A 144,179-nucleotide genomic window follows, 5' to 3' on the forward strand; every position below is an offset into this window, starting at 1 on the left:
GTGGCACAGAGATGATGTTCAGCTAACCTCTCCTTCTAGCTATTACTCTGTTCCTAGTCCACATTTTCCAAACAATTTTCCAATGTGTGTTGAAATAAATTTTTAAATACAGCTCGCCCAAACTTCACTCCAGCCTGCACTGCTGGCAGCAGAAAGTTTCTACCAACTTCAGATGCATGGAATCAGGCCAGCTGCAAGAAGTTACCACCATGTGAACTACTTGAAACTTTTATTTCTCCTAAGGCTGAAACACACAAGTGTGTGTTCACATATGCAGAAAAAAGCATGCTTTGCTCTGTCTGATCCACCTAGGGACAGATCCCATTTGGGTATTTTGCACACTGGGGTATCCTTGCTCTGCTGCAATTAGCAATGCAAGCACAGAGCTGAGGTGTGGATGGATGTTGCCTTCCTGCTCCATTGCTGGTGATGTTCTTTGCTAGCCCCAGCTCAGCCCCACACCTTCACAGTCCTTGCAACCTTAGAGACTAGATTTTTACGCAAAAGCAAACAGAAACACTCGTGGGCTTGGGACACTGTGCAAACACCACTCCTTGAGAGATTCTCACGGACCTCAAAGTAGAGAGATGCTGAGACAAGGCATTTACTGCAAAATAAAAACTAAAGTCAGACCTGCAAGGTAGATTTGTTTCTAATCCACAACTTAAAGGGAGTTATTTCTCCCTCTTGCCCCTACTGTGCTGCCCACTGTGCGGGCTGGGTACTTAGGCTTGGCTCTAGAAGCAGAACTTGAAGCTTACTGTGCCTTTTGAAAGAAAATATCTGAGGGCCTGTTATATCTCTTTATTAATAGGTTTTGACTAATCCTCTATTCATTGATGTCCATTATAAGATTATACAGCTAAAATTAAGTTAGTACATACTGTATGTCTACAATGATAATTGTGTGTTTCCAAAGGAAAAAAATTGTTCAACAATTATGGCTGAGATCAGCAACTGGCATCCCAGCCTTTGTTGAGTGGGAAATATTGCTGCAGTGTGGCAGCTTTTCTTTGCCTGTACAAGTTAAACCCCCAAATCCAGGTTGGTTGTGCTCTCTTGGAAGAAAGATTAAGAAGTGAGTAGCATGCACAGGGTGCAAACACACATTTTGAGGAGGAATCAAAAGCCCCAAGCTGGCACCAGTGATCAATATGGTGGCAGGAGCTATTCTCAGAGAAGAGATGTATTAGCAGCTCTGTTCAAGGTTTGTTTCTATCAATTGGACTTGATAGACGGCAGCAGGTCAGGAAGGCCAAGCGGTCCAAGACACTACTGGTTTTTTATGAGGAAGTGCATTTATATGATGCTGAGTTAGTTACTTCAGTTTATTTTGTATCCAGGGCCTATTATCAGGCTTGACTGATACAGAAGTCTTCCATGCTTAAGACATGAGAAGATGAAAACAGCATCCTAGTGTATTCTTCCTGCATGATCATTACCTAGGTAGGTAAAATCTGGTTACAAGTGCTTATATGAGGAACTCTGAGGAAGAGCAAAAGTTCAGCATAAAAATAGGCATCTAAGTACAAAAACAAAGTTAATTTTTCCAAGAAAAGTCAATACTTTATACTTCAGCTAGTTGCACACTGTGCTGAGCAGGTAGATTTTAAGAGTTTTACAGGACACCTGTTTATAACTATAATAGCTTTTTGGTTTTAAAATCTCTCCCCTGTTTTCACAAGTTTTCCAAAGTTACCCTGGTCCTGGCTGGCTGGTCCTGCCCTGCCTATCTTTGCTGCTTATAAAGCAATTCTCTTGGGGGTTGGCTTACCAAAACACATGGTCACCTCTGCAGCCCCTACTCAAGCAAAACTCATACTGACTCAACCACACTTCATAGAAATAAGGTCTGCAGAACCTGGCCTTCCCTCACAGCCAGAATAATATGTCTCATTGAAAGGGGAGTCACTGAAGGAGCTGCTCCAAAGAAGCCAACAATCAGAACTTCCATCCCTCTGTCTTTATAGAGAGTGAAACTCTGCCCTCGTCAAAGTCAGGGACACAATTGACTTTGACGTACAGAACCAGAAATTTCACATTTTAAAATGATTTGATATGATCTCTGCAGATGCCTACAAGAGCTGCAAGACCATCACAAATGATTTCCCTCCCTGAACATGATATATTGAGCTGACTCATGCCACTCACATTAGCTGTGTTTCTTCATAAATCCAATCTTTCCATTTATGTCCCTGGTATATATATCAGACCTGAACAGGTGTGGATTTTATTTTCTGTTCCTCCTTTTATCCTTGCACTTAGTAATAGAAACTGATAACTCCCAGAACAAAGGATGCCTTTGAGACAGTGCTTTCACACTTTAAGCTGGGGGCTCTGATGAAACATCATCTACATTTTTCTCAGTTATGTTCTCCCACATAATATTTTGCTTTCATTCTAGATTTTTTGTTGGCAATTCAGGGGATGCAAAGCACCACAAGCTGGCTAAAGAGCCCCTTACAGAGAGAATTTCCCTTTGGAACAGTAGGTAAAGGCATTCCCTCCCAAACCCATACAGCCTCTGAGCAGTGAGTGAGCCTCCTATAAACCAGGGAAGAGCAAACAAGGAAAGAGAGGAGTGGATCAGACCAGGCAGCTCACTGGTGGAGCAGGTCTGGGGTCCTGCTCTGCATGGCCTGGGTGATATCTCCCTTTCACTCAGTTCCTCGGTGAGGGTGATACCTGCCTCATCCAAAGATAAATGAGCTTACACTTCCTGAATTAAAAAAAAAGCCAAAAACCCCAAAACAATAAAAAAAAAAAACCTCCCAAAAACCAACAGTAAATTATGTGAGATTTAAATAAGAACTAACCATTTGGTACTTTGAGGCCTATATTTTAGGAATATAGCAAATGGGATATTGTTCAGTAACAAGACAGCCTGGACTCAGCATTTAACCCCCTGTCACCGTGCTAGTGCTGGCAGTACCTCGAGATAGCCTGCCAAGGTAAGCCTACACAATTACTAGAGCTTAACTTTTATAGCCATAAAGTGTCAGATGGTGATTTGTGGTTCCAGAATTGCTCTAAATATTCTTTATTCTTGTCCTACCACTCCAAAATCTGGAGCAATTCAAAGCATTGCGGGTAGCTGGAGCTCCCAGTTTTCTTCCTCGTGATTGCACTGCCTCAATGAGATGTTGTTGCACTGTGTTTAACAGTAATGGTGAACACTAAATCCCTTGCTACATGCAGTATCTGGAGTGACATTCATGTAACAGCCATTCTGAACAGCAGATCAACTTGAAAAAAAAAAGGCAAATTCTTTCTTTCCTATATCCATGAAAAGAAAGAGAGATAAAGTCCTTTTATTTTATGTTACTTGCTATAAACTGGCCCAGCCTTCATAATCACACACAGAGACAGAGCAGAGGGGGATAAACACAAGTGATGTATGTCTCTGTTTGTAGAAAAGGGGGAGTTCCAGAAAAACAGCTAGGAAAAAATCCATTATGAAAATATTTTAAATTCTGTCAGCTTTTGCCTTTGTCAGGGAAGAAGTAAAATGCAGGAGAGCATGATGTTAAGATGCCACTACCTAATAATTTCTTGATAATCACCCTTCAAGAGCAAATGACAATGAAATGAGTAAGGTAGAGCTTTCACCCCCTCTATCCTGATTTAGGCAGTATGCTTTGGTACACACTTCCTTTGAGTAAACAGTACCTATAGTTACACAGGGTCTATTCTCCCATTGATGTGCCAGGGATTTATGTAGGTGAGTCCCATTAATGTTAATGGAAGTTATGTGTGTAATTCCCCTTTTTCAGCAATGAGAGAATAGACCTTTATGTTTCTAAAGTAATTACAGCCTTAGCTCTGGCTAGGCTGTTCTCCCCACCCTCCCCCCCTTTGATAACTTCCTTGCTTCCCTCCCCAGCATTGACTCTGGGAGAAAAAAAAGGGATAAATTCCTCCATTCAGAAAGGAAAATTGGAGAAATAGCTGAAAGGTGAAACAAATGTAACTAGATCCACTCATTGTGTGAAGGAAATGCAAATACAGGAAGCCAATCCACATCCACTACCTTTGCTGTGCTTTTGGGGACAGATGTAGATTGATTTTCCTTAAATTGTGTATTCACTGGGTATTCACTGTTTTCTGGGCATGTAGGTTATTTAGAGAGAACAAGGGTGGGTTTTTTGGTACTTCATTGTTAAGCAGTTTTAGAAAAAACGACACGTTTTGATGCTGCCAGACTTTTGCAGAAAAAGGTAAAGTGAATAGAGATTTTGGAGAAGGAACTATTGATTCACAAAAAACCACTGTTATTATCTGAATCTGAGCTGGGGGATGGTGTATCCCATGTGAGAGGTTTAACATTCTGGAGTTTTGTAAGACCCCCTTTAGGAGGTTTCTTAGCCCTGGGTTCAAGGCCAGCAGGTTTCAGAGGGTGCACTGTATGTAGGCTCAAGCCCCCCAACACCCCGCCTAGATTTTAAATATTATGTTTATGTTCTGTACCTGATTATGTGACAGATTATCTCTGAAAGCCATGTGCCAGCTTTTGTATTAAACCTCCTCATTTCTAAAACACAGATACCAGTGCTTTCCATTTAGAGAAGGAGAGTAGAAGTTTATCTCATTGATATACCCAGAGTGTGCAGAGAACACCTGTAATATTTACTTGCTTGATCTTTCTAGGCATTTCTGACAATAAAATCATGGCAGCAATATTCTGCAGCCTTCTGGAGAGATCAGGTTAGTTTTGCAGTGCTGCTGCCCCCATTTTGATCCCTGCCATTGCTCTCCAAAGATCCCCAAGGCCCCTCACAAGGGATGGGGTGCAGTGGGGGTCCCTGCGTACCTGGCTCGGGCTGGGGGAGGACCCTCGAGGCTCTGTGCTCGCTGATTCCCTGGCTGCTGGTCCTGGTGTGCCTTTCTTCCCCCACCACAGCAGCTGGCATCACGCACAGCACGGCCCCTCCTTCCCAGCTGCCCGGGTTTGCCGGTTGCTGACATTCACAAAAAGAGGAACAAGGACATTTTTTGCACCCTGGAAATGTGCTGCCCTCCCCAGCTCTATTCTGCTGGTGCCTCCAGCCAGCCTTGCTGCCAGAGACACGTTTGGAGTGAGTAGCATCCTTTGAGAGCCGGTGTAAACAGGTGTGAGTGTGGTTGTGATTTCCACCAATGTCCCTCAAAAGCCTCAGATGCAAATTCAAAAGCAAAAGCTGCAACTTTAGAAATTCCTGGAAGCTACGCAGCAGACCGCTCAAAGTTTGGTGGGTGCACCAACAGGGGCACGCAATGCCACTGCATGCTCTCACTCCTTTTTCATTTTTTCCCCTTTGTTTAAATTCTTTGCTTCATCTTTATTTTCACAGTTGCTGCAGAATTCAAGGGGGACAGACGGGTGCCCATCAGGATCTGGCCCTCATTTAGGAATCCTTCTATTTTACTAATCTCCTGCAAAAGGAGTTGTATATTCTTGTGGTTCTCTGCCACCTGGCAGGGATAACAGAAAATATCCAACAGTTTCTTACAGGCTCACCCAGAGTTTAATACCCCTCCTGCCACATCAGGAGAAGAAAGGAGGAGTGGGTGGAAACTTTTTTAAAGTATCAAATCAGTCAAAATGCTGATTTATTTTCTTAAAAGCTTGGTGGAGATTAACCCCTGTGACATTTACAACACACATACATTAACTGGATTGAAATACCACTAGAGCCGTAAATCTGAGGGGGAGTGGAGGGAAATGATTGGAATGGGGAGAAAAAAAAAGTTTGACATATTCACTATACACTCACCTCCCAAAAGAGGATGGAGAGGTTTTCAGAGGCTGCTTCTTTCCCTGTTAGTTTTTTTTACAGTGCAGCAATACTGAGTGGAAAGTACAGATTCACACACCACCAGCAGCAGCTCATCAGCAAGGCAAGGCTTCATGTGAAAGCTCTCTCTGAGCAGCCCAGTGAGAAACAAGAACCATTTGGTGCTCTGGAGCAGTTACTTTTCCCTCCCCTTGAAAATAAATACTATTTTTTAAAGGTTTCTAATGATCTGCTGTGGTTTTCAGGCACAGCCCTTTCTTTGAGGTAAGGTTTGTCTTCCACTCTGACCCTGTGCAGTGCCAGAGAAGCTTGTGGAGCTGGGGGAGACACAGAGGGGTTTGCAGCAGGATTTTTTGGGTTAGTTTGTCCAGTCTCTTCTGCTGCCTCAATTCAGGCAACTTCTGGGCTGTTCTATATTGAGGATTTGTATGGATGACCCTGGAACAAGCCCTGCTCACTTTACTCATGTGAATAATCAGTTCAGTTCAGGAGACAGAGCATGATTCACCTGCAGATGACTCAGAGACTGAAGTCTAGGTCTACAGAGTTGATTCTGATTATTTTTATTAAAGCTCCTCAAACAGGCCACCTTTTCAACCAGCAATGCTCTGTGCTTGCTGAGCAGCTCCTCCAGCACATCTTAGGGGGTGCACATGGAAACACTCACACCAACCCTGTCTCCCTGAGTCCCTTTGAGTTCTTTCCTGCCTTTGCTTTCATTGCCAAGAAGTTATTTGAAACAGAAATAAACCTATGAAATAACCAAAATGATTAAAATATATCTGTATATTTAAAAAAACAAATATATTGTGGGAAAATGAAGATTATCAGCCTTTTTACACTGCATTGAAATTTTAACATTTCCCTTCATTTAACTTTTCCATTTCCAAGGGAAGATTTTCTAGCTTGATCATCTTCTTTTTCGTCCATTTTTAAGGTGTTTTTGTGGTCCCACCTTATTTCTGAGATACACCTTACCATACCATTTTCAAGCACCTGATCCAGAAAATGCCATGCCAGAGACAGAGTAATGTTATCACGATGAGAGCAGTGAATCAGCCATTCAAATCCAAAAGGCACCTTGAGATAACTGAGCAAGATTAAATTCTGATAGCTACCCTTTCTTAACTTGGCACTAAAATATACTTATGTTTTTATATGAGTCTGGAAAATGCTAACAATGTGATTTGCAAACTTTAGATGCCCAGAAGTGCTGTAGGAAGGAGATCAGCAGGAGAAGGCAGCACTTTTTGCTGTTCTCTCCAGATGGATACTCCACATTTCTTAGGCGCTTTGTGTTCGGGGGGTTGGTTTGTTTGTTTTACAGTAATTGTGCAAGAATCATGTCTTTGTCTTACCTTCCAACTCTAACCATGGGCCCCTGTTCTTTGAGCAGAAAATCTCTGCTGATTAAGGAATCTAACATTTTATATGCCCTTTTTTCCCCCCCTTGTACTGCAAAAGCTCATGACAAAGTACATCTGAGCAGTTGTTCTTTGGTGAAAGAATTGCTACTGTAGCTTCCTTTCTGTGTACATTGGTGTGCTATGGAAGCTTTTATTACTGGGTTTTTGCATTCAACACCTTGAAACATTTCCATGAAGAGTCTCCTAAGTGTTTTGCCCTTTCCCAGAGCAGTGTCTAATGAAAAGTAATCATTATGAGCAAATTCAGAGATGAAAATATACCAAATATATCCTACTTAAAAACTTGCATTCTGAAAGATCATAATAATACACACAGACTGTATATCTCTCTACTTTATAAGGCTGTGGGAGGCAAACTCCTTTGACCTATGAAGTTGATCTGTGAACTGTGTCAAAAAATTCAAAACCTCACGGTTGAGGTTTGTGCATTCTATTAGCATAATTTACCACCCAAGCTGTTAATGTACACTTTGCACAATGGCCTGCTGAACAGATAGCATTTTACAACTTCCTCAGGGGGAGTGTTTATATCTAACATTTCTTGTGTACATTTGATTATAAGTTTGCCATAATAGCTGCCTTTTTTCCCTTTTCCCGTCCTTCCCCCTTCCCCTGCCCCCACCCTAGTTGCTCTGTAAGTACCTAATAAAAAATGTCCTCTCTCCTTCAGGTCCTGGATGCTTATTTGTGCCACATAATGGGCCAGCAGAATCCGTAGGGAAACTAACTTTGGTCTGGATTTACCCACCTCCTCCTGAGGAGGACAGAAGAAGGGATGTCAGACCCTTGGGTTGCATTTGGGTTCCTTCAGCTCTCCGAAACAGAGTTTGTGCATTGGAAATAACAAAATGGAAGAAGGATCCAAACCTGAAGCTGAAATATAAGAAGATCTTAGCTTTTATTTTTTTTTTCTTTTTGGATGTGTGTGTGTGTGTGTAAAGGGTGTTTGTAGAGCTTACTTCATGGTTACCAAAGCTTTGTATGACCAATTCAGAATCAGCAAGATGATGTGTGCCATCCCCCCCCTCTGCCGTAGCCCCTCTGGCTACACCCTCCCCTCGCTTTTTTTTTTTTTTAATTCCTGAAATTAAAATGTGTTGGAATGCTCAGTGCTGCTTTTCACTCTCTTTTCAATGGGCCCTTTAGTTTTTCACACCAAGGTGTCCTTTGGGGTGCCAGGTCAGGCTACCAAAACAGCTTCTAGGAGGGGATTAGGACCAATTAACATCTTTGTACACAAAAGCCACTGGCAGCTGAACAGGCGGCCTGGTGGCCTGCTCGGGAGCTGCATTTTAAATAGGGGCCTTCTGTACTTGAGCTCAAGTGGGAAGAGGCGGAGAAAGTTTTTATTTATAATTGAAAATGCTGCTCCTGGATAAAGTCTAATGAAAGGCAGAGTGGTGTTCAAAAGTATCTAACAAATACCATTTGAATATTGGCCTTTATTGTATGATTTCCATCAAGGATAGCATAACAATATAGGCATTTCTCCTACATATTGAGATGAAGTGATTTTTCTTGTAGAGGAAAACAGCTTCATCCACACACTGCATTGGTCCTTCTGGTTCTCATTTCATGTTTTAAATTCAGCTCTACATTGAAGACGCCTGGTAGGATGGCTACTCAGGAACGATATATTTCCATAAATCTGTTTTCTGCCCTTCATCTACCTGATCCACCAAAGCTCAAGCCCATGGAAAAAAAAAAAAAAAAGAGAGAATTGAAGTGTATGCATCAGGATGGAGGGGGAGGGCGTCCTACAGGGAATCACAGTGTTTCATATGAGTAAATTTGCATTTATAACCCTTGGGTTTGTGCAAAGAGGGAAAAAAATAAAGAGCTCCGAGTCTGAAGTGCTGAATTCAGCTGAGTCAGACCCCTGGCAAAGGTAATGGCCTTAGCAGCTTGGCCCTGGGTGCTTTGCACCTGACTTAATATCTTTACTTCTGCTCTGCTTTGTTTTCATTGCATATCACTTCTAAATCATCACTCCTGCAATCTGATCAGGCATTAAGGAAAGGCAAAGGGAAAGAAATATATGGTGTGAGAATTACTATGGTACAAAACCTAGCAATTTACAAGGCCTTGTAAGGGGGAGTTGTGTGAACTCACAGCAATGCCGTAACACCTGCAATGAAACTGATTTCTGTGTTTTGAGGATGAGCTGCTTTCAAACACAATATTTCTAATCACTGCATAAGCATTCCTCCTCCCCCTTTCACAACAGTAATAACAGGACACTTTTGTGTACTTTTATCACTTGGATAGAAAAGTAATTTCTAGGAGTTTCCTGACTGTGTGTTTGGTAGGGGACAGATTCATGACAGGAAATAACAGCACAAATGTAATAAGTTCACCGGGCAAGCGGGTACTGATGTCCTGACTGATATGATTTCAAATCAAGGAATTACAAGGTGGAAGGATGGTGCACAGAAGTTTCAGAGAGGTTTGCAACTGACTGGCTGAAAGTAAATCAGACAGAGATCAGAACTTCAGTCAGCCTGTGCTGGCTTGGCCTCACTGGTGCACGTGAAGGATGCAGTCTGCTAGATCAGCACTGGAGTAGTCATTTGGCACTGTTTTATTCACATATTTTTGGTAAGCAACAAAAATATGGATTTCTCTCTGGGCTGACGTGAATAGAAAAACCCTAATCACGATCATTTTCAACCTCCTGGTTTATACAAATAAAGAGAGATTCCACTTAGCACGACGTTCTGCAGCAAACATTAATACACTCGCTATGTGTGGCTTTGCTCCTTCCTACCCTCTCTTTAGTTTCAGATACTGTATTGTATTTCTCCCGACATGTTGATTCTACCTAATGTTAAATGGTAATTGGCAGTAGTATAGGTGGGGAGAGAAACATTGTTATATTTTGTTCATTTTTCACACTTCAGCAGTTATTCCTTTCTCTCCATGGCTGTACGCTTATTAGTGTATGAAATGCAGGTGTGTGGGAAATGGCAAGCACACATTGACAGGTTATTTTGTTGGCCACTGCCTAATTAGTAGCATAGTGGATGCACCCTGCTAAGCTTTAGTGTGGTGCAGTAGAGCTGGTCTGTTCTAATTTCCTCACAGCTTTGATATTCAGCAAGAGATTGACGGTTAGCACAAAGAGCCAAAGCGCGACGGAGGCCTGCAGAAACAATGGCCCTTCTTGCTTGTAGACACCACAGATGTGAGAGAAAGCTGACTAAAAACAATTGGCCGACACTGTCTAATTGTCTCCAATGTCAGCATCATTAATGTTTTCCCATGTAAAAAGTAAAAGGCCAAGGTTGTATCCTCCCTTTATTTTGAGTCACATGATTATGTAACTTACTGAGATTCAGATTAAGTGTTAATTGTATTTGTGCAATAAAGAAACTGAAGCTACCTTGAATTTAATGAATATGTACTTAATTAATTTTGACAGCCTTTATCTTTATTACCTATTGAATAATCACAATCAGAATTAATAACATTTATAGGCAATTAAAATTACAGCCTATTTAATGATAATATATGTTTACATCTTTTGCTGAGATACAAATTATGAATACTTATTAGCAAAGAAGTTGTTTCCCTGCCAGGAGGGTTTCTTGTCTGTGTTAACAGCAACAAACAACAATAATCAGTTCAATGTGTAATAGTGCCTTTCACATCAGACAATCTCCCAAAGCACTGCACAAGGGCACATGAGAAAAGGCTTCGTGGAATTTAAAGGTAATCACTAAATGGCAAAAATTGTAGTGTGCCTGGAACAAATGCTTCAAAATTACATGCAATAAGACAAGGCCAACAACATTTGAGCAGTTTCAAAGCTTTATTTTCTCGCAGAAAAAATAATGAGAGTAAAAAGGGTCTATTGAGGATGCAACATCAAACTCCTTGCTGACCCAGTAATACCAGACCAAATATTCAGCAGCTACAAGACAGAATATCTTCACTGGTACCAGCATGGCTAAAAGACTTTTGGCACTGAGATCTTACATAGAAATCCTGATTCCATGGTACTACAGCAGGAGCACAGACACAGCTCTGATTCTATCAGTGCCCACAAGAGTAGGCAGCTTGATGTGATACAGAGGAAATCACACAAATAAAGATGCTTTGGAACAGTGAGTCCTCTCTGCCACTGCCCAGGACTAGCAGGGAGTCATGGCAAAACCAAAAGAAAAAGGAAATAGGTTGTCCAAAGAAGGAAGGAGGATCAGGCCTGGGGTTTGACAGGTATAACTCAAACCACCAAATGCACCAGAGAGAACCCAGCTGGTGCATGTGCCCACAGAGATGCTGCACACACCTGCACACACACGCCCACTGTATCAGTCTGCACAAGCCGTTTTACTCTTTGAATGTTTGTTTACTTAACATCTCTCCCTTGTCTTTGTCCCACCACACAGTCACTGTCCTCAGAGCTGCACAATTTTCACTAAGTACGGGGACTTTACATAACCCAGCTCAGGAGAGAACTGGGTCTGACAGCAGTGACCTATGAGAAATAAGCAGCTATCTCACCAGGCCTGACCACATGGCAGTGTGGTAAGTCCCCATGAAGCCAGGATTCAAAAGATGCATGTCCAGACTCTCATGCTCAGAATGAGCTTTGCTTTGCTTTCCCAATCTGCCATCCCTGAGTGCCCACCTTGGTTTTGCAGGGAGAAGCTTCTTTCTCACTTCTGGCCCCAAATCATCAGGCACAGCCACTTGAAAAACCTATGTCAGCAAAATAATACTGGGTGCCTAAAATCTCAGTGCAGGAGAGAGCAGGGGGCTGGGTGATAGCTGGGTGACACCCATGTCTCAGTCCCAATGCCCAACACATCGGCTGGTTTATGCTAATTAAAATAAACAGATTGAACCAAACCAAATAAAACCCCAAAACACCAAACTAGTGAGCTAGTACACAGCCCTTGTGTTATTTCATGTATTTTGAAAGTTAAAAAGAAGCCCTAAAAATGCAATTATTTCTGTCTCAAGCCACAGTGCCTAAGAAATACCAAGGGCCACCTCCAGTGTAGTGCAAATATGGCCCAGCAAGGCGACCTAGCCCTGAGCATCAAGGTTATAAGCCAGGCTGAACCTGTTGACCCTGGGGACAGTGATTTCTTCCTGGACTTCATCTCTTTATCAGCATAGATACAGCCTTTGTAACACCTTCTGAATGGTCAACCATTAGAAACCAGCACTGACTTCATGGTAAGATTCTGCCAACTCCCTTCCTGCACAGGGAGACAAATAACCAGTTACTGCAGGGCATCGACAGAACAAATAAACAATACATCACTTTACAATAGCTACTGTGCACGAAATCATTATGTTATCTTATAAAATCAATCTCTATATATTGTGATGCTATTTGTTAAGTTGTGAAGGACATAAACAGTAGTTTCACAACCCTGATTGCCTGCTGCATTGTCTTTATTCCAATGCAAGATCTGCCTCTTAAAACCCATAATTCATCAACTTTATCACACTTAAGACATTGACTTCTCTTTTCCATCAGGCATAAGGAAGTGAATCATTCATCCTTTATGCAGCTGTGTGCTCTTACAGGTTCTTTCTTAAAAAAAGTGTACTTGGTTGTATTTAAGATAATTGAGAGCTCAAAGATGGGTTCCTTCAATCTAGGGTTGAACATTAACCTTTCCTGCACTGCAAAGCAGATGCAAGGAGGCTGTGCTACTCACAGAGCTACTTAGAAAGTGCAAACCAGGAACAGATTCTGCCTGTAGCAGAAAGTGACCAGCGAGCCCAGGGTGTGTTTGACTTCTGCTGGAATGACAGCCAAAGGTGAGACCTTGCAGACTGTTTTACAACTGATTACATTCAGGAATTTGGGGGGGTTTACCCATTCTAAAGGTGCTGGAGTTCAGTCCTGGCCAAGCAGTAAATTTTCAGTTATTGGCTGTATGATGTTTTTCTCTACATACCCAACAGTGTAATGTGCTGCAGGGTGAGCATGCCTGAAAGCAAACACAGAGTGTCCAGAGGAGCTGAGACCGTGCCCTGCATCTGTAAGTGAATACAAGACTCCCATTAAATTGGCAAGTTTGATGTATAGGCCAGTGATGAGAGCTGGAACTTGTCATACACCAGAAGTACTGGCCCATGGGGAGGGATGTGCCTTGCTGTCCAGCCATGGGACATCCCCAGTGCTCCCAGTGCTGCACAGGAAACATGGGTTAAGCAGGGCCTGCAGCACAAATGCATTGGTTAAAGCACAGCAGTAGGCAACAGCTGATTCAGGAGAGCTGCCCAGCATTACTAGCCCAGGCACATCATTTGTTCTTGCTCTAGAAGACATTCCAATTATCCTTTTCTCAGATACCACCTACCTCAGAAGCCAGGATTCCTTTAATTGTGGTTTGCATTAACAAGTATGAGGTATCAGCTTGGCTCTCCTCAATTCATTTACTGGCAAAGGATAAACTACAGGGCTTTGCAACTTCCACGGCATTTTCTCTTCCTTGACGTGTCAGAGTAAGCAATGTACTACTGAATGACTTGTTTGAAGTGAAATTATGCCCTTATAAACTGCCCTTGCATTCCTCAAAGAGATTCAGTGGCTGCACAACACACCCTGTTATAGCCATACCTGACAACAAAATGACAGGTGGTGAGCACACTTGGAAAAAATAATGTGGTCTTAAAAAAAAAATCACAGGTTTTGTCTGAAGTGTACATCTACAGAAAAAAAGTTTCTTTTACTGCAGGACACTTTGAAGAAGTCTTTAGCAGTGTCTTCACCATCTGCATTGGGAGGCTCTGATCTCTAGATGTTGCTGCAGGATACAGCAGCTAGGAGCTTCTGCACCTAATGAATCCTATTGTTCTCCTTAAAAACCATTGGGATTTTTGCAATTACACTGAATTTTCTACCAAAAGTACAAACTTTAAGCTATGTTTCAAAACCCAATCCTCCACAAGTACTCCCCTTACCTGTTTTCAGTGCCTATTTTATCTTTCCATTCAGTTTTTACCTGAATGCATTTTGTTTAACTTATTAAAAGGAAGTTCCAATAAATGGCCCTGTTTCATCCATTGCTATGGTACCCATCAGGGACACCAATACATGAAGTAAATCTCAGTAGAAATAAGGAGGCCAAGGAAAAAAAAGTAGGTGAGTTTTGCAGTTTCATTCATTCAGTCAGATAATGGTAGTCTGCAGTGATGTATGCAAGAACAACAGAATCGACTTGTAATCCATTATGAACCAAGGTGTTAGCTTTGCTGCATGGTCTTGTTTTCATTTTTTAAGACTTCCCAGTGGCTTTTAGTACTTTACATGTTCATTAAGGATTTTAAAAGCAAAGATCTTTGCTTACATTTAAAATACTTTCCTGGTGCTGTGATGAACACAACCACTTGCTAATGGATTTCTGAATGCCATTTTCATTATAATATTTTTATAAGACCCCTCTCTTCTTCTATTATTACATTTGCTTTTGTAAAGTGGTTTAGACTGCTCATCGTGTACTTTGGGTCCTTTAAATATTGTTCCTGTTTACCATTATGGCCCATAGTTGGTGTTTTATTCATATAAGAATAAAGCCATAATCCAGTTTGTATTTGGCAGCTAAGTGAGTTTATGCAGAACTTACATTTATCCCTGGGATGGGTTAGGCCATCCTTCAGTATGAATCAGTAACACAGTTAACTTTAAACTATATACATGCAATATTGGCTGAGGCATTAGTCAATGCAGTCTTTCTATTTGTGAGTGCCCAGGGGATTCCATAATTCCATAATTCCATAAACTTGGCTGCATGGGATAAATGGTTATTTAGGGGAGCTGAAATACTGAGAGCTTCACTGGGGACTATCTATGAGCAAAGGGAGGATGGAGCCCTGCAGTGTCCCTGCCTGCCTAGAGACATGTGCTAAGAGCTGACCCCTGGTCTGAGCAGCTGCTAAGACACAGTTGTCTTAGTTAAGGCATTTTTGGGTCATTCCCCATCCCCAGGTAGGAAGATCTCCCACTCAGACATCCCTGCTGGTCTACAGATCTAAAGATGCCCTTTATTCAATCAATCAGACCACAAACCTGACTCCAGTCCAGCAAGACTCCACCAGCCCAAAAGCCTCTCCTGGGGCTGCTTTGCTCCAGCCTCTTTAGACAGCCCTGCAGCTCAGGGGCTGAGAGCCCAAACCTCCCTGATCCACACAATGGCCAGGAGCTGTGAACAACTCCTCCACTACTGCTGGCCATGTTTGACTTTTGGTGGCTCCTCCAAGGTGTCCACTAACCACTTGAAAACAGTGTTAGATTCTCTCCTGACCTACTTCAAAACAAAGTGGGAAGGCAATCGAGCTGGTTAAAACACCAGTATTTCAACAGCAGGCTCTCTGTCACTGTCCTCTACTGCACTCATCTCTCTTGATTTAATTTCATGAGGGGTAGAGCTGACTTTTGCTCCTTGGATATAGCTGTCCAAGTTTATGTCAATAGAGATGCACTTGTACCTCAAGTAAGAGTAATCTAAAATGAGCGTGGTTCCTGGCGGCCCAGGACACTGAGCAAACCTATGAGGAATGACTGCTGTAAATATCAGTAAAGTTGAGATACAGAGGTTTATTACAGAGCTCTTGCAATGTATTTTTACAAGTGTTTTTCAGTAATTTCTGCCCGAGTATGTCAACATAGAGGCTCAGGATTTGCTCCAATGGGTAGAAGTCAAGGAAATAAAAACACTTCTTGGGCTTGATGAGTATTATATTCTGCCTTAATGCATCTTTTAGCTGACCTGACAGAAATATTTCAGACCTGTATATCCTGAAAATCTTCTTTCAGTTCATCTGTGATATTTGTGCTGATAGCTCTCCTCTCTTGGACCAATGATAACAATGCTTTATAGAATTCCTGCATAGTTAAAAGCAGACGCTACCCTTACGAGGGTGATGAATCCCACACGTTTAATGTGCCAAAGCAAGGACAAAAGGGCCAGAGTCATGAGCTCAAGGTCTGCTGACAGGCAAAAGGAAATGAAAAAAACAGCAACAGAGGCAGTCTAATGACGGTACTGGTATTGCTTCCTTTAGAGCAGTCCCTGCATTATCTACTGAAGCTGACTATTTTTTGGTGGGGGGAATAGAGTGGAGAGGCTTAGCTGGTGTAGTGTCTGCAGGAGTTTTTATAGCAGTCAGGGTGACGAGCACAGGGTTCGGCTAGAGCTGGTCAGGTGCCACTGCAGTACAAACAAACTGAACACACCCCTGAGCAATTCCAGGTATGTAATCCCATAGCTCCAAAGAGTGGGTGGTGGGCATTATGAGCAGAGGGAAACTGGATCCTGAAGGGACCTGGCAAATACCTGATCAGTGCAATGTTGTCCATTGGCTGAGCTGCTGAAAGAAATGAAGAGGGCAGAAAGGCAGGGGGAGACAAAGTACACACCAGAAGGCTGATTTCCTATGCTAAATGCTGCCCACCCCAATGAAATCTCATTCCTGATGGGAGTTGACCTTGTCTTTTGTTTGTTTGATATTTCCTCTGCTTCTCCCTTTTTCATACATTTCTGCCCAACTTGCATTACTTGACCATTTTCACACACCTTGAACTTGCTGCAGTTCCACTGAGGCAGTTGGCTTCCTCCCACACATCAGAGAACTGGAAAGCAATTGGTATTTTGAAGGTATTTCCTCCTGAGCTCCTGGTGGGAGGATGATTTTCTGTTGTTTGACGAAATCCAGTTGGTTCTTAACCTGGAACTCAAGGCTAAGACGTATTTTAAAAGTTCTACCGAGATACTAAGTGACCAGATACAAGGACAGCAGAACATTAGAAAGAGCAGAGCTAGAAAATTTATACTTGCTGAAAGTGTAGCTGGCTTTCAGTATCTCCGGATACACAGGAATGTGTTCTGGTGAAGCTGCATAAGAGAGGAAATTGAAACTCAAACTGCTCATCTTTAGGTTGCCGGCTCAGACTGGGTCAAGATTTATTTGTTGATAAAATAAATCTAGCTTCTAGAAAGAGAGAGAAAGGTATCAGCATCTGTCAGCACTGGTAAATTGTATGAATGACTTGTGGATGGAACAATTTAGAGTGTTTTTTGACTGCAGTCTGTTGTTCTTCAGCAGAAAGAATGGAGACTAAATCGCCATTGGTGCTTGCCAAGGACTTTATCAGATCTGGATGGGTCTGAGAGTCATTATTGACTCTGACACTTGCATCAGAGCCAGGACTGGAGATCTCATAGACCTGCAGTGCCAGCTGTCCTCAGATGGGCAGCAATCCTCACTTCTGCAAGCTGCCTTAATTTTCAGACTCTTTCTACCAATGGATTTGGTCAGAGGATTGCCCTTACTTCCATAAAATAGAGCTGGTTCCTTTACAGAAGTAAAAGTTATTCATAAATGATAGGGCAGAACAGGCTGTTTAGACAAGCTTGGCAAGCTGGACCGTATCCCACGCAAAACACAATTGCCTGTGTTTTTCACTAACCACACCAGAATGCCTTCCCTACCAGATTAATAAGCACATGCTAGCTAAACAGACACCATTCTGAGGCACCATAGGAAGCAAAAATGTAAAAGCATTTTTTTGCCAAGCATTTGTTCCAAAGAAATCTGCTGTTCAATACAGACTGCCTGGTTTTGGCTCTTCTGATGCCTCTGGAGTGGCTCGGAGGTTGTGGAGGTGTTTGGTGGAAGGAAGAGTGGTTTCTTCAAATACTGATGTGGCTGTAGCTCAGTTCATTTAGTGGGTGGACTCAGAGCCAGGGTGGAAGTGTTGGTGTAACATTTTTGCTACAAAGCCATTCCGTACCTATTTCAACAGGAAGAAAAAATCTTGGAGCTGGTGGTGTTGCATAATCTGTAGGGATGAATCTCCTGTCTCATGTGAGCAGTGCCATGGGAGACTTGATTTCAATAACAGCAGAGAGTGAAATGGCTCCATATCTTCCCCTCTCTGGAGGGGATGCTGCTGCTTGGACTTGTAGTTGTAATCCTGTCCTGAGACAGGAATGCGTGTTACAGCAGCCTGACCTAATAGAGGGGTTAGTGCCCCCTTCACGGCATTCCCTTTTCCCTTTCTTCATCCTGCACCTGCAGCTGCAAATTCCTGCTCCAGCAAAGAATTGTCAAGATTAGAACCTTTGTTTAGGGCACTCATACCCAAATCTTTTCTTTGGAAACAGGAGCACCTGACAGGTCATCTTCAAAAGGGTAGCTGTTTAGGGTTTGACTTACAACACCACCTAGAGGTATTTCCTAATTTATAGCCTACTAAAACCTAGGGAGGGGAGGGACAAGAGGCAGGTATGGATAGTCTTCAGCTTCCCCCCAACATGAGTGATCATTTAGGATGAATTTTCCAGAGCCTGTCTCTGGGTTGTTCTGGCTCAGGCAGTGCAAAGGCCGCACTCTCCAGGATGACCCTGCCCCATCTCTTCCAGTGTTCTGCCTTGGCAAAACCAAAGCGCGTGGCCAAGAAGTCTCCTGGCCACCACAGGGATCCCTGGCTGGGTTTTTAGAGCTGCCACAAGGTGGTGAGGTGCTGCAGCTTCCCAACCAAGCAGCAATAATTTGTTTTGATTTTTTTTCCTTAAGGTACCAAAAATCAGTGGCAGTGTAACCACTGAAACAAACCCAAAATTTGGTTTTACTCAGAAACTCGCCACTGAATGCTTTAGTCCACATCATTATATTTTTGGCAATCCTATATAAAAAAGTAAATCTTACAAAAACATGTATGTGACACAGCTTTGCAGTTGTCTAAAAACTTTTACAGCAGGTACAGAAGTGCTTTGATTCCCATGCATCCATATATAAATAATAGGTCTGAATCTTTGTAGGGAGTGTTCAAAAATTAGTCAGTTATAGGTTTGGGGTTTTTTTTAATTGTTCTATGACTCTCTAATTGAGGACAGCCTTCTCTAAAAACAAGTTCACATACACCACCCACGAGCCCAATTTTTTTCAGTGCCTGAAGCCTTTGGCATTACGTATGAGATCATTCACTGAATGGTTTAAAAACTGGTTTTCGACAGTTCTCAGTGGCACTTAGCATCAGCACATCCCATTGGTAGCAACACCTTGGGATTCAGGCCTTAAATGAAAGTAACTAAGGAAAGAAACACTGTCTCTTCAGTTTCCTTATTTGAAGAGTAAAATTTTTAAGATCAAAGCCAACCTATTCTGTGTGAACGCCTCTACAGTATTTCAGCTCAGGAATGCAAAAGCAGGATTATTATTTTATTTTTTTAAAGCATCTCGGCTGGATTTCTGTGCATCCCGTTTAAGTGGATGTACTGCAGAATAGCCTGATCTCTTCTGTGTCACCTTTTCTCTAAAGCTTCATCAAGTGCTGCCATTCACAGCCTGGATTGATTCAGAACTTTGCCTATGGAGGTGTGGGAGTGGTAGGAGAGACATCCTCAGGGAATGTCGGGACCTCCAGCCATCCTGGTGGGCTGAGTAACACCCAGCACACAGTGACACACATCAGGGTGGTGGTTGGACGTGTGCTCCCCAGGGTGTGCTGAAACACAGGCTCAGAAATACTGCTCGGGTCACATTTTGCATATGCATTTTCTCTAAGATGGCCTGATAAGATTTTCATCTTATCAGGAGATGCTTGGTATAGCCAATGCAAATTGCATACTCATCTTCCTGCAGCAACAGAAGGAGAAAATAACAGAATAAGGGATCGGCTGTTTACTTTGGCTTCTAGAGCAAAGTGTAAGTGGCTACCATAGCAAAATGAAGCAGATTTTAATATTTCTTGTAGTTAGCAGATAATCAACATTGGCAAACATTGCTGTTTCACATGTAAGGCAACGTGGGGAGCTGATTAAAGTAGGAGTTGAAGATATCTTAGGCGTGGAGAAGTCTGCTGTAAACGTCCAGAGAGGTGCTCCAAATCACTTGAGCCTTACTTCAGCAAGAGCTTCTCAGTCCCTACAGAGCAGGGATGTGGCTCAGAGGCCAGAGCTGCAAGTCTGAATGAGGCAGTGAAGTCAAAAATACCCAGCACAAATCAGATGACAAACCTCTCATTCAGGGCTCCTCGGCTAAATGCGAGTGGCAGGGAACAACACAAGATGGCTCTGCTGAAGGCTGCAGTGGCACTGCCACGTTATTCACATGAGCTGCTTGCAGAATTTCTTGTCTCCTTTCCACCTTTTATCCTTGGGAATAGTGTTCTCAATGAACCTTTTCTTTTTTAAATGTTCCTCATTATCTAAATTGCTTTTTGTCTTTCAGTTATCACTGCCTCTTCTTGTAGGCGGTGTTCATAGGAACTTCTTCCAGGGAGAGAAAAATGATGAGTAACCCTTTGTTTGCCTTTCCATCTTCTCTTGATTTTAATAAGACATGAAAGGCAAAAATCTGAGACATCTGTTGTTTCTTTCAGCCATTTCCACTGAGACATTAGATAGCATTTCAAGCACTCAACTGACAAAACAACTCACCTTGTGAGAACACTCTGATTTATTAGATTGTTTTATTGCACTAGTTTTGTACAGTGTAGGAAATATTTTTTTTTCTCTGAGACTCCCTCCATTTTTTTTGCATAAAAGCAGCATTTTCACATAGTTTTATGGTATTTTATTATATATGAGTGATGATAGGCTTGGTATTTGGAATGTGAAGGAAGTTAGTTAAAAATAATGCAATTAAGCTAACAAATAATTGACTGATCAGACCCAGAGATGTGGCTAATGCCTGATTTGCCATCTATTTTAATTAACAAACCTTAATGTAGAAAAATAATATGAATCAAAAGCACTGGCAGAGTGAGAATATCATGTATACTACTTCTGGTGATAGAAATAGCATACACTCTCATCCAAAGAATAGAGTAAACTTCATTTTGTTAAAATGGGGTGAATTGAGAATGATTTTAAACTCAAGATGGTTACTGGGAACCAGTGTGGCAAGCAGGATTTTTACCCTCAATGTCAGTCTTAGGAGGTATTGTATGACCTGTTTTGATAGAGAAGACACACTGGAGTGTCCTGCTGGCCAAAAGTCTCTGTGGGGGCAATCCCTTGTGGGTACACTGTACTCCATTTACACTGTCTGTGATTCTTGGTTTCAAACTCTAGTGGGAACTTTCAGCTTTTAGAAAAGCCATTTAATGCTGAGAAGCCACAGGCAAACCCCAGCTCCAGCTGACCAGTGGCTGAGGCCTCACACAAATGAGTTGTCCTCTGCAGGCTCCAAGAGCAGGGACTCCTCTTAAATTTTAACATTTTGGGCCAAGTTTAGTACCAGCAAAACTCCACTGAGAGCAGTTTTTTATCTCTCCTGAGCAGCCCTTTGTGAACTTCTCATACTTTCTAGTTCCAGATTAATTACACAATTTCTTTATCCCTGTTTATCACATGGTCAAGAACAGTGCTTGTGTGAACTGTAGGAGCTGGCGTGTGGTACTGCAAATCAGCAAAATCAAGTGTTGCAAAGGATGTATTTCTCTGCTACCTGATGATGTACAGCTGGGCAAGTGGCAGAAAGTTTGTCTGATATTTTTAAGGAAATAAATTTGCTTACTCCTTGGTCCCTTTAATTCTGCCTTGCTGAAGGACTTCCAGAAATGCTGGTTAAGCTGGTGAGAATCCTTATGGCAATTTCGAGGTTTGTCTCTGTCCCCAAATTCTTACAAAGAACCCAATTTTCTGCTCACATGAATTAATAGAGTCCCACAGCACACAATAATGCCATGGTGATTTTTATCAGCAAAATACCTGGCATAATTATCTTAGTGTAGTGAGTGTGGTCAAGTGGTGTAATGTAATCCAACACCAGCTAAAGAATGCATGTGACAGCTTTGTTTTGCAAGAAGGGAGTAGAAAGGCTTGTTGGAAGGAGAGCCCAAATGCCTTTTAATTCAGGGAACTAGCATCTGACCCTAATTATGTAGAAAAACGGAGGTAGTGCAAGCACCAGAAAAGGGACAAGTCTGCATCAGGAACAAAAGCATCAACTGCTGTTGAGCTGTATGCAAAGTTCAACTGAGAGGGAGAGAGAGGCAGACAAAGTGGCTCCAGTTGGACATAAATACTAGATGGAAAGTGTGTTGAGGAAGCAGGGCAATGGGTAATTTTTCATAAGCTGCAAAATTGCTTAATAAAAGTGAAATGACTTGCCCTTTCTGTAGAAATTAATTATGATGGCAACTTTGCCGAGCAGCATAATAAAGATGTAGGCAAAATAACAGTGGCATTGAATTCAAAAGCTATGCATAATGAATGGTCTATGAAGATGCTTATGATCGGTACCAAAAGACCTTGACTGTTGTATAGTAACGTATATAAGTTCCTAACTAACTGATTTTGCTATTTAGTTTGACATAATGTTAGTTGTTTATCAAAGAACAAGGTATGAAATTGCACTGCAAGCTCCAGGAATAACTTACCAAGAAATAAGTTTTTGCATTCAGTGACCCTTCATCAGCTTTCAGCGTGCTGTTTCCCAGATTTTTCCCATCATAAACATCTGTCCACACCAAAATCAGATTATGTCCACATTTCACCATGAAATTATGATCACAGAGATATTTGATCCTATATGGCTAAGGACTTGGGTTTTTTTTTTCTTTTTTTAATAGATCATCCCTTCCTCCACGGGGGAAAAAATACTTTTTTGCTATTGTCATTTACCATCACATAACACCTAGTTGTTCAAAGATTCCTATACAACCTCTCTTCCTCTTTGCTCTGGCAGCCCAGTTAGCCAAATTGCTGCAGAATAAAGCAAATAATCCCAGAGGAGCACATAAAAGCCACTGGAACAACAGCCTCCCCAGTGATACTGGTGAATCAGGGTCTCCCACTTCAGGAAAGAGGTCTGGAAAGTGACTCTAACTCTCCAAAAATGTGGCATTTGTTTCTGACAGGTTGGAAGTACAAGAGATCTCACTAGTGAGCTATTTGTTATCTCTAAATATGTGTTCTTGCAGGTGCTGGCAGGTGTTCACACCTCAGTGGGTGAAATCCACCACCTGTCTATGCTTGAAGATAGAGGAAGCACCCATTTCAACCAAATTATATGAGGTGAGCATCCATAAAGTACAATGAACTGCTAGGAAGGGTGAGTAGATTTAATGTGCCTAGTTATATTTTGCAGTTGCAAATTTAATACCCAGGATTGTCAATTATGGTACAATTAGGGCATTTAAAAATGCTAGGATAAATAATTCATCTTCCTCTGATTTATCCCCCAATCAATTTGTGCCTTTTTTCTGGGCAGAGACAGACATGTTTGCCATCCTGGATGGAGATGACTAGCAAAGATCACGCAAGTGTCTCTAATCAAATGGTTAAGTTTTTCAAATGAATCTGTATTATTTGAGGTTTTTTTACCTTTAATCATACTTATACTCCAGTTTGAATGTGTGCTGATTAGTTAGTTGTCATCCTAGGGAGACAAGAAGAGCTTATATTTACCCTGATATATTATGCCGGTCATTATTCAGCACTGATTGGTTTGGTAGAAAAATATACATTACCTCAGCGAGAGAAGCTGCTTAGTCTTATTCATTGTGTTAATTAGATGCTCAAATAGCTATTGCCATGTCTTTTTTTTTTTTTTTCCCAATTTATTGATAGTTGTTTATCTGTGCAGTGATTATGTAGTTTATTTTATCTTGTCCCCCCACTTCCCATAAAATATGTCTGTTCTGAGAGTAGTAAACATATGGCTGCAGTCATGCCCTGAAGGTACGTTCAGCCTGCAGTCACAGCTGTTTCCACCAGGTAGCTCTCCTCAACAGGAGGGTGATGAATCCTCAGGAGTCAATTCAGGCTTTGCAGGGACTGATGGATTGCACTGCTTCTGAAGATAACTCCTTTCTCTCCCAACCAGAAGGGTCCACTGCTCCCTTCCTTGCTCTTTGTTGTTGGACATGTTGGGGGTTTATTTATGTAGGAGAGGTAAGGCTGCCTTTGTATCGTTTAAAAGGTCTGAGTAAATTTTATCCCAAAATGAGGAACGGGAATATGCATATTTTAGATAGATAACAACCACATCAAACTCCTGACTGTAGTACCTATTTGATAAGGTACCAAAATATTTACTTCTGTATGCACAGTTATGAGTGTTGCTATGTTAAATAGCTAATTTATGAGAAAAAAAAGTTTCTACGGATTTATAGATACAGTTCACACTTTACCATCTCTAGATGGTCCCAGGACACAATCGTTCATACATATGATAATTGTTTCAAATTTTATTATTCAAAATTTCAATTTCAAAATTCAAAACTTACATCATGCTGTGAATTCCTAGCTCTTCACTCTGGATTCTATGAATTTAGGAGTTACGTGACTAATCACTACAACCTGCTTCACCTTGTCATTCTGTGATATTTTCAACTTGCCAAGTCCATCATTTCAGTACTCATCAAAGTCCCATCCAAGAGGAGAACCATGAAAAAAGTTGCAAAAATTATATGCATGCAGGTACAACAGCCTGAGTTACACACACATGTTGGGAATTGCTCCTTTGCATCAGCTTCAAGCATCAGTTAGAATAACAGGAGGTGTCCAATATCTCACTAAGATCTATCCAAAGTAACACAAAGATTAAAATTCCAGTATTTCTTTTCCTCTTTCATTTTTTTGGTGTAATTATCCTACTTTATATGATTGATGGCTACTGTGAAATTGAGAATACCAGACGGATTCTCATCCATTGTAGCTGTGACTTGGTGGAATCTAGAGGTATGATGAATCCATCTGAATTATGGTCTCCCAAAGGACATGGATTATTAGTAATAGAGTTAACTTTTCAGCTATCTCCTAACTTAGAAAAATATTAGCAACAATTGATTAAATATTTATTACTATTATTATTACTACGACTTCTACTACTACTACAACTACTACTGTAATATTAATAATAAATAATACTATTGTAGTAACACCCATCCTACTCTTGCAATCAACACAAACAAGGAGAGTATTTGAAACAAGATCCTTGTTTTAAATGCTGGCTTTTCAAGCTACTGTAACTGGATGTAGATCTAAGTGAATGAAAACAAAAAGAAAAATTATGAAGCCCCAATATAGAAATTATGGAAGTGAATTCTTTTGATGTGGACATATTACTTTGTAAATAAATAAAACAGTGGAAGAAATGACTTGCTGTCTTTGCGGATATCAAAGGGATTTTATGCCCTGTTCTAGCTGCATACAACAGACAGAACATTGTTGGAGAATGAAAATGTCTGGTGTCTTGGCACCGTGCAGGGATAAGCAACCCTACAATGACTCTCTTGCAAATCCTGCTATTACACTGCACAAAGGAAATCGTTTGGAAACGAAAGGGAATGATATCAGCAGTGGGAAGAGGCACTTGGAATGAGACCTGTGGCTGAAGGGAAGCCAACAAGGCAGCCCAAGAAAGGACGCTAAAAAGTAAAACACTGGCAAAACTGCTCAGACTTAAAGTGGGCGCTATTCAAAACCAAGGTCATCCCAGAACTCCAAGGACCTAAATAGGACCTCTGTGTTCCTTCAAATGGAGGCATTTTGATGTGTGACTTTATTTGTAGCTTTTACGTTCAGCTTCTGGTTACAGGCAGATTCTGGTTGACTCTTTTCCACTAGGCTGAAAAGCCCTCAAGCATTGAAATTACCATAACCAAATAATTTGTTTCCTTTTTGCTCAGTTAAAAAGATCAAGGGTTTGAGGTCTCTCATTGCAAAGCACTCTCCTCAAACTTTAGGTCATTTTTCTTCTCTTGTGCTTTCTCTGTAAATTTTTCTGTACCATTTTATTTAAGAACTGGATACAGAAAGTTTATTTTGCTCTTGTCAGTGTTACAGAAGAAAGTTTTTACCCTGCTGTCAGCATATCCCAATTCTTTTGCTACATTACCTTGCTGACAGCACTTACATAATTACTTGCACTTTGCCTCCCACTTCCTCTACAGAGCCTTCATTCTCCAAGGTCGTTTCCCATTCTTTGCATATGACTAGGAGCATGAATTCGTAACTTTGTATTTGGTACAGTTAAAGGTGTTTTGTGCTGACTAGTTCAAAATAAGGTGACTAGCTTATGAACTTGCCTCCTTTGCCTTACATGGGGCATACTAGGCTTCTGAGACATCAGCACAGCTCACATGGTTCTCCTGGCTTCTTTCCAGGATGCTACACATGTCATTAACTACCTCTAGGGCAGAAAATGCTGTAAAGCACCAATATAGAATCTCTTCATGTTTTAAAGTTTTGCTAGGTCAAAATGGGAAAACTAGAGGACACTGTGTGGGAGGAAGGAGGCTGGAGGACTGAGCCACGGTTTGTAGTAGGGTCTTTTTCCTTTCACTCTCAGATACTTCTAACTAATGTTGCCATGCCTGTGTGTTCTGACCTGCCTGCCACAGGGATCGATGGGTGTTTGCCAAAGAAGGAGGGAGGGAGGGAGGAGTAAGAAATGTACCTTTGCCCATGCCAATCTGGAGATAGCTGCTGCTCAGCTGAGCGCTGCTGGAGCTCAGCAAAAAGCATAAACAGAAACAAACTCTGTGTTGCACTTAGTGTCAGCCTTAGGATAGGCTGGGTAAGGTAACCATTTTAATACAGAGATTATCACTGGATCCCCTCCTTTTTCAGAAAGGGATCATCAGACAATAGCAAAGAGAAGTGTGTTCTTCTGAGGTGAACATGGCAGGTCAAAGACCTCTGCCCTAATGTTGTTCCAAAGTTTCCTTAAAGTGCTGAACACTTGCATGCTGTTGTTTCCCTTGGATCCTCACAAACAGTAATGCAACCTTCCAGTTTCTTTTTTTAACCTTTTAGCTTTCTTTGTACCAAGGCACTCAAACAGCAGCTTTATGTCCCTACCACTCCTCTGGGCCATGCAGGGATCCTCATTGGAAAGCTGCCCTATGCACACTGTGCTAAAGGGTGAATTAAAAATGCAGCACCACACTGACAGCTGTGTGGGGACCAGAGCTGGAGGGCTTAATCCCAGCTCATGGGGGACTGATGCTGTGGGAGACCCTGCCTGGGGTCTGCAGTGGGACCTGGACAGGCTGGATCCATGGGCCGAGACCAACAGTATGAGGTTCAACAAGGCCAAGTGCAGAGTCCTGCACTTTGGCCACAACAACCCCCTGGAGTGCTGGGGGAAGAAGGGCTGGAAAGTGGCCCAGTGGAAATGGACCTGGGGGTGCTGGTCAACAGCCAAGAAGGCCAATGGCATCCTGGTCTATATCAGGAACAGTGTGGCAGCAGGACCAGGGAAGGGATTCTTCCCCTATACTCAGTATTGGTGAGGCCGCACGTTAAGTGCTATGTCCAGTTCTGGACCCCTCAATTCAGGAAGGACACTGAAGTGCTGGAGCAAGTCCAGGGAAGGGCAACAAAGCTGGAGGAGAAGCTGAGGGAGTTCAGCCTGGAGGATGCTCAGGGGAGACCTTCTCACTCTCTACAATTCCCTGAAGGGAGGCTGGAGCCAGGTGAGGGTCGGGCTCTGCTCCCTGGCAACCAGTGACAGGACAAGGGAACACAGTCTTAAGGCAGGGGAGGTTTAGATTGGACATTAGGAGATATTTCTACACACAGAGGGTGATTACACATTAGAATGGGCTGCCCAGGGATGTGGTGGAATCACCATCCCTGGATATGTTCAAGGAAAGACTGGACGTGACACTTGGTGCCATGGTGCGGTTCACGTGGATCTGTCCGGTCATAGGTTGGAGTCGACGATGTCAGAAGTCCATTCCAGCCGAAATGATCAGCGATTCCGTTCGCCGCCGGGCCGGCCGGGCTCGGGGTGTGTCCCGCCCGGCGGAGCTGCCCGCGGGCCGGGGCCGCCGTGCCCGCACCCGCACATGCTCACTGGGGCGCCGCGGGAGTCTGGGCATGTGCAGAGCGGAGCGGGCCGGGCCGCTCGCCGCGCCCGCCGCGCCCCGGGGCTGCGGCCGCCGCCGCCCGCCCGCTGCCAGGTGAAGCCGCGCTCGGTGGGGCGGAGCGCAGCGGGGCAGCCGCCGGCCCGTGGCGGCGGCGGTGGCGGCGGGGCAGGATGAACAGCTCCGACGAGGAGAAGCAGCTGGAGCTCCTCGCCAGCCTGAAGGACCAAGGTAGGGGCGGGCGGCGCCGCCTCCGGCGCTGGAGAAAGCGGCTCCCCCCGCTCCGCCGCGGCCCCGGGCTCGGCCGGCGGGAGCGTGGCCGCCGCGGGGCGAGGGCTCCGCGCCCGGCGGGGGGACGTGGCGCGGCGGGGTGGGCGCGGCCTGGGCGTCCCCGGCCCCGCTCCCAGGCCCCTTGCTCTGCCCGTGCAGAAGGGAAATAATAAAAGCCTTAATGAAATAAAGCAGGAGATTGGAACGTGTTGGCTCTTCCCCATGTGGGCGCCCGCCCCGCAGGTGCCCGCTCTGTCTGAAGATGGGTTGGATTGGATGATCTCGGAGGGCTTTTCCCAGCCCAGTTGATTGAGTGGCTCTGCGAGCCCGGCCGTCGCAGAGGCCGATGGCGAGGGCGGGAGGCGGCGGTGCCGCGGCACATGGCCGTGGGTGCCTCGGCCCGGCCCTGCCCGCTCGGCGCTGCCCTGGCGGGGAGCTGGGTCCGAGCCCGGCCGGGCTACCGCAGAGCCCGCAGGACCGGACAGCTGCAGGCTGACAGTCTGTCCGCCTCGCTGTCCCTGCGCGGAGCCTCGCCTCGCGTGGAGTGCCGGGCTGTGCCTAACCTGGCAGCGTGTCTCATCTCCCGCTCCGTGCTGCAGGATCCGATCCTCACCCGACCCATCAAACAGCTGCAATGCCAGTCCTCATAAGCGAGCAAGCTTCCCGCTGATAGCTCAGGGCTCGCCCTGGTGCACCATCAGCTTCTGTAGAGCTTTGGTAGTTCCATCCTGGGCTGGTTTGGTGCTGGGTGTGAGTCACTTTCGGTGCTTTAGTAGAAGAGTCCAGAATTTCAGCATGGTCAGTTTCATGAGTGCACAGTTTGACTCTGAAACTAAAACACTGTAACATTTAATCTTCTGGAAGAAGGCGCGTGGAAAAGAGCTTGGGTGCTCATAAGCCATTTTTTAACTCCCCTGTGGTCAGTCTGTCCCTGAGGCAGGTTGATCCAGCAGAGGTGCAGCCTTAGTTAGTCAGGTAGGCACATTCAAATGTTTGAAGATTTGTTTGAATTGTGAACATCTGCTTGTGCACCAAGTGGTCAGTATTCCCTCCTGTGCCACAGCTTCATGTGCAGGAGGTGTGAAGGAACCACTCTGGAATTCACAGCTGGAAATTCCCACAACTGAGCTCTCCTGGTCTCCTGTGAGCCTGGGATGAGCTATTTGGAAAGGACCTATTGGACAAAATTGTGTAAAAGAGTGAAATTACAGGGGTGTGATAAGTGCCCAATTTTCTGTCATTCATTCTGACCATAAATGCACTCCATCACCTTTGCTGTATAGCAGAAGCTGTTCTTAACCAAGTTTCATGTGGATATTAATGGACTATTTATGACCTGCTTTGGCACTTTTTAGGTTTTCCCTGTACACTTAGCTTTGGAAATTCACGATTACCAGCAACAAGTTAGATTCTGCCTTGGAAAGATTCAGTGGGTGTAAAACAATAATCTTACAGCTGTGTGTTTTGACAATCTGAGACCAAAAAGTAAGGCTCAAAATCTGGTTCTCTTGCTAACTGACTCCTTCCCTCCAGTACTGTTGCCTCCAGAGGGCATTTGTTAAAATGACAACAATCAGTTGCAAAAAAGACAAGTTTGGGTTATTATTTAGAGAAAACTGAGCCTGTTGTTTAGAGCAGGGCTTCAGTTCTGCTCTCTGAAACTCTTCTCCACCAGTGGGCTGGGTATCCTTTAATGTCTAAGGAAATTTTACAGGACTAGAGGAATTAGTTCAAGGGAAAGTTACTGTAATTTGAGGACTGGCTGTCCCAGATCCACCTGAGCTGTTGAAATAGAAGCTGTACTTAGCAGACACGGTCCTGTAAGGCTCTGCTCTTGGTGGATGTTCATCCCTAAACACAGGAGTTCTAGTGTGTTCTTGTGATGCTAACATACACTTTTGTGATTATGTCACTGGTGAGAAAGTTGTTTCAGGTAGGCAGAAAGTTAGCCCGTGGGAAAAAAAAACCTATTCTGTTTTACATCTAAAACTAAGCAAAAAATATGGTAGCACACATAGTTAAATCAGTAGTTAAATTGTGTTAACTTGATGAGTCTGGTGCCTAGAGTAAAAAGCTCAAGCAATGAGAAGGTAATGAGAGAAATGAAATTATTCTAATAGTAAAATAAAACATACTGATACTGTAGATAAGTAAAATTGCTTACTCTTTATATACTGTAAATTTGAATAGTGTCCCCTCCATTCTTATTGATAACAAAACAAGACTATTTTAGATACCACCAACTTCCCTCAAGTAATTTTAGGATGGTCTGTTAAACAGAGTCTCTTAATTTTCCTGTTTATTGCTTCCAAATGTAGGCAACAGTATTATTTTGGAAAAAAATGCAGTTGCTGGAAGGATCTGCTTGATCTGAATATTTGGGATAATGGGTATTGTCTTATCTTTATTTTGTTCAGAATGGTGTATGGCTTCAGATTCCCAATGTGTAGTCAGATTTCTGAGAAACACAGATTGGTTTGGAGAGGTTTCAGAAAACATTCCTTCAGTAGCCATTTCCTTGGTTTCTTTTTCAGGATGTGATTTTCTAGTCTTGAGAAACTTGCCTGGCACCAGGTAAATGAACTGTCTGAGAAATAGTGTCACAGGTAGAAGGGAAGGCAGATAGCAGCATCTGGCTGACTGCTGTCGCATTTCAGCTGCTGCTTATACTTCTCCTAGCCAAGGTCAGGAGATTGAACCTGAGGCAGGTGTTTTGTAGCTGCCCGCTCAATGCTCAGTGGCAGCTGTGAGGCTCCCTGGGGCTTGGGCAAATTTGCTTGGCTGTTTGGCAGAGCTCTGAGCAGCAACAAGGACACTGAAGCCATCTGTGGGCAAGATATGCTTATCTTTCACCCATGCTGAATTTTCCAAGTCCTGTGGGTTAGACTCAGATACCTGATACTGATCATTCTTCAGCTTGCTCCATTACCAAGCTTAAGGTGAGCATCATGAAGAAACAAGATCTCGGTATTGATGATATTTTGGACTTTAAAGTGTTGTTTGAGTTTTATTCCTCAAACGGTTTTCTGAAATGGCTTGGTTTAATAAAGCAGATCTGCCATAAATAATACTGTTGCCTAACTGTACTTATAGTGATGTTTCCAATGGTGCACACTTCTATTCAACTGGCCTTATATTCCTATGGGTAAGAATTAAACAAAAAACAATTTGGCAAACAAAACCTTGTGTCCTTAGTGGTTGGTTGAAGAGCCTGAGGAATGGTAGCAAACTTGACTAACAGTAGTTGATTACCTGCCTGGAAGATTGCCTTGTTTGTCTCTGGTTTTATTGGCACTGCTGGTACCTTGCCCTTAAAGACAGAGTCATCTTCTGCAATAGTCCCTTTTTTGTTCAGTTGAAAACAGGAGTCAGTGGTCAAAGTGTCTGAAGTTATAAACTAGGTAAAATTACACTTCAACACTGACACTGTCAGAGCCACATTTCTGGTCACTTTGCTAAATTACAGTGGTTAACAACTGCTGTTAACCACACATATACAAAGGTGTTTATGTTGCCTGGATTTTCTTCATTTTCAAAAGGTCTACCCTTGCTCTGTGTTTGTTGGCTGGGTTTGATGAAGTGTGATGATTTCCAATTTTTAGTCCCAAACACTATGGCTCTGCATGCTTTTTTAAAAATTATGATCTATTTGATCTCTTAAAACTTTTTCTTATAATGTCAGCATTTGAATAAGGGAACATCATGTATCTTCTAAGGAACGGACTAGACTGCCAATCTGGCAGCAGTATCTCAGAGCAGTACCTTTTAAATGTTGCTATTGACAAGCTCCTAATGTCTGAAAAATTTATTCTTCTTTGTGGCAGGTGGGTAATTTTTATGGCCAGAGAAGTTTCTTAGGACACCTTGTTGACTGCCTTACTCCCCTCTGTAGTCATCTGCTCTACAACTTATTTTTTCCCATGTACCTGTGTGTATATCTTCAAACACAGCAGCCATCGTTCCCCAGCAGAACACATCCTGCTTGAATGTATTAGAGTTTTAATGTTTTTCCCACTTCAGTTTCTTGTATTGAACCCTATCTTATTTTCAGAAACTTGTGAAGGCAAATCTTTTGGTGTGAACTTAGTGGTTGGTCTTTATCAGGCAGTGGCGTGTTTAGTTTCCCTGCCCTGTTTTTTCCAGGAAGCTGTAAGACTGCAAGATGCAAATTTGGGGTTTAATTAAAATTACTTGTACACACTTCCACAGATTTGAGTAAAATCAAGGCGTACGGGAACGCAGATGCAGGAGCTGACTTACACTATTTATACCTAACAATTACCTTCATGTACTTAGGTGATTTTTATTTGTTTATTTTATTAACAACTGTTTGGTAATTGAGCCTTGTAAGTTTCAGCAGATGCAACTGATATGTGACCAAAAGCTTGTTTTGCCCATGTAAGCTTTAGGCCTGATAATAGTTTTATGTATTCTGGGTCAAGATTTGGAGTCATTGTAAAGTGATGAGTGTAATGCCATCCCATACATTCACCTTTACAGGAGGAGGTGTTAAAAATGCTGCCCAGGCACATTTGGAAATAGTTTGCATTTGGCTGGTGCTGCTAGTGCCATATTGCATCCTGTTGAAGTACTGATCACCTGGATTTGGCAGAAGGGATCTTTGAGCCTAAGGTGGGGAACAAGGGAAAAATTGATCCCTTTTGGCTTTTGTTTATCCTCTGACAGCACTTCGCATGCACTCTGTACATGTAGGAGGCCGTTGTTGTTTGAGAGTTTGCACAACGTTCTTGGCCTGATTCTTCCTATTCCATGTACACTGGGAGGAGGAATGTGGTGGCAGCAGCTCCATTAAAGCCTCTGGTGCTGACAGGGGTATTTCTGTCTCTAATGATATATCCAAAAAGGCAGGTGTTAGTTTACTTCTACCAACAAAATATGACTTGATCTGGATAGGTTGTTTCATCTTGAGCAGAGGACTTCTTGCACTGTCAGCTCTTTCTCTTGCCTGTACCAGTAAAGTCATGCCTGGTCCATGATATGGAAGCATAAACAGTGGAATGATACTTGCTTCCTTTGACAGCTCTACTTATTTTTTGATTAAATAAGTAGGTTTGAAGTGCAGAAGTGGCATTACTTATTGATTTGGCATGGAAGGGCTCTCAGTCTACTTGAAGGCCACCCTGGTTTGCAATATAAATACTGAAGTATATATGCATGTAGCATTTCTAAAGTTTGGGGTTTTTTTTTAATTTGTGTTTTTTAATATGCAGCTTTAGGAAAGGGGTAGATTAATTTTTTAATAAAAAGAGTAGGAAGAGTCCCCACCTCACTCTGGGTAAATGAAGGTGTCTTTTCTGTGGTTCACTGTGAATTATAGTCATTATATACTTTTACCCTTATGGCCTTGTTTTAGTAATAAGTGCTTTTTAGCCACAGTAAGTACCTAATATATAAAACATCTAATTTAGATAATACTTACATTTTGTTAGCAAATTCAGGTTCAGGAGACACAGGTTCACAACTAAAAATCAAAAGACTAAGTTAAAATTAAAGGAGCTTCTGCATACAAAGTTACCTACTTTATTTAATACTGATAAAGGGCATTGATATGTGCTTACAGGTCAGTCTCTTCTGGCCAGCTGAGCTGTGGAGTGTGTAGCTGGTGCATAAATGTGGTCATTGTTGTGAAGGAACATGCTGTGTTCACTCACGTTGGCTATTTTGGGGTTTTACTCTTTTACTGTAAGAAAGAGCAGGGCTGGCTGGGAATATGTTTTGGGTGGATTAAGAGCTATAGCCCAGAATATTCTGTTATTTTCTCCTTCAGGGCTAATGGTTCAGAGTTCTCTGTTTGTGGAGAACAGAAGAGAGCTGTCGAGGGTGGGGCAAATCTGTATTTACATTTTGCAGTCATTTGCAGAGTATCGAATGGCAAGAATGACTTTGCCTTAAAGGCGAGTGAACGTGAGCAGTTTTCAAGTATGAGGGAGCTTGAACTGTATCTGTTGATACAAATTTCATTCATTTTCTTGCATCTGGATGGTAGAAGTCTCTTCCCTTGTTTTCCTGAAGGGAACAGGGAATAGCTTGGCAGTGGAGCAGTGATCAAGAGGCACAGCCTTTGTGTTCTGTGTAGGAAATACATTGTTTCACACGCGTGGTTTCTTTTTTGTTCATCTACCTGTTGGTTTTCGTTTTGGTTTTTTTTTTCCTGCTTCTTGAGCATGGGGGGTGGGTAGGAGTCTTGGGTACATGAGCAGAAGTGGGGACAAAGTAAAGGGATGGATGGGAGACCCTGGTTTTCCTGGTGCAGGGATCAGCTACTGTGCAGGTACCTATATATTGCATGAACCATTCTTTCTAGGATTGATCTGTAACCTGAGCCAGTGTGGGTTTGAAATTGTAACTGCAAACCAGTGTATTCACCTTGTAATTTTTGAACTCAATCAATAAGATTGTTTAATTCTACATTGATCAAAATTGATTGTTTTGGGAGCTACCATCTTTTTCAGACATTTCCTAATTGCTTCAATTCTAGAAGGATGTCCAGTTCATAAGATATTAATAGGCTATTAATGAAGTTTATGACCCATGTTATTTAAGAAGTCTGTGTAGACAAACAGAAGAGTTTTCAATTTAATCAAATGGAGAGCAAATTTGGGAAGAGGTACTGCTATATTAACTTTTTTCTTTTTTTTTCCATGTGTAGCTATTGGCGAATATGAAGAGCTTAGAGCAGAAAATAAGAAAACAAAAGAAGAGGTTTGTATATGTCAATTATTCATTTAATACTAAAATGCTAAATACCAGAATACTGTGTTGACTGTGGCAAATTGTTGACTGCTTTTTTGAGTTCACTGTTACTTACTAATAATATTACTTGTACCTATGTTTTAAGGAGCAGTGAATGCAACTCTCACAACTATTCTGGCTGTCCCACTCCAGAAAACTTCCTGTAAATATACTTTAAGTGATTGCTGCTTTACCAAGTTTGTGATTACAGTGTGAGAACAGACCAAGTCATGTGTTTAGATAAAATTATTTCTCTTCAATCTAAGTCTTGTTTTATTATGACTTCATTTACACAGGGGACTTAATTACTGAAAAGAAAAAAAGAGAACAACTTCCCTCAGCCAGCCCTTCTGAACATTCAGAATGTAGGAATATGATTTCCGAAGGTAGGGAGGAATGCAGGGGAGTCAGTGCTACACTGTATTGTAAACAAAATTCTTCTTTCTCCAGTATGAGTGAGCTGAAGATGTAAGAAACCTGTTAGTTTTCATATCCCTGTTAGCTGCCAAGGCATGTATGTTTAATTCAGTTTCTTCTGAAGTCATTTTGGAAGAGTCATTTTTAGTTCCAAATGTTGCAATTCAAGGCTGTATTGAGAACACCTTGTCCTTAACTCTTTTTTTATTATTAAAGAAAATTTGAAACTTATGTTCACTTATGATTGAGCAAACATTTTATGTATTTCTACTGAGGTCAGCATACTGTTCTTCATTCCCTCCTATCCGCTGACCTCCTTGTTTTTTTCACTTTGCTTATTGCTGCATTCCTGTTCTGCTGTCCTTCACCAAAGTCTCGGATATCCCAGGATATCTGTCCTCTGTCTTTGCTGTTTGGAAGAAATGCTCAGAAGAAAATGAGAATAAAACTGAGTTAGACCAAGATTCCGTCCAGCCCAGAATCCTGTTTCTGGCAGCGGAAAGGGAGGCCTGTAGGAGCATGTTTAACACCTGGGCAGGTTTCTCTTGCAGTTCTCCAAACCATTTGCAGCCTTGGAGCTTCCTCACCTGGAAGTGATTTCAGCATCCTGCCCTCTGCTGCTCTCTTCCTTTAGTTTGTCCCATGCTGGCTGTTGGCTTCTCTCATATGTGGGGAGTGTCATGCCAGGACATGTGTACACCACATGAAAAACAGGCTCTCCAGCTTTGCCCTGAACCCAAGTCATATCAGCTTTGGTGTTTCTTCTGCAAAGCTTTGTTTAGCTTGGGAAGGAAGGACTGGGGAGACTTTCCTGAGCGACATTTTTATTTTAAGGTTTTTTTCTTCAGACGGAATTTCAATGAAAAATTTGTTTCTGAAATTGAGATGGAATGAGATGTTCTGAGGTTTCTTCCATTCTGCTCTTCTTGCTTCCTTGCTCCTCTCTCTCACAAGACTTCTTTCCTACAGATGCATATCTCTAGCTGCTCCTGTGTGTTTCAGCTGAAGGCTGCTCTGAAGTTTTTCAGAATACTTGCATAACACCTGAAAATCCTCCAAGCTTGAGCACATGAGGATTACATTCCCAGCTGAGCAAATCAGTTAAACACGTGCTCAGGGCTGGATTTTCAGTTGTTACGCAAGTATTCTCCATCCAAAAACTCCATCCTGCAAGTTGGTGTGCTTGTGTGAGCAGTCATGGTTCATTGTTTAAGTGCTTGGGCTCAAGTGGTTAAGTGTGAGGCCCTCAGTGCATTTCCTCCACAAAAAAAAAAGAATCTACTGATAGAGAGTTCATGGTTATATTTGCTTCCAGTGCCATTACTGGAAGAAGCTAGTCCTTGTGTTATGGCCCTAATCCCAAAAGGTCCTTAGCATCTCCTGCTTTGTATCTTAGTTTGAGCTCTGCAGAATCAAACCTGCTACTGGAAAAATGTAGCACAGACTTTCTCTGCCTGTGGGTCTGGGAAGTTGTGGGTGACTTCTGTTCAGTTCCTGCCACTGTCTGTCACTGTGAATGTGAGCAAATGGCTTCCTCTGTATCAATTGTGGTCACATAATTGCATCAACAGGAGAAGGAGAAGTTAATTTTTTTAGCAGGTGACTTGCAGACTGTTTGTGGAAAGTGCCACAGAGGAATTAAATAGCAGTCTGTGTGTGTGTGCTTTTGATACACTTGGTGGAATATTTTCTAAGTCAGTCTTATACTTGTATGGCTCTGAAAGATGAGCTGTGCATGCAGAAATTATCCTAGTTTCCATTAGACACAGGGAACTTGGTGGATAATTGGCAGCTAACTTAAGATATAATTTTAATTTTTGAAAATGCATGCTCTTTGTTCTGTATTTTTTCTTAAAATTAGGAAGTAAATTGACTTTTACGTGGGTTACTTTGTTCAAAGCACTGCTGCTTTAAAAGGGTGCTAATAACCACAGAAATTCAGGAGCAAAATACGAGGTCTTTGATCCACAGTGTCTCTTCCTCATTGCCTTGCAAAACTGCCAATTTGGAGACCACTGGTGGAGTCTCTGACAACATTTCCCCAGGTATTTTGTGTTAGTGTCTTTAAATACTTTCAGAAACAATGGAGCCAAAATGATATTGGTAGATTATGTCTCTTAGGTCACCTTTTCTTATTGATGTAACCAACAAAACATTCATACCAGCCCCCCAAAAATGCATAACTAACGTTCAGCTGCACACAAATGTGGGTGACTTAATATGCAGTTCTGACATATTCAGAGTCAGATCATGAATAAATATTTGACTACTTGCTAATCAGATAGAAATGACTCTGAACGCTGGTTTTGACAGTGTTTTGTCATGCTGCCAGTAGGGGGAAAAAAAAAGCAAGACAGCTATCCAAAACAGTAGGTGTAATACAGTATCTGTGTTACGTCATTCATGGTGTTTGCTCTGTTAAAACACACATATGCAGTGGATTTTGTGTTTTGTCACCAAGTGGGAATGGGGAAGGGATTCTGCCTTGATGACATGCTCATTGTTTCTGTAAGTAGAGTATTGCAAATGTCATTGGATACTTCAGAGCACTGCACCAAACTCACAGTTTTAGAACAAGCATTAAATCTGCATACATTTCACAATCTGTGTAAATGGGAAAGAATTGTGTCTTGTGTTGCTTAGCAATGGTTTAATTGACTATATGACTACTACGTGAGCTTCTTGCATCTTAATATCTGGACTGAACAATCTCCCTGTTGTTTTTGCCCTTTGAAGGCCTTTTACTGAATCTGTGGGAGCTTGTGTGCAAAATAGTTGGCAAAAAAGAAGCCTGCAAGTAGAGAATACACAAGAAACTAGAAATTAAAGTATTGCCTTGTATATTGGGTAGGTACCTAGAAGGCAAAAATCTGAAAGGAGTGGGATTGACAAATCTTCTGAACTTGCACCTGCAAAGATGAAGAATATATGGAGTTATTCACAAAATTAATTTTGGCAACTGGACTGTTAATTTCTAAAAATACAAATGCAATGTATTTTTACTGCTAAGAGATTATATTGACTCCTATAGCCAGTTCAGGACTGCAATATTGTCTGTTTACATTGTTGGGGTTTTTTTTAAGTGAGATAGTGGTGGTTTAAATATTAGATTACTGATACTAGATATATTCAGTAAAGTAGAATAAATGCTTATTTTACTTTGCAGAGAAGCTGGAACTCTTAATTAAGTTAAAGACAGAAAATTGACTGGCAATCCAGGAGTTACAAACTTCTTTATTTTTATTCAAGGGTGCTCTTTAATGTGGAGCTATCCCTTAACACTGACAAGGGCAAGCTTAGTAAATACATGGAAACTGTTTCTCCACAACAGTTGTATGTGCTTGAATGTGGAAAGTGAACAGCAGATTTTAGAGTAATGTTACACTATTTGCCTTCTATATTTAGGAATAGTGATAATTTTGTCCATTAATGATTCTACTGTGTGTGCTTCAAATTGCTTTTTTGAAAAGTGAGGTGATCATGAACTTCTGAGGCTTCTGTGGAGCATTTTATGAGCAGCTCATACTTCTAAATTTTGATTTTTAAACTTTTGAGTTTTAAAGGTTAAGGGCAATTTATTTTAAAGGATGACAGTATTTTTTACTATGAAACATAGTTTATAGGCTTTTTATTTTTGTGGAAATTTCAAATTTGGAACAGTTTAAGTAGTTAAAGAGAATCTCATATTCTCCTAATTCTTAGAAGATAAACTAGGGTATTTTTTTGGAAGGACCTATAACAGCTCTGCTTGCATGGCTCTGATTGCAAGACAGAAGGCAAAGTGCTTTCCATTGATCATTTCAGCAAGGGCAGCAATCTCCCGCTCTCCTTTTCTTCTTCCTCTTTCATTCTGAAGCACAGTAGCAGCAAAAAGAAAGTATTGAGAAAGCTTCAACTGGGAGCAGGAATTGCTCTGCAGAGACCCAAGCCTGGAGACCCTGATTGTGCAGAGAAATGTCGCAGTTAGGAGGAGAATAGTCAGCTTGCCGTGGTCCAAATGGAGCTCTCTCTGCAAATAGCACTCGAGGTGAAGTGGAATAGGTCATTTAACTTCCCCTTTCCCTGCACAGGGAAAGCTGCTACGCCTTACAGCGTGCTGCCTGGAGGATTTTGAAAGGAGTTTTTCGTGTTGTTGGGATAGGGAGTGTGCTGTGTCCTCTACATCAAGGTTTCCATCAGTAGGAAAGTGTCATTGGCTTCCTCAGGCAACAGATGAGATCCTTAAAATGCTAATGTTTCTGGGTTTTAAACTGACCACTAAAGGCATTTGCTCACTTAATGTGCAGTGGGCTGAAAGCTTGCAGTGTGCAGGAAAATCCGTGGGTGAAGTATGTCAGTGTGGCTGCGGTGTCTTTCTTGGGAAATACGAGGCAGCAGCAGCTCACACCAATTCCCCTCTTACGGCAGAACTGTGAACTGTGCTCTGCAGGAATAGCCAGAAACGCTTTCTGCATCTTTCACTGCCTTCTGCTCTTTGACTGCACTTCTGCCGCGAAGGTAACACAAATTTTTGCTGAGAAAACAGAGGGAGGGCAGTGAGCAGCAAGATACATGCACAGATTTCCCTTCCCCAGCTCTCCTGTGCAAGATTCTCTTAACCGGTTCTTTGTTAACAGGGCCCCAGGAAACGGTGAGTCCTCGTCTGGCGCCGCTTGCTCAGCACGTCTTTGCTCCTTGTGCTCCTTGTTTCACAGTCCTTAGAGCAGCTGGTGACTGACCTGTCCCCCTACTCAGCCCCTGTCCCTTGAAGCCTCATCACCCCACTGCCATTAGAAGAGAGATTGCTTGTTGAGTGCAGCTCCTTTTGCTCCCCAGATATCCATCAGCTGCCTCTGAGGCAACACCAGTGGCATCCTCGCCTTGCCTAAGTGCAGATTCTTCTTTGAGTCTCATCCAAGGTCCTCTATGGCTGATAGAAGAGTTCTCTTGAATTTGGCTGCCTTTGAATCGGACTCTCCCCCTTCTTGTTGCTTAACAGCAGGCTCCTTTCCCAGCCAACTCAAAGTGGCTCCTCATGTGGAAAAACTGAAAATCGAGCAAAATCATTTCAGGGTTGTAGTTTTTTTTTCCCCCAGTTCTGTTCCAGTGGCCAGCATCCTTGTAATTGGAGTTGGACTGTAAGGAGCTCGGTCACACAGATCTCTTCCAGAAGTTAACTCATGGTCTTAGGTTGATTTTTTGCTGTGAACATGCCCAGCCGCATGTGAGGAAGGATGTGTGTGTAAGGCACCTTGTGTGCCAGTCATACTTCCCCCTGGGTCATGTGTTTTTCACACTGTGATTAATCACTGACTGTGTCTCTTGTGAATTTTACTCATTTCTTTGAGTTCTTTCATTTACTTACAGAATGGGTTTTCTTAGAGAACTTTATTTAACATCTGTTTTATTCTTTCTGTTTGAAGAAACCGTTCCATCGTAAGATCAGTGATCGCAGACCTGTGTAGTGTTAGCAATGACCACAAAATTAATAAAACTGGGGTGATGGGAACTCCTTAAAGCATGAAAATGAGTGTCATTCTCTCTACAAAGCTGAAGGTTTCCTCATGATGTTATGAAACTAAAAACAGCATGTCCCTGATAATTGGCTTTGAGGTTTTCCTTGCACATGGTAGGTATAGAAATGTAGGCCTCTTTCCTGAGTCTATTTGTGTTAAAGAAAGTACACTTACAGCCTATTTTTGGCATGCAAAGTATTGCTTCTACTGTTGGTGTAACATGGATAACTGTTTATATCAGTTTTGGATAATGTGTCTCTTTAAAATATTTTCAGAATAGCTCTGAATTGGAACCTAAATCAAGTAGAGCATGCCGGTTTGGTTAGGAAATACTCTGAGTAGTGAATTTTTAATGCATAGTTTCCATCGATCTTACATGGCTGTAGGGAAAAAGAAATGCTTTGATAGGCTTCTGTACATTGTGGAGCTGGCAATTGATCTTGGTTGATTTTGCATGTTGTGACTGCTAATTAAGTAACTGGGATCAGTGTTTCATTTCAATTTTCTCTTCTCCTACAGTGTGACAAAATCAAGCAAGAACGAGATGAGGCTGTCAAAAAGCTGGAGGAGTTTCAGAAAAGTAAGCTGATAATATCCGTGTGATTTTCTTGATGTAGACAATTATGAACATAGTTCTGCATGCTCTACAGCAGTGTTAAGAATGCTGAGATTCAGGTCCATTTGCTGTTTTCCTTCAAAGCTGTGTTTAAGGAGCTAGTCCAGTGAGACTTTGCCCATATTCGGACTAAATGCTGTTACAGCATTTGTACTCTCTGGCACAGGTAGTCATTCTCAAGGTGCAAAGTGGTGAAAATACAGTGGTGCAAATGTGGCTCTATCTCACCTGGATTCTGCAAGTGACTTTTGGAATGATGCATGCTTGAAGTGAGTGGGGTTTGATGCTGTTGCTGAGATTCCTAATAATAATAATGGCAATTTTTTTCATGAAGGAGTAATAGTACGTTAAGCATAGACACACCAGGAAAAGGTTTTAGGACAAACTGCTCTCGTGGTAATTTTTAGTGCAAGTTCTATCTTGTCTGGACTGTGAGAATGTCAATATTCAGTTTTACACTTTCATGGTAATGGTTCTATTGAAACCCTATGGTGTCTGGAAGCAACAAAGCACATCTAATGGGAGTGGAAGTATCCTAGTGGAATAGCTCCTTAGAAGAGACAATTACAATGGGATTGTGGTCTGTTATGTCTGGTTTGTGCCAGTACAGTGAACTGCACGGTGAAGCATCAGAAATGTGCATGAAGTTAATGCAGGAGAAGGAAATCACATGGTCTGTACTTTTGTGTGACTGTGTTAATAGAGGAATTTGCTCACTTCTGTTTTATAATAGTTGGTGTGATACAATTATGGAAAATAATCTAAAATCAACAGGAATTGTCTACTGCCTTAAATTATCTAGGTAACTGTTCTGTGAAGCAAGAATGTTCCCTAAGAAGGAAGTATAATTCCTCTGGAAAAACGGCTGCCTGTTTTGTTTTTGTTATGATATAAGGAATACTGGAGTGTGGCAGAAAATGTCAAGTAGTTAAGACTTAAAATTTGAGGTAATATTTGATGTTGTAAGATTTTATAGGTTTCTTTTATCTTCCTTTCACATTTTTAAAGGACATACCTTGTAAACATAGTGATAAAATGCCAGGAATATTAGGATTTTAAAGCAATAATGGAGCCCATTATTTAAACGACAATATAAAAGGCAATTATATTGATGAAGAGCTACATTGGCTTTGTGTCTGTGAATAAACTTGGCCTGTACTCAGCTTCTATTTGTTCTCCTGGCATAAACACATATTGTGTGTGATTCCAGTTTAATGGGGCCCCGTTTGTATGCCAAGCAGCTGCATTTTAGGCCCTATTGCGTGATTTCATAGCTCTCTGAAAATTGGTTCTATTGAGCACAAGAGATAGAAGGTGGTGGTGGGGGGGAAAGCTTCAACACACAATCATTTCTTTTCAATTGGAGCCAGCAAGGTTGATGACAACATGACCATTGTGTTATAATGATAAGACCACTAAGGATCTGTACCTCTCATCAAGGCTTTCACACAACAGCAGATACAATTTAATTCACTGCTCTGTCAGCAGTGCTGATACCATTATGCCGTCTGTCTCCACAGTTATAATCACTGTCCTCCGAGAAATGCAGTTGAAATGATCTTGAGCAGTCAAAGAAACTCTCAATTAAGGCTGCCACTTCCAATGTGTCAGATTGTGTCTTATGCACTTGGTACAATTTTCACTTCCAATCCTGTTTATTTACAATGTCTACCAGTAATTACGCTTAACATGTCATTTAGTGAGGGTGCCCCTGCCAAGGAGATTGTTGGGTGCTGCAGTACCATTGAGGGGGAGTTTCTCGCAGTCAATGCCATCAGCAGCTTTTAGTCCCTGATGGGATGCAGTAGTAATGTTGATAATGCAAGTATCGTGCTCATCAAGTCATAATTAGATGCCACTCAAATGTGCCACTTGTAATAACAGTGTTGATTCATGTTTTCTCGGTGACTGCAACTACTAATTAGTTAAGTGGTTTTTGGTTGGCCTGCATTTGCTGCGGATTATTATTACCCCTGAAAAAAACTGTCAAGGTTAGAGATGTTTCAGGCCACTTAGTGCTTCTTTATGAATATTAATATTGACATAATAAGAACTTTGGACAGACTTAGGAAATAATATATTTTTTGTATTTAATTTGGAAAGACTTTTTTCCCCTGAGTTAATCATAATTGCAGGTTAATTAAGTTTAAATGAACCAAGAGTAATCCCTAGTTCTGCCATGAGAGCCTGATCCTTGTTTCCTAACTTTAGCCTTGCTTGAGGCCATTAGATTCCTGTCTGTAAAATGGGAGCAGCTCTGTATCTCCACTGCTCCCTCATCCAGCCCAAAGCATCTCATTGCTGAGAGCTCCCAGGGCTCAGCAAAATAAAAACAGAAGAGATAGGGTCATGTACCACCTAAAACTTTTCCTCTCTCAAATTAAACGTAGCAGCTGGTGTGGCACACTTGGAGCAGGTAATTTCTCCATAGTCAGGAGAAATGGAAATAAAAAAGACAACCAAAGAAAGAGGTCTGGTTTCTCTGCTGTTAGAAGGCTTCATGTGAATATAGTTTTTAGACCAAGATTTACCAATAGGTTCCCCTGCCTTTTCTTTTTTTGTAGATTTTGTGTCTTTCATGCAGCTACTCAGCAAACCAATGTGTTGCTGGTTTCCTCTGATAACAATAAAACTTTAACAATGAAACCTTCAGTTGATACTAAGTATAAAGCTGCATAAATAACATTTGTTGATGGCCTTCTTTTTCCTATCCTGAAGTCCTGTTTTATGGTCATTAAGATGACCTCTGTGTATCGGGGCTTTTCTACCCAGTGGTATAAAATCACTAGGTTTTAAAGCTTATCTTGATGAAAAGGAAAGGAAATCCTATTAGAAAAAATCCTCTGTATTTACGCTATATTTTCCAGCCTTGTTCCTGCTTCAAAGTGTTGTTCAGCTGCAAATAGCTCCTTTCCGTGCATTGAAATCCTGACACTGGGCTGAGAAGGAATCTGTGCCATGCAATGACTTGCAGAATTATGGTCCAGGCTGCTGCTTAGGATGGATGAGAGTGCCAGGAGCCAAGGGGGAATTGCATCCATGAGCCTGAGAAATGGAAAATTATTCTTGGGTTTTCTGCTTTGCTCCCCTGTGCAGCCTTAAACGTGTCCCTTAGAAAAAAGACTTTGAACACTACTAAAGTACATATGTACTGCTGGAAGTTAAGTGGAATGCAAGCCAAAATGTACCTATACTTTTAAATTTTTTCTGACTTGCATTGGTTTCCTGTGTTACAAAACAAGATTTGGTCCAGATTTTGTGAGTGTGTTGGAATCTTATGTTGTGGACAGTGAAGGTAGGTGAGACCGTGGTGCTTATTTTAGGGCCTGCTCAAGCACAGAGAGACTTCAAATAAGAAACGGACCAGAAAGTGAAAAGAAACTTTGTAATACACCTGTGTTAATCTTGCTGATTAAGAACACCAAGGATCCACTCTTCTGAAAATGTCTTGATGGCAGTCTTAAGGGATAATCCTAAAGATCTCATTCTGATTCCTCAAGTGTTAGTGAAATACAGATGAGGAATGAGGATGGTCAGGAAGGGTCCTGCTGGTCTTCTGCTTCCGTAAGTTTATGCTCAGTTCTGCAGTTGCTCTAATGCTGCAAACATGGCTTGAGAGAATTGCTTAAAGAAACAAACCAAGTATTCAATGCTCAAAACAGTTCCTGTCCATGCAGATTATCTAAGGCACTTGTATTTGAAATGCTTACGTTGAAAGTTAGCAAAAGGAGATGTGCTGTTTCTGATCATGGGAGGCATGTGTCAAACTCTGGAAAATACTGACTAATTTTTGAACTCTTCCCTTAGTTTCTCACATGGTTATTGAGGAAGTAAACTGTATTCAGAACCATCTTGAAATTGAGAAGACGTGCCGTGAAAGTGCTGAGGCTTTGGCTTCTAAGGTGAGAAGAATCATGGTGATGCTGTTTTATCTAATCTATTTATTCACCTATTTATCTCTTTATTTATTTAAAACTTGCGATTGTATGCATGACCCTTAATGTGTTTCTGTATAATCTTGTGGAGCTTTGAAATAGTCTGGAAGTGGCAAAAAACGAAAAGCCAGATGCGAGATGCAAAATACCATTCCTGCCTTTAAAGAAAAAGAATACCCATTTTAATGTAGTTTCTGTTTTCATGGACCAGCATCCTGATCTCTAGTTTTCATATGCATTTAGGTTAAATGGAAAATAAGTTTTAGAACTCCTCTGCGTGAAAACAATAATGAGCATTTCAGTGTCTAAATCAAATGGAAAAAGTCAACCACTGCATTACATTTCAGGTGATTGTTTATGAAAGCAAAGTGAGGGCAGGGGAAAGGTGACCTCCACTGCTCTGTTGATTGCGTCTAGTCTGATGAATTTAGCAAGTGTGTAATTTTCTATATTCCATCTCATCAGAAGTGCATTATTATTAAAGAATGTTTTTATCTCTCTTATATATTTTTGGTTGTGTAAAATGCATCTGAGCCACTTCATCAGAAAATGGATTACAGCAATTTTGAACCAAATTTCATTAGCAATGCTGACTGCCTTTTTTTTTTTCCTTTTCCCCCTTCCCCCCCATCCCATTCCCTGCCCAAAGTACATCCTTAGATATGGTAAAAATCACACCAGCAAGAAATCACTTTAATTTAGATGCATTAGCAATGTACTTTCTGGAGGTATTTACTTAATTGTTTGCATAATGACACTATATTAGAATTCATAAGATAGACAATCAGCATATAAGTAAGAAAATGAACACATTTATGCAACTTGTCTTCTTCTCTGCACTTTCCCTGTAATGCACGTACAAGGGCAGTTCAAAGACTCTCTTTACTCTGTGGGGCTGTTTGTCACTGTGAGCTGACTAAACCATGTAGGGTTCTTCACACCACTCTCCCCACTTGCTCACTTTCATTCTTTGGGAGTGAGATGAAAAAGATCCTTAGTAAATCTCACCTAGTTGAAGGGCTGAGGATAAGGGGATCAAAGATGATGGCTTAGGTAAAAATTCAGGGTCACATGAACTGTACAGTGTATGTTTTCTTTGAAGCTACGTATTGGACTTCTGAAGTCAGTGTTGACTTTGACATATAGTGTCTCATTAGCAGGAAATTGAGTCTCATTTTTAAACCTGGGCACAGGGAATGCTTGGCTGGTTGGGTGGGCAGTCACCCTGACATTTACCTGAACACCCCTGAGGCTGTGCTGGGCGTACAGAGAGCTGCTGCTGTGGGGTGTCTGGATGCAGGACAGTGAAGGAGGGAATTAAACATTTGCAGTGGCTCCGGTTCAATTTTTCCTGATCAGACAGAGATGCCTTGCAGAATCTCTTCTGTACCATCCACCAACCAGTCATATGTTTAAAGATCCAACCTAAAGTGGTTTTTGACTTGTGGTCTGACCCATAAAGAATTGGTTTATGAGATGGCTTTCATCTCATGTATGTTGACTCTACAGTAATAACTCAAAAGAATTCTGAGATAATACCACTGTGACTACGAATATAGTAGTGGTAGTATTTGTAGTTTATAAGCAAAATAGGGCATAGGAGAAGGTAAGAGTTTTTATTTAACCAGTTGATACAGCTGGGAAAACCAGGTGAGCTTTCAGGGACACAAACTCTTCTTCAGGTCATTCAGTTGGGACTCCTGGTACATGTTTAAAGGTGAGGAGCTGAAGCAGCTATCACAAATCATGTGTAGCATTAAGTCAGCTTGATAACTGGTTTGATTGATTTGAACCTACACAGTAGTAATTAAACAGAAGTACTAGAGAGGAAAAAAGGGCATGGATAAAGCATCATGTTGAATTCAAACCTCTCAGAGGAGAAAGTGGACAAGCATCCCATCTTCAAATCACTCTAATGTTGGATGGAACATGTAATCTAAGGTTACTTTGTCTTCTTTGTTTGATACATCTTTTAATGATAAAGCAAAAAAAAAGTTGACTTTTTTCCTTGCCCAGCATCTTAAAGACAGACTAACTCGCTTCTTGCTGTTTGTCCTTCTCACCTTTCAGCTGAACAAAGAAAATAAGACCTTGAAAAGAATTAGTATGCTTTATATGGCCAAACTGGGCCCAGAAATTATCACCGAAGAGATTAACATTGATGAGGACGAATCATCCACGGATACAGAAGCTACCTCTGGATCATGCAATTCTGTGCACTGTCAGCAGCAAATAAAAGGTGAGCATTGTTGCTGATCCTACACCACCACTCAAGGCAGAAGTTGTCTTAAGAACAGCAGTGTTGGTTTGGACCAGAGGTTGGTCTGGTTCCAAGTCATGCTTCTGGGAGTGGTCAGAATCAAAGGATTTCCAGGTATGACTAAGAACATGGTGGGCTGGTAGTGTGTAACATAAAAGGTGGGGGATATACAGCCTGCAGAGGAACTTAAATGCAGTAGGAAAATGAGATCTACCCAGCTAAGTGAGTTCAGTGCTACTGAGTCAGTAAAAGAAATATTTCCTAAGACCCTTAACAAGGTAAAAGTTAAGTAGAAGGACAAGGTCACTTTTAACTGCAATGTCATTATTTCAGAGCTTGTCAGACAGGACTCTCCATTTCTGTTTCCATTATGTACCTTCGTATGCACAAACTTCATTCATGTTCCAGAGCTATTACCAAACAAGCAGCTTAAAAAGGGACTGTTGTACTGGGTAAAACAGCAAAGCTTGAGAACATGGAAGTATATTGATAAGACAGATCTGTGCTTTTTTTTCAGAAATTTCTGGTTCTTTTTTGAAAGCCAGTTTATATTTCCATCATCCAAAATCAGCCTTATTTCTCATCTCTGTGATGAAATCATCATGATTTTAGGTATTGTTGTGTCATAGTATCCAAAAAAGGGGAACACCCACATTCTGGATTGGGTGACAAGAGAGATTAGGTGTTTAACTTCTTAAAAAAAAGCTTTCACTGTTTTTCAGACTGTAACTTAGAGTAGCAAATGATGTTTAAGTAGAGATTTTCTGAACTTTCAGTATGACCTTGTCTTTTTGAGTGCAGCAGCCACAATGATGTGGTACAAAGTATCACTGAGGAAAAACATGTACTGTAAAAATGCTTGTGAAAGAATCCCACCCAAGAAATAAGGTGTCACAGTACCCTTCTATAATCAGCAGATTTATACCCTATAGATGTAGGAAAAGAGGCAGCAAATGGTGTGATGCACACCATGCAACCCATGTGAATGAGAAATAAGACTCTGGAATACCTCCTGCCTTCTTTGGAGAAAGGTGTCAAGAGTGCATTTAGAGAGCAAACAAAGGTAGCAGATCTGATGGGAGCATTTTTAGGAGGGTAGCAGGGTCAAACTAGAGAAATACTGTAGAAAGGCTCTGATGTATCTGCTTTCTGTCTTGATGAACAATTCATTAAAGCATGAAAAGTGGTATTTCGGGCTCTTCTAAGTCCTTTAGCCTTCTCACCATTCAAGAATGTACTGAATGTTTCTTGGAATGCTTTCTTCCCTCCAACGACTTTATTCTGTAAGGATACATGAATAAGGCAGTAAAACCTGAGGCTCTCTGTGGTATGTGGATGTGCCTTCATCTCTGGATGGTGAGGTTGATAGATGTGTTGTAAAACCAGAATTAATCCAGGTACCATGAATTTCAGTGAGACTTTTTTCCCCATTAATTTCTCTGGAGAGCACAAATCCTTAAAACGAACAATGTGTATCAAGAATCTTCTGGGAAAACGGGTCTTTTTATTTGCTTTAGAAAGTGTATGCCTTTGATTTAGAGGACAATAAATCTGAGGCTCCAGAACTGGGAGGGGGGATGCTGGTGTAGAATGGACGTTTCCAAGATGTGAGACCAAACAGAATGACATCCAGCATGTCATCATCATCTGCAATTGATTAGCCATAATTTTCTCAACCCATGGCTGGTGTTCAGTGAACAGCAGTGCTGTGAAATACTGGAAGCAGGTGGGGAATGAGAGCACTTACTGAAAGCTAATATATATCAATAAATTTTGATTTTTGTGGTGATTTTATGTTAACCTAAACCTTGATACATTATGTATGCAAACTGATCTCCTGTTAAGAAGTTATTATAATCAAATGTTTTATTCCATTGTGAATTTAATTTATTTCATATTTTAATAATTAAGGAACAAAAATTCTGAGGGGAAAATTACAAGCATTAGCTCTTCCATCAGTAAAGGTTATATTCTGACTCTGTTCACATAATGTTGCAAAGACTATAAATTGGCAGCTGTTCAGGACAATTTCTTCAGTGAAAACCTCCCAAGTATTAACTGCCTGTTGTTTTGTTTATTTCCCTTGTGACAAGAACTCACAATCCAAAAAGAATTGAAGTGCATTAATTTGTTTTAAAGGATGCCTCCTAAAAATTACTTTCTGCTGCCCCCATACCAGAGTCTCTGTGATGTGACAGTCTCCTGAGCAGGACTGAGGACACTCTGCGGTGGCAGGATTGGCCCTGTTATAGCAGGAAATGAATCATTCAGAATGCAAATAAAGACAGCAGGACTGAACAAGGAGCTTACCTCAACAGAGTAAAGCTGAGACTGTGGCCCAGTTATAGATCTGTTACTTGACACTTATGCAAAGCTCATAAATTATTGAGGATGTTCCTTGATTACAACTGATGCTGGACACATAGTTCAGGTGTTTCATACTCAGCTGTACTTGCACTGCCATGACATTTCCTTTGTTGTTGTTTTTCGAATAAAATATATTCTTCATTTCCTTCCTCAAACTGCAGAGCTGCGAGATCAAATCGTATCTGTTCATGAGGAAAAGAAGACCTTGGCCATTGAACTGGAAAACCTGAGGTGCAAACTTGCAGAAGTAATTGAAGAAGTATGTATTGTACCATGGAAGGCGAGACCATGTTAGCGTGGAGTCGGTACTTTCTGTATCTTATTCTGCTAAAAATGCTCAGTTGTGAAGTTAATTGAATACTGTCTAATCTCAAGTCCTGCCAGTGATGGATCACTTAGGGCATGTCCCTGGAAGGGACCCTCTACGTCACAGTCCAGTCTGCCACTGTAGCTGGCACATGACTTCTCCTTGTCTGCTTGATCTGTTCTAATGCCCATATTACAACTGTCACCTCCCCTTCCTGACAGCCCCTCACCCTTCACAGCCTGCAGCTTCTTTGGATTTCCTTAAACCCGTAGATGTGTAAGAAATACTTTTGTGGGACTGTAGTTTAATCACTGGTGCTACTTCATTGAGTATATCCTTAAGTTTAGCCATTGGCAGTGCTGTATCATGGTAATTAGACCAGCAAATTGGCTTTTCAAGCCAGCAGAGTTTCATTCCTGCTTGAAAACTGGATAAGCCATGTACTGATGCAAATCAGGACTTAGTGGCTCTTCCTGTCTGTGCAACACTTGCATTCAGAAAGACACAGCTGACAGCACTTGGACAATAAATAGAGCCCAGGAAAAAAAAAAAAAAAAAACAAAAAACAAAAACAAAAAAAAAAACCCCAAAAAACCCCCCCAGGAGTCTTGACTATATTAAAATGCAAACAGTCAAGTAATTTTTCAACCAGGTGCTGTGGCACCTGATCCTGAAAGGTTCCAGAGATGTTATATTTGCAGCTGTGACTGGAACGTGCCATGGGAGGATTAGTTCATAACCCTTTTATGACATCTGTTATAACATCTGTAAGGTGGAGTAAAAATGCTTTCCATCCCACTGGAAACCCCAGCATCAAGCCAAACCTAAGAAACAGAACTACTGACAGCAAAATACTGCTTGCATTATGTATGTGCTGTATGCTTTATGCCGTTAACTAAAATGCTCTTGTTTTTGATGTGTTCTTTATACTTTTCTAGGTAAATAAGTTGAAAGAAGAAAAGGCTGTTTTGACAACCGAAGTTAATAAGCAACAAAAGCTGTTGGAGAAATGTAACAGAGGTGTGTGGTCACAGCAGGTTCTCTAAGAGTTTGCTACATCCTTTGCAGAAGCTTCAGAGCTTTTCTGTTGCAGTACAAAGAGTAGATTACAGAACAGTGACTGTGGTCCAGATCTGACACTCGACCTTATTGCTGCAGGCACTGCATCAACACGTGGGCTGTGCCAGACTCTCTGTACTCCAGACAAATGTGACAATGTAAATAGCAGGTGTTATGTGAGAATAGGAAAACTTTTCCTGTGTGACACAAATAGCAAATGAGGGCAGGGGCACAGTCCCTCGCAGAGAGGGAGTTTGAACCTTTATCTCCTGTTTTCCTAAATAATTACACCAGTCTTCCTTTAAGTTGGGACGCAGCTTATAATTTTGAAGGTCTAAAGACTTGGGAGCAACTTGTTTTATTTTCAGAGGATGATGAGAAAAAGGCAGGAGTGCTAGAATATAAGAGGTATGATTTTCAAATGATGAAAGAAAATCAGAAATTTTCCTTTACTGGAAGGAGAAGACAGGTAAAGCCAGGGCAGGGAAAGTCTAAAAAGAGATACGGCTCAGAAAAGGAAAGCTTTTGCTTTATGAAGGTCAGTGCTTCTACATGAGTAATAGTTGACCCCAAAGAAGTTTAGAGGAGAGGGAAAAGGTTTTAGTGCCTTGGATTACTCTGGCCTTTCCTCTTGTTGCTTACTAAGCCTTAAGAAATTAAAAATTGTTTGGTAAAAAGCCTCACTGGGTATTTCACTTTTTTCTGAAGTGGAAGACAATGGGTCTGGCTGAGATATAGTAGGGCAAATCCTGTAAGCTTTCTCCAAGTGTCCATCTCTTACCCCTTCCATGTGTCTGCATTGCTTAAGCCTATGACAGTCAGTACTTGAAGGCTCTTACAACACCAAACTTCAGAACAGTTGATTAAACAGTTTAGCTTGAAGCTTTTGATGGGGTAGTGTGGCAGATGAAAATTTTCTGAAATTTTTTCTTTTTTCTAAGCATTATCAAAAGAACAACCTCTGTTTTCACATGTGCCTGTTTTCCTGGAAGGAAGAGTTAAATTAAAGCAAGATTTGTTTGTATGCACGAAATGAGCTAGCAAAGTATTCAATACCTCCTGTATCCTGTGTTTATGTGGCACTGTGTTGGAGCTGTGCACTCAGTGCATTTCAGTCAGAGTTGATGAATTTATCTTAAGTCTTTCTAAGTGTGTCATAGTTTGTTGGCTATTTTTTGTGTGTGTGGTTGGTTTTTGCTTATTTGCTTTTTTAAGTTAGCATCATTTTGTGAGTCAGGTGAGCTGGGATGTGTATCCTACTGTCTAAATTACCACTGACTGTACCTGCCTTTAAAAACTGCTATGCTCATCTCCAAACCAGGTAAACAAATACAGATTCCTCAAGAATAACATAATCCTTGATAGATTCAGCAAAGCTCTTTTGAGGCAGAGGCAAAATATGGTCTGTGGTACTTGATGCCTGTTACTGGAGATTTTGAGTCTGAAAAAGAGGGGGAGTATTACTCTATTAAGAAGATCAGTAATTGTGCGTATGTGTGGTGAGGTTTAAGAAAATATTGCAAAGAAGACTGTATATGGAAATGTGAAACTAGGTCATGCTGTCAGTCCGGGATTCATGGTACTAGGGAATAGCAGCTTATCTGGGTAAATCAAACAGTAGTTCTTCTTTTGATCTGTTCCACTTTTATTTCTGATCTTGTTTTATTCTTATAAACAGTGTCTGTGCTGGCAGTAGAGGAATATGAAGAGCTTCATGTAAACTTTGAGCTGGAAAAGAACCTGCGTAAGAAAGCAGAGTCATTTGCACAAGAGGTGAGTTGTCAAGGAAAAAGGATCTGGTAAAATGAAGACATGGTAACTGGGCAAAACCTTATCAGCTTGGATGACTTGATTTCAATTCCCAGCTCTCATCCAGCCCTACATATGACTTAGCCAACATCTGTATTTCATCCATAAAAACGGGTTTACTGTTTCAACAAGCATTTATAAAGCACTTTGGAATTATTCATGCAGTCTTACCCTATGTCCCTTTTCAAGGCAAGGCTTTAAATTTATAATGGGCTTAGTTAGCCACAGTATTTCAATGTGGAATATGTAGTTGTTGGATCTGGGAGGGATTAGCTGCCTTTCTAGTGATATGTTTTGAAGACTGTGTTTTTCCTGAAAAATATGTGGACTCATAAAAAAGGTGTTGCAATAATACAGTATTAGTTGAGGGACACATATTCATTTTGAAAGATTGTATTGAAAGTACTTTTTGTAATTGAAAAGCAAACTGACAGGCAAGAACTTAAGTACAATGCCAAAGAGATGCTGATTATTTACAAACAAATATATCTTGGATTTTGTCATAATTTAGTTGTTGCCTCTTACAGAATATGGGCCCCTGTTGGTGCAGACTGTCAGTAACTGTTCACTTGAAGGTTTTCATTCCATAAATTCCTCTTATCCAAAATGAAATCATTATAATAGTGAACTTCAGGCCTGCATTATTCTTCGATTTGTGTACCTGCTTGTCTTCCTTTGGTATCTTGCTGCTCAGAAAGATTTTTAGAAAGCTTTCTAAAATACATGACCACATGACAAGAAAGGCATTGCTGATTAGTGTTTGGGGAACCAGCATTTCAAATTACTTAAAAAACCTGTTATCATTGGCCTGGTTTCACACTGATGATGTCCCTTGAGTGACCTGAGACATTAGAGACAGGCTCTGGGCCACCGCTGCATCCACAGCAGCGCAGCTTTCTGCTCGAGTGAGGCTGTGTGAGCTTCCTCTCACATGGATTGTGTTGCAAGGTCACAGCTGTGTTTTGAGAGCTAAGTTTTCTAGGATGTGCTTACAGTAGTTGTGTTTGGATTATGCTAAGGGTGTTCAGGGCTTTTCTGCTTGCTTTCATTAGCCGCCTGTTTTCTGTCTCTATAAAACCAAAATTTCTGCTGGATTTTCCCTTGGATTTTGCAAAAGCCCCAGTGCTTGGTTGTGATAAGCTGTGCAGTGTTGGGAGAAGGAAGAGCTTAGAGTAAAGGGCCACACTGCATGTTCAGTGCTTTTTTCTTGATTCGTTTGGAGCGCTTGGAGAACGGAAATAGGAAATAGGCTCCGAGTAACGTGGTTGTCACTGCAGCTGAAGAGTGGCACCTCTTAGTGTCCTGTATTAGTGTTTGAGATGTCTCAAACAGCCTAAATATGTGTTTTAGCTCAGTAAAATACAGAACTGTGGAGCTGCCTGTTTGGTGGTGGACACATTGTCTGTCCAAGGGGCTGAACCACCTTAATTTTGCCTTCATGGTGTGGTTAGCCCATGCATTCAGACTCACCCCTTTCCCTTTCTCCATAGCATGGCTTCATTTTCTGTCTTTGCATTATGGCTGCCATGGGAGGGACTAGGGAAGTGGCTGCTGGGGGCTGATTTTTGGAGGGATGCCCTTGGCCTCCTGCCCTTCTGACAGGTGAGGAGGATTTTCCACAGCTAAGGAGCACTTGGGAGTGCAGGTGTTGAGAGATAATGGGCAGGTGAGCCTGTGTGCAGAAGCGAGCACAGATGGGGGAGAGGAGAGACATGGAGCAAGAGAGGGAGGGAGCAGGCACATATAGGAGTGAGGGAACACTTGAAAATCAGAGCTTTTGATTAAAATAAAAAAAAACCCAACCCAGTACAGCTTTAATTATAGTCATGCTGCTGGCACCACCATAATATATATTTAATTAATCAAAAGTGATCCAACTTCAAACATTAGAATTCATGCTCTTTAGAGGTTCTAAAGAAACTGAGTAAATATTGTCAGCCGTGGTGTGGAGAGGGGGAAGGAAGAGGAGAGAGGGTTTGAAGTGAGTCACAATCCATTGTGAAAGGTACAGGAATCTGCATAAAAGAACTAAATAAATAGAGTGTGTAAGGGGCGGAGGCATGGAAAAATCTGTACCTACCTGAATAAAACAGCGTTGTTAACACAGGAATCTTGGCAAGCTTAACCAGAATTCTAGTGTCAGGTTTTAAGAGACACTTTAGATCTCTCAGCTGTTTGTGGAGCAGTTTATAAGAAAACAAAGGAAGGCAGAGAGTATCTTGAAGGCCATTGCAATAATGTAGAGGTAGCCCTGAAAAGCACTCTCCCACAAAGATGAGCAAAATACAATACATGCAGCCAAAGCAAGCCAAGAGCAGGAGAACACGTTGTGAGAAGCAAATTGAAACTCTTAGTGATGTAAAAATCTCATGAGTTTAACAAAATAATCTTGCATAAGTGGTTTATTAAACATACATCCTGCCTTGCAGCAGTATTTTGTAAAGCGATGTTGTGGTTTAAGCCTAGCTTGGCAAGTCAGCCCCACACAGTGACTTGCTCACCTTCCCCTGATAGGATGGGGGAGAGAATTGGAAGTTAAAATGTGAAAATTCATGGGCTGGGATAAAGACAGTTTCCTAAGTAAAGCTAAAGCTGCACACAAAAGCAAGGCAAAACAAGAAATTAATTCACTGCTTCCCATGGGCTCAGCCTTCTCCAGGAAAGCTGGGCTCCACTGGGTACAACAGCCACTTGAGAAAACAAACACCATCACTCTGAATGTCCCCCTCTTCCTCCTTCTTCCCACAGCTTTACATGCAGAGCATGATGCCATGTGGCCTGGACTATCCCTGTGGGCAGTTGGGGTCAGCTGTCCTGGCTGTGTCCCCTCCCAGCTCCTTGTGCACCCCTGGATCACTCACTGGTGGGCTTGGGTGAGGAGCAGAAAAGGCCTTGACTTTATGTAGGCACTGCTCAGCAATAATGAAAATATATTTCTATTATCAACGGTGTTTTCAGCACAAATCCAAAACACAGCCCCAAACCAGCTACCATGAAAAAAATCTACTCTTCCAGCCAAAACCAGCACAAGTGAACAGTTTATTATTAGTGTATGCTGGTGTGGAGATAATCCTTGCAACCAGAAGTTCTCTGGAAACCTCATGGAGAAGAAGCAGTGTGCTCTCAAAGTTGACATTGAGATGGTTTTTTTCCTGTCCTCTGTATCGTGGACAAATAGAAATGAAGTGTCAAACTGCTGAGCAGTTTGTTGGGGTTCCTTTCACTTCTGAGGCTAGTGCAGGCTTTGGCTGAAAATGCACAACTGGGAAAAGAAAGTGGTTCTCAAGTGTTTGTGGTAACCTGTAAAACAGTTTGCAGTTGAGAAGTTGAAAGGCTGCATTCAAAGGAACTATGATCCAGATGGATTAAAACAATTCAGTGAATCTCTAATGTGCCATCGTTCACCTTTCCATTGACTTTCTGTCCCATCCTACAGCTGTTTGTGCTTCTAAGTAACTGTTGCACAACAAAATGTTTGCATTTAACTTGTTTTTTCTCAAAATACCTGCATCCCATACCTGGGCCAGTGCACAGCTGACTTTACTGACTCTGCAACTCAGTCTTCCCATATTGAAAGATAAAAGGTGGCTGTGAACTTAAGGAAAATCATTGTCACTCTTAGCAAACGTCTGCACTACTCATGAGGTTGCATGCAATGAGTTCAGTTATCTTGATGACATGAGCTCCCAAAGAACTCTTCCTTAGATGCGTTTGTGACCTTCTGGGTTAATTTGTGAGGACTTCTGCATTAACAAGTTACATTTGTGAGTGGATGCTGCAAAACCAGCACTGAGAAGCAACTCCTTGCTTACAAGTGCCACACTCTGTGCTTTGCCAAGGGTAGTTCAACAGCAACTGGTATCTGAAAGTACTTAATTTTCAGTCCAGCTGACTGAACTGGATTTAATAATTAAAGAGACATGATAAGTAGTTAGTATTTGAATTCTCCTGAGCTTGGATGTTACCACTTTTGAAGCACGATTTAATGCTAATATGTTTCATCAAGCTTTTTCCCAGGAAGAGGCTTGGGGAATGGTAAGAGATGTATGCTCTAGGAAACTCTTTGGTCTCTTTCTCTTTCCCCCCATCTCTTTTTGTTCAGGCAATTAATCTATGGGGGGGGAGAAAAAAAGTGAAGATGTTTCCTTTTTTTTCATGGGGTGTATGATCTACTTCTGAATCTATTAGATGGTGTCTAAATGCTGTAAGGCTGTGAGCATTATAGAATGTATTACTATGCTTCTACGAAGACAGAAAGAAAGCTGCAGGAAATGAAGAAATAAATAAATAACAATAGAGATTATTTTTTCCCCTGTATTTTGGGCAGTTATGCCTCATAAGTAAAGAATGAGTGCTGTAGTTTGAGAAACCCTTTTACACAACAGGCTGGTAAAGTAAATAATGTTTCATTTTTAAGGAAGTCACATTGTTGATGGGAATTCAGTTTGCTCACACTCAAAAGTACATGCTCCAAGCACCTCTGTGGTGAGAAGCAAATGATGGACAAAAAAGAGGCTTAACTCATCTACTCCAGTTCTCCCATTCTGAGTGAATTAGACCTCTTCTTCTGAGCCACAAAACTTCCTAGTGCTGCAGCTTGTAGCTCTTTAAAAACAGTCGCTTCAGAAGCTGTCTGGCAATTAGCCAGGTAACTAAAACCAACTGTGTTGTATCTTTATTGGTCTGAAATATTACGAATCATCTACATGAGTGACTGTTGGCTGTCCATAGTATGCATATGTCCTTTTTCATGATCACACTGCTCACTTTCCTGTGGCTGTATAAAAATCCAACTCAATTAGACTTTGACTCCTCTAAAGGAGTGTGTATATATATATATATTTTTTTTTTTCCTGAATAGCCATTGAACTAAAAACCATACCTGGAGTTGTATTGTAATCCTGAATTTAGAGCCACTTAGTGCCCTGTCAGGCCATAATCAGACATGATCACTGTGTCATCCCCATCACATAAAATCCTTCAAACAGCCTGTTCTTTTGGGGAGATACAAGTACCTTGATCCTACCTCCCTTGGGACTTATTTGAGGTCTGAACACAAGATTCAGGTACACATGATGCAAAAGGCATCAGCTCCTGCAAACTGTGACCAATGTAAATGGTTACCCCTCTGTGAGGATGACTCACTAATTCCTCTCTAGGTTGTGGAGGGGATGGGGCGATGCTGCTGAGGATTGAAATAAGGACCAGCTGCTCAGTTGAGTGATCTTCTCTTTTCTGTTTGACACTTCCCAAGTTGGACTCTGCCTTGCTACTTACCTTTTGTTATTCTATTTATAGAGGACAGCATGCCACTGATTTTTATTTTATTTTATGCAACCATTGATTACCCTACTAGAACAACACTTGCTGTATTGGGACATTTTTATCCCTTCAAACTGTAACTAAGACAAAAAAGTTACTGCTCACAGCAAATGCCCAAAGGATGTATAGGTGGAAGCGTAGCCACACATGGATATTAAAGAATTTCCTTTATCATTGTTTTGCTCCTGGGAGAAGGGTTGGTTGGAAAGCATCCAGTTTTATCCTGAGCCTTGTTTGAACGAGGATCGGTGTTCCCAGGGACTTGACACTAATGGAGTTGCTTTCTAACTTTTTTAATGAGGAAGAATTCCTTTTTCAGTCCTGCTGTAAACAAAAAACAGCTGCAGTGAACGCTCTGTTGGGTAGGGGCTGGAGCAAGGGGCTGAGAATGAGGTATTGCCTCACTGAGGTCAAGGGAAAAGCTTCTATCATTTTCACCCCCTTTTTTCCACCTCCCCAGTTCTTGTGAAAACTCTGCTGATGCAAAGTGGCCAGCTCCCAGATTTCCTGTATTTTGAAGCTTCTCTTTGTAAACTCAAGGAGAGAAAAATACATAACTGGTTTGCACAACGCTGGGAGATGTAAAAAATCAGACTGATATGTGTAAGCAAATAGTTTTTCTTTGTGATGTGCCTTTAGCTGCAGGTGTGGTTTTCAGTAGATTCCTGCACTATTGACTTGTGTTTCCAGCATTGATTGGGATGCTCTGCAGATAATTGTCTAGCAGGTGGCAAAGTCGGAACTAATCCATCAATTGGTTAAATTCCACCTAGTCCAAATAATCTTGTTAGTAGCTGTTTTGCCCTTTCAGCAGTCACTTTAATTAATATTCAGGGTTGTGCAGACAGTCAGGTTTCTGCCCTGCTGAACCAGGAATTGATTTTTTAAAATTTTAAATTAGAATTAATTTTTAAGGGTCTTTTTTGTCCTGTGTCAAACACACAGAGCAGCCTCTCAAAAACTCTGAGTCAGTACCACCATCTTGCTTGACAAGACTGTCCTGTCTGGCTTTGTCCCTTCCACTTAGAATATGTTGGCACTTAGAGAAATTGTGTAAGTAACTTCTGGGATGGATGGGACTCCCCATGAGAATTTGGTTCCCATGTGTTGATTGCAGCATTACCTTATAATCAAAACTTTTTTTGGTGGTGTTGAAGACACTTTCATATTTGTGAGCAGGAACATATTTGCAATATCATGAAAGCAATTTATAAAGCTAATTGAAAATGCAGGACTTGATGTGAAAGCTTCTGAGGGAAAAAGTTTTCATCCAGATCTTCAAAAGGATTTTTATCATTTTGTTGCAGAAGAACATGAAACAAAGTGAATATGAATTTTCTGCACTTGGTGAAGTATCTGCTCAAGTTGAAGAAATCAAGTTGCTGTACTTGATTTCTTCTTGTTTTGGCAGCTTTTTGCTCCCTCAGGCTGGAACAACTCTGGTTGGGTTTAGTGGCAGAAACTTGGTGAATAAAAATCTGGAATTGGTCACGTTAAACTATTTTTCATATTCCAAAAAAAAAATCCAGGTTTTCGCTTTGCTTTGAAAGTTCGCAGTGGGTAAACTGTGATGTTTGCTGAAGTTGGCTTCTGGAGAGAGGTTGTTTCTGTCAGGGTTAAATAACTTCTGTGAGTGACTTAACAGGAACACAGAAGACTTTGAGACAGTATTGAGTTGTTTTGCAGTGACTTAGAGGCCTTTCTCAATATGATGTTCAAAGATGCTGTTTCTTTTAAGAATATAAAGTGTTAAATGAATTAGTTGCAATACAAAGGCAAACCTTTATGGATTGTTGTGGGTAGCTTTGATTCTGAAATTCTCTTGCCTTTGAACTGGTTTTGCCACAGCCCTACTAGTATAAGATAACATAAGCATAAATTGGTTTGACTGGCAGAATTTGGGGACAGAGAGCTGATGTCCAGTGCACATTTGACTTTGCATTGTCAGCAGTTTGTTCCTGTTTGTTTTATAACAAAGTGTAGCACCAGCGCCTACGTTCATCATTTCCTCTCCATCAAATGCTTCCAGTCCTTTGCTGCCTGCCCCCATGGCACAGCTTTGCCCAGTGGAGTGTTCATTGCAGGTTTTATTGGCATTAGGGCTGCATCAATTGACTCCTCCTGGCACGCAGGGTCAGGTAGGCTGCGAGGGGAGTTAAAAGTTCAGCGCGGTCAGTGGCCTTGTCGCTCTGTCTGCACAGCTACACTGGGAGCTGCTTGCTGGGAAGGCTCAGCTGAAGTGTCTGTGCAAAGAATGCTTGCCACAAACCTGCATCAGCTCATATTTGTTTAATATCCAAGTGTATTAAAAGAAATAAATCACAGGGCAGTGCAGTAGCACCAGACGGGAAGAAACCATGTGTTTGTTGTATCCGTAGTTTTGGTTTGTGAATAAACAGGATGGGAATCTGAAAAGACATCATGGAACTTTTGTATATTTCTAATACTTTATTTTTAAAATACCTCCTTGCTTTTGCTGAGCTCAACAGCAAAACACAGCAGTGTTTTTGCAGTCTGAGGGAGTGCCTGCATTCTCAGGCTGTTCTCTGCTCTCCTGCCATAAGTGGCTCTGCTGACCTGTGCACACTCATGTGAAACCTCAGCATGACCCAGTCCCTGTTTCTGCTCTGAGAACAGGCACAGCTGAGTTTGTCGAGTGGAAGCCCGTGTTGCCTGGGGGCAAACCTCTATCTGAAAGAGATGTCAAGGTGCAGAATAAATACACCAGGATTTTTTTTGTCAGGAAGCAAGCTTTTTTTTTCCTAGTTCCTAAACAGTCTGGGAGGAACAGATCTCATAGGGAAACTGCATATGCTGACAGCTTCTGCACCTCTTAAGTGAAGCCTAGAGATGTGTGTGATTTTTTTTGGTCAATGTCAGGTCTCTAGACCTTTTGATTTTTGCCCACCCCCCCCAATGTATTCATTTGCCACATCAAAAATATAACTTGGGGAGAGGAAGGAACCCAAGGATCAGAACTAAAAGGCTGAAACTGCCCTGAAAAGCCTTTTCCCAGGGCAAGTACATACACTGATTACACAGACATGGACTGAAATTCATTTCCTGAAGAAATGAATTTCCATCATTCACATACCCAGCTAATCCTCAAATAAGTGGGCTTTATGCCAAGGCTTGCAGAGGTGTTTGAGGAGATAGCCTGTGAATTCATAGATACTTTATCTTCCACCTAGAGTTCTTTTAATCTTTGCAGAGCTCCCAGAATGGGGCTCAGATTGTTCCCATTTCCAGGAAACAGAATTCACAGGTGTGTTTAAATTCTGAATGCTGCCAACATGTGGGTAATTGAGGTGTAGCAGTGGGTGGTTCTCGGCAAACACCTGGTTCCTTTCAGTGTGAGCTTAGCTCTTGTGAATTTTATTCTCAAACTTCCTTTCCCCTTCCTTCTCAGCTTCTTCCTCACTATTCCTACCACATTAACACAATGTTAATATCTCATTTTCTTTCCAGTTGCCATTTTAGCATTAGACTGTGCCTGACTGTTGTTTTTGTCGGGGGTGGGCTTGTGTTGGCAGATGTTTATTGAACAAAACAAGATGAAAAGGCAGAGTCAGTTGCTTCTGCAAAATTCTGCTCCTGATCAACAGCTGTTGAAGGCTTTGGATGACAATGCTAAGCTAACCCACACATTAGAAGAAGAGAGGCTTCAACACCAGCAAAAGGTAAAACAGAATTTCTTTTAATCTCATGCAGAAGTCTTTGAAAACCTCCTGAATTTAAGGAGTGATATGTCTTTATAACATTCAGAATTACTTGAGATCATATCCCCTGTAAGAGCTTGAAGTTTAAGAACTAAATTTCAGAGAGAGTTGTGACTCCCTTCTTCTGGGTCACTGTTCAGACATGAGTACAGAACTCTTGTGCCCGAAGGCACTGGTTTAGGTAAGTATTTTATTCTGGGTGCCAGTAAAGTGCAATTACAAGCAGTAAGTCAGGTTCCATTAAGTGAAGAGATGACAGGAGAATGTTTTGGACATTGAGTAATACAAAGGGTGTCTTGGAGGGATAAGCAAGAAAGAACATGAGGTGAGAAGCAGTGCACAAGTGGTCTGGGTCTTGCTGAACAAATGGATGGGGGAAAGCCAGACATACTGGAGCAAGGAAGGGTAAGGTGAATCTGCAGAGTGGGGTGAGAGGATATAAACAAATGTATTCTCTGAAACTGGACTAGATCAAGCTCTTAACTGGGAGAAATCACCATTGCTTCCCAGGAAAGCCTGAAAATGAGCTTTCCTTTAGCCCTGAGGCCTGTTCCTAAAACTCTGGTAATAGAGCAATGCTAGGGATAGGTAAACAATTCCTGTCATTTCATCCATGCAGCAATACTGAGACTGTGTAATCTCAAATGATTCCAAATGAGTATTTTGGAAGAATAATTGCCAGTTCACAGAAAACCTCTGCATCTTTGGCTACTTTGAAGTCTAGAGCAAAATGTATATATTTAGGGAGCTGTGAAGTTACTGCTACTCTGCATCTGAATGCTGCTTCTGAATCCATAATATTCCATTCCATAATGTTCCACTGGCATCTGCATGATTCGAGACAAGGGAGTTTAAATAATGAGCCTGTCAGTGGAAGCAGTAAGAGAACAAAAATGTCAATGTTCTCGTGCTTCAAATGAGGAAATGTTCTGAAATTAAATTCTAATTATGTGATAAAAACTCTATAAAAAGAAAGGGAACAATGTAGAGCTTAACCAGTTTGGAGCTAAAGACATATTTTAAAGAAGAGATAAAGCAAGTTGGGGTCATAACAGAAAATTCTGACATCTCTCAGAAGAATCCTTCCAGCTCTCATTAAAAAATTTTCCTTTTTCTGGGACTTGTGCTTCACTCCTATACTATAACATGATGTTTTCAGGCCTAACTGTGCCTAGTGGGTTATTTGCCAACAGGAGGGACAGAAAAATCCTTTTATTGTGATGAATGCTCTTGTTTGCCAACTGCAGATCAAAGAATTAGAAGAGCAGCTAGAGAATCAATCACTGCATAAGGAGATTAGTCGCCTTAAACAGCAACTAGAACTTTTGGAAGAAGATAAAAAAGAACTGGAGCTGAAGTGTCAGCATGCAGAAGAAAAAGCTAGAGACCTAAAGCACTCAGGTAAAATTGTGTAATAACTTCCATTTTAGGGGTAAAGTGTGTGTGGGGAGGGTGGTTGGTACACATCTAATAGAATTATATGTGTTATATTTGAGACCCCAGAAGCTTTTGTGTAGCTGTGATCCAGACCTGTGCTTCACTAGTCAAAGTACAGCAACTGCCTTAACTGCAGAACAGCTGTGTCCAAAATGTGTGTGAAGAAAGAACCTTGTAAAATTTCTGTAAGGAACAAAAATCCTGGTGTTAGGTTGCCCTGAATCTTACAGATGGATAAACATATGGAAATGGCTCTCTGTGTGAAAGACATGAAAGATGGTACCTGGAATTTAAAGCCACTCAGTTGATTTTTAATTTGTTTACATATTTAAAAGTAAGTGTAAAACACTGTAATTTTAATTCAAATCCGTCATTGCAAGCACAAAGAACCATGTCCATTTTGGAAATCATATTCTTACTTCTGCCATCACCTACTGTACACAGAACAATTGCTAAGGATTTTTGTAACTAAAAGAAATTCAAGACTTTTTTTCCTCTGTTTCTGCCCTTCCCCAGTTAATTACATTTGACAGCATTTCAAGTGCAGAAAAGTAATTTCCACATTTTAGGTCTGACATGAAAACAGGAGAGGAAAAAATCCATTCTGTCACCACCCAATTTTGACCATTTTTATGGGGAAAGCCCACACCATCAGTAAGACAGAGATAGGTCTGGAGGCTGAAATTGCCAATTTCTGTCATCTCTTGTTAGTTCATTCTCAAATACAACCTCAAATAGAGCATTGCAGAAATGGATAAAGTTTTCTCTGCTCTATCATTTTATATGAAGAATCCTGTATGAGGCAAAGTTTCAGTTTCAGTAGTAACTCAGGTTGGAGGTAATTGGTTTCATGGGAATCCTGCATTGTTCTTGGTAGAAAATGCCAAAAAATGGACTTCCAGCAGTTGTGTGGTTTAGTCTTGTTCGTTCTTTAGTTAATTAGTAGGGTTTTTTTCTTAAACTGTCAAAGCTGGTTTTTAGAGGAGATGAGAGAGCCCAAGAACTCACTGTGGTTTCTTTCATTGCTCTTGTGCAGTTGATGAACTTCAGAAGCGAGTCCAGCAGTCTGAAAATCCTGCTCCGCCCCCGCCGCCACCACCGCCCCCGCCTCTCCCTCCTCCTCCTCCCCCCAACCCCATTCGGTGAGTGCTCACACCCAGTGCTGCTCTGCAGAAGCAGAATTCCTTACATCAGCTGGCATCCAAGCAGGAAGAGTGTTTTTAAAGGAAAAAAGGCTTTCTCCACCTGTCTGGGGCTCCTGAGCAGCAGCACACGCTCAGGGCCCCACCTGCCCCCAGACTTAACACCCTGACCAATTTTGAACAGTGTCTGCCTTGCCAAGCCCAATAAATTGTCTAGACTGTGACTTTGGAGGAGGAGGGATACCTGTCTCCTCTAAATTTAGGAGATTATTTTTTTTTCTATTCACCTGATAGCTGTAATTACAGACTTGTGAAATGCTTTCTATTGCCAAGAAAACTCCTTTGAACCAAAGGATATGTTAGATTATTGTGTGTCCCTTCATGTCAGATACTGATGATGAAAATGCAGACTCCGTTGAGTTCCCACAATTACTTTCATAAGTTAAAAAGGAGAGGAAAAAATGCCAAAAAGAAAATCACCACCCAGTCATCAAGCAGTTTTGGGCAAAATTACCAAAATTTGGCCTGATTTCTGCAAAGGACTATGAAAGAGCATGACCAGTCTATGATGTATCAGACATTAGACCCAAATGAATTAACTAAATACTAAAGGGTCCTTAGTTAATTTTAGAAACCCAGCTAATCTCTTCATGTTGTCTGCTTAGTTTTAAGAACAAATGGACTTTGATGACAGTTTGCAACCTTCTGTATTAGAAGTGACATCCAGGAGTCTTGTAAACTACTGTGTTAAATGTATGAATAGATAGATTAGCGGGGAGAATTCATCCCTTTGTTCATCTTGCATTGTTTTTAGAAACTCAGCATGTTCAGGAAGATTGTGTTTGGCCTTTTGCTTCTTTTATGTCCATTAACTCATTTGGCCTGCTTGCTTCTTTCTCACTGATGGGATAGCATGAATTAACTGTGTAGGGGTGTTGTGGGATTTTTTGTTTAAATTTATGCCCTTTACTGTTTGGAATAGGTGAAAGTATTAATTTTAAGCCCTGTAGTAGGAAAGTCAGACATCTTCCTCATGCACTATGACATGTATGTGTATAGAAGTTGTTTCAGGGCATAAGCACTGGGTGCTGGTTTTTTCTGGGACAGAGATTTGACCCTTGATGGCAGGGATGTCACTCTGCTGTGTAAGGAATGATGTTCAGTAGGGAGTGACTGGCCTTACTGACACATCAGATGTGCACAGGAGCTTGTACTTGTTCTTGGAGATGAATCATTTACTGGTGTGGAGGTTTACGTTGTGACTATAGCGAGGGGATAATTATTTGACACTGTAAGAAGATTACAAACCTGGAGATGGTGAGGAGATACTGATCACCATATTTAAGTGTCCTCTGGAGAACAATACTTCAACATCTACAGCTCTCCTTTCTGTTATTACGCCGGAGCAGCTTCCATTTGTCATGTGTCACAATGAGACCCTGGCTTTTAATATTCAAATCTGGAGTGTTTTGATTTGTGCCTAATGTCTGTTAAAAAGAAATAAATTTCTCTGGTGCATTTTGATGGGAGGCATTGTGGGGGGTAATTCAGTGCATCTGCATTCAAGAACCATTAAATGAGTCTTTTGTAAGTGGCTGTATAATCAGGTATAAGCAAGCTGGTGGTGTGTTGTGTTCAGGCTGATCCAGGACAGAATGACAATCTCTGTTTCCTTTTCCCCCCAAGGTCTCTCATGTCAATGATTCGCAAGAGATCTCACTCCAACACCAACGTGAGCAAGAAGGAGAAACCTCCTCAGCAGGAGTCAGGTATGGCTCATCCCTTCTCAAGCCATGTGGGTTGTCTACTGGTACTGCAGGAAAAGCTGGTGGAAAGGAACTGTGGATAAAGGTGGTGATTCAGATGCTTTTAAGTGTCAGCATTAACTACAGCTGTCCGTGTCCCAGCACATTGCTCTGCCTTGCAGTCCAGAAATGGGACTGCAGCCTAGGAATATGTGCACCAAGATGGGAAGTGGTACCTTCAGTACTGTAGCTTGGTATTCCTGTGAGGGGTGGCTGAGGACTCTGGGCTTGTCTGCTATGGAGAAAAGGAGGCTGAGGAGGGACTTTATTGCTCCCTACAGCTCCTGAGGGTGGGACAGGGAGAGGGAGGTGCTGAGCTCTTCTCCCTGGGATCCAGTGACAAGACACAGGGGAGTGGTTCAAAACTGCCTCAAGGAATGCTTAGACTGGACATAAGGAAGCATTTATTTATGGTGAGAATGGTCAAATACTGGAACGGGCTTCCCAGAGAGGTGGTTGGTGCCCCAAGTCTGTGGGTGTTTAAAGCCTTTAAGAACATGCTCTTACTTTTGGGTAGCCCCAAAGTGGTCAGGCTGTCAGACCAGATGGTCACTGCAGGGCCCTTCCAGCTGAAACATTCTGTTGTATTCTACTGCAGATTTCCTTGAGATCCCAAGTAGATTTGTGTGGCCCTCATGGCCATCTCTGCCTCCACAACTGAACTGATCATCAGCATCCAATTTACTTTTTCCAAAAGGATTTGAGTATGAACAGTCTTTGAGGCTGCAGGTCAAAAACCTCAAGGGAAGACCTAGCACTTGCTGTAACTGGAGGAAAGTTCTAATCTACCTGCTCGAGCTGCAGCATGTGCAGGGCTTTGTGCTTCCACAGGTTACCTGGAAGAGGCAGAAGACCAAACCTACGAGCGTTAAACAGAGAGCAGGTTAAATTCAGCATAATACAGGGAAATTTCCAAATTTCCACATGGCAATTTCTTCTGTCCAGAGTCTCTCCACAGAGCTTGTTTGTTAAATGTTTCAGTTTTCATCCCTCAATTCATATCTTGTGAAATTACCACTCAGAGTTGACTGTAGTTTTAATCCTTTAATAACACTGAAAACCTAAAACAAAACAGTCTTACACTAAGGTGGCTCTGCATGCAAAGTAACAGCTGAAATTGCATTTTATTGTTGTTAATGGAAGCTGGAAACTTAGTACGTTGAGAACAGGAGTTAAGTACAGACTTACAAATGACTGTGAGTGCCTGAAGAGTCAGAGCTAGTTAGACAGGCATTGCCAGTTAAATAACCAGGGATTTTCTTGCTGTTTCTCTCTTCCTTCTGAAACAGCAGGAGTTTGTTTGTAGTGAATTGCTTAACTCATTTGCTGCCACTTAAACAAAGAAGGGAACCTGGCTGAAATTATAGGATATAACTGTTAAAAAAAACCCCCTGCTGTTAGCAGACTAATGGTATGTAAGTCAGGCTGGATTGTTGCATGGAACCAACAGGCAGGAAGTGGGGGAAGGAAAGTATTACTCCTCCCATTTTTCAGGTGAGGAACTGAGAAATGGAGTGACTTGGGCAGGTCCCTGGGGGAATTTCTGGGAACTGGTTACCAGTCTGAGAGAAATAAGGTTCTGGGTGTGGATAAAATAGTTAGAGAAGTGACCTTGTACTGAGACCTCTGATGAAGAGTCAATCTTACCTTTTGGTAGAAGTCCAATTATGGTGCCTTGATTTATCAGGGTTCCTTACCTTGAAGCATCCTAGATGTTTTGATTACACCTTTTTGTTGAGACTGTCGCAAACAGTGATTGCAGGAAATACTATGAAATTCACTCCAAGTTCTCTACTCCCCATTCTTTCATTGTTTATTAGCAAACTAACAGTTCTGACCTTTCTTCAATCACATATAAACTGCTTTTTCTCTTAATAGTTGAGCTGTTCTTAAAATAAAAATAAAAAAGGAGAAAGTTCTGTCTTGATCTAGTTATTATATCAAACTTGAGGCTTATTTTGACCCCTGTTAAGGACTTAGAATTTCTATCCCATACCACCAATTATGCTTTTATATTTGAAACAGCCTGTTTGTGAAATTAAAGCCCGACATTGAATCGGCTTAGAATACAGAAGCCACATTTCTATGAATCATCAATAGTACCCTGACAAGTGAGAGAGCAGAAGTCTTTTTAAAATTCCTGTTATATAAGGTACAAGGTTGCAGCTTTGAATAGCATCAACCCTATTTCTCTATGTATTTGCTTTAAGTGCTCTTCCCCCCTCCCCTTTTTAGTATGTTAAGGGTCTTTTGTTTTGTTATCCAGAATGCTGATAAGTTAACAGGTATTGTTTAGGTTCATCACAGAGTCATGTCATCTGAATATTTTGCAGTCCTCATACCAAATCTCTTGAAAAAGCAGCCATTTTCATTTCATGGTATTTCAGTTTTTCCCTTTAACTTGATGCAGTGTTTTTTCAAGGGGTGGGTTTAGCTCAGTCTGAGGTGTTGGTGTGTTGTTCCGCCCAGGTTCTCAAACCCACTTGAAATGGGAGACATAATTGGGAATCACTGTCATGGGGCATTTGCAGCTTGTCCTGTGTCAGTGGAGCTGTGAATTCCTGCTGAGCCACACAGGAAGCAAAACTCTGTTCTTTCAGTCCCTGGTGCTTCATCCTAGAGCACTGAGCTTTTGCAATTCCCAGACAGTTCCAGGAGCTTTATGTTTTTCAGGATGTGGGTCTGCTTCTGTCCAAACTTCTGCAGTTTGGCGTTTGCAGAGTCAGGATCTCAGTGTAGGTTGGCATTTTAATCTTTAGGAGCTTAGGACAGCTGAGCTGATAGCAAAGGTCACTGTATCCAGAACGAGAACATGGTTTTTTACTTTGCACCATTTTTCTGCAGTTCCTATCTGAAATGTGATCTGCTCTTTGACTTTCCTAGCAGGTGAAGAAGTTACAGATCTGAAGAGGCAAGCTGTGGAAGAAATGATGGACAGGATTAAAAAGGGAGTTCACCTGAGACCAGTCAACCAGTCAAGCAGGCCTAAAACAAAGGTTTGGAATAAGTAGCAAACCAATAATTTTAGCTAAGTACAGTAATTTACACTGAAAATAAACTTTTCTGTTAAATATTCAGGTGAATACATTTTCCTCCCCTCATTTACTTGGCTTGATTTTGGATAAAATGAATTAGAGGAGCATATACCTGAAGAACAGAAAAAAAATGAAGGCAGCAGTTAAGTAAATAAAGGCCAGTTTCTTGGACACAGAAAAGAAGCCTGTAAACAAACAGCTGCTAAGAAGCAAAAAGCACAGAGAGAATACCTGAAGTGGTTAAAGGGGATGATCAACAAGTAGGCTGTGTTAGCACTTTTTTTTTTCTTTTATGCAGCACTTACACCTAGTACCTGAATGGTGCTGTAGAACATTGCTTACCTCCTTCACAAAAGCATAATCTTTATGTATAGTCTGTGATTCACAGTGCCAAGAGCTGAGGCTCTTCTCTTCATCTGAGTAAGGAAATAGATGGAATGTTAGCCCTGTGCCCACGGGAGGAGGGGGCAGAGGTGCAGAGTCTGTCCTGGGCCGTTTCTTGTGGCTTTTGACATCCATGTGTTGTGTTTGTTTACAGCCGGAAACACCAAAGCCCTCTGAAAGTGCAATGAAAGAACTAAAAGGGATTCTGGTAAGAAAACTTGCATATTATATTCCATTTTCTTCTCATTGAGCTGACAGGGCCTTCTGTGCAAAATGTGGAACTTCTGCATTTTGGTTTGAAGCCTTAGAGCAGTTTTAGGGCAAATCCCCCAGTTCCACCTTTGATTTGACTTAAGGATGGTTTTGGTCTTGCTAGGAGAATTTGTTTTTGCACTCTGCTCTGGGTTTATGTGCTCCTGCCACTAGAAGGGATTTTATGGTGTGTGTCTGCCCTAGATCCTTGGGAAACTTTCCAAATACTCACAGTGGGGATGCTTAGGAGGGGAGAGGCAGCTGAGTATCTGTATCTAGTCCAAAGCAAAGCCCCTGGACTGGACATATAGTGAATGTAGAGTTCTCATCAACTGCTGCCCTCTTTCCTGCGGCACCAAATTTCTTGTTAGCATAGGTGAAGTCCAAATAAAGCAATAGCTGTGGTCTGTCTGCATTTATTTATATGTAGAAAAAATTGATTCTGAATAGCTATCCACATAACCACTTCTCACAAAATAAAAACATGAGGCATGTTTGGTTCAGCTGAGAGCAATGTGCTAAGTTTGCTCCTGTTGTGTCCTTTACTCAAGTGTTGCATTGTTTGTTTTTAACCGGTTGCTTCTTTTGCACCAGAGCTAAAATTGTATCAGTCAGAAGGAGCTGCAGTTCTTGCTCCCTGACTTCTGTAACCCCAAAGCTTCTCAAGTGCCATTTTGGCACATCGGGTGAAATTCTGCCAGTATTGAAGCAAAATACTTCAGTTCCACTCTGCAGAAGGTGAAGCTAATCATTCTCATCATCCTGTGGGTAAACAGCCCTTGTAAAATCCAGTTCAGTAGTGGTTTGGGGGATGCAAGGCAGTACAGCAGAGTGTAGCCATAGCCTTTGCTGTGATTTAAAATCACCAGTGGGGCACCAGTGATGTGTTAAAGTTGCTGTTCTCCAATCATGTGAAAGCAAGGGAAGAAGGGAAGAAATGATCTAGAGAGTCACCAGACCTTAATGCTGAGCTCTAATTAGAGGGACACGTAATTAAATGCGGCGCTAAATAGGAAAGGAATGAAATGGAACTCTGAGGCTGTGCTTTAATCAGAATTCCATAATTACAGGAATAGCGGGATGTGGTGTGCTGCTTGGACCAGTGAGGGTTGGACAGAGCCATCCTGCCCAAGGTCCTTTCGTTCTCTAATAGCTGTTTTATTTCTTCAGCACTGTGTCACTGGCACCAGGGGAGACTTGATTATGCACTTCAGAGGGAGTAGAGAGGAACCTGCAGGCACTGCACTTCTGTGTTGGGCTCATTGCTTTTGAGCCTTTCAGGGTATTTGCAGTGCAAGACAAACTGTATAAAATGCAGCTCCAGTCTATTCTTGAGAGCAGTGATTATGCACAGTCAGACAACAAATATGGGGGTGGAATGTGATGGAGTAAACATTTGTTGTTCCTATGCTAATTATGCATTTTGTGTAGACCTCCATATAATTGTTACAAACAAAACACATTTATGTTGTGCAAATTCCAGAGCTTGAGTGGCTCCCTTTTTTAAGTTGCTTTTGTACATGTACATTTGTACAGATCTGGAGCATACTACTAATGAATAACCTGCTCAGTAAATTTCCAATGGTTTTGAAAGAAAATATTTTAACTTTTAGGCAAGAGTGAAGAATTAAGTTACTTTGCAGGGCTCTTGAAAGTAGCACAGCTTGTGCAACTGAAAGTGCTATTTCCTTTTGTTGTTGGCTATTTCTGCTCAGAAGTTATGTGCTTACCAACAAAAGATGTCAATAGAATGTTATCTGTGGTCTGGAAAAATGCTATTTGAGTCTGACATGTTTTGGAAGACTGAATAAACAAGATTTCTGGGAAGACTCAAAAAGAGAATGAAATAGTATATGGGTACCAAATTTTCAGTTGCATTATAAACATTTTGGGTGAGTTTTACAATCAAGTGGGTTCTGATTCAGTAACTGACTGTTGTGGGTTGGGAAATGCATGCAGTATGCACTAAATGCATGTGTAAATTCCTGTAGGCAAGTTGGCTTTGCTTAAAGCCTCTCTTCCTCCCACTTTAAGAAAAATGCTCCTGGACCTGCAGCTTCCCTGATTCTACATGCTAGCCTTGGCATAAGGCAGTAATAGCATTTATTTCTGTTCTGTATGTACAAAAAACTGTTTCAACTTGAGATCTAACTCTGTGCAAAAGAGAAACCTTGAAGTGTGTAGACATAGGGTCAGGTTTATGGCAGACCAGCTACACTATAGGATATAATATGCTGCAGTTGTGGCTGATAAATACTGACTTTTGCAGACATATGTACACACCAGGATGCAGCAACACAGGACCATGCTAAAATAGAAAACCCACTGGAGCAATAACAGATGGATCTTTGGCTTTTTGCTAAGAGAGGTTAATTATGTGCATGATAACTCTCTGGCAGTTTTTTAAGATCCTTTAAATGTTAAGATGGACGGAGTTGGCAGCTCCTTGCGAACATCAGAATTTGTTCATTAGTGATCCAGAGCATCCCTCTTATGCCTGATATCACCCCACTAATGTGTAGTAAGTGTGGTTTATCCCCACATTAAACCCAAGTAAGGGTGGGGTGGCGAGCTGATCCCAGAAGCTCCTGTTGTACCGATGGAAGAGCTTGGCCCGCTGCTCTAGAACTGCAGTGTGAAAGATTCTGAAGTTGTGCACATGAGCTGCTTAGCAAGGCATGATCTGTCCTCAGAGAGCTTCTCATGCCTGTTTCTTTCTCTAGGAAACACTGAATAAATCCACCAGTTCCCGAAGCTTGAAGTCCCTTGAAACAGACAGTGGTGAAACAGAGCTGGAACGAGTCCTGCGACGCCGGAAAGTGACCACTGACCAGGACAGTGGCAGTAAGTGCTGGGCTCCTTTGGAGTCCTCTTCCTCTCCCTGCATTAAGTGACTCTTGAAGCTTTACATTCTGTTCCAGACCATTGCCATTGCAGCCATTGAGAGCTCCACCTTCTTCTACAGTGACTCCCTTCCCTGTCTCACCTGTTGCTTTTGATCCCATTTTCTCCAAGAGATGCTTCTGTCAGGATTTTCTGCACACACAGACACATACACTCAGGTTCCTCTTTCCAGCCTGGAGCTCAGATGTTACTGCTGGAGTTATTGCTCGAATCTACTGTGAAAATACTCTTGAAAGTAATGCTAGCCAGAGAAATGAGATTTGGGACTGGTGATTTGAATTAACCTTCTCTGCAGACCAGGGGTCTGCAGTTTTTATGCTGTGCTTTACTGTAATCTTCTGTAAAAAACTGTTGACGTTCTGTTTGGTTACAAACACAGCCTGTGCAGGTGTAAGTCCATGCCATAGTACATGCAGATGTGGCTGGTTTGAATGTCACTGCAGAGTTTTATCTTGGACTTTGCAGACAGTTCACTGACTCCTCATTACTACCGAGAACAGGCTTTTCAGCCATCAGGTTGGGAGAGCACCGAAGTTGTGTCTGGGTAGGGCTGTGTGGGCAGCAGGAATTCCCACCCCAGAAGGCAGGAGGATCAACCCAGCAAGTGCTGCCTGTGGTAAAAAAGGCAAATCTTGGTGGGGAGAGCAGAAGCTGCAAATGTGGTGTTTTGATACTCTCTTGCACTGGATGCTGTTGATTAAAATTCCATTTTGATTTCTGCACTTAGCTAGAGTTCTGCTCTGCTCTTGTGTTGTTTCTAGACCAATCTGGATAACGAAAGCATTAAACTTTCTTTGGATTCTAGGTCCCACTGGAATCTTGGCCACATCAGAATCAAAGTCTCTGCCTGTGCTGGGTTCGGGAGCCAGTGCCCCACAGGCAGCGTTGGACAAGAAGGATGTGGAGACAGAATTCACTTCCAAAGTACCCAACTCAGGTCCTGTCCCCAACCAGCCTAAGGGTGCTACAGGCTCCAAGCCTACTTTACAGTAAGTAGAATATGGATTTATAGATATATTGTAGAACAAGATGTGTTTAGCTGGTGTGTTTTGAAAATGATTTAATACCAATTTTGGTTAACACAATAAATGTGCAGTCTGCAGCTGTTTACCACTGACTCCTCAAATAATTTCCAGTCTCATGTGAAAGGAGAAGTTAAATTCTCTGTAATGAAGTTCTTTCCCCCTAAAACCTGTGGACGTTCTTCAAAAAAAAGTTCCTCTTCTCAGTCCAAAAAAAACCTCAAGAGATTTTGAAAAATAACAAGGTTGAGGGTTTATTCCATATCCTGAAGAGAAGAGGGATGATAGTTATATTGTTAAGTCTTGATTAAAAGTAGTTCTGGCAAATATTTTCAAAAATACAATCATGTGAGTCATCTTGGTCTATATGCTGGTGTGCAGGGCAGTTTCTGTTGAACCAAAACAAGTCCTGAGTATTACTCTTAAAAATTGGTTGGCAAAAAATTTGAATTACCTTGAAATGTCATGATTAAAAAAAAAAAATTAGTGCTGCATTGCACAGATGGGCAGCAGAATTTTTCATCACAGCAGATTGAAGACCTGAACCCAGCATCAGAGTTAAACTTACTTCAGCAATATTTATTTCAGATTCCCTGGAGGATAGGTTTGTTCTCCAACCATACCAGGCTCCTTTTGGAATTAGGCTGTGTACTTGCTTCGGTTCCCTTGCCAGATTGCTTGTCAGTTTGTCACTTCAAGAAAAGGAAATAGATGAGACAAGTAAGATTGGCAGAAGATTGTAATTACGGCTAATTAAACCTCTGATTTCCCGCTCTGTCCGTTATAAAATACCACCAGTACCAATTCTAGCAAGTCTCCATTGCTTTTTTCAGAGGAGCAAGTCATGACAAATGAGCTGAATATTCAGTTTGCATCTATTTTTATGAACTGATACTTCACTCTTACGCAGGTACTTCCATCCTTTATTTTTGAGTGGATGAAGAGCCCAATTTCCTTTTGTGCTTTACAGTTGTATTTAATTCCTACTAAGACTTAAAAGCAGAATGCCTTTTTCATTCATACGTATTTTCCCCTTTTATTTCATGTAAGTATCCTTAGAGGAAAGATGATCTTCATTTTAATTTAATCAGAAAGATGAAGATATGTTCAACAGTTAATTTTATTGAATAATGCCTTTGCATTTTCTTGAACTCCTACCCTGACAGAAGGGTGAGGTTGTTCCTGAAAAATGTGTTTGTAGTTCGTGGATTTCTACTATTTTGAACAAACCAGAAAATACAAGCAACTCCTGCCACCTTTTGTGTACCTTTGTTCCACTGAACTAAGTGGAAATTGCATTTACAAGAAAGGAAATGAAATAATTGCAGGCCCCAAGGTCTTACAGAATGCGTGGTGAATTGACAGTGAAAAGGATCTTGTGTTGACAGTCACAGTTGTTATGTGTTATAAAAGCATATGTGAAGCTCAATTTATTTCTCAGCTTGCCTATTCAGTGACATCCCGAAAGACACATTTCACTTCAATTTATCCGTTTAAAGCATTAAAACAAATGTAGTGGGCCAGAGTCCTTCGTGCTGCAGGGCTTCCTTGCACTGAGCCACTGGTGTAAATCTGCTCAATGGGCAACACTCATCCTTTAGGGATGGTTTTCCAGCAAGAGGGAAGGTGCTGGGGCTCTCCTGCTCTTGTTTGGCCAGGCTGGCAGGAGGAGCAGGGACAACCTGCAGGCCCCATACCACGTTGCGGTGCAATTGCTTTCCTTTTCTCTCCTGGGTGCTGTTTGCAGCAGAGGTTGGCAGAAGCAGCCTCCAGACTCCAAGGTGTGAAAGCACTGTTGGAAATAGGGCTTGTTGGAAGCAGGTAGCAGAGGGAAGTTCATTTGACCAGCAAGTCTGACAAGTGGGCTCTGCAGTTAGGGCAGTTTTCTCTGAGCTTCCCTGGAAGCAGCTTAGTTTGGATCAGCAGAGCACTTCTGAAGCAAATCTCACTGTTCTCTGCGTTTGCTATGCTTTGATTTTTATTCTGGAGTGTTCTTAGTGCATCCTGTATCCCTGGATTCATTGGATGAGTGAAGCTAAACCACGGGATGTGGTCCAACCTTTTTGGGAGTCCTGGGGGGGCACACAAGAGCTGGTTCAGTGAATTACCCTGAAATCTGCTCTGCAGCAGGGGCTGCTTCCCTCCATACTCTGCTCCCGTTCCACCACTCCATTCCAAGTAGCCCGTGCTAACTGAACAAACAGTGCCCTGCCTGGACTGCGTATCCTACATGAGAAATCCTCTTCTCATTCTTCATACCTGAGGTTAAAGGATGCAGCTCCCTCATCATTTGCCATTCCTTGAAATCTGAGCAAGGTGTGACTTCTTCATCTGTTTGCAGCAGGTAGCAAACATTTCCCATCACAGGGGAGGACTGCATGTCCCATAATTGCCAAGTGTCTCTTGCAGGGAAGGGTTTATTTTCACCTAGATTTTAATGTACAGCTTGCTATAGAAAACCTGAGTTTAGAACCTCTAGGTGAGGTGTCATTTCAGTGCAAGAGGTTCTTGTGTGTCTGAAGCCATTAAGGAGGTGGTTCGGAATGTGTGAAATTTTGCTGAGGTGGTGCTTAGGGGGGAGACATCAGTAATGTGTGTCCTGTAGGCAAACTGAGGCCTTACCTCAGTGTGCAGGTAACTTCTTCTGCAGATCTCTTCCCCAGTGTTTAACCCAGCATGAGTGTAATTCTGCTTAGAAGAGGTGACAATTTATATTCCTTGGGAGCAAAGAGAGTTCCCGTAACCCCCTGCAGTGTTTAGGCACAGAAGGGAAAGGTGTGTCTGGCTCTGCCCCTGGGTTTTTGGTTGTTTGGTGGGGTTTTTTTCAGCACTTTGTAAACATTGTGTTTCTGGGCTGCAGAGTTCTCTGCTGACAGAGTGCACTACAGAGAGGGTTAGTGTTAATCTGATGATTTTATACAATTAAAGGATTTGTCCTCCCTCTCCCGGCTGTAATCTTAGTACCCCAAATCATCCACCAGCTCTGCAGGGAGCAGCTCAGCCTCAGCTGGGCTGAAATGCAAAGGTTTTCCAGTGTAGCTTGAACATGGGCAATTTGGTTTGAACAACAGATGAAGAAAACAATGGGATGTTCTGGAAGTTGGAGGTCTCCTCAGTTTTAACTGTTTTAAAAGCTACCGATAGATTTTTCTTAGCTTGTACTCTTTGTGTGCCTTCTCAGTGCAGGCAGATGCTCTCCCAGATTCTTCATTTAAGTAAATTTTCTGAGTTTTTGGGCTTTTTCAAAAAAAGTACCTGAAAATGGGAACAATTTCCATGCTAAAGATTGTCTGCAGTTCTGTTCTGCTGGCTGCTACATTGACCACCTTTGTACTCAGCTGGATTTAGCAGGGGCATTCTGAAATGGAGAAGGTTTCTTGCACGTCCTTCACAGATGTCTGGTGTTGCAGGTAGCACTGGTACTATCAAAGAAGGGAACAAAGGGCTAATTCACCAGTGTCACTGTTTATATTCCCTGTAATCTCTGTTGGACAAATATTGGTAGTAGTGTGATGGAATTTTTTGTTCATTTGAGACTTTCAAAACTTGGAATTGGTGTATTTTTTACTGTTGCTCAGTATTAGCCTGTGGTCTTCTCTGGCTTATTCTCCTGCCTTATCAAGAATTCTGAAATAATAGACACATCTGCCATTTTTGCTTTTGTTCTCAGTGAATATTGACATAAAATTCTGTTTTCTAATGGATGCATATTACAATGATTTTACAATGATTTCATGAATAGAGCACCAACCCAGGTTAAATAATGCCAAGATTTTAGTATTACCAGAGGAAACAAAGAAAATCCAAATCCCAGTTGACAAGCTGATCCTTAGTTTGTCCTTTTTACTCCTACTGTAAATTTTATGCAAAGGTCACACCAGTGCTAGTTCACAGACTTTAGTAATCCTTTAGTATTTACACCTTCTGTAGGTTCTGTAACTATATACACAGAACAGATTGCTTCTGATACTCTTACATAACAAAGCATGCAACACTGCATATCCCATAGAATTGATCTCAAATGCATTTGTCATCTAAATCTAAATTTCACAGTGCAGATTTTTTTGTGTTTAGTCATAAAAATATATGCAGACTTGAGAACAACTGTGTGTGAATGAGTACAATAGAACTAGGGTCTCAATGTCTGGTTTAATATATAGTTGCACAAATAACAAGAATATTGATAACAGCATTAACAATCTTAATGAGGGAAGAGCTTTGCATAGAACTAAATGCAGATACCTTGGCTGGACAAAGTTGAGTTGTTCAGAACTGTGGCGAACTCTGTCTTTACTCACTGCTTTTCCCAGCTTTATTTGTAGGAGTAGATGCTGTTTTTTGAAAAGGAGCACCAAAATTATGTTCATTCTTCACACTGAAACATTCTGCTCTTGACAAACTGTTGAAAGTAAGCTGTGAATACCTGATAAATAGGGTTAATAATTTTTAACAATGCCTCAGCTGTAACAGCAGCATTGTCAGGCTGGTGCTGCACCAGTGTAAAGGATTTGAAGAAGGCAATACTAGTACAACAAAGTCAGATAGTAATTCTTATTTTTATGCTGCAAACACTGATTTAATCACCGGTTTTCTCCATTAAACTACTTTATATCGACATCTTTCATTTTTCTGTCCTTTGAAGGTGGTAAATATGATTGCCATTTTATCCATTTTTGTTATAAATGAAACAGACTTCAGAGCGTTTGGCTGTGCATCAGTTGTTGGAATGCTGCCATACACTAATGCAGACTCCCCACTGTGAGCCCAGTGGAGAATTATACTTTGATTCACCAGATTGTATTAAATAGTCCAGCTGTTGGGATTTGAAAGATAGTTACCTCCAAAGTGAAATAAAAATGAACTTGGCATTTATAGCTTTGACCATTTTTGTAGTGTGGGGCAATCAGCTTTTCAAAAGTAGCACTTTTTAAAATAACCCTCTTCTGGTTACACTGCTTTAAAAAGTTTAATTTGCTGTAACATTCAAAATACCCCGCCCTGTATTTTTCTGGAATGATTGGCAACTTCTGCATAAAATAAGCATTATTTTCCTTTTGAAATCACTAGCTTCTGATGATAATCAAATGAGTCTGAAACTGTATCTATTAGTGCCAATTTCTGCATTAATTAACTTATACCAAAGTTCTAATGTTAGAGACAATTCTTATAATTAAAGCTTGAACATGGAATTTCATTTGCCGTATCCAGCGCTGCAAGCTGAGTAAATTCTTTCTGAAATGGAAAGTGCAGCAACTGTTGTTTCTGTGATTATTTTCTTGGTTTTAAGCTGTTCATTTACTCTCTCCCCATCAGGTGGGAGCTGGTGCAGTCCCCACCCCATGTTCTAATTGTTGAGTGGGCTGACCTCTTTCTTCTTTGTCATTTTCTTTAGGACAAAGACTGTCACAATAAAGGGCAGTTCATGGCAGATGGATCCTGTAGCTGAATTTCTTTCTATGGCCTCCAGTTGATTCTACTTTTTCCTATCAAGGGTGCTGCCTTGCCAGTATGGAAGACTGTTTGTAATAAATGAGCATGAAAATTTAAAAGAAAAAAAGTAGAAGGGAGGAAGAAAAGACTCTGGACAAGCCAGTGCAGTGTGCGTAGGACCTTCCAGCACCAGGGATTTCAGCACCTGCCCAGTTTGGGCTCTGTGGGTGTGGACAGTGCATCCATACTGGTGTGTAAGGCCCTACTAAGGATGGGCCAATGCAATGTGGCTGCCATCCCTGAGCCTGCCTGGCTCTGAGCCCACAGGCACTGGGCTGACAGGCTCTGGGAGGCTCAGGCTCTGGAATGCACGGTGCAGGAGGCACAAGCCTGTGCTCTCAGGCTCTCTGTCAGCCCTCCCAGCACGGTTAAGGTGGAACACCCCAATCTGCCACTTGTTCAGGTTGAGCATTCCCAGTGTTTGCCATGTTCTCTGCTGGTGCATTCTGGCTAATCTAAGGATTTGCCTGCATGTTTTCAACACCAGTACAAAGCTTTTGAATACAGACAAGTGCTTTTAGTGTTCATAGGCTGATGCCAGCTTTGACAAATAACCCAGGTGTCTCTGACCTTTCCTTCCTCCCCGCTCAGAGGCTTTTTATCCACACAAATCCCTGCACTGCAAACAATGGTGGTGTAGCCCCATTTCTGCAGCACAGAGTGTGGGTTGAACACCCTCGAGAGTTCAGCAAAGCCAGTGGGTGAATTTCCAGAAATCATTAGCACTTGCTCCCAGTGAGACCAGCAGCAGCCAAGGGAACACCTACCTGGTTACTCTGTGCCTCAGAGTTGTGCAGTGCAGCCCCAAGTGGGTGGCTCTGGGATAGAGGTGTGGAGAAGCCATTTCTCAGTGCCTTGTTTGAGTTCATTTTTCATCTTCCATGCCTGGCTCAACGAATGGTCCAGGAGGGGGAATGTGACTGCTGCATTTTGTGCACTGCTGTCTGTACATAACAGCTGTTAAATCCTTAAATGTATTTGTTAGCTTAGCAGACCTGTCTTGGTCATATGTGCTACTAATAGAAATGCTTTTCTGTGTTTTTATGCTCTTCTGAATATGTGAACTGTCATCTGTATTTATATATTTATTCTTTCTCCTCTAGATCAACCAGTCACACAGAATTTACAAGAAAAGCTTCAAGCAGTGAACAAGAGACCGAATCTGTGGTAGTTTTAGATCCTGTGTCCACCAGTGGAGATCAAATGTCTGAAAACACCCTGAACCAGAACAAAGTGAAAGAAGAGAAAACCAAGCCACCGCATAATGAAACTAATGTTGGGAAAATAAAAGAAACAGATAGTTCTAACTGTTAATTGTTACTCTGAAAGGCTGTAACTTTTGGGAATCATTATCTGGACATGTGAATTGCTTAGGTGTGTTACTAGGGGCTACAGTCTGTACTCCAGACAGAAATAATACAGATTGAAATGGTCTTTTGTATGCAGTTTTTGTTACATGCACTGAAGTGTTAAATTACTGTGTGTCACTCAAAATCCCTTTCCCATTTAATTTGCAGGTATGGTTATTAATTTCTTAGATAGTGTCAGTTACCTTTAAAAATGGATTTGAAAAGGGTTTTTTAACTCTTCTTTTATTGAGAAGATGCCTTGTTAAAGGTCTGTTCCAAAGCTTGCCAGAAGCCCCTTGCATCCCTCTTGAGCTGGACAGGTTTGGGTTAGACCCTGTAAGTGATTACACCCCCATCAACTTCAGTATGGGAGGGGTGATACTAATTATTAATAAAAATGTGTTTAGACACATTGCTCTAAAAATATTTTGATATCCACTTAAACCAAGATCTTGTTGGTCCCCTGACTGCTGTTCCCACACAGGGAGGAAATGAAAAGCACAAGCACAACCCTTCTGTCTCAGATTCCCAGGGGACAGAGACTGAAAAGCAGAGGCAGTGCAGCATCTCATTGTGGTACCAAGATTTTTGGCAGCGATAGCCAGAGTCAGGGGTTTGTGGGCTGGGACTGGTGCTCTCATTTGGGTTAAAAGCTTTCCAAAGGAGGACTTGCTCCTGAGTTTTGTTTCAATGTTACACAGCAGCTTTTGGAACTGCTGCAGCTGGAGTCTGTTTTTACTGCTGCACAAAAATAACTTGCCTTAGGCTCCAGTGGGCATGGGCTGCGTTTGGGATTGATTCTAGGACTGCAAGTTATTGGGAATCAGCGTTCTGAGAACTCCCAGTGCTAACAAATGAGCCCTTGCTTTGAACCTGGCACACACTGGTGGCATTAATTTCTTTATGAGGTGACACTTCAGGTGTCTGTGTTTGATAACACAAATCCCAGTTTCTCTCAGCCCTTATTGCCTGTGACGACGGTGAGATAGGAACATCATTGATTTGCTCTACTGCCAATTCACATTCCATTGTAGTCTCTTTAAATTCAACACAGTATCTCATTCTTTTATAATGAACAAATGGAATCAGGGATTTGCCTAAAGATTGGTGCAACTGAAATTGGGTGGGCACGTACTTGAATGCACTTGGATTCTTTTTTATTTAATTATTTGAAACAGTGATAGTATTGAAGGATGAATGTTCTGAGTTTGTTGGTTTGGCTCTGCATGCAACTGTCTGGTGCTTTTCCTAAAAATAAAATGATAGTAATGAGTGTGGTGGTTTCACATCTATTTTGGTGGTTTTTGCATGTTTGCTACGAAAATCTTGGGCTTGATCTAATTACTGAATTACATACAGTTCATAAACTTGCGGAAATTTGTCTCTCATTGATATTTTCATTTCTTGGGGGCAGCTGGTTCTGGTTGTTAATTTTTCACTTATTTGTCTGTTACACTGAATTTAAAATGCAAAATTTCATATATGTATTTTTTCCTCAAATTATTGCTGCTGTATTATATGTTCAAATTTTCAAATTATACAAAATCGAGAAGTTTTTCAAGAAGCATTTCTTTTACTTAAACTGTTTTGTTACCTAGAACATAAATTATTTCTTTAACTTTTCATTGTTGCTTATTAAAAAGACTCCTGACAAGTTTCCCAGATCTTGTGGAATTGACTTGTTACTCTCTGCTTCCAACTGGAGCAGGCTTCCTACTGATGCCAGTCACAACTCTGTGCCCAACATTTGGGGTTTGCACTGATGCACTTGTCTTGAGGGCTACAACGGGAGCAAAATCTCCTTTGCAGGCTGGATCTCAGAGCAGCATTGAGGGATGGGGGGATGGAGCAGCGTAACAGTCAAGGCCTTTGTTTTTTTGTAAAATGTGGTGTTTTTTTTTTTTTTTTTTTACTGTTTGTCAACAGCTTGCTCTTTGTATCAAGGGAGAATCTGATTTTCTCAAAACAAACATTTAGTTTTGGACTTAACACAGCAGTATTTGTTTTGTCAATTTGTAAATGCAGCACAGAATTTTCAGACTATAGTCGCTGCTCAGTTAATTTCGCTTCAGCTGAAGGCAATGATCCCTGGGAAAAGAGAAGCCAGTATTTGAAATCTCTTAGAGATATTTGGCTGAAATGCTTGAAAAGGAATGGATTAAGGAAAATTTAATATATAAGTTTCATACTAGAATGAAAATAAATTGATTTAGGAGTAGTTAATATATGAGTTTCCTAGTAAAATGTTTTTTCTTAGAGATTTATCCCAAAGTTAATGTGAGCTGCTGTAAGTCAGCTGCTGTTCTCTGGGAGCTGAGCTGTGAACCTGCAGGGCTGGCTGAGAGCTGTGGAGGCAACTAATCCTGCTCTGGAGCAGGAAGCACATCAGGAAGTTGTTCTGGCTGTGATTCTGCAGCAAAATCAATAAATTCAAGTTTTGCTTCACCTGAAACAGAAGAGAAAAAAGCAGCTCATGTTTGCTGTAATCGAGTTTGTTGTAATGTTCTCTGGTGCACACAGATGTTTGAAAATGTCACATGATTCTTACAAGAGTTGAAACACCTTTAGAAGTCTGGTCCTTAGAAAGGAGCACTTTGATTACAGGATCAGGACATGGTGCACATCAGCCTGAGTTATGTATTGCATTCCTTTCTTCACTGATCATCTCACCTTACTGCCGTATTTTTTTTCCCCTCTGCCCTGGTGCTCTTGCAGAGTTTCCATTAGCTGACTCTGCCTTGTCCCTACCCCAGCCTTGAGCAACCAGATGAAAGCCCCTGTCCCGGTGTTGCTCCCGTAACAGATCACAGTTACTGCCACTAACAGTTCTCCCTGGTTTTCCCAGCTCTGTGACTCTTTCTCCATCGCTGCCCTCACCACCAGCTCCCCGTTTTGCCCCACACACGATGCCCACGCCACCCTGAGCGCCTCTCAGCCCTGTGTCACCGCCAGTGAAGGGGAGGCCCGGCTGGAGCAGGTCACACACCCGTGCAGGTGAGCTGCTGGCCCGTCATCGCCACCGGGGCTGCTCTCAACTACTCGAAGGAGAGCGGCAGGCAATGGGAGAGCTTGGATGCGATGCTCCTGAGCCCCTCACACACTCCTGATGGGCCAGTGTCACCTCCCAGCCATGAGCCACTTAGAGTGCCCTCGGCACGGGCTCTCCTGTGTATTCCCAGCTCCAGCCCAGCCAAATGAAGAGTTTGGTATGCAGCTCAGACCTGCTCTCACTATTTCCCTGCTGTTGATTTAGGTACTGGATCTTATTTCTGCCAAATGATTAACGGTGTCGGGGATTGTTGCTGTTTCATTTCATCAGATATAGGTCTAAATATTTGTCAGACTCGAGAGCCTTTGTTTAGACTATACTATTTGAGGAGGGAATATATTAATACTGCTCAGGCAGTTAAAATTCATAGTTCTGTAATTATCTGTCTTATTTTTGAAAAGTGCATTCTGTGAAACTACTTTCTCAGCAAAAAAGAATTTGTGTCTGTGTTTCAATTTTTTACAATGATTATTTATGAGCAAGGAGGAGATTTCAAAAAGCTCAAAATATTTTCAGTAAAAACAAATTTCAATTAAAAACTTTGTTCTATAGTGTGCATGTCAAGTGCTGCTACCCTATGTGTAGAACACTGAAAATTATTACAAACGAGGGTAAAATGACTTAATTCTGCTTCGTGTTTCCTTTTCTTACGCATAATACAATTCCTGCAAGCCTTTTCCTTCCTTTCTTCCTCTCGTCTCTCTGCCTCCCCTTCAGATTGCTTGTCTTTATTCTGGCTTGATTGATACCTGAGCAAGTGAGAAGTGGCTCTAATGAACTGTTAAGCATTTAACAGTGCCTTGGTACAGTGTAAAAAGAAGATGCAGATCCTGAAACAGGCAGGCAGATGCATACAAGTGGCTAAGGCTGAATGTGCATCGTCAGCTTGGGGTTTTCTTGGGTTTTATTTAAGGCTTACCCATGCAATTGTAGCTTTCCAAACACATTTTGCTGGAAATGTAACGTACAAAAGAGGGTTGTGAAATGAAGTTTTGTTAGCAATATATGTTTAGGGCCTCGAGGGAGGTGGGGTATTTGGCCTAAAATTCCATTTTGGCAGCTTTTCGACATGTTATATGCATGGTTTTTTGTTTCGTTCCCTTTGCACCGTGGGCTTCAAGATTCTAACCAATTAATTCTGGAGAAAAAGCTTAATGTAGGCTACTCCTCAAGAAGGGGGCTCTATTTTAACATTCAGTAAACAGATAATCCATTAGGACAACAATATACATTGTGGCAAGTGCTATCCTAGGTTTTTTTTGTCAGCCCTTATTTACAGCCTTTTGATTTCCCTTCCCTCCTGGGGTGCAGTTTCAATCATTCTCCCTCCAATCTTTGTGCCCGTATTCATGGCAGGCTGAAAACAAAGTAAGAAAGAAGCTCGTACGCAGCGTTCCATTGGCGGCCAGTTCCTCCTCTATAGCCAGCAGCCGGTTGTATTTGGCCACCCTTTCTCCGCGGGAGAGACCTCCCAACTTGAGAAACCTGGCACCCAGACCAACAGCCTGCAACGAGAGAGGGCCCGTGGTAAAACTCCACACTCGGGGAAGTGAAGTCATTCCCAGTAATTCAACACGGTATCCTATGTCTAATTTAACACCCTCATCTCTCCACAGAGAGAAACGGGGGAAATAAAACCTCTCAGAGAGAGATTTGCCAGATACAAACAGTAATTTTTGCTGGTATATGAAATGAAATTTTATTTGCAAAAGATTAAATATAGTAGTGTTAAGAATTTTTGCTTAAAATATTGTTACTACACAGGAATGTTTTAAGTAACTCGCATTTTTTTATAAACTAATGCAAGCAAATGGATCATAACACTTTTGAATATACTCCCTGCTTTGGCAAATTTCCTGTGTGTTCTCTTTAAACTCAAAAGAATAACCACTCTCTGTGGGGAAAAAAAACCAACCCTCTAGAAAAAGCCCATTTTGTAAAATGTTGTTTCTTTCTCAAGCACAAAAAGGCTTTCTCCGTGAAAAATAGTACATGTTAAAAGCAGTATTTTGCAATTCTGCAGTTGAACAGCTTTCAGTACTTACCAGATCCACGAGGCTCTCATCTAAAGATTCTCCATCTGGACTTCCTAATATGGTAATATGTCTTTGACCTATATATAACGGGAGGGAAAACCTTCATTAGAGTGTATTTTATGTATTTGACACAGAAACTGTTTGGACCTCTCACTCTTTTTTTTACCCTTGGGCTATCCAAGCTTAAATACAAACAGGAGTAAAACCCACCTTACAAAAATGTAAACTATATTTGTTTGTTATGTTAAGATTCTGTTTTATTTTCAGATGGATAAGGGAACATCTAACATCCTGTCCTAGTCTCTGTCTCTCACTGATCTGTATGGTCAGGCTGTGCTATTTATTTTAAATGTGCTCCTCACTATAGTAATGATTTTTCTTCTCTTTGAAAAAGAATTTACCATCCTGACTGAATGAAATCTCTTAGTTGCTATTTACTCGCTTTGATACAGCGATTCTGGGTGTTTTTAAGGAACAAGAAAAACACTAAGCTATATTAGATTTGTCCATCTATTCCTTGGGTATAAAAATGAATAAACAAAATGTGATACAAAGAGAAATCTTACATACAAAGTTGCCCAGGTTCTTAGTACTGTTACTACAAAGGCTCAATAGTATGTAGTCAATAATCTATGTAAATGCAATTTTAAATAGTTTGTACTTGCTTTAATTTTTAAATTATTAATGCTAAAATTAATCAAAATTCAGATGAATTGATCACATCTCTTTTATTTTAATTCTGATATCTAACTTGGTATGCAGCATGACACTTAGCTGCAGTGTCAAAGGGCACCCACATTCAAAACATTCAGTGTATTAATTGACTACGGTTGGAGCTTTGAATGCTGTTTTAAGCTCCTTGACAGGGATCTGTGAATGAAAACTTGAATTTCAGTTTCTCCTGACAAGTGCTTTCTAAATTAGAAGTGTCAATAATTAAATAAAAAGATGTAATATTTATGGGTGTGGCTCGTAGGGTTTGGTTTCAGCCTTTCCCCCCTCTACTCACCATCGAGAATTCCAGTAAGTTCTATGAGGTCTGACACCTTGGTTTGGTTAATGTATTTCAGCACAACACCACTGCACATTGCTATATTTATGTTTTGGTCAGTTTTGAGTTTGGAAATATGTGTGGCAGCATCTTCAGCAATCAGGTAGCATTTGGAACCAAGGGACCAACAGATGCTACTCCACTGTTCTCTGTCCTGCATAAATGAATAGAGTAAACAACTGGAGTTTAAAAAACTAAACTGAATGAAAACCCCAGCAGAGGAGGTAAAATAAAAAATTAAATAATAATTTGGGTTTAATTATAAATATGCCCTTCATGTAAGTAAGTTACATTTTATACTGTATTTTAAATTTGTCTGCCTAAGAAAAACATACCGCTTGGATTTTCCTTGGATTTTAAGATTTTGCTAGAAAACATAAATTTCAATCTGAAATTAACCAACACTATTTGCACAAAATATAGTTAAAAATAAATTAAATTAAGTGTAGGGATTTTCTATTTTGATTTCCTTCCTGAAATTTACTTCATTTTGATAGAATATAAAAAAATTTTTTATTGTTTTATTCAAAGGACTCATTTTTGTGTTCACATTTTAAGTGTCATGGTTGTTTGAACATAAAATAATGAACAGGAGACATAGACTCAATGGCAGGACCCATAGGGAACAGCAGAATACAACGCTCTCTTTTCTAGCAAAGCTCCATTTTTCAGGGTCTTTGTTTCTTTATTTTAATGCATTGTCCACATGGTAGACGATTCAGGCTAAATAAAGGACAAGGATATGTAAAGAATTCAAAGGAAGAAAAGTATGAATTAATTTGCTTGCTTCGTGTCCACAGAAGGCAAAGTTCTCACATTAAAAACATTTCTGCTTCATAATTCTGCCAGTGGTTATTCTTGGTCTGTGGATCAGACAGATTTTTGTACCTGTCGACTTGAAATCAGCATCGGGGCCATTCCTGTATGGATTTCAAGCCGGTGTGTTAAAGAAAATGAAGTTTTTGACACCTGAACAAACGTTTAAATTTAAGCACCAACGTGGTCTGGTGTCTGGCAATGAATTATTGAATTGGTACCAGTACTAATCCTCAAAGATCTAATTATCTGGGGCAAAGATGTGGCATGGGTAAGCCCTGGAGATCTGGGAGGAGGAAGAGGAGGAAGAGGAGGAGAGACATTTTTCTTAACTCTGTACTCTGTTCCCAACTGCACTTCACTATCTGCTGTAATTTTCCTGCTGATTCTCATCTTGCAAATATTTTCCTTCATAAGAATTCCTAAAGAAGTTTGCAGCCCTGGCAGGAGTGGGGAATAACCTGGTGTTTTGGAACATGGTTTTTCAGAGAGTCAGACAGAAACAGTACAGGGAGGCAAGGCTAACAAGGCTGAGGTAATACTAAACACAGTTATTCCGAAAATGAACTTTTAAAGTTCCAGCTAAGGACAAAATGAGATGGATTTTGAAGTTCATCAGTTTTAGAATTATTGATTCAGGCACTGGACAGATTCACAAAGCCAGTATCTCTTTGCTTCTCCCTTCAATCACAGTCTTTGTGTTTTGTTCATGAAAATGAACTCCCTCTATGTATTTTTAAGAAGATAAAGTGCAATTTGACACTGAGAGCAAATTTTTATTAAGTTGTGCAACTGCAGAATCTTGGCCTACAATTGTAGGTTCTGCAGCAATTAAGTTTTTATTCTTTTTTTGTAATACATGGAAATTTAACCTTATGTATAAATGTATATATTTAATGTTATGCAATCTCTTTTATCCATCTGTAGTTTGATAACATGTTTAATAGTATTGTGCTTTATTGCTGTAGTTGATTTGCCACTAATTAACTTCTCTAACTTTGATAACAGAGGTAAATACAGGGTGTCTTACTCCCACTTCAAACATTCTGCCAAGCAATGTTGCCAAGTGACAGGACTTTAGTTATAAATGCCCATCACAAAGAATTGCAGCAATAGTGGTTTTTGGTGATTTTTTTGGCTGAACATACAACAATGTTCAAATATTTTCTTCTCCAGCATAATATAATATAATATAATATAATATAATATAATATATATAATACAATATTAGAATACAATATTGCATTACACATGACTTCTTGTAATACACTTGAATTTTACAGTTTTACCTTACAATTTGAATTGTGCACATAAGGAGGGAAATGTAATAAAAATAACAGTGGTTTAGCAAGTAAAATCAAATAAAAGAGCAATTTCTTTTAATTCTTTAAAGTATGCATACTGACTGTATTCTGTTCGTGCCAGGATTATTTCCTATCAGAAATTATGTCAAAAATACAGAAAAAATTGGATATTGACAATAAAATATATTCAAATAAATTGTTAGATGCATTTTCTAGTGATATTTTTTGGTGCTTAAAGACTTGAAAAACAGAAGCTTTGTATTTTACATGTTTTGTAAAAATGAGAAAAGCTCAGTGATATGCCACTGAACAGTATCATCAGTTTTTAAAGGACTGCTCTGTGTCTTACCTCTTTTCTTAAGGGATCTATTAATGCAATAATAAAAGGAAAATTATTAATCATTTCCACATACATGGCAACCATTTCATCAGGACTTTTGAACGTTCCAGTGAGTATTTCATATTTTCCTTTATCCTAGAAGGTAAAAAGCGTAAAAGGTAGGAAAGTAAGACCCTTTTGAAAAGCAGGGTGTACATATCTCTGTTAAGGCAGTGGGCTGTGTGTGCTTCAAAGAGAAGGCATTCACTCATCTGCTTTACTCTGTGTCTGAGTTGTCAGCACATTGTTACAGAAAACTCTGCCTAAAACGACACTGTGGGTTCCAGTGGGCTCATGCCAAAGTCTCTGAACAATGCCACTGCCAAAGGAAGAGAGATCTATTTCAGCACTTTCTAGGCATCACTGCCAGTTTGACACTGGCATTATTATAGCATAAGGTTAGCAGTATTTGACATTTTTATTGAATATCATGTGAAAAAAAATCTCATTTTTCTCTTCAAAAACAAGAGGATTTCTTTTCCTCATTTTCACAAAGAAAATATCACTGGGGAAAGGAGTGCACCACCCTCAGTGCTCAAAACCAAAATACTGCCTTTCTCTGCCTCTTTCCCCTTTCAAAAAAAAAAAAAAAGAAAAAAAAGACTAGTTTAAAATCACTATCACCATTCTGGGAATCACAAACTACAGCCTGGGAGGAATTTTAAGAACACATTGTGAAACTGTGCAGGATATCCACTGCCTTAGTGACTTTAACAGTTCAATAACAGAAAGTTACAGAATTACTGATAATTCAGTGGTTAAGATTTTGCACATTCTGGTATAAGGATACAGATATCACAGGAGAACAACTGCTTTCACAAAAGATATTGGTAATGGAATCTTTGGCACTATAGAACACCCAAACATGTAAAAGCTCATGAGGTACTAAATGGAAATGGAAGTTTCTTTTCCTGCTTAGAGAAAAACCTGATTGATCTTGGAATAAGGGGCAAGAACTGTAAGATTTCATTGGGACATAAATAGATTTTGTCAAATAAAAACATTAAAAAATTAAAATTAAAAAATTAATGTTGATGCACAGTGAGATGGGCACTAATGTATATATAAACACACCATAGTAAAAGTACACGGAAATGTTAGGGTAGTCAGAACAAAACAGGAGATGTAGCTTAATGTAATGGGAAAAAAGCAGATTCAACCAGAATTTATAAATGCAGAGATAATTCTTTCTGTTTGCTTGGTTAGTACTTTAAAAAAAATGGAGTTAGGAGCTAGTAGGTGAGTTTGCAACATAATAATAAATAATGTTAACAAGAGCTACGTTTATTTTAAAACCCAAGAAAATAGATATTGAAAAATAACTTACATAATCCATTAATTGATGAGCAGCACAATTTATTGCTAAGTACATGTCTGTTCCTAGCTCCAGACCTATATTTTTGCAAGCTGCTTGCATTAGGAGTAGCAGTTGTTCTAGATTATCATATCCTGTTGTCAGGCAGCCTAAGTGTGATATTCTTTTTAAGGGTGCTGGCTGAAAGCAAAACAAAAATAATCACTTTATTTACACACATATATATTATAAATATTTATATTCCTTTTTCATTGTCATTTCAGTCTGCATTTAGTCATCAAATTATAAATTTGTTCTCAGAAATCTCCTTGGCAGCTTTAAGGACAATTTTCTAGCAAAGAGGGATTAAGAAGTGCTAATGAGTAGAGAGCCAGTAGTCCTTGGAAATAGTCTGGCCATGTAGATCTCAGTCTTGTGTGGTCAGTACTGGTTTACAAAATTATTTTAAAGGCACTCAACAACCACTGAGGTGTCATGAATACTCTTGTGCTGTGGACCAATCTTTTGACACAAAAACATATTCTGCTTTTTTAAATAGCTTTTACTCATTTATCCTCAACTACAACATTGATATTGACTCTATGGAGTGTTCCAAGACTTCTAGAAGAACAAATTTCATAGAGGGGAAATACCTCCAGCCCAGCTGCATGCAGTTGTCTGCTTCAGGGACAGTATTCCTGGACATGAGCCTCAAGCAGAGTTACACTGAGCAAGTATTTCACATGTCCTTCTGTTGTCAGTTTTTTTGTAGGTTTTTCAAGTACTGATTTTTAACTGTAGGGTCTGGGAATTTTGGGTTATAAAGATGCAGCAACAGACAGCAAAAAAAGCTGAAGTCTTTGTGCACTTCAGATGGAGGTTAAATCTGCAGTTTCATGTGGTTTTCAAGATGTCCATATGCTGTGCCTTGTTACATTCTATTAAAAGCACTTTTTATCTGTATAAAAAAATTTCTCTGTCTAGTTTTTACTTCCATAACCTAAATAAGCTCTTCTTCTTCACTGCCTACTTTGTAATTTCTTTTTTTTTCCCCTTACAAAAAAGTTCAAACTCACACGGTGCTTTTATCAGTTTTAAATTCAGTTTCACTACTCTCTCCTTTAGTTTTCTTCCACTGAAATAAAAGGAATTTTTTTCAGAGAATCTAATGCACTGTTTCCTTGTGTGTATCTTACAGAAATATTCTACTTTATGATTGCAGTACATATTGTGGTACTAATATGGAAACTACCCACCAGGAAAACACTGGCCAGCATCTTAATGATGGTGAATTTTTTAGCAACAATAAAATAGGAAAGCTCTTCTTCATCCTTTCTTTTTTATGCTTCACAACAGTAATGAGTCTCACCTGATAATATTTAAATCATCTCAGAATGAGGAGAAAAACCTGCATGGCATTTCCATCCCACTATTTGGAAAACTCATCAACAAACTACCAGTTTTGAAGGGATAAAAAAGATCATTTGAGTCATATAAAATACAGTCCTGTGCAATACTGTGAGTGCTGCCCTTTAGCTGCTGGTTTGTATCTGCCATTATCTATAACCTCAGACTGGACCTGGGAACTGAATGCAGCAGGATAAAGAGGGGAGTTATGCTCCCCGGGTTAGGAAACAGCACAGTCTGCAAGTCTTACAAGTAATAGTTTTATGGCCTACATGATCAAAAGGGCATGTTCTCTGCTGGTGCTGCAAAATGTTCATTTGGATAAATTACCAGAATTTCTATATGAGAAAAATTACCAGATCCCAGAAATTTTCCCCTCTCTACTGTCCCCCAGGAAGGGATGGTATAGTCAGAAGAATCTAAATTATTATGTAAAATATGAGCCTTTGGAATATTTAAGTCTTGCCTTGACCTTTCCAAAATGGTGATGTAGATTAATGCTTCCTTTCTTAAGAACATTTTGGTTCCTTGCTGCTGTTAATACCTTGTTGAAGGCTTAGAGTTAAAATCTCTTTTCTTACCGGAGCTTTCTTCCCCGAACTTTGTACTTTTCCTTTCTTACTGTCTGCTTGTGGACCAGGCTGTTGGAGTGAAAGAAGAAAGAAATCAATTCCATGGAAAAATAAAAAGATGACAGAGACATCTCAGAAAGAAAAGATAAGATAAAAAGATTGACAGAATTTTGGTCAAAAGAGATTGTAAATATGTAAGTTAGGAAACAGCTTTACTTAATAGTTTAATAGTTTTATGTTGTGGTGGTTACTCATTTAAAATGTTTATTTCTATGTGGACATCTGTCCAACCATCATTTGGTTTTCAAGACATTCTCACCCAGCCCATCAAAAATACAGGGGATCTTAGAAATGAGAATCTAGACTCTGTACTTGGAGAAACCCAACTACCTTGCCTTCCAAAAAGCCCATGACACACCAAGACTTATTTACTACTACAGTAATACCTTGAATAAAACTTGTTGCATGTGAGAGGTGTACCAAGATCAGAATATATATTGTATATTCCCCCTCATACTATTCACTCCCAGTATATTCCTTCAGGTAAACAGAAAGCCTTATGCTTAGGACAATATTTTGTTCTAAATGTTCTAATTTATTACCACCAAATGGCCAATGTTTTATTCATCTGTCAGAAAACAACATCTTCTGTTCTGTGTCATGAGCCTGTAACAGGCTAAGTGTTCCACGTGTATGTTTAAAAGGACAATGGTAGTAAAAAGATTAAATTAAGTACATCTCACTCTTAGAACACATTTTTATTGTACCATTTTGCCTGAAGGCTCCAACAGTCTTGTCAATTCTTTCTGAATATCCTGAATTCTTTCTATGCCCTGAAATTAAACAACAGTAATCTTCAAAAGGAAGTTCTATTAATTCATATTAGCAACTTAAATAAGAAGAGATATAACATTTATTCTAAAGGCAAATTTTAATATAAAGTCTTAAAAAAAGCCCAAACCTTTAACTCAATCTCTCCACCCACAAAATGCAGACAAGTGTCCAACAACAAACAGTTAGTAGCAGTGGAATGAGAAGGAATATTTGACTGTGGGATGTCAAGGAAAGCAGTCTCTTCCCCAAAAGTATCCCTTCACAAATCTAACAAGTAAAAAATATATGGGTCTGCATTTATATCTGAGAAGTGCAAAGGTGATAATCCCTGTTCCCAGTTGTGACTCTGCCTAAGACTTCCTAAGATCTGACAAGACTGAATACTTCCAGGAAGCAGGAAAAAAAAAAAAATCACTGTCTTGATTTTAAACATTGGGGAACACTCCAATTAAATTAATTCATTGCTTTTAATGCAAGACTCTTTTTTCTTTTCAGCTGAGCTGGTAAATGTTGAGTGCTAACTTTGTAAAGGACATTTCAGATTTTCTCAAACTGTGCCAGTAAAGGAATACTGAAGGGGGCAGAAGTCAGTCACAGCTGGCAACACTACAGGACAAACAGCTTCGTGTTCTGCACTGCAGCAAACACCTTCCTCCTCTCCCATGGGCACTGGGAGGCATCCTTTGAATGGGGCAGAATTAGTGACCTTATTAACAGCTCTGGGGGACAATCCAGAAAAGTTAAAGGAAAAGCAAAAAGAAAGAGAATCGAGCTCAGCTATTTTTTCAGGTCACCAGCACACAAAGTAGAAATCACAGCCCTAATGAAGGCATCTTGTGCAGATACATTCTTTAATGCAACACATGGCTAAACAAAAAGAGAGAGGGCTGATCCCATCTGTCTCACACATCCTTCTTGTTCTTTGTATTCCCTTCTAGTGTCACAATATCATTTTAGAGCAACTTATTCCCAAATATTTTATGCCTTCCTGTGAATTTGTTATGGCTTTTGTTGTTTTGTATGCTATATCAAACAACTGCTAATATTTATAATCTACTAATGCAAAATCTATTATTGTATAACACAATCCCTTGACATCCTCAATGCACTGATTTTTTTCCTCTATATAAACATACATTTTCAAATTAAATCTTCATGGTTCTCCTTTTAAATCATCTTTTCACTTAATTTAATGTTATTAGTGTTAGAGCTCTGCACTGACTAATATCTGTTAAAACTTTGGCCTTGCAAGCTAACAAAAAGATGAAAAATATAGTTTGTAAGGACTATATTGAAAAGACCTGTATACTTATGTACATATGTAGTTAGTATGATGTCTACAGAATACATTTACAAAAAAAAAGGAAACAGTACCTGTTTGAGTGATAACTCAACTGGTGGTATAAGCATAACTTCTTTCACTAATTTCAGTTTTGTAGGTAAATTTTTTTCACAGTTCAACAGAGTAACCATTGGGAGTGGTAGAATCATTTCTTTAGGTGACTCCTGTAATTGGGAGTGCCAGGTGAAAATAAAAACGTAAAACTCAGAATAATTTCTAATATATTTTAGTTATGGTACAGGGTACAAAACTGCTACAGGCAATGGTGTTAAGGGTGTATTCTATGAGGCAAATTTAATAACACTGTCACAACTGGCTACGATAATTATGATAACTGGGATAAAATAAACAAAATTACAAAGCCACATGTACCTGATCATGTTTCAGCAGTGCAATATATAAGTACAATGGGACACGGCTAATGGTGGCCCCAGCCTTTGCTATGGCAAGTGATGTTCCCCCAATGGCCAAGCTGCCACACAGCACGGGTTCAGCAGGTTCTGCAGGTGGGATGGGATTCTCTTTCACTAACACCTTCTTTACTACAAGAGAGACAGTAGTAGTTAAGTATTTCCTTGGTTCTAAACATATGCTTGTGGATCACAGTCATGTGAGTAAATATGATACTGTCATTTCAGTGTGTACTCAATGTATTAAAAACCAATAATTAATTTTTTAAAAACTTCATTTTGTCAGCCATTTTATATGGAATGACCTTACAAGTAAGCACAGTATCTGTCCTCACTTTGTTTCAAATGCATTTCAAGTTTGTTTCTTTTGGAGATCTTTCAGCCACTGAAATATGTATTTCTATTTATCTGTGTTTGAATCAAATAACATTATATCATTTTCAGGTTCCTTTCAAAAGCATGTTTTCAGTTTCCTTTATTGTGCTCCTTAAATGCTAGGATTTTGCATTAAAAAATGGAAGATTACATTATAACCTGATTGGGAGTACAAACACTTGAATTCTTCTAATAATTACTGTGAAAAAAGTTCAGGTCTATTACAACTGGAATTCCCAAAGAGAAAACAGGTCTTTTAAATATTACACATTAAATTTTCATAAGAATTTATTTCCCTTTCAGATAAAATAACTTTTTCCAAAATGCTGTAAACCAAGCAGTTCCCAGTAGCACTTACAGGGAGCACCTACTGAAGCTGCAGTAAGTGGTCTGATTCCCAAAAATCACTGCACTGGGGACTGTTTTATATTGGCTCCAAATAGTCAGGCACTGAGTCTAACAGTAATATCACAGTTGATGTCACAATTAGTGAAAACATGTAATAGATGTATCAGCAGAAGCTTGACTGAAGTATCATATACACCACAGTGATATCTGGATGGACCTGACAACTGCAGAAGTTAAATTTCAGGTCAAAGGTGAATTTACTGTGCACACATTCAGCATATGAAGTGGGAGGTCTTTTACTGACAGCGTATAATAATTGCAACTAAACTGATAATAATAATTTGCCAAAATTTTCTGCCCGTCCAACAAATGACAACAACCCTTTTTTCTCTCAGTTTAGTGTATAGATGGAGATAACATATGGGCTTTTTTTCCCTTTGGGTTGTTTGGTTTTGGCCATGTTTTCTTACCTTGTTTTTCTAGTCTCACACTACTTTTTCCTTTTTCCTCTAGTAGAATGTTTGCTTACTTCCTTTTACTCTATAGTACCCTTCATTCCCATCTCATCCCCTTCTTTCTTTCTCTTTTGCTTTTTTCTGTATTTCCTCCTTTTCTCAGTGTTAGAAGGAAACTTTCCTTCCTCCTTCTTTCAACTGTTTTCAACTTCTATCTTAATTCAATTTCCATTTTCCTGCTCAGTTCTGTGATTTCCTTTTCTTTCTTTATCATTCTCATTTTTATTCTTCATTTACATCCTCCTCCATTCTTATTCCTCACTCTGAAGAATAATAACCTCCTGTCTAAACCAACTGTAAAACAAAGGCAGAAACTCTGTTCAACCAATACATGTGAATGATGAGGAAACTGTATTTTCCCCTCCCTCATTCTGCTGCTGAAACTGCTGTGATCAAAAAGGTCAGGAGAGAGTAACCAAACCCTCTGAACATGAGACAGGATGTGTTTTAGGACTTTAATCAGTACCTGTATTGCAGAAAATATCAAAATTAAATTAAGTAAACCTGGTATTCCTCCTTTTTTTTGCTTAGGTATTGCGGTTGGAGGGCATGAAGAAGGGGCAGGAATAACTTTTGCTGCTTCTTCTTCCTCTCGCTTTTGAATTTCCTTTTTTTCCTCCACCTTTTTTGCAAAATATTCACTGAAGGAAGAGGCATAAAAATTACTGGGTCAAAATACTGTTAGATGTGATAAGCAGACATGTGATACAGGCTAAAGAACATGCTAGGAGGTAGACTAAGTGCATGTATTTGAGCTTCTACCACAGATTCACTGTGTGAAGCTGGAAAGTCCATAAATTTATCATATAATTATTTTTTGGTAGTCATCTGCAGCATTGATTAAAGAAAAAGAACCAAAAGCAAGTATACCAGACCTTAGCACATGCTTTGTAAATCACTCTGGTTTTAAAGTCAGTTCTGAGAAGACAATCTGAGCATGAAGGGTTTATTTCCTTTGCATGGGCAGTAACAGATCCTGTTGTAACTTCATGCCATCCACCAGCCTGGCCTAGGTTGCTAAGCCAGCAGAGGTGAGCTGTACACTGGTTATTGTGTGGCTGCAAACTCAGGGCTGGCTGAATTTCAATTATATGCATATAGTGAAATCTTCACCCATGGGTCACAGAAAGCCAATTCAGGCAAACTGAGTATGTAAGATGCATAAAGTAGTGTAAACAATGCATTGAAATCTTATTTAGACTCACTTTCCAACCAAGTCCTTATTCCCTTTATCAAGGTTTTCTCAAATCTAGCCCATGTGGAAGGTAATTAGGTGTGTTTGCTACAGTCTGTGTTCAGTGTGGCAGCCCAAACCAGCATGATTTTTATATCATAATTAAGAAAAGCAGTAAATAATGTAGTGCAGTGGATCTGAGATAGACATGACATCCTAAGAATATTTTTTTAAAATAGTAGAAAACATTGAATATTCTATATGTCTTTCATTAACAATGTAAATTAATGGTAAATATTTCGAATGCAGTAATTTTTATAATATGCAGGACCTACCCAAGCATCTTATCAGCTTGACACTGGTCAGTAGACTCCAAGTCTCTCAACATTGTGTTCAGTGATTCATTGACCCATTCCACAGCAGTATGAACAGAGTCCTTTCTTTCTTTCTCATCAGCTTCAATTGTCTCAGGTAAAGCATTTTCAGGTATTTGAGAATGAGAAGCCATTATAGTGGAACAAATCCTCTGAAAAAAAATAAAAACCCCCAAGCAACAAAACAATGTAAAAAGGTTTAAAACACTATTTAGTTTCTAACTTGGAAATGTCATTTGAAAGACTGAGAAGTATGTCCTTACCAACTCTACAAGTACCTATCTCCAAATCTATTTGCTCCACTTGTCTTTTCTCATCCAGCACCTTCTTCTGAGACTCTTATACTTTGGTAATTGTAGACATTATTCAAGTTTTTTGACCAAAATTGTAACTACATAAAGAGGCAAAAACCCTCTGGCAGATCTTCCTTATACATATATTATGCTACCAGAATAGAATGGAGTTATTTTAAGGACCATACAGTCATTAGGACACCTTTTATTGCAGCTGTTGGTAGCCTGTTGCACCATGATTCATCAGCATTCATGCTTAATGCCATCCCTCATGATCAGTTACTTTTGTCTTACTTAGATAATTTGAACCTATCTTTCTGTACTGATGAGGAATAAATGATATTAAGTAAATTCACTTAAGGAAGACATCATTTACAAATTTCCCACAGCTGCCTGCACTAACAGCATTAACTTTACATCCTGTGAATATCTATGAGGTTACATGTAATTCAAGAATTAAGTGAACCAGAGTTTAACTGAGGGAAAGTAGAAATAATTACTCCACAATAGCTAGAGCTGCAAAGATGTAACTTGAATATTTCAGGCTGGGGAAGAGATGAGCCATCAATTCTGCATTGCAGGTGCTAAATGGCTATGTTTGACTTTACTATCACCCACATCAACCTATTAGCTCAGTGTAAAAGAAATGCCTTCACCTATACTGTTTTTCACCTGTACTGTATTTTTCTGAAAGTGTCACACAAAGAGAAATATAAGAGTCTGAAAATTAAAGAAAAAGGTGAAATGAAAGTGAATGTATAAGGTTAGTATGGGGTGAAAGGAAAACCTATATGATCACTAAGACAGAAAAAAAAATTAATATACAAAGATAGACTATCAGATCCCACTCATAAAATATTGTCCAATTCACAGAAAATAAAGTTGCCATAGTTGCTGCCACTAACTTTTCACAGCACCTTTTTTTTTTCCAAGTTACAACACTCAACTGTTGAGTCACAGGGATTTATATCTTATCATAGAGATGGAAAATAAAACATTCCTTGAGATGTGAGAAGAACAGTACCTCTCCCAGATATTGTCCTAGTGAAATAAATAAAAAGAGAAGAAGCAGTTCATACCTTCTCATAGTTTTTAACTGTGCAGTATATTTCCACTTCTAATGTTGGCTGACCAACTCCATCAAGAACTTTTCTTCCAACCAATTTGCATATTACTGGTGCTTTTGAAAATTTAGAAAAGTAGTTAGCCTTAAATGAAGGAGAAAGAAGTCCATTAAAAGTCAATTTCCAGGCAAAGAGGCTTTTATTCCACGAAATATCTTTCAATCAAATCCACCACTGAACAAATCCATTATGGGTCCCTTCCAACTCAGCATATTCTATCATTCTATGTTTTATATGTTCCAGCAACCTTTGAGCCCTGTGAGAAAGGTGGAAACCAAGACTTCTGGTAAGTGGAGTTCTCTTTCTTCTTCCAACATGGTCTTTAATGGGCCTGATGAACTATCATAATTCAATATATTTGGGTCTCTGTTTGTAGTCAATAAACACCAATGTTGGTTTAAAAAAAGGATTACATTTTTACCTGAGCTTTCTACATACTTCCCTACTAGTTTCATTATTTTATCTGGTATCAGAGAGTCATCAAACCACAGCTTGCCAAATGGGAAAACCGCGAAACACTTAAGAGCTACAAAGAAGAGGAACATGCCAACTACCAAGCAAAGCAAAAAAGTTGTTACCAGCTCCAGTCCCTTCCACTGATGATGGCAAAACACTTGGAGATGGGAAACAGTGTAAGATGGAATGAAATATTTCAATTCCACAGCCACTCTCCCATCAAAGATCATACTAGAAATCATTTTTTCCTAAGAGTTGCTGGCAATTCCAGTACTGCCACTAATTGAGGTTTCATTAGGACTACTGTAAACAATATTTTGCCAAGTGGGAATAGGTAAAATTGGTCTGACTCTTGACCCTTCCAGTGCGGCCCATTTGCCTTTCATGAGCAGTTGCAGTGTGAACAGCACCCGGTCTCTTGCTGGCCGGAGAGCCATCACTGCTGAGCAGCGGTTTTGTTAAGGACAAACAGCAGTCCATCTGTGGACTACTTTGTTTTTTGTGTCGAGACAAGCAACTAGCAGGGACACGAAGCCCGGCAGCTGCGGACATGTACTTGGCACAGCGTCCAAGTGCCACTGGCCACAAACACAGAATCACCGCAATCCTTGCGCGGGCCAGGGGGGAAACCACTGAACTGTCACCACTGAGACGCCGAGCTCCTCGCTGCACCCCCTGGCCTGAGGGCAAGGGCTGGCAGCGAGCACGGCGGGTCACCCACACGGCCCCTCGCGCCGCCACCCGCCGGGACGTGAGGCCAGAAGAGGCGTCTCCAGCCCCGTCCGGCTGCTTCCCCGCCCCGCGCTACCAGCTCCCCGTAGAGATCCCCGGGGCGCAGCGGGAACAGGGTGTTCAGCGCCTCCTCCATCCGCTCCGGCACCCGGTGCCCTCGGTAATATTCAGCCGCCTCCTGCCGCAGCCGCCCCCGCCGCTCGCCCGCCTGCATGGCGGAGCCGCGGCCGCTGCCGGGCAACGGAGCCAGGGAGGGCCCACCCCTTCCCCCGCTCCCTGCCAGCCCCGCGGCGGGAGAGCGGCGCTTCGGGGCCCTTTGCCTGGGCCCCACGTTCCCGGGGCTCTGCTCCCTCAGGAACACCCCGGGCTGGGAGCCGGAGTGGTTCGGTTTGGCCCGGTTTCCTCCTCAATGCCGCGGGGTGCTGGCGCTTCTCTCGGAGGCTGGTCATGGCCTTCCAAGTCAGGACGGCCCGAGCAAGCGCTCCTCGGTTTTAAAAGTCTCCGAGCAACAAAACTGTGCAAGATTATGGTCCTGAAAGAGGGACAGGATGTGGTTTGGGAAATGTCTGGTGGAGACGACGCTGTAAAACGCCCACAGTAACTCCTGCGTTTTAAAGCCCTCCGCTTTCAATGAAGAGAAACATTTCTCAACCGAAATGATCATTTTTAGTCTGCAATTTCCTACAAAAACTTTCACTTTGTTACACTGTTCACGGGTAATTTTGTTGAAGTAACTGAAAATGGAGATACTTAAAAGCTGTTAGGTGCACACTTCCCCAGCTCTAAAATCAATATGTGTGGACCTTTGCTCATTGTGTGCTCACTTCTCCAGGTGGGGTGATAATGAAGAAAAACCCTTAAGAAATCATTTTCTTTTCCTTTCACATCCTTTAGAAATACTATGCTAACTCTCCAGAGAGTTAAATCCTCTTTTTAAAAAGCTGTTTCCTCTGAAAAAGTTTCTAAACTGACACTACGTGTTCCCTGAGGAGAGTGGGTAGCGAGTGCCTCATTAAATTTTTTTACTTCAGGAGGAGTTGATGTGGTGGATGGCTCCTCCTTTGGGCACATAACTGCTTCATGAGGGGGTTGTGCAGTCAGAGGGCTGGGTGGCAGTAGTTAGGTAGTGCCAGATCTTTGTCACATGCACAGGCTTGCCCCAGAAAGCTCCAGTTCAGCTAAATATTCCTGGAAGAACAGGCTTCTGGAGGTAATGGTACTGGTGTGGCGGTCTCTGAGCACGATCGTATGCTGGGTGATCCCACCCAATGTGAGAGCTGTGCCTTCTGATATATTTAAGTGCCTCTGCATCAGTTTCCCACCTTCTGGCCTTTAACAGCCTCTAAACAAAATGCATCATGAAGGAACATGTTGGAGATAACAGGGAGACTAGGGAAAATATAAGACTTCTCTGGAAGGAAATGGGAGAACTGATTGCCTAGGATATGAAGAAGGCTGATATACTGAATGACTCTTGTGCTTCTGTTCACTTGAACTGCTCTAGCTACACCACCCAAGTCACAAAAGAAAAAGTGAAGGACTGAGAGGACAAAGGGATAACAGTCTTGGTGGGTGAGAGAAGAGTAACTGATGTCATCTGCCTGGACTTATGCAAAGCATTTGCAACTGCCAGCACAACATCCTTTTCTCTAAATTGGAGAGATGGATTTGATGGATGGACCACTTTGTAGATAGGTATTACCGCAGGCCTGGGCCCTAGGGATATCACCGTGTCCTGCAGCCATAGGGAGGAGGAGGAGAGAAGATCCAGCAGGCAGGAATTGTGCAGCAAGGTTGATTTATTTAATTATTTTACAAACTCTTTTATAGACTTTTTTCTTCATAGTCTAATTGGACAAGGGATCAGCCACCCCTTGGGGGTGATTGGCTAAAATCCTAAAACATCCATTGTCAAAATATTTTCCTACTATACCATAAACAAGACTTTTCAAGGTTGCAGGTGGCTTGGTTGTTTACATTCCCTGCTACCTCTTCTGCGTGAGAGAAAAATCTCTCACGGACTTAAAAAATAGCAAGAAAATCCTCGCTAGCAGCATTTTTGTATCTACAGATAAGGAATTGGCTGAATGGTCACATGGAAAGTTTTGTGTCAATGGCTCAATGTCCAAGGGGACAGCAGTGGCACGAGGCATCCTCAGGGGTCAGTGCTGGGGTTGGTGCTATTACACATCTTTGTTGGCGACAGTGAGAGTGGAACTGAGGCACCCCCAGCAAGTTTGCCAATCATCCTGAGCTGACTGGTGCAGTCAACATGCTGGAGGGAAGGGATGTCCTCCAGAGGGACCTGGACACGCTTGAGAAGTGGACCCGTATAACCCTCATGAAGTTCCAAAAGGCAAGTGCAAGGTCCTGCAACTGGGCCAGGGCAATCCCAAGCACAAACACAGGCTGGGCAGAGAATGTGTTATGACTGGATTAGGGAGAGATGCCTCTGCCTGAATTCAGGCGCAAATGAGACCATATGATGGCAACATACAGATTTTATTTAACGTGGATTTTATTTAACGAGAAATGTGAAGGAGAGAGATAGAAATACGAACTAGGTCTCAGAGAAAGAGAGCAGAAGAGAATCTGTTGGAACTAGATGATCGATCTTTGAGGTCCTTCCCAAATTAAACCTTCATGAGATGCTAGAGGATGTGTGGATGTGTATTTTAACTTGATATTATTGTTATAATAATAATACTTCGTTACTGTCATACATGAAATCCCTATTTGTGCTTGGTCTTTGCATATTAAGTGCTTTAATTAATTAATTTTGAGTTAATTATTTTTAAATTAAATTTTACAATTAACCCATCAGCCCAGGTATAAAAATCCAGTTCCATTATCAGTGTTTTCATTTGTTTAAAGTAGTTTATTAATAGAGTTGCACCCTTCCCAGTTAAAATTTTCCCAGTAAAAAATCACAAACTTGCCCTTTTCAAACTTCAAACCACTGGTACACCGTAAGAGTTACCTTTCCTGTGTTTACTGTATACTTTTACAAGTGTTTTGAGGTGTGTTGGATGTATTTTAATACTTTTTGTAGGTGTTTCACTTGCATTTTGATTCCAAGGCCAAAACCCCACCCAGTCTTAATAGCCAGCAGCTATTTTTAGCCACGGCCATTATTCTGCAGGCAAGTGGCAACCTGAATACCTGAATTTTAATGAAGGCATTGTATTCCCTTATCTCGACCAATACCACCCCTCCCTGACAACGATGAGCCATTGGTGGACAGAGGTGATCCATCAAAGGGAAAGCACCAATCGCCTTGGACCGAAGGGGCGGGCTGTGGGCAGGTAAAAAGGACAAAGCCGAGAGGCGGGCACTCTTCTCTTTTCCTCTCTTGCTTTCTCCAGACTACCTGTGGGAGACATCGGTGCTGGGGCATTCAAAGCCTTACCCCTTTTAAGGGGCTTTTAGTAATTTTTTTTAAAGTCAGCCCAGCACTGCAAGTTCTTTTTCTCTACCTGAGGTCTAGTGCTGTCTCAGCCAGAAGATCTCATATCCCTGCGCTCCTGGGGCATACCATCTACTGAGCCATAGGATCCCAAATTTTTATATTTTTCTGATTTCTGTAATTTTTTGTCATACATGAAATCCCTAATTAGCTTGGTCTTTGCATGTTAAGTGTTTTAATTAGTTAATTTTGGGTTAAACAATTTTTAACTGAGTGTTAATGTTCACCCATCAGTCCAGGTACAAATACCAAGTTCTGCTATTAGTGTTTTCACTTGTTCAAAGCAGTTTATCTGCACCAGCTCCAGTTAAAATCCCCCAGGTAAAAGTGTCCCAGTTAAAAATCCCTTTTCAACTTTAAACTACTTGTACACTGTAAGAGTTGTTTTTCTCACGTTCTCTGTATACTTTTACAAATGTGTTAAGATGTACTAGATGTATTTTAATATTTTTTTAGGGGTTTCTACTTTGCTCCTTAGTCTCAGAACCAGCTCCAAACCCCAGTTTCTAACAGCCAACAGCTAATTTTAGACCTTTAGCCGTTGGTCTGTAAGTAAGCTCCGTGGCAACCGGAATCTTAATGAGGGCATGTTACCACTCTTACTCCAGCTGCTACTACCCCAACCGTGACAACGACGAGCTATTGGTAGACAGAGATGATCTGTCAAAAGGGAAGCTCCAATCACTTAGGACCAAAGGGGTGTGCCATGGGCGGTCTGTGGGCGGACTGGGGCGGAGCAAAGGTACTATAAAATAGTGAGTCAGCCTCCGAGCAGGCACAGAACACTGCAGATTTCAGCTCTAGTGGGTGGCAGTGATGGGCACTTAAGCCTTACTCCTATTTAGGGGCCTTTAATAATTTTCCTTTGACTTTTGGATTAGCTAAAAGTCAGCCCAGCACTGCAAGTTTTCCACCAGAGGTCCAGTGCTGTTTAAGCCTAAAGATCTCTCATCCCTGCGCTCCTGGGGCATACCTCTTGAGCCACTAGGATCCCAAATTTTTATATTTTTCCGATTTTTGTAATTTTTCAATTTTTCCGTTCTTAATAAAATATTTTAATTTTTCTAAGAGTTGTCTCGTTCCTCACGTTTTTCAATAAACTAATCTTTTTAAGAGTTGTCTTATTTCTCAGAGTTACTAACACTACTTAATCTTCTTTAGCTGCTTCTTATTCTTCTTCTGATCCCCATTATTCTTCTCCTTCTTCCTAGTGTTTACTTTTACTCCTCTTTCTTCTTCTACATCAACTTATTCTTATATTCTTTTTTGTTTTCTTTCTTTTCTTATCCCTGTTCTTATTCTTATCCTTGTCTTTATTCTTACTCTCATTCTTATTCTCATTCTTATTACTTTTTTTTCTTGTTCTTAATCCTAATTCTCATTCTTATTCTTACTCTTCTTATTTACTACCACAATTTCTTCATTTTCTTCATCTTTGTATTATTATTAGTCCTATTCCTATTCTTTTTGTGGATTTTGTGTTTTTTGTGTGTGGTTTTTTTTTTTTCATTACTGCTACTATTTCTTAAAGCCAACTGCTCTCTGTTTTGGAAGAATTGTTTGGCAAAGTCGTGCAGTGGCCTGGGAGCAATGCCTCCTGTCTGTGCCCATTCCTCATGAATAAAATCCCAAAGGATCAGCACGTAGTTCTTTCAGGATGAGAAGAAATGGCCTTGGATTCCAGCAGGGAAGGTTCAGATTAAATATTCCAAACAACTTTTCCCTGACAGAGTGGTCAGGAATTGATTGCAAGAAGTTGCTCAGGGAGGTGGTAGAGTCACTGTCTCTGGAAGTGTTCAAGTCTTGTCTGGATGTGGCACTTGGGGACATGGTTTCAGGGTGATGATGGTGGTGCCAGGGTGAGGGTGGGACTGGATGACTTTCAAGGTCTCTTCCCACCCTGCAGAGTCTCTGGCGTTCACCGCTGAGCCACCTGGCACCAAGTGTCCCGCATGGATACTGGTTGGAGGCTGGCCACACGGGTAATAGTTGCTCTTGGGGAGAGTGGCTTGAGATGCTCCCAAGCAGCCGGGGATTGCTGAGGCTGCAGGGACATGTCCAGGCAAAGGCAGCCCGTGTGGCTCCCCCAGGACGTGGGGCAGGCTGCCGGCCAGCTGCCGTCCAGGAGGCCCGGGCTGGCGCCGGCCGCAGCCCTAATCCTCGGGCTGTGGCGCCAGGCAGGGGCAGCGGAACAGGCTGCGCAGCATCCGCAGCGCCCGCCCGAGGCGGGAGGGGCGTTTCTTGCGGGGACCCAGCTGCTGGCTGAGGGCCTGGGCTCCCAGGTGGGGAGGCGAGGCACAGAGCGGCACTTGGGGGCACAGCTCAGATGGCCCGTGCTCAACCCAAGCCTCGCGAGGAGCAGGCACTGGGAGCCTGCCTCCTGCCAAACCTCCCAGCTCTCTGTCTTCTTCACGGAGCTCGAGGAGGCTCACTCCATCCCACTCGTCCTCCTCCCGCAGCAAGGGCTTGTCCCCCATGTTCTGTTCCCAGCTGTCCTGCATCAGGTCTCGGTCACTGTCATTTTCCCAGCTGGACTGAGCTGAAGGTCTCTTGCCATTCCCCTTGGAAACCTCCTGGCCAACGGAGACTTCCTCTTCATAAAGCTCCTGGCCAGCGGACTCTTCCCAATCAGACACTTCTTGGTTATTACCGCCGGCCTGGTTCCTATGGTATATCACCATGTCCCGCAGCCATAGGGAGGAGGAGGAGGAGAAGATCCAGCAGGCAGGAATTGTGCAGCAAGATTGATTGATTTAATTATTTTTCAAACTCTTTTATAGACTTTTTTCTTCATAGTCTAATTGGACAAAGGACCAGCCACCCCTTGGGGGGGATTGGCCAAAATCCTAAAACATCCATTATCAAAATACTTTCTACTATACCATAAACAAGACTTTCCAAGGTTGCAGGTGGCTTGGTTGTTTACTTTCCCTGCTACCTCTTCTGTGAGAGAGAAGTCTCTCACGGACTTAGAAAATAACAAGAAGATCCTCACTAACAGCATTTTTGTACCTACACTTGGTAGCTACAGACATCTCCGTGGGACAGCTCATGCTCGCTGTATTCCTCCCAGTCAGATTCTGGGATCTACCGACTTGTCCCTGAGAAAGGCCTTGCTCCGTTCCTTCTTCCCAGTCAGAAACTTCTATGTAGCTGCTGGCTTCTCCTAGGAACAGCTCGTCTGCAATGGATTCATCCCAATCGGAGCTCGTGGTAGCTACCGGCTTCTTCTAGGGACAGTTCCTGCTCAATGCAAGCTTCCCCTTGGAGCTCTTCCTGGTCATTTCTGGCTTCTTCCAGTGACAGTTCCTGCTCAATGCAGACTTCCCCTTGGGACCCTTCCTGGCGGCTACTGGTTTCTCTGGCGTTCACCGCTGAGCCACCTGGCACCAAGTGTCCCGCATGGATACTGGTTGGAGGCTGGCCACACGGGTAATAGTTGCTCTTGGGGAGAGTGGCTTGGGGATGCTCCCAAGCAGCCGAGGATTGCTGAGGCTGCAGGGACATGTCCAGGCAAAGGCAGCCCGTGTGGCTCCCCCAGGACGTGGGGCAGGCTGCCGGCCAGCTGCCGTCCAGGAGGCCCGGGCTGGCGCCGGCCGCAGCCCTAATCCTCGGGCTGTGGCGCCAGGCAGGGGCAGCGGAACAGGCTGCGCAGCATCCGCAGCGCCCGCCCGAGGCGGGAGGGGCGTTTCTTGCGGGGACCCAGCTGCTGGCTGCCTCCTCCTGCTGCTCACTGAGGGCTTGGGCTCTCAGTGGGCTGGGCGAGGGGCTGGGGGTGCAGCAGGGGCTGTGCAGGGCAGAGATGGGGCTCTCTTGCTTTTGTTCTGGAGCTGCTGCTTCTAGTTCTGCAGCCGTGCTTTGCTCCAGGTCCCTCTGTTGCTGTGGCTGCTGGCCTGCTGCCTGGACCTCAAGCACAGCCTCTCGCACCACCTCATGGCTGATGTGCCACGCCAAGTCCAGCAGAGCCTGGCTGTAGCCTGGGGGGCTGTGTGGAGCAGGGACTGGGCTCTCTGGCGCTGCCGATGGCACCTCCTCCCTGAGGCCAGGAGAACCTGGTGCCTTTTCCACCTCGGCAGGCAGAGGCTCGGGGGGCTGCTCCTCCTCAGCAGCTCCAGCTGGAGCAGCAGCGGCTGCCAGCTCATCCTGTGTGGGACTCGGCGGGGCAGGAGAGGCGCTGGGCAGCTCACGGGCTGCCTCTCCTGCCACGTGCAGCGGCTCCATGTCCAGGTGGAGGCTGGGGACGAGGGGTGTCCATCAGGGCTCTGGCCTTGGCCCTGGGGCTCTTGAATGGCTTCGCCAGTGACACAGAGAGTGGACGGAGCTCCCCCTCAGCACGGGGTTTGCAGGGGACAGGAAGCTGAGTGGGGCAGGGGCTGAGGAGAAAGACTTGGGGATGCTGATGGAGGAGAAGCTCAGCGTGAGCCAGCCCAAAAAGGCACCCATGGGCTGAGCTGCATGGAAAGGAGCAAAGAGCTGCAGGTCAAGGGAGGTAATTGTGGCCCTCTAGTCCATTTTTTGAGATCTCAACTGGACCACTACATCTTTGTCTGGGGGCCCCTGGATAAGGGATGCGGGCCTGTTAGAATGAGTTCAGAGGAGAGCGACTGAGGGTTCCTAACAGGGTTGGAGAACCTCTGCTTTGAAGACAGGCTGGGAGCGTTAGCGTTGTTTAGCCTAGAGAAGAGAAGACCCCAAGGAAACCTTAGAGCCCTTGCCAGTACCTAGAAGGGCCCCCTACAAGAATGATGGAGAGAGACTTTTCACAGGGATATGCAGGGATAGAAGAGCGGGCAATGGCCTTTAACTGAAACAGATATGGATTAAATATCAGGAAGAAATTCTTTTGTGAGGCTGGTGAGGCATTGGCATAGGTTTCCTAGAAGCTCTGTGGATGGCCCCTCTCTGGAAGAGATAAATTTGTCAGGTTTGCCTGAAATGAAACAATGAGATGAAGCAGAGTGATACTCATTTAATAACCCTGCACTCTTGGTTTTAATAAAGTGTTGGAGATACTAGGAGGGATAAAGTATTTATCAGTTGTGTTTTCTGATCAGTGAATGTTACATGAATTACCTATATGGCCATGTAATTTCCATTAACAGTAATAGTAATTGTAAGCATGTAGAAAATAGGGTGGCTTATCCTGTGATCCTCCCTATTATGAAGTAGTTAACTGATTAAGGTTAGGATACCACAAGCCACTTCATACCATCCGTGAACTCTCTGCAACCCCATTATCTTCATTAGGCTTGTGTGGGTGTAATTAATTGGTGTTTAGTTACCAGTTGTGTTGAATGAAAAGGATTTAGTTCTATTTCTCTTAGTTTTATTGGCCCCATGGTGCTAACAGGCTAAAGTGTAATTAAAAACTCTCTAATCAAACTATATGTAGCAAGAGCCAAGGAACAAACCCAGTGAGGAAAAGCCTGTGATTGGTGTAACTCTGGCCTTTGAAAAATAACTGGGTACAAATGACACCCTGTAGTAGTTCTTTTTTTTTTGTTTTTAAATAGTCAAGACACTTAGATCAACGTGTACATTAAAACCCCATCTGTACAATTGCAGTCAAGACATTCCTAGGGGCGACATCATTTTTTCCCCCTGAATCTTTTAGACTGCCTCTTATTTTGAGGGCAGAAAGGGGTCGTGTTTCTTTTGAGAGCAACTGTGCGGAATTTTTTTCACCTTGTGCCTTTATTATAATTCTTGTGCTGGGAAACAAATTATGATCAGCTTTTCCTCATTTATGATACCATGTTGTGTGTGTTCCCTTTTTCACATGCATCTCCTTCGAGTATAAATACGTGGTGCTAATCAGGCATGCTCTAAACCCAAGTGTAATACTGCATGCTTAAGGGTCGCATGAAGGATTTGCTTTCTGCTGTTCTAAAATGCTGCCTTAAAGATATAAACTTGACCCTTAAATCAATTAAGATCATGGTCTCACTGCCATCTGTGTTCTTGTAGGATTTCACAGAAGAGTAATATGTGCTCATTCCGCTGATAAGGGCTTCTTTTGAGTCAGCTCTTAGTACGTAAAAACTGCATGACATTTCCAATAAAATCAGGACTATCTTTTTAGCTTGGTGATACAAATTCTCTTCTACAGATATATTATTGCTTTTGAGGCATTTTAATTTTTTTTAATGATTTTTCTTTTTACACCTAAAATGCTTCTGTAGTGTTTCTTCTTCATTCTTAATATTCTGTATTCTCTAAAGAATAAACTCCAGCAACAAAGCTAAATATAACTTTATGTATAAGATTAAACAAAAGATTCAGTTCTTGGACATAGCTGAACACAACATTTAGATTACAGTTTTAGTCTAGATAAAAACTTGCAAGAACTTAAGTAATATATATACTGCGTATTTGGAAATTTCTAGTAATTATTTAAGCCTTCCCCCCACTCCCCCAGCACTATTATTTTAATTTCCCCAGTACTCATATAAGAGTTCATTTGCCTTGAGTAATGATTCTCCGCTCCAGTGGTTACTTCAAGTTGAGTGGGTTTTAGTACTAATTTCTTTCTAAAGTTTGAGGATCCTTCCTGTGGGTCTGTTCAGCTCCCGCTGTGAGAGGGTCCAAAGGAGCCTCCTGAACTGCAGGGTGAGAGCTCATAGGCTTTGATTTATCATTCTAACTCCCAAGGTGATTCAGAACACACAGGATTTAAAGACAGGTTTTCGAGCTGAGCTTTGAGTTTACAGAACATTATCCTCAAATTTGTGTGATGGGTTTTGTAGTGTGTAGGTTTTTTTAACATAATGCACAGGTTATTGATAACAGCTAGGTTTAGTCTTGGAATTTGCTACAGGATTTCTTTGTGCATGCAATTTGAAGTAACTGTTGTGAACTTTAGGGCATTATTAAATCCTGCGCAGCTCAAGAACCCTGATATGATGGATTACAGGCATTTTTGTCTGTGCAATGTCGATATCCTACTCTGAAATGTTAACACACACAAATATATACAGAGTCTGAATCTTATCAGGCTCTGTGAAATTCATATTCAGTGATCTTCCATTACATGAAAATGTGTGCTCATACATCAGTTACTGCATATGAGGAATTGACTTAATTTCAAAGAGCATGTGACAATGTGGCCATAATACATTTATAATACATAATACATAATACAATTTATATAAACTTGCAATCAAACTCAGAAATAGAGTTAGAAAATGGCAGACAGAACATTTATTACAATGGAATTACTCTTTTCGACCCATTAGTTGAAAAAAGAGACCGTTCTGAAAATAATTACTTCATACTTTTTCAAAGGTTCTGAGCACTAAAGCACCTTTTTTTTTTGTAATACTCTCCATTCATTACTCTCAGTATAAAGAATTTTGCAGAGGATTTTTTTTAATTTAAATTTTTTTAGCTTCACCCTTCAGGTTTTGCATCTTCTTTCTATATTGAATTAGAAATCTAAATTTGCTCAAGTGTTGGAGAAGCAGCACTTGCAGTTCCAAAAGCAGAAATTTTTGGGGTGGTGGGAAGCAATTTGTAGGTTATGTTACTGGTCAGCAGAACAAAGTTTTACATGACTGAGGAGTGAAGCCTGACTAGTGCAGGTGAACTGGTGATCTGTGGGGTACATCAAAAATAAAGTTTGAGATCTGAGTTACTTAGAAGTATGTAATAATTGAAGAAAATATCACAACGAGTGAGAAAGTGTTAACTGAGTTCTCAAGTTCTGTAACTTGTGGCCCGATTTTAAGAGAAGCCTTTACGTTTCTTTCTAGGTAAAGTGAAGCTAGAGGCAGAACAGTTTAAGGAATTCAAATAATATTTATTTTTTACATTACTAAAGGGAATTGGGGCATTCCTGCATCCTCTTATTTTCTTGTTGTTTTGGTTTAGGGTTTTGGTGTTTTGTTTGGTTTTTCTTTTTTTTCCTTAAACACATTTTTTTGGGGAACAAACTGAGTATGAAAGAAAAGAAAGAGTGGCATATTTTTCCCCATGGTATATCTCCTGATTTTTACAACCTTAATCACTTGGGGCATGTCTTGAACTTTTAACCTTCTTTCCCCAGCACTGATGCAGTGAATAATGGACTCTCCTGCTTGACACATAACTAGATTGCAGTTCAAAGTGGATGTCACAAGCACTATTGCACCATCTGGAGCAAAAGCTTGACTATCATTTCATGATAAGCCCATAAGATCATATGAACTTATAACTGACTTCATTTCTTCCATTTCACTAATTTAGATTTCTTTAATTCAAAATTACAGGGTTTTTTTTCCAAAAAACTTGCCTTCTGTTGTGGTATTTTTTCACAACTCAGAAAAATTTTCAGGTCTTTTATGAAAATCGTATGACGTTTATAGCCATTTTGATCTTCTTTTTGCTATAAACAAGGTTTAAATAATTCCCCTGGGGCTGGGGAAATGCTGCGTGAGCCATAGAGGTAAAATTCCCTATTTTCCCCTTTTTCTGTTATCTTTGTTTTTTTCACTTCAATACTCATTTAGTTAATTTTAAAAAAAAAGAAATAGTGATCTTATGTAATTCTTAAAAAAAAAAGCACATTCTGTGACTGTAAAGTGAAAGCTTTTCAGTCTGACTTCTGAACACCACATAATCTTAACAGCTCCACGTAAGACATTCAGATATATGTTTATATGACATCCAGCTGATGTAATGAAATATACCTGACTTTGTAGGAAAAGAATCCATTGATTAGCATTAGTGCTTGGAGCTTACTCATCTGCAAAATACTGTTTTTATAATTTTTTTTGTACTGACAGAATCCTATTAGAAGCTTCTTGTGTGGCTTGTCTCAAAGCAGAAGGTTTTGAGTGAGCCTGTGCACCTTTGACTTCCACTGAAAATCGGTGACACTTGTAAATCCATAGCATTTCTGACAGGAAGCCTGGAAATTAAAGAGTTCTGCGACCATGAGGTCAGTCTGGTGGGTTTATAGTGCTTTGGAAGAGATGTGACCCCTGGAGCAATAACCAGGCATGGTGCATTTGCACAGAAGGGATTAGTTCAGATTTCATATATACCTGTTTTCTAAAATTGAGCACTGGCTGATACAAACATAAAGATAAGTGAATGTTTCCAATGCAAAACCTGCATTATCTTCAAACGCTGATAAACCTGCTTCAAGATTCAAACACATATGGACAGAAGTAGAAATATTCTACTTCTGAATGCGACTCGATTTTGTAAAGCATTTTTTGGTTCAAAGGAACAATTAAAAACTCTTTTGTCGCACTGACCGCTCACTCCAGCCCGGCCAGCACCTGCGGTGTGCCGCAGGAGTGGGGAGCAGCCGAAGACTCTCGGCTTTAAAGCTGAGAGGTCCAGGTGCTGTAGCTGTCAGCAGCCCCGACGAGGGAGAGGATAAAAAGCGGTGGGGAGGCTTGCCACGACAAGCACTCCGAGCTCACAGGAGAATGTCCACACAAAACAACCGCAGAGCGACCATGCCCTATAAAGGAGGGTTGCACAAGGGACGTACCCCAACTAGGGACCAATAGGCGGATCAGGAGGGAGGGACGCTGGGTGGAAGGACTCGCATCTGGCCCAATGGTCTTGGCGGGTGGAGGGAGAGGGGTCACATGCCCCAATGGGGCGTCGAGATTTAGGGGATTTCCAAGAGGGGAGGTCTCCGTGGGGGCAGCGTCTCGGGGGATTGACGGGGTCCACATAAGGGTAATTAGGGAGGGCTTGGGGGACAGACACAGAACAGTCCGGAACTCCGGGAGGGGTTTTTGGATGACTGATAGGGAAGGAGCCAGAACAAGGGGAGGGGATAACCATTTTTGGGAGCACCGGGGGAGCGGCTTGGATCTGGGGCAGACCAACTGGGAAAAGAAGTGGGGAAGGTCGGGACGAACCATTAGGGTACAAAGAACATACAAAAATTACAATAAAAACATCGCATCACCACACTCTTTGAAATAAATAGGGTAATTAACATTATGACTTTTAGAAGAAAATGCTGTTTAATACTAACATAGTATTTCAGACTCCTAGAGCACAATTCAAATGAATTTTCACAAAACTTGATATTTCTTTTCTGAAGCTATCCTACGATGTAAATTACAGAATCACAAGCATTTAGGTTGGAAGAGTCCTTCTGAGATTATCTAGTCCATCTCACCTGCTCAGGCCAGGTCCACTCAAGCAGGTTGCCCAGGATCCTGTGCAGTCAGGTTTGGAATATGTCCCCAGAGGGAGACTCCATAACCTCTCTGGGCCACCTGCTCCAGTGTTTGGCTGCACTCATGGCAAAAATTATATTCTTGTCTTACACTGAATGTGCTATTTTAAAATTTGTGCCCATTGCTTCTTGTTTTGCCAGTGGGATCTACTGAGAGGAGTCCACGGCTTTCTCTTCTTCATTCCCTCCCGTCAAGTATTTATACACACTGATGGGAGCGCCCAGAGCCTTCTCTTTCCCGACTGAAGAGTTCCAGCTGTCTCAGCTTCTCCCATTAGGAAGGACACTGCAGCCCTTTAATCATCTTTGTGCCCAGCACAGGGCTCACTCCAGTAAGTCCTTGTCTTTCTTGCATTAATTGCACTGATGGAATTGCACACCCCTGTTTGGTTATGGCGTATTGATATGGTGTATTTCATTATGTTAGTGTAGGAAAAGTTATGGTTCAATGGAGCGTAACGGGAGTTTGTGCTGAGGAATAGAATTCAGTGTCAGATTTCTGTCAGGTTGTATTGTTTATTAGAAAATATGCAGGTTATCCAGTGAAACTATTGCCTACTCACATTCTGATAGGAATGTACCTTTATACAGATCTGCTGCTTTCTAATCTCCATTTCTTACAAAGAGCTAATGAAAAAGCATGAGAGGAGGAGTGATAAAAAGAGGTTTTTGACAGAAGACCCTGTTGATCAGGAATAAGATAGTAAATTTGCATTTGTACGTTTTCTGAAATGCACCTAAAGCAATGAGAAGCACAGTGTGTAAAAATCATCAGGTTTCAACCAGAAAACAATCACTACACCTAATGTGCCCAAATATCCATCATAAAAATCATCACGTTCCTCAGCAAAGAAAGAGGGTATGTTTTTTGTCAATTACTGATGTTTAGTGATTAAGCCAAGAGTAGTACGAAATGTACACAGTTGTCTTCGTCAGAGTGTAAAACCTTTAGGTTTTTTGACTGTGCTGGTTTGTTAATTCCCAGTTACCTGCTCCATGCATGGGGAGAGAAGCAGTCCATCATACACAGACTAGAACGTTCTGTGTAGAAGTAGGTGACACAATGAAATTATTTTGAGAAGTGCTTACTAAAAAGTTAAATGGTATCCTGGCACTTACAAGCTTAAATCCACAAAGGGCTATTGGATCATCTACTCTTCATCTCCTGTGTATATCAAGCATATGATCTACAAGTTGAAAGGCTTTTAGGCTTAAATCTGAGATGGATTACTGCCTGCTTGCAGCAAAATATCTTAATAGACAGCATAGCTCTCTATTGTGTTTTAATTCTACCCATATTCTGTGAGCATTGGCAATAAGAAGCAAGAAAAAGAGCACAGGAACATCTTCAATTCCCTGGCTCCTTGTCAGAAGAGAGCAGAGCTTTTCTTTTTTGTTTCCTGCTTCTGAATGGTCATTTTTTCAGGACTGTCATGAAGTGTTTGTGAAGCTACTGCACTAGTCTGCCCTGTAATGGGAGTTCATTCAAAGGCCAAGTTGTTTCAGGACAAGCATCAGTAGCAATTACCACTTCGAGCTTTTCTCTAGAAGTGTGAGTTTTTGTCAAGGGCTCCAGAGTCAGACTGCTAGCCTAAGCTTCAGACACAAAGAGAGATCAGTTACTCTCAGTTTCCTGTATCATAGTTCTTCATGTTAAAATTTTGGGTAGAATTTCAACTTTCATTTTTACAAACAAGTCATGGCACTATTTAAAAAAATTGTGCCTCTTGCAATGATCAAGTTTTCAAACCATACTCATGAAAAGAGTAAGAGGAAATTCTATTTTATATGTCCGATGAATCCTTTTACTTCACTGCTACAAAACTTATCATCCAGCAAAAGCTTCAAAGTAATTCAGAATAAGTTATAAAATGGACGTCAGAAATCAGTGCTTAGTTTAATTAGATACCTACACTATAATTAATTCAGACTTTCATGGAGCAAGTCCTACTGCATGTAGCTTTATATAGCAACACGTAACCATGAAATTAGCTCTAAAATAGTGTTCAGTTTCTGAAATATCCAATGTATAAACAAGTTGTACATCTGGCTCTCTACATAGTTAAACTAGTGTAAGTTTGGTTGAATAATATTGCAAGATTGGGGCCTGCATCTCTCCAGATATCAGCCACTGATTTGGGTGCTCATAATCCAGTGATGCTACAAAAAACAACTGTCATATAGTTGATGCCATGAAGATTTTTTGCCTTTTCTTTTATACCCCTGTTATACCTTTTTACAACTTCTGTATTCTTAGTGCTTTTTGCCTACATTCGTGGACTTGTTTGTCAAGCTGAGAGACTAAACATTTTAGAAGCTTCATAGTTAGGGGATTAGTGTGCCCCAGACCCCAAGGTCCTCTCCAGAACACATTCTGTAACCTAAGATAGAACCATCCAGGGGAAGGTTCCTTGGGGAGGGGGGCTCACTTGAGCCTCTCATTGGGGAATCTTTGATAGATATGCTAATTAGTAAGACCTCTAATATTATACCAGATCTTTTGGGGTGGGCATTGTGGTGTGCATTTTGGTGCATTCGACCTGGACATGGTGCACCTGGGGATCCTTGAAGTGGATGGGATCCCTTTTCCCTTCTAACCGTGTTTGACTCTTGATTTTAAGACCAAAGAAAAGGCATCATAGTTGCCTGTGTTGGAGTTCCTCTCCGAAGAATAAGGAATTTCCCTATGTTGGTTCCTCAGCAACTCAGCATATGAATAGCCTGTAATGATCCAGCTGCTGATTCAGCTCTCTACTCTTTTCACAGAACTCTAAGAAGCTTTCCAATGCTGTTTATTCTTTATGAAATTTACAGCAAAAAGAATTGATGGCTATGTGATGGTGTATTATTGTTGACAGTGCACATGCAGCATAGGAAAAATGGGAAATGGAAAAGGATAAAGGATGAGGTTTTGTGCAGTTTTTTCAATTGTGCTCTGAGTAAATTTTTGTATGTGTGGATTCTTTCTTGCTTATTTGCACTGTCAGTCAAATAAATGCAGATCTTGATGTTGTACAAAATCTCTAGAACCTGTATACTTTAGTGATAAAAAGCATTATCATGCATTATCAAAAGCATGTGTCTGTGGGTGTGCTCTTGAATTGTTCATCAGGGAGTAACATCACGTGGCTTTTGGCAGTGACAGTGTGTGTTTCAGGTGAAGAAGTGAATTAAACAGCGGCCCAAACTATTTCTGGCATTTTAATTGTACTTAAATTTGGTGTGCAATATTTAAATGACCTTCTCTTGGTATGTTACTTTTCTATCAGCTGTCACTTCACCTCAGAAACTTTTGTATGCACTCAATACTTTAAGATTAAATTTTAAGGTTAAAAAGGAATTGCATTAGTTTGGTTTCTAGAAATGGAATAGGAATTGGGGAAAATGCAAACCAGGCAATTCTGTAATATTGTCTTCCAAAGCTGAAGTAATTGTGAGAAATGCTTCCTTATGTGAATTGAGGTGTGTATGTTTACATTGTTTAGGTTGTTTTAAAAGTCATGAAAATATAAAGTATGCTCAAAATGTTGCTTATAAAGTAAGATCAACCAGGGGATCTGGCCACTGCAAACTTGCTAAATATACCCACAGATAGGTACATATATAGGAGCTGCCTCTTTTTCGCCTCCTTGTTCTTGAACTTCACTAAGAGCTTTAAATTGCTCTGACATTTTCAGCAAAGGAAGTAATAGTTGTTGCTGAGCAGTATTCTACAGGCAATTATCTTATCTGATTGTTGGAGCAATCCCCACTAGAAAGGAACCAATGCGATCAAGTTAAATCATTACAGAAAGGCAAGAGAAACAGAGGGAGGAACAAATGGAGGGAAAAGGGGCTCATCTCATTAACGGGTGCCTGTGCTGCAGGGCTCAGAACAGCAGACAATGAAGTTAGCCTGTAAGACAAAGCTGTGCAGTTGCCTCCTGTAGCTGTTGACAGGTCTGAATCCTCTCTTCCAGAGGCTATTGTGGCTATAGTGCGAGGCACCTGCAGAAAATGTGCCAAAACTAGGCAGGGAGCACTGGCTTTTCAATAAGCTGTCACCTCTCTCTCCCTTCACCCACCCCTCAAGTTCCCAGCGGGAGAGGAGAAGCCATACTGAAGAACTAGACTGGAAAAAAGTCATGTGATGGGAAAAGGGGTCACATATAGACACTTTACAGTTTCCAACTTTTTAAGCCTTGTATGATTCAGCTTTCTGGGCAATTCCTGAAAAACTCTTTTTTTTTTTTTTTTTTGCTATACTGCTTTTAAACTAAAAACCTGCATCATGGAGATAGACAAGTCACTGGATGCATATCATTAGCAAATAAATTTGTAAAATATCTATCTCTTCTTATTTCTGCTCTAGAAAGAAAGACATGCATTTTGTTTTTGTTAATTCACTGGTAAAAATTATTTCAATGCTGACAAAATGACCTGCTCACTTGCTGTCACAGCTGAGTCAAAAGATCAAGCCAGGCTTCTTACATGCATTTTTAAACTTAGTCTTGTGCTTTAAAGATCTATATCTAGAATTCCATGTTGTTCCAAAGGCTACGCACACTTGTTTAAAAAGAGAATGCAAACACTCATTTGTGCATAGATACGTACACAAAGAGAGTAAGAATTTACATGACATAATCTATAGATCCCAAAGCATTTACAAAAGAGAAACAAGTGATACACAATACAATTGCTTGCGACCCACTGACCCATACCCAGCCCATCTTCCAGCAGTGACCGGTGCTCCTGGCCAACTTCCCCCAGTTCCTTGGTGTGGAATTTCCCTTTGGCAAGTTGGGGTCATATCCTGGCCATGGTTCCTCACAACTTCTGTATCACCTCTTTACTGGCAGAGCATGAGAAACTGAAAGTCCTTGACTTAGGGTAAGCACCACTTAGCAACAACTAACAACATCAGTGTATTATCAACATTAGTCTCCTGCTAAATCCAAAATACAGCACTGTGCCAGCTACTAGGAAGAAAATGAGCTTTATCCCAGCCCAGACCAGGAGAGATGCATAACTAAGTTTTGAGTTTGTTTTTTTTCCTGATATGGTGTGTATGTGACTTGGAAACAGTCAGGGACCAGAATTTCTGGGTAGGCCAATGTGTGATAAAATGACAACATTGTTATTTCATTTTTAAAAATGTGGTTCTGAGAAAAAGGATAAACTTCCATGGGTTTCAGAGCAAGACTGATGAGTTGGGTTTTGAACCAACATCTTCAGTATCTGAGCCCCAAATCATGGGAGATCTATTTTAATCTCTTCTTACATTTGTGCTTTATTGAGAAGGCATAAATGATAGGCTATGTAGCTAGAATGTAATGGAATGATTTCTTAACAAATGAAAACATCTTTTCTTTGGTGGAACAAAAGTGTTTCTGGTAACATATGGCTGCTATAGACTGAGGGAGAAAATTCCAATATCTGGGGTACTATGGTCTTTATCTAGCCTAAGGAATTAGCCCTAGTGCTGAATTTCATAGCTTCCATTGGAGGAAGAAGAAGAGAATGGGCTCAAAGAAAATAAAGTAGCCTGCACTGGGGCATGTTCATAGGAAACAGACATAAAATAGCAGAGGGCTGTACACCTTTCCGAGTTCTGTTCAGTTCTTTATTAGGAAGTATGTTTGTAATAATTTAATTTTCATATATCTCTTATTTCCCAAATCTGTGCCAGTTTTTTTGGCAGATATTGATAAATTATGGAAACTCTTTAGTTAAATAACCTGCAGAAAAAATGGAGTACTAATAAACTGCCTCAAGGCTGCATGCTCTTCTGTATGAATAAATAACTTTTCACAGATAAAGTGCTGCTAGTGGGGACTTAATTAAGGTAGGTTGCTACTATGCTTGAGTGGTATTTTTTGGTAATCTTTTGTCAAAGGTAATGTGCAATGACTAAAGAAATTACAAAGAAAGAGGAGGACAGTATATTCTTAGCTGTTCATTCTTTTACGCTGCTGTAGTATTTGATAGCTGTGGCAAAGGGTTGCAGGCTTACTGGATTAGGCACCTATTCTTGGATGTAACAGAAAAGAAAAAGAACACAATGAATACACTTCGAACAATCAGATGAACATGTGATTTGTATCTCTGTGCTCTGGGGTGGGTTATGCCTGCTTTCCCTTTCAGACGTCCCCTTAGGCACGTTGCAGGTAGGATTGCATTTACTGTTTGTTCACTCACCAACACGCTGCCCAAAAGACAAGAGTTTGTGTCTGATTGTTTAAGACCTTGCTTCTGCTTTGAACATGTCTCGTTCCCTTCGAAAAACAGTCCCTACCTCCCCATCCCCCTTTAGAGAAAACAAGTGAACTATTCATGCAAAAAAGTGTGTGTGTGGTTGGGAGAGTGGGGGGCGTGCAGTGCCACCGACAAACCCTATTGAAATGCATTGGCTGTTCATTTACATTCACACTTTTTTTAATAAAAATGTTAACTAATGATGTTAAATGCTTTGCCAAAGGTCCTGGCGGGTCAGTTGCCGAAGTGCCATTTCTGCCTAATTAGGGCTCTTGTGGCAGCCCAGGGGCCTCCTGATGCAGTGGGTGACAAGCCGGGAGCTGACAGCTTCAATCGGCTCCTACAGGAAGGTTGGACTGGTCATGTTTTCTAACTCAGCCAGGTGTTAGCTGAATGTAGGGGGGGTCTTGGCCAGACCTGAGCATTCGTTTGATCTTCCTTTCTTTCACTTGCTCTATTTTGAGCTCTTCCCTTTGCCTGTCCCATCTTGTGTCAAGGTCAAGAATGAGCTTGACTAAATCAGCAATTTCATTTATCTCTGGGAGATCATTAGCAGCCCTTCTCCCTCCCCTCCCCAAATAAACCTTAGGCACTGGTGCAGAAACAGCACAGGTTCCAGAAGCCAGGCACTGGGCAGTCCAGATATGGAAAGGAAAAGGAATAAAAGCAGATCTTTCCATAAATAATATCCTTTCTACTTCTTCATTGCAAACCTGTTCCTTATTATCAATGAATATTAAATAAACACTCTGAGTAACCCTCAAAAACATAAAATGCTTCTACAGTCACAATTAAAAGCCTAGAACATGTTTAAAATTTTATTTCATCACTACTGTAGAAAAAATAGTTTCTTAAAAATAGCAAGGAAAGTAGAATAAATAAAGTTTTCCTTTGACTTCACCTGTTTCTTAGTAGCACACTGACCATTTTCATGTGTGTCCACATGCTTTGGAACAGTTGGCCAGTTTTAGGAGTCTTAAAAATTGGATCACAAACTTATTGGAGAATTGGCTTTTTAAAATGTAAATCCCCACTTAGTTAGTCAATAGCACTTTGACTTCAGTTGAGTTATGTTAATTTATGTTAACTGAGAAAATAGCCTTTAAAACATAAACACATTGCTGACTATTGTAAAAATAAGTCAAGATTTTCAAACTGGTTTACCCAGAAATGGCACAAAACATTAGACTGATGAAGGGTAAAATAATTTAATGTATTTCCTTAATGTAAGGTGAATATAATTTCCAGAAAGTGTCTGGTTTACAGATCTTACAACTAAGACTTGTTACTCCTAAAATTAGGCTGATTAATTTAACCATTCCCCATTTACATAAAAGTCACTACGTGCAGGAATTGCTTTGGGCTCTGTGGAATGAAACCACTGTTGCAGTCAAAGGCAGCAGCTGGATAATAACAGACAACTGGTTAATAATCCTCAATAATATTAAGGGCAGGAAACAATAAAGGAAATTATATCACTTGATAGTTTTAACCATAATGTAATGATAGGGCGTGTAGGGTTTTTTTAAACAGGAAGACTAAAATAGGAAACAGTTGCATCCCATCTTATTAATGATGTTAAACACTTCCTTTTTTTTTCTTTAATTTTTTTTTTTTTTTGCCCTTATCTCTGATCCAAGAGACAATTCAAAAAACAGTCCACTCTGGAGACGACAAATACTCTTCTGTTGCATTCAGCAAAATTAAATAAGAAATTGAAGAAACTGACGAAAAGACATGTACAGACAGGAAGAATTATGCTCTTGTGCAGAAATCTGCTCAGAGCAATTGCTCTTGCTGCCACAATGTAGATCTGAGTGTTGTTCAGAAGTGGAACTTTAGACTGGAGCTGTGTGTTCAGAGTAGTCATGACCTTGGGGATACAGTGTGTGTTAGCAGTCCTTCCTTCTCTCTCCCACTCAGAGGAAGGTAGTGCCAGTCACCTTCTTAATAGAGTCTCTTTAATTCTTTTGCAGTTTAGGGCAGGAACAAGCTGTGAGGCCTGACCAATGACCCATGAATCCAGTGAAGATTCACCCACTGACCTGCACTTAGCAGTGAATCAGGGCTTTAATGATTCTATATTTTTCCGCTCTTTTCATGTTTTCAATCTTTTATTTCTATTTTCATATCAGATCAGTAGAATCCATCTGTTAAAGCTAAATACAGTGACATGAGGTCTGAAAAGGTCAGGAGCAGAACAGATTTCTTTCCTCCAGATGGAAGCTTTAAAACAACAACAGGGAATAATTACATATAAATGCAAGAATGGTCAGGTAACTGATCGGATTTTATCTGCCTGATCCTTGCCTGATGCGAATAGAAGATCGACCTGTCCCTGAACTCTCTTGGCAGCTCCACGGAATGACTTAAACAAGATCAGCTAAAACGATTATACTGGATGGGTTTTAATGATTAGTCAAACCAATTTATCAGCTTGTTTCTCATTGGTACTTTCATTCCACCACAATACACTGGCTGACTTTACAGAGTGGCTGCATCTTGTTGACAAAACAATTTAGAATCTTGGAGGTACAGCTTTTGAGTTTAATTGAGAAGTCACTTGATAAAATACCTGTGCATGTGACATGTATGTTGTGGTACAGCAGCAGTAGGCAGTCACTGAGTTAAGCTGATGGAATTCTTGACTTCTTAAGAATGATTTTTTGGCAATGTTAGGTTAAAAAGTTGGAACACTAACACCAAAACAGGCTGAAGCCTTTCAAGCTCACAAAAACATCCACTGTAATAAAGACAGAGTTAAATATGAAAATTAAAAAAAAAAACAACCCAGTCTAAATATTCTCACCCTGATCGTATCTGGAAAGATGAAAATAAAAAACCCATAGTGCTTTATTGTGTTCATCTAAACTTTAGGGGGTCTGTTGAGGAAAGAGGATATTTGAGCTGAACATAATAGAGCAAATTCCAGAATGATTAGAGACTGTGACATCTAATTAATTAGCTTTTGTGGTAGCTAATTAAGTGGTCAAGAGTAGTATATGAGGCAATAAAATCTGCTTCTAGCATTTAGCAGAGCCAGTGGTTATTTATAGGGCACTGATAGTGATGTAATTCTATTGTACTGCAAAACTTGCATAGAAACATGTTCATTAATATGGCTCAAGATTTGTAATATTTTTAATCATGTGAATAACAGTTAAGTCCATGGAAAAGTCTCCTAGTGAATACTTGGGCAAAATTACTATCTATGTAATGTTCTAAATTATTCTCACAGATGGTGATCCTTGGGATGTAAAATTCTACTTCCCATCAGTAAAATGAGCAGGCAGAAAAAAATTGCTTCATAAGAGCAAAGATGGGAATTTTCTGCTATTTTTAGCAGCTTCATGTTTTTTCTGTCTATCTATCTATCTATCTATCTATCTATCTATCTATTTATCTATCTATGGAACCAGGCTTATCTCTAGGATTACTTCTGTGATTTCTGAATCTAAAATTCTGGGGTTTTTCTAGTGCTTCCCTGGTGTTTAACACTGCAAAGGTAATAAGACTTGTGAATATAAACCAACATCGTATCTCCAGGACTTTTCTAAGATTGCTTAGGATATCACTGTCAAATCCTTGACATAATTTTTCAATTTCTTGCAAATATCCAGTAAGCTGAAAACAGTGGATATTAGTGAAATATGACTGAAAGCAATTTAGATGTCTCCGTTGACTACTGACTGTTGATTAGTCATCTCAGTTTTTATTTTTGTGTAATAACATGAAAACTGCATAAATTCCTGCAAGTGCCACCTTACCTGACATCAGGGTACAGATGGGTACAGATAAACCCTGGGTACAGATAAACAGTTCTGGCATCCAAATTTAGTCTCCTGGAGAATAAATGGAAAAAAGGAGATTCTGACTTAGTTGTTCATCCTTAAACTTCTTGAGGACAGCCAGGTCAGATACCCAAGGCCCCCTGCTCTCTCAGAAGGATTTCTTCATGCAGAACAGCAGATTTCAGCAGTGTTCATGTTTGAAGACATGTGAAGTGTGATACCAACCCTTACCTTTTCCATACAAACACTTTCCCAAATTTGTACGGTTTTTCATTTCTCTGTCCATTCCAGAAACCCCACAACGTTCCCTTTGCACTTATCTTTTTATTGAGACCTTCTGCAACCCGTGGTAACAAATTTCTTTTTTTTCCTTCTTTTTCTATTATTCACACCTAAAGACTCGTACTGTATCTCCAAACCTCTCTGATAGATTCCATAGAGAAGAAAATGGTTCAGGGAAAAAATCTTTGAATGCATTTTTTGAAAAATATTGTTACTAAAGTGTCCTAGGGTGATGTTATGAAGCCTCTTTATTCCTTAACTATCCACTTAATGTCCAAGGACGCTGTGCCTTTAAGATGGACTCCAGAGTGTTTCCTCCTGAAGTTTTGTCTCAAAAACTGAGACATAAAGCTACCTTAAAACTCCCTGCAGGTTTAATGAGAGTGCCTGTTAAATTTTCTGGGTATAGAAGAGTAATTTGCTAAACAAAATCTCTGCAATCATACCTTAGTTGCTTGTCTTTTTTATCTTTTAAACTTCAGAATAAATGAAAAATCGATCTGTATGGTCACCGAAACATTAAATTGTCTTATCTGTCACTTGTTCAACATCAGCTTCTTAAAAGGGAAAACAACAATCACAATCAGTAGTTTCTCAGTGCCTAGAAGAAAATAGAAGCTATAAATGGACAGATGAATTATGTGCTTCCAGTGGTTTTCAAGGGAAGCATTTACTGAGGGAGAAAATTGTTTTAATCTTATAACAACTAAGGAGTGTAGAGTTTGTAAAAACATGGAACACCTACACATAAACTAAATTTTTGTTGCATAGGAACAAATACAAAATAGCTTTCAACAGAAATGGTTGGGGAAACAAGCTCTTTCATTGTTTGGCATGCTATTTTATATCTTTAACAAATCTCTGTGAAGCACTCAGGGAAACCTAAATACAGTGGGTTGGTTGAGTGTTTGGCCTTTACAGTATTTAAGAAAAATAAAGTGTGAATCTTCTTTTAACTGGAAATAAATATAAAGTTGTGGGGTGTGTATCTTTTCTTTCTTTATTTTGAAGGAGTGGAGGAAATTAATAGGAGGAAGTAGTTTCAACCCCAAACACAGAGCAGCCTCTGCATCCTTTTCATTTCCTGTCCTGTGTTTATTTCTAGATTTTGCTAAGGATCCACTGAAGCAAAATACAGAGCTGCAAACCTGCCAGTAGGAGACATTCATCTCATCTTTCTTTGATTAATTAATCCTGGCCATTAGAACACCCTTTCCATCCTTGTTTTTTCTTGTCCATCTGTTTTACGGTCAATAGCAGAATGAAACAAAAAAAAAAAAATTTGGGAGGGAAAAATCAGAAAGCTTTCAGGAATTAAATTGTTTATTCTCTCTGTGGGAAACTAAGTAAATAATGTACTGAACATCCAGAATAAAATAGATTATCAGTTAATAAAGACAGAAATGTAATATCTGAATGCTGTGTAATTATGAGAAGGTAGCAAAAGTCATCTTATCCTTAAAATTAAGCTGTTTTTGACTGAAAATCTAGAAGCCAGGTAAGGCTAAATAGAGATGCCCCTTTTATCACCATTGTAATGGACTGCACGGTGTAATAATGAGATTTTTTTAGAGGCTGCCCTTTGTGCAGGTGTGGAAGGACTGATTAACCCAATAGGAGTACTGGGGGGAGAAGGGAAGAAGGGGAGAGAAGGTTGCTGAGGACTGGGAAGTGAGGCTGTTCCTTTGGGCTTAGCTCCCATGTGTGCAGAGCAGGGAACACAAAGGCAACCAGATATTTAAAACTTTGACTTTTGCACAAGGTGGCTCATCTGCCAACCCCTTCCAATAACATTTTCCCTTCTAAGTGGAGGCATGGGGATGCATTACTCAAAGCTGAGTAATGCCCAGGAAACGTAGATCCCATTCTTTCTTCCACTGATGTCAAAGTAGATGTTTAAGATCAACTATCAGAACTGTGAGCAAAATTAAGAAAGAAGAAGTGAACTGGTGGGAATTTTTTTAGAAGGGGTGCTTTGCTGTGGAGAACTTAAGGTTTTCTAAGCTCTTCTTGCATGGAGGTTACAACTTTACACACAGAAAAATGCCAGGCAATTTCCCATCTGCTTCTGCTTTGTTTTAGTGAAGCCACATTGTGGGAGGTGCCTCAGACTCCACCAGTACAATCACTTTGAAGAAAAAAGTTTCTTCAGGGTTAGTGAAATAACAATGGCAAACCCCACTTGTAGCTGGTGGTAGCACATGGAAAGGCAGCAAGTGGAATGTAATGAGTGAAATATGGCAAATGAAGTTATGGGAACAGGAAGGCTCCAGTTCTTGGGTGGAACCTGACAACTGAGGATTCAGATCTTGTGTGGAATTCTGAAAGCTAATTTTCTTCCAAATATCTGGATTCATTTGACCATAGGAAGAAGGAGGGTGAACAATATCTTCAGGGGCTAATATTTATTTCACTTTTATCAGAAATAGCAGTCAGCAGCAGTAGCTGAAAATGCTACAACTAGAGAGGAAAATGCTTAGAGAAAGCAGATACCCATTATGTTCTGCAGAATAGTATTGTGGACAGACTGCTATTGAAGGTTAAGCATAATTAATGACTCCTCTGAATACAGATACAGTTTTGTCACACACTGAGGGGGTTATTAATACACCTATCTTTGAAACATACTCTGAATTCTTGAAGTATTTGACACTTAGTTTTTTATCTTTTCTATGTTGCTTTGCCACTGCTTACTACCTTATATGACGGATAGCAAACTTACACATTCCATTTCAAAGTGTTTTTACCATTAATTGCTATTTAAAGTTTCGAACACATTGTCTGCTTGGGATTTATCCACTCCCACAAACAAAATAATATTATTATTTTAATAGGATTTGATAATTTGGGATAGGGTGGCCTGTATATTTTTTCTTATGGGGCTTTTTTGTGTTTGCACCTCTAGATGAAATGAAATTCGAAAAACTCACTAAGATTTTCCAGCCTAGCAGATGTTTAGGGCTCAGTACATAAAAAATAAGTGATTACTAATTGAGATTCAGGCAATGTAACAGAAATGATTAATCTTTAAGGTCAGAAGTTCTCCTTACATGTGAGGACTGTGGTTTTCATATATAATGAAAGATTAAATGCCTTAATGAACAGATATCTATGTTCCCACAAATATGATGCCCTAAACAAATTGTGGTTGTAAGTGAAGGTTCTGACAAAGGGAGTTCTTCTGACTAATAAACCATAAGATTCTAATTAATGTAAAAGCACAGCCCATCTAATTTTTTCCTCAGTCATATTTTACTGGATTTTGGGGCTACATTTGTGAGGAAAATTGTTAAATTCTGCTAATTTATTATGCCTCTGTTTAGGCAGTGCTACTCCTGTTTTTATGGAAATACCACAGAGGGTCATGTGCGTCAGTGAAAACCTGCTGCATCCATCAGTGTGGAATAAATGGTACACAAGACCAAATGGAAGTTTTCTGCATAAAGGTATTTCCCAGTTCTTGTTCTTCCTTGGCATAGTACTAAAGGTGATGAAAAATCAGGCCAGAAAAAGAAATGTTAGGAATAAATAAAATTATTGTTAAAATGCCAGTCAATGAAATACAGTGGGAAGGTTCATGGTAAGGAGCAGAATTAAACATGTGGAAGAATCTAGAAAACCAAAGTTTGTAAATAACTACAGCCTTGAGGCTTTTAATATGTCAGTCACTGGCCTCCTCTACTGAGGGCAGCTAAAATGTTAACAGTTCTTTTTTTGGGTGGATGACATTTAAAATCTCAGGAATGAAAAACTTGCCTTTTTCATTTTAAGCAACTGTATACAAACATGTATTTACGAAATTTTTGATTGCCACCAAGAGAGACTCAGAAGTAGGCATAAATCAGTTCACAACTGTTACCTTCACCATAAGTACTAGTTTACTGCCCTTTTATTCTGTAAATAAAAAAAAACCAAAACCAAACCAGAATTCATATTGTTGTTTCTATGTCTCCAATAGCTGATCAGTAATAGCACAAGGGTAAAGGTAAGGTCAACAAAAGGTCTGTTGTGGAAATATCACCCAGATCTCTGAGGTCTCATCGTGTCTCCTGCAGAAATTTCATGGGAAAGGTAAACCTATGAAACAAACCTCTTAAGTCTCTGGTCTTCAGACATGAGTTTCCATGTGCTGGGGCACAGAATTCAGTGCCAGGTTAGGTGATAAACATCTGTCCAGTCATTAAAGAGCCGAATGCTGCAGCACACAGCCCTGAGAGGGGAGCATGCCTTCTAGCAGGGCTCCTGTCAGCACTGGGTCCTGCTAAAGAGCACATTCCCCAGCTGCAGTGCCAGGACTGTGACCTTTCTTCTGCTCCTTGACCCTCACATCAGATTGCAGCTGGTCAGATAATCACCGAGCCCACTGACCAGCTGCATCTGATGTGTGGGATCCAAAAGTGGGAGAGAAGCCGCGGTACCGCCGTGTGGAAATGTGCACTGCCGGCGGTGACACAGTGTGATACAAAAGAGTGAGTCAGTGCATGAGACTTGACAGGTCTGCTTTAGAGCACAGCTGGGGATTCACCAGATCCCACAGCATGGGGAGTGGGAAGGGAAGTGCTCTGTGTGCTGCCAATTCCCCCTCTTTGCAGAGCAATCCTTAGAAGTCTGTTTCTGCGTGCATAACTTACCAGCCTACCTAATGAGATTTGCACTACGGACACCACAGCTAAGGCTGTCTTGTAGATAGTGTGGAAAGCACTTTAGCCTAAGAGAACATGATTTTTCACCTCTTCTCCATTTATTTCATAGAGAGCTCTTGTTAAGCATTCAGGTTTTGAGTCAATGTTATCAAAGCTACATGTTTTGACAGGTTCTCTCCTGTGTGTGTGTGTATATGGAAAGGTTCTTCATGCATGTCCTAAGTTGAGAGATATAATTTGAACAGAGAAAATTATGGTTCATAAAGTGCTCTTGTTAGGTGACATGGCTATGCTTAGTCCACTGCAGGACAGCCTCCAGAGAGAAATGCATATTTCCATACAAATTACAGTATACTGCAGCCAAGGGATCAATTAGAATGTCTGCGACCAAGAACTCTCAAGTGTCTCCATTCACTCTGCCATTCAAAGGAGACAGAAATGCGTTCAATTGGTGTAAAGAATTTGAACTCTTTCAGGGAATGTGCAGAGACTGCCGCAAAGTGGCATTCTCCGTGGGGTGGGACTTGCAGATTCTGTGAGATCCAGCAGGGAATTTTAAGGGTTCTGTAACCTAACATTTCGTCTCCTGTTGAGAGAAAAATTGCAGGACCTGCTGAATATTGTGGAGAGAATGAGGATTTTTCATTGGTCAGATATAACTGACTATGCCAGCTCTCTGATGTGTTAGTGGTCAGCCTGACCATCTTAAATTCAGGATGTATTTCATTTGAAAGGAACCCAGAGCATTTTGCAAACTGTGCTGCACACACAGCACCAGCATGTGCAGTGTTGAAATGCAGGTCCTGTGGAATGAAACATCACAGAAATAAAAAGGTTGTACTGTTTAACTGGGTATCATAAGAGCGCACAGGTCGAGACAGGAAATTCAGGTTTAAAAAACCTTGAAAAGGTAAAAGAGCATATTTTCAGGGCAGCAGAGTATGATATTGTCTACTCTTTTGATAAGTGCCTCAAGATAATAATTTGCCAAGAAGTTATCAAAAACTATGTTTAGCAATTCAAAGTACCCACCTTTCATCAAGATGAACTATGATCCCTCCCTCTGACTGGAACTGTAAAGTTCAATTTTTACTCAAGTCAATGAAAAAGCTCCCATTGACTTCAGTAATACAGCAGCAGAATGCATTAGAAAACATGAAAGCTATTCTAGCTTTCACTTAATAAAAATCCTTACCAAATCAAGTCACTGAAAAGTAATAGAATTTAAAAGTTAAAAATGCCTATAATATTTATTTCTGCATAATATAGTTATATGGAAGTTGATAATGTTAAAAGTACTTCAAACTTTAAATAGTGCAACATTCATCTACATTATAATTTTCCTTAGATATACCATTCCTCTACGTTTTATTTTCATCACTGAATGATTTGAAATATATTTGATGTTTTAAGCAAAAGGCTCCTGACAGCTGTTAGTGAAGCTTTTTAAACAAGTCTAGCTTCTCCCATTTAAAAATATTCTTCAACTGTAGAAAAGATGTTAAACTTCAAAGAGAACTTTTATTCAGAGGCAGGATTTCCTTCCTTCATGATTCTTAAGGGTTTCCCAAGGCATAGGATTGATAAAGTAAGACACACAAATTATTTGGGAGGACAGAGTTTGCAGGTATTTCCTTTGGAATTCAGACATCCAAATCCTCTGATAAGCTTTTTATGTTGGTTCCTGTCCCAAAATTTCATAATATTTTACAGAAAATATTCTGAGTTGGAAACAACCCACAAGGATCATCAAGTCCAACTCCTAAGTGAATGGTCCCTACAGAGATTGAACTCACAACCCTGGTGTTATCAGCACCATGCTCTGACCACCTGAGCTCATCTTTGGGATGTCTCTCCTGGTGCCTGTTTACAAAAGAGATCTTTTTAATGACTGTCTGACCTGCTGAGTGTCCAATTTTGAACATAAACATTATCCTTTTTCATAAAGGGATATGGGAACTCTTTCCTGGTAGGAACTAGCTCAGGTTCAATATTAAATACGGGTTTTCAGTGAGTTCAGCCTAAAATTCTGAGGAGCAATTGGTGTTCAGCAGCTCAGACAACTGACCAGGTTTAAAATCTTCACCTTTCCGTCCAGAGCTCTCACGCTGCAAAACTTCTTGAAATCTAAGCGTTGTGTGATCATTTGCTTGAAGAAGTCCAAGGAAGAGCAGGGAAAGGCTGGGAGTGCCGGCAGTCGGAGAGCTCCCAGATGCCGGGGAGCGCAGGGATGCGGGAGGGCAGCCATCCCCCAGAGCCCGGGGGAACAGCGAGCACCCGGAGCGCCAGGAGGAGGGGATGCACTGTCCTGGCTTCCTGCACTCACCTGCCTCCCCTTACACGGATGTGCTGCTCCCGCTGCTGATTTCGGGCTGTTTACCCTGGATCTTTGCCAGGTCTGGGCTGGCCATCGGGGACACGGTCACTTTCCAAAGCAGCCGGACGCCCTCCTCTGGATCGCTGTGTCCAGCGGCACGTCCTTCACACGCCCAGGGAACAGAGCAGCGCTGGGTGAGGGTCTGGGAAAGACTTCTTTATAAACTCTGTTTTCTGGAACATAACGGAAGATGATGTAATACAGTGTATGGCATAACACATCGAACAGCCTGTCGAATGTTGTAGTGTATCTGTCCTCCCAGTACCACAGCGAAGGGCTGCACTATAAACAAAAGGAAACGGAATATATGAAAGTAATGAAAATGTTTATGTTTATGTATACATAATTGTATGAACGTAAATTAATTTTACATGTTTGAATATAGAAGTGCCAGAAGGAAAGCAAATTTGACTTTTTGTTAATTTTAGATCAGAAAAATATTTGTTAATACATTCCAGGATGTCATGTAATTGTGGCAATGATTGAGTCAGGAAGCCCTTTTTCCATGGATAACAAATACCTGGTGTGAGCTTTGAATGCTGTCTTCTCCAGGCAAGTTGTTTATTTGATAATAACAACCGAGTGTCCAATGGTGGTGCTGCTGCAATCCTTGTGAATAAAAATAAAGACAGCCTTTTAAAGTGAGCTGTTGCTTGTTCACTGTGCAGTAACAGCTATGAGTGACAACTGGTGACAGCCTACCCTCTCGAAGTCAAATTCCTAAAAAATACCACACCAGAATATCATCAGTGCTCCTAAGAGCTCAATTTTAGGGCCATTTCTGTTCAATATATTTATCAACAATCTGGATGTAGGAATGTAATGCACCATGAGCACATTTGCTGATACCAAACTCAGAGGTGCTCTTGACTCTCTTGAGGGACAAGACACCTTTAAGATGGACCTTGATAAATTGGAATGTTGGGCAATGATTAATTGGATGAAACTGGACAAACCCAAATGCTGGGTTCTTCATTTAGGATGGAGTAAAACCAGGCACAAATATAAATTGGGAGAGGAGTGGCAAGTTATTATAAGACACAGGATTGAGGGAATAACTGGAAAGCCATTTGTTCTTTCTCAATTTAGAGAAGCAACTGAACAGATCACTAAAGTTATGAGCATGAAGACACATACTTAAAAAATAACATAATTATTCAAAGAACTCAGACATTTAATTGAAGGAAATGGAAGGATGCCAGTGGCCTACATTAGAAATAGCCCAGTATTAAAATAAAGTAAACAACATAATGTTCATTTTGAATAATGTCACTGAACATTTTTAACTCTTCTAGTCTGAAGAGGGAATCAAATCAATTGATTCATTTAAAAGAAAACCCCACCTTTCAATAAATACCCTGAAAATATAAAGTTGGTACATTGTTAGCATAGTAGAAATCAAAACTAGGCAAGCTCTGTGAAAACATCCCGGTATTCCACCAGTTGCCGGTGACAGCCTGAGCCACACGATGGCAGCGTGCTGTTGGCTAAAGACAAGGACTCTGCTGAATTGGGCTCAACACCAACCTCGTTGAATACCAAGAGTTACAGAAACTTTTGTCTTTTAGGCTCATCGAATCCTAATTTTAGCACCAGGAGGATTTTCCCAAGGACCTGGTTAAATATATCTGCTCTTTGAAAAACAACAGAAGCTTCTTTCCAATAAACCGTGGAGCATGAGAGTAATTTGAAGAAGTGGCAGCTTCTCCTCGGCTCCAGACTCCGTGACCTTGTGAACAGCAGATCATCTTTGGATGCTAAATATAACTCCACGTTCCCACTCCTGCTGGAGCCAATATTAAAACGTTGTAGCATTTAGTGAGAATTGGATTAGCCTTATAATAAGGGACAGGAAAGAAAGATCACAATTTTAATGTGTTTTGTAAGAAACACCACAGAACGGCCTTTGAAGGGTCCCTTGCAAAACTGGGTCAATGTGTGTGACTCCCTTCAAAAGCTGGAGACTCTGGTTTCATCAGTGGCCAATGCCTCTCCTGAGATGGAGAAAGAGGCAGCAGTTAACTCACTGACAGATAGGGAGAAATGGAGTATCTGAGTGCTTGGAGTCTGATCTTTTCTTGGTGGCAATTAGTGGCAACTGCTAAACTGAGTGTTTCTTGGAAGCTAAGATTTTGTACATGACCTTTTGCCTTGGTGATTAACTGCCAAGTCAAATATTCTCTGCAATGGTCTTTGCTGTTCAAAGCAAAAAAAAAGGACAGGAGGGAGAATGATACTGCAAAATTGCTCTGTCCTATTTATTTATTTGGCCTAAAATATTCTTTTATATATATATATATCTCTTATCTCAGCATAGTTTTAAAACAATTGTAAAATACGGTATGCAAAAGTGTGACAGGGGTTTCAATGGGGGAGAGCCCATCCCTCCCTTCTCTCACATTTGTTGAAATTTAACTTTCTTCCAATGTGTAATGAAGGAGTGCCACAGTGTGGTTTGATAGCTGAGTTCTGCTAGATTAGAGGCAAAGCACACTCCAGAATTAAGGCTCCTTCCCTCCCCCTAAACAGTTCTGAATGGAGAACTGTTGTAGCTTAAGGCCTGATGAATCTTGGCTGTTACACACATTGGTGAGAGGGGCTGGTTTTGGGGAAACCAAACCAGTCATTTTGGCTGAGATTTTCAAAGGTGGGTAAAATGTTTGAGCTTTAAACTCTGCTGGGTTGTGTAGAACAGCTTTCTTTAGGAGCTGTAGAAAAATCCCAGCTCTGTGGGTTTACAGGCAATCCTGCTACCACAGGCATTAACAAGAACTTGCACAGGTGCAGCCAGTATGTGCAGCATCTTACAGTGAACATGAGGGCTGATTTCCAGCCAGTGGGATACCAGCTGTGCAGCAGAGCAGGTCACAAAGTCCGGGAGCTGCTTGGGCCATGCCTTTCTTGAGAGTGCCTTAGGGACAGGCTGCAGCCTGGGTGGGCAGTTGACAGCAGCCGCCCACTTCTATCTCCAAACTATTTCCTAGGTGACATCATCTGTTCATAATACCATATTTAAAGTTTTAAAATACTTTCTGGTATTTAGTATAAACAATTTTCATAATTTTATCCCATTACAGTTTTTTTAACAGTAACAAATGATCTCCCATTGCTGCGAGTCTGACCCCATATTCCTCGGATTCATGTAGGTTGGGTAACACTGGTTACACCCATGTTAGTGAGCTGCTCACTTCTGAAGGTAATTAAATATGTACTACCCAAGCATATTAATAATTTCACTCTTCTCTGAATCCCTTCCAATTTCCCATTAGGCTTTGTTACGGTCATAAAGATTAACAACAAAGATTTAATCCTGTTTTTCAGTTTCCAAGTCATCTTAATGTAGCTCAAGACATAACATAGTTATCACAAAGAGAACAGCAGGTTCAGCAAGAGATTGAAAGAGCAGCACGTTTCTGAATAAGCTGTAAACTTTTTTTTTTAAAAAAAAGTAAAACTGAAGGACCACTAGGAAAGGATTAAAGGAGCCATCCAGAGAAAATGCCGGTGCTAATGTGTTTCACAGGATCAAAATGACATTAAGAATTTTCAACAAGCTAAGTGTGCAGGATAGTTAATAAGATACGCAAAACAAACGTGATATAAGTAAGGACTTTCCCATGGTTATATTTCAGCAGAGGTTTTCCAAAAGAAGGTGAAAATTTGGGTCTTCTCTGTCCTTTTGTTTCTGAAAATCTTTTCTACATGAAAAGATGACAAGGAACAATCAACACAGTTCTTAAATGATGTATGTTTATGCACATATTTATGTATTAGATACATGAGATCTTTTGGGTCAGTTTGGGAAAGGAAAGGTCAGATTTTTCCCACTGATGTGCAGCTGGAAGCTGTTCACTACAGTAGTTAGAGAACTCCTTGCTCACCAACTCTGACTGGTCAGAGTTTGCAGGTGGTAGAAGAGTTCAACACCTCTTATTTGGAATTTACAGCATGTACAGGATATTCAAATGGTTCTTCCTGAAGCTTCCTTGCATTTCTTTTCCTTATGCACCATTGGGACATTGGTGCTTATCTAAAATGTAATCTTTCAGCATTACCAGTGTCTGATTCTAGATATGCATCACCTTTCACAGTGCTGTAGGAATAAAGTGCTGTCTTTGTGCTTCTGCAACATTGGGAATACAACAGTGAACTGGCTTCAGGTTTACACTGCTGGAATTGTAAGCAGAACTTGATTGATTTCCTCCACAAAGTTAAGCTTGCATATCAACTTGGCTGAAGGAAAAAGATCACATCAAAGGGCACAGATTAATCAGCAGCAACAGTGTCATTGGCTATTAAGAAAACCCTGGCTCTGTTTCTGGAGCTCCTTTCATAACACATTTTTTGGTATGTTGTCTGCCATGCAGAGGGATGCCTAAAAGCAGGTACAGTGACAATAACACTGAAAAGGCATAAGTATTTTTGTCAGTGGTTGAGTGTTTACAGGTTTTGTAGAGAGCACTGAATGAAACCTCCAGGCTCCTTCATTTATGCCTGAGAAGAAAAGGTAACCTAAGGATAAAAATTTATTGTAAAATTCAGGCCTTGGGACAAAGAGGGTTTGGTCTGAGCATTGTGGCTTTTGTGAAATGTAGGGGCATGATCTCAGATTTATGTTCTCTCAGATTGGTTCAGATTTTTGTTCAAATTCTTGTTGACCTTGCATTTGGATTTTGTGTGTGGTTTTGTTTCTTTTTTTAGCATATGTTCAGTTCATCACCAACATGTCAGCAATTGTTTTGGTTCTATGTTACATGTTTGCCTCTGGAAGGGCAAATCAAAGTGATGTTTATCCAAAAATGTTACTGGATTCAGGTTTGCCTGTCAACCCAAAGATTATATACGTTTTGCAAGGAGTTGATTTCCATTTTGTTCTTGCCTGAGTATATTTAACATCCATTAGCTTTAAAGAGGGTCATGCAAGGTTGCTGAGGGGCAAAACAAGCACTGCACAAAAAAAAAAAAATAGATAATGGGAGTGGATTTCTGAAGATGATATTGTGCCATTCTGAAGATGTCCTTGACTGTTCCAGAATGCTTAGATAGCAACGGCTGCCAGGAATGCTTTTATCATCTCTGTTTGCCCAAGAGTCTGCAACCTTTCCTTTCAGAGGTTGGCCTTACAGGGTTTTCTGTGCCTCCACCACCTCCTGAGGAGATTAGTGGAGTACATGGTATCTGGAGTAACACACTGCAATCATTGGAAACTCTGGCTGCCATGGAAAGTGGTTGCTGCCTTATTTAAAAAGAATGATTCAAGTGTTCAAAGTCCTGAAGAATTTGGATCCAGCATGATTTTGAAGTCATCCATCTGGATGACAGGCTTAGAGCCTCATGTGCATCCTTCCCCTGCTTTAAAACCTTGAGGGAGTTGGATACGAGGATTTAGGGAACTTTGAGCCAATGGGCATGTGTTTAACTTGCATGTTGTGCACCTGTTGAGATTTTGATATTGAGCATAATATTTTTCTGTTCTCATGGATTTTCCTGCAGAAATTATTGATTCCAGTAGGAAGGAGCGAGGAACTGTGGAAATTCTGCAAAGAATTTAAATTGGGCCTTTTTAGCCGAGTTTTGCAGGTTTTTAGGTTGGTGGGGGTAGAATGCCTGCTGTTTTTTGGAGATGGCAGGCAGACACACAAGTCTGAAGCTGGAGTCTACCTGCTGGTTACCTGCAAACAAAAATATTGAGCAGAAATTAATCCCTCAATGTATTCATACTTTTGCATCTCTTTTCATATTCGGGGTGGGTGTCTCACATTGGCACTAACAAACTCTTCTGAATTCTCATTAGATTCTGTATTTTAGGGAGAATTTAGGTGAGCTTTCCCTTAAAGACTTAAAATTTAAAATGCTTTCCAGGCTTATTGTTGTGATTTATTTATTGTGACAAGTGACACTACTTACATGAAGGTATTTAAAAAACCTCTTGCTGGGATAAAAAGAAATCCAGCTGGCTTCAACCTAGACCTTTAAAGGTATTTGAATACTTCAGTTTCTCCAGGTCTCCAGTGAGCCTTGTAGATAAACCAAGTCCTCAGTTCCAGAATTCCCTCAAGCAATTTATAAGAAAGGGTTGGGCAACCCAGAGCAGCCCCACAGGTGTCAGCTGTGGGAGAAAAAATCTTGACTGAACAAGGCAGGAACATCAAGAACTTTGATGAGAACTACAATGGTTTTGGAGCAAGCAGACACTTCCACTGGGATTCCTAAACGTGGGGATTTTCTAAAATTAGGGATATGTCTAAATTACAGTGTATGAACATACCATGAGTGTGTGAACAGGAGTGGTAGGTAGGCCTGCAGAATGCTGTTATTTTCTCAGCACAATTTGGAAATATCCTGATCCTCTATCTCGACAGCAAGAAAAAGTTCAAGTCTCCCTGACAGAACACCAGAACCCCTGTTTGACAGGCACCTCTCTCTCCCACCATATATATCTGGAGAGCTTTTGGCTTAGGTGTACTCAAAGAATCTAAAAGGATCAGAAGTCACTGGCAATGAAAACACAGAAAGTCACACTTTCAAAATCCTGCTGCTGTTCCTGAGGCCCTAGCTGGAGCTGAAGCTGCAGGCAGCTTATTAGCTGTGCAAGAGTATCAGCATCTGCCAGCTGGCAGTAATTCAGGTACCTACAGACTCAGAAATATGCTTACAGTACCTAGAAAGAGGCCAGTCCATCACTCTTACCTGGTGCTCCTGCTCAGCTGTACCAGTTAAGAAGGGCCAGCCACACACAAAGAAACATTACAAACAGAAGAGTCTATAAAGCAGAGACTTAGCAGTGGATTGAAAGGAATAATGATTGTAATTACTCATCTAAAATTGTGGTTTCGCCTATAAACTTTACCACATTGATGGGAAATGATGGTATGTGTCCACATAAAGCCTGTTCACACATAACACACATGATTTCAAATATAAGTACAACTGCTTCCTTCTTTGTCTGTGGTAACTGTATGTATCCAGTCATTCAAGGTCCTTAAAATTGCAAATGTCTGTAGGAAGTCACAGATTTAAAAGAATTACCTCAAGGCAAACTTAATTTTCTTTCCAGCAAAAATCCTTGTAATTGCTAACAGACTCTAATATCTTGCAAATGCACAAGTACACAGAAGTATCTATTACAGGGAAGCACACTTGTGCCAGTAAAGTTGTCAAAGGACCTAGAAATGGAGACGACTTTACAGCTGGCTTTGAAAAGCAATTTTACAATTATCTGCTGTGATTTTCACTAAGGATTAGGTGCCTCTGTGGGTTTGAAAATCAAGATAGGCATCTATCTATATCCAAGTACTCTAAATGCTCTTTCTGATGTTCAGCAGCTGCAGCTCAGAGAAAGCAGCAAAGAAAGCTCTTTGAAAACCTTAAATTAAGCATTCAGAATTAGTGAGCACTTCTGAACTATTGTTGTCCCCACCTTAAGTCTTGAGGGATACAGAACCCTCACAGCTCCCATGCAGTGCTATTGAAAATGAGTTATAGATTCCTCTGAAAAACTGACTTTATAACCCTTTGTTTAAGTTACCTCAAGTGCAGAATTGAGATGATGAGAGTTAAGTGTGCTGCTCTTGTATGGATTATACTGGATATCCAGTATGGCAAAGTTTGAAGAAGGAAGGGTGACTATAAATAGTTATTCATGGCCACGTTTGGATTGCTTATATGTCCATTGTCTTCATGATCTGTTTATAACTGGGAACACACTTTTAAATTAACATAATTCCAGGCCCATTTATCTGCAGAAAGTCCCCCTCAGACCTTGCTTCAGTGAACAGGAAAATGTATTTGATACATGCACCCTATTTTTCCCTGTAGCCATATACATTATTTCATGTCTTATTAACATAATCTATCTACAGTGAAGCGTACAGGCCTTGACAGATAGCACCTCAGGTGAGAAAAAGGATGACAGAGAAAATTTACTTTTACAAAGTCAGTCCTTCTGAATCTGTTCTTAGGCAGCTTGACACCAAAGGCTATAAACATAGTCTGGAATCTGAAACCTTTTCTGCAATGACCTTGTTTTCAAAAATACTATTCTTATCTCCTTATGCTTATTCTTCTCCAGGCCATGACTCCTCACTGTAAATTCCTCACCATGTGCTCCTTATGTTTCTTTAGCAGTACCTTCATAGTTATTTTTTTGTTTTCTACCCATTTTTCTTTAAGTCATGGAAGCTGAAGACCTACTTTTATGCTAGCACCAGAATTATGTTAGTGAACCATTTGGTTTTATATAAACTTGTCATCTCTGTTTCTTTTCTATTTCTTTGGAAGAAGGCTATTCCAGGAGGAGTACTGCTTCTGCATTGAGCACTGCACTAAATTATAATTTAATGGCAGTAGTTTTGTACATTTCAATTTAAAATTGCCCATTCTTTATATTAGTAAAAGAAGGTCACTACTTTCTAAATAACAGAGCAGTCATATGCAAGCTTAAGGCAAAAGATTGAAAATACAACTCAGCCAAAAATACAGTCCTTTGGAAGAGAGATGTCAAATAGATTTGAACAGTATTTTTACACATATTTCACTATTTATAAACACTGTAAAACATTTATTTTATAAGAAATGTTATGCTGCCATTCCAAACAAACCAAGTGCAGTTTCCTGTGGTGATGGTTCTTTTATTGTGCTTGCATGACTATACTATTTGCAGAACTGATTTAAAGAAGCCCCTACATTTACTTTCATTGCCCTGTGTTTCAAAGCCAGGAGATCTTGGATGGACAAAGATCATCTGAGGTGTGAGTGAATAATCTCAGTGCATTTCCTCTGTTTGGGTTTCCAAACGTCCCTCCTGAGATCTGCTGGTGTTGCAGGATTCTCAAAGCAATCCAGCCTCCTTTTCAGCATGACCTGTCCCTGTTTTTTTAAATCCAAATTCCTAATGTGTAGCAGCCTTCTTAAAACACCTGAATCCAAATTGTGTGACAGTCATTGTAGGGATGCACACACAGTTCCTGTGTAACAGCACAGATGAAGGATGTGCTGGCTATAGAATATCTGCATTAAAAACATCAGCATATGTTACACCCTCTATTATACAGTTCCTAGGCACCAAGGCAGCTAGCACCTAATTTAAAATTATTAAAATAAAATTTAAAAAATCAGTGGGAGATTTTACATTGATTTAAAAAGACTCTGGATGCAGATGAAAGAAGCTGTAACCAGGGTTTGCCCTCATGTCTCAAGTACAAAAAGGCATGTAGGATTCTTGTGGTCAGTACAAATCCTGGCTTTATAAGACACACATTCATACACAGAATAGTAAAATAATAATCCATGTCTTTTTCTAAATGCTAATCTTCACCAAGAAATAAACCCCAGATTTTTTATTGCAACTAAAGTGGTTGATGTTGTGGGATTCTTCTTTAGTCAATGAAAAAGCAAATTAATATAATTTCATTATTTTTCTTCAAGGGATTAAAGCATCATTTTTCTGGTAGTTAAGTTTAAGAAAGTGACAACATTTAAACAAGTATTAGTTTTTCTTCTGAACAAATTCTTGGTTTATTGAATTACCAGACCTGAGCCGTTTAGTAATAATGTAGGCTGAACACTTAGAGGAATGTCAACAACATTATTTTCTGCTGGAAAAGAAGACTAAAATAATAAATCATTATTGAAAATACCTCAAGCAAATCCAGCAGATTTAATAGGAGGAAGGATGTTTCTTGCATTGTATGTGCCAGTTTAAAGATTTTGGTGCAGTTTGTTGTATTTAAATGAGAATGACAAAATAAAGGACTTCCAACACACAGCTTGATGCTTCACCAAAGCAAGATTTGAATCATGGTTTCTGACCACAAGGACATTTTAAGACAGTAGAGCTCTGCCATATTTTTTTTTTTTTTTTAATTACTGAATTCTGAAGTCAGAGACAAATTGTATTCTTGTTTACACTTGTGTGCGTACAGGAAATGGCGTATTTTTGCTTCCATTTTTTATATAGCTGTTGTAATTAATCCAGTATTCATTTATAGAAGTTAGATACATTGGATATTTCAGTGATGCTAGTCTTGTAAGATGAACTACTTTTCTTAAAAATAGTCATGTCTTTGTTAGATGACTGCTGGATTGTTACTTATTAAATCATTTGACTTTTTACTTACTTGCTACTACTCATGGTATTCCCTCCTCTTTGCAGGAATAATACAACTTATTGATTCATAGTCTTTATTTTAGCATACTAGACTCCATGCTTAGAAACTGTAAAAATATGGTTTTGATGTCTTTCCCCAGAGAGATTTTAAAACAAGGGGCAGAATGGTATAATCTTACGGAATTTGCATCTCTTTAGTGATTAGGGAGGAAAAAAAATTATCATAGGTCTCATACAACCTGTGGTGAGATAAATTAGACATGGAGTGGAAAACCTCACTCTGTTCATTTGGGATATTCTGTACTTCCATTTATATGTGCATGCCCTCATTAAAGACTCCAAAAATAGAACTATGTGGTATTAAAGGAGAATGTGCAGAGAGCACATCAAGATTTCGAGAAAATGTCGGTGATGCTCTTGACACCATTCATTTCAGACATTGTAACCAAGAGTAAATAAAATACTCACAGTGGTGACTGACTGGTGATTTAGCCTTTTAATTTTTACAGATGTGTTAGTTATCAGAATTTTCTCAAATGTTTTGTAAGAACATACTTCAACCAGTGGATTCATGCTAAAATATCTATTCGTACTATGTCTAGGAGCATTTCTATTTTTCCTTCCTGTGTGTGATTTACTGCGCTATTTCTGCCCATGACTGAATAAATAGTACCATTTGATGTTCTAAATTTAGTTTTCTATCAAATATTTTTTTAAAAGAAGTTATGCTCTGAAAATATCCAAGATCACTTGTATCTGCAGATCTATATTTCATGCACATTCCTAAGACATATCTTTGTAAAAAATTTGGTACAAGAGCTTAGCCTTTTATTTTTGAATAATATCCTTAGAAGTCAAATTCATGATGATGTTCATGTATATGAAATGTTAAAGGTTGTAAAATCTATCAAAATATATTTATAATGATAAAAACATATCAGTATTTACCAGGCACTTCTTAAGAGGGTCAGAGGGTTTTTGCTTGTTTTTCATTTCCCTTCAAAATCTAAAATGTCCCAGTCCTGCTGCATTGTTAAATGTCAGATGGAAGCTGGAGGCCAATGGCATTCATTAGGATTTACTCCAGTATGTAACCAGTTTGTCCAGCCTTAGGTGGAGCTACAGATTCCTCTGTCTACTGCAAGTAGCTTCTTGTGTTATTTCTCATTTTCTCTATGACTTTGCTCACCTGCATTTCTGCAGTTGGCTTTAAACTTCTTTTATTCCTCTGTACATGTGTGTCTCACTTCTGTGTGATCACTTCTACCCCCTAGACAGAGGGTGAGATGGATGAAATATGATGTGCATCCCAGTTCCCACTTTTCCAGTTTATTCTGTACTAATCTGGAGGATCTGGGTGACATTTTTATAAGGTTTGGATATTCTCCACACAGCTTCTCAAACACCTTAGGGAAAAAAAACCTCCAAACCATTAAGCTGATATACATAAAACCTCAATGTCTGTTCCTATGAGTAATCAATCTGCAGAGACTACACATAATTCTGGATTCAGATTTTCCCCTCAGATTCAATTTGTTTTGGGTGTCATGTCAATCACGTGTTGCTTGTCTTTCAGCATGCTGCCTCTTCTTTCTAGTATTTAATTGGACCACAGGAAGCTTCAGAAAGCAGTCAGGAAGGAGCCTGGTAACTCTCATATGTTCTGTGTATTTCTGTGATGACATTTTTATCTATCACAGGTGCACAATGAATGTGCTCCCATGTCACTTGTTGAGTCTGATAATTCTCTGAGTCCTTTCCCCTTTACATTGGCAAATTCTGTATTCTTGAGCTGCTGCAGGATATGTTTAAGGGACAGAACCCTCACTTGCACTGCAAATAACCCTGCAATTTTGCTAATGCTGTAAAATAGAGTGAAGCAGTCTGCAAAGCAAGGGTGTGAACAATACTACCTAAACTTGCCTCCTGAGGGGTACAACCTTCTCTGGAACAGAGAAATAAGACATAAGGTAGGCATGATTTTGCAGAATTTTGTCCTACCCAACTGCAGTTCCTTGGTTTTAGAGGTGGCTGAGCCATCTGCCACTTTTATTGACTTCAGT

The 144,179-nt window shown here is 40.7% G+C and overlaps 2 protein-coding genes across 5 annotated transcripts; one reads left to right on the forward strand and one right to left on the reverse strand.

Annotated features, from left to right (window-relative positions):
* Positions 1 to 28,096: 28,096 nt before the first annotated feature.
* SHTN1 (shootin 1) lies at positions 28,097 to 82,436 on the forward strand. 2 transcript variants are annotated; one of them, XM_039553957.1, is made up of 17 exons: positions 28,097 to 28,226; positions 34,936 to 34,988; positions 41,450 to 41,510; positions 45,354 to 45,448; positions 47,552 to 47,720; positions 50,270 to 50,367; positions 51,354 to 51,435; positions 53,153 to 53,247; positions 62,139 to 62,285; positions 63,572 to 63,725; positions 64,798 to 64,903; positions 66,590 to 66,672; positions 69,592 to 69,704; positions 70,282 to 70,335; positions 73,103 to 73,223; positions 74,089 to 74,272; positions 80,899 to 82,436. In XM_039553957.1, the coding sequence occupies exons 1-17, from the start codon at positions 28,169 to 28,171 to the stop codon at positions 81,107 to 81,109; spliced, it is 1,884 nt and encodes a 627-aa protein (XP_039409891.1). In that variant the 5' UTR covers positions 28,097 to 28,168; the 3' UTR covers positions 81,110 to 82,436. The 2 variants fall into 2 exon arrangements, with proteins under 2 accessions (XP_039409891.1, XP_039409892.1); XM_039553958.1 differs by having other exon boundaries at positions 69,595 to 69,704.
* A 600-nt stretch (positions 82,437 to 83,036) lies between these two features.
* Positions 83,037 to 101,597, reverse strand: ENO4 (enolase 4). Of its 3 annotated transcripts, XM_039553959.1 has the most exons (14): positions 101,106 to 101,596; positions 99,797 to 99,925; positions 98,386 to 98,576; positions 97,381 to 97,517; positions 95,601 to 95,770; positions 95,261 to 95,392; positions 93,820 to 93,885; positions 93,062 to 93,121; positions 91,107 to 91,274; positions 89,750 to 89,875; positions 87,239 to 87,434; positions 86,239 to 86,306; positions 85,581 to 85,698; positions 83,409 to 83,590 (listed from the first exon to the last, which is right to left on the reverse strand). In XM_039553959.1, the coding sequence occupies exons 1-14, from the start codon at positions 101,241 to 101,243 to the stop codon at positions 83,502 to 83,504; spliced, it is 1,788 nt and encodes a 595-aa protein (XP_039409893.1). In that variant the 5' UTR covers positions 101,244 to 101,596; the 3' UTR covers positions 83,409 to 83,501. The 3 variants fall into 3 exon arrangements, with proteins under 3 accessions (XP_039409894.1, XP_039409893.1, XP_039409895.1); XM_039553960.1 differs by lacking the exon at positions 85,581 to 85,698 and having other exon boundaries at positions 83,037 to 83,590; positions 101,106 to 101,597; XM_039553961.1 differs by lacking the exon at positions 89,750 to 89,875.
* Positions 101,598 to 144,179: the final 42,582 nt, after the last annotated feature.

Source organism: Corvus cornix, chromosome 6 (assembly GCF_000738735.6).
Source record: "Corvus cornix cornix isolate S_Up_H32 chromosome 6, ASM73873v5, whole genome shotgun sequence".
NCBI classification, from domain to species: domain Eukaryota; kingdom Metazoa; phylum Chordata; class Aves; order Passeriformes; family Corvidae; genus Corvus; species Corvus cornix.

Bases quoted from the DNA above. Each gene is read 5' to 3' on its own strand.
- SHTN1 (XM_039553957.1), top strand. From the start codon at position 28,169: ATGAACAGCTCCGACGAGGAGAAGCAGCTGGAGCTCCTCGCCAGCCTG. The intron at 34,989-41,449 runs GTTTGTATATGT...CTTCTCCTACAG, and splicing joins ATAAGAAAACAAAAGAAGAG to TGTGACAAAATCAAGCAAGA. The intron at 45,449-47,551 runs GTGAGAAGAATC...CTCACCTTTCAG, and splicing joins CTGAGGCTTTGGCTTCTAAG to CTGAACAAAGAAAATAAGAC.
- ENO4 (XM_039553959.1), bottom strand. From the start codon at position 101,243: ATGCAGGCGGGCGAGCGGCGGGGGCGGCTGCGGCAGGAGGCGGCTGAA. The intron at 98,577-99,796 runs GTATGAACTGCT...ATTTTTTTTCAG, and splicing joins CAGTTAAAAACTATGAGAAG to AGGATTTGTTCCACTATAAT. The intron at 87,435-89,749 runs GTAAGACACAGA...TCATTTATGCAG, and splicing joins TAGATCCCTTAAGAAAAGAG to GACAGAGAACAGTGGAGTAG.